A 144,179-nucleotide genomic window follows, 5' to 3' on the forward strand; every position below is an offset into this window, starting at 1 on the left:
TCTGCCTGAATACCACTGTGCTGTGTTGTTTATATCAGGAAAGCCACTCAATATGTTTGGGGCCCAGTCTGGACCAAGGTGTGCATGTGCAGTTAATGACCGTTGATGCTGAACTTTACAACACAGTAATTCAATCATACACTGTAAACCCAAACAGTATAACTAACTTATAATGTAAAGTACCTGGTACTCAAAATGTGCCAAAAAGTTTAGCTAACTATTATTTTTCAGTTTACACAACATCTATCAGAGTTTTAAGTTAACAGTAATTTTTAGTTTTAGTTTTTACAACTACACTAAAGTTATGAGTTTAGGGAACTTGAAAAATAGATTCAACCATAATCAAATATTTTAATGTCAAACATACGCCCTCTAGTGGCGTCTTTTTTTACGAAAAAGTGACGTCATCGCTGAACGTGCACTCAGGCGTGTTTCAAACAGATGCACAGAAGTTCGCGCTCTATTTGGATGTCTACAAACATATGCAAGTATTCAGCTGTTTCAAATAATGTTGCCGTCTATTTATAGTTGGTATCGGCTACACTCACACCATCCACGCTCGTTAGGTTTTCTAGTTAATGTGTACAGTTTTTCAGAATATTTAGAATAGAGCTACCAGTTAAAAGTGTACAAGCATATCTAAATTTCTCTAACGTTAGGATATTAAATGATGCAGCGCACATGAACATTTTTAAACATATTAAGTCGTGTATTCTTTCTATACGTGAAGTCAGCTGCAGGTTATCTGGTGAAAGTGCGTGTTCTATCTTTTTTCTTTGTGTTATGGATAGTTTTCTTCGACGATTTGATGCATAAAAGTAGTCTGAACTTAACAGGCCTGTCCGGTCCATCTGTCCACGCTGTTCCCGCAGTTTCAGTTCCCAAGGTGAGACACGAACATTTTTGTAACATAATCCTTACACGAACATAGATTTTGTTTAATGAAATTTCCCCGTTGACGCTAAATGTTTACGTAAATCTGAAGTTAAAGGTTATTTCATTGGCATTATGTTTTTAGGATTGTCACTGCCTGTTAAAATTCAACATTTTTTAAGAAATACCAAATAAGGTTGTCTTTTGTTTTGAAAGAATATTACAAAAAAAAAAAGGATATTAAATGATGCAGTACATATGCAGTCTTACAGTTTGGACTTTCTGAAAATGTGTGTATTTTTGTATAGGTGGAGTCAGCTGCAGATCATTTGATGAAAATTAGTTTTCTTTGTGTTATCTTTTCTTCGACCTTTTGATGCATAAAACTAGTTTGAACTTCACAGGCCTATTGAGTCCACGTTGTTCCTATTGCAGTTCCTAAGGTGAGACACACATTCTTGCAAATATAATTCTATTACAAAATATAAAAATTTGTAAAAAAAAAAAAAATAAATAAATAAATAAAATACTGAATTAAATGTTTATTTATTGCATCTGAAGTTTAGGTTTAATTTCAACTTTTTTTTTTTTTTTTTTTTTTTTTTTTTTTTTTTTTTTTATCTCTCTGCTGAGCAAGTTGAAAGTTACAGTTACAAAAATTGGGACAACTTCCAGGTAAATTTGTCTTAGATTTTTGTTTGGTGAATTAGAGGGATGGCTTGGGACTGTAAGCTGTGTACAGCCTCATTTCAATCCAGAACACACTTGCTCACACACATTCAATTGCAGCATAGTCATTATTCAAAAGTTAGTCCATCACCAGTGAAAGAGATCCTTGGATGCTGGCCAGCTCTACGTTTGGAATCACAGATATAATAAACTCTAATTGTGTGTTTAAAAATGTATTTAATATATTCAGTCGGTTTGTGACATGCTTTTCTTGTCTTCTGTTTCAGGTATGTGCTGAATTTCAGCGCATTACCAACCAGAATTTAACAAACACATTTTACGCAGAGCTAGACCGCCACAGTTTTCGCCTGATGACTTTATATCGACAGAGAGCAGCGAAGACTGGAAAAACTGCTGATGCACTTTTATGACTTAAAGGTATTATCATGGTATTATTGTTGTTTAATGCTTCAACAGACATTGTTTTGACTGTATATACTGAATATTATCACTTGATCCAAATATATAAGTCTAACTATGACTTGGATTTATCATGTACTAAGTGATGAGTAAACATTTTCTGAATTTTTGTATTTAATTTAGAACAGTGGTTCTCAAACCTTTCCTGGAGGACCCCCTGCCCTGCACATTTTGTATATCTCCCTGATCAGACACACCCAATTTAGTTCTTGCAGTTTCTACAACAAGCTGATGAATGGAATCATGTGTGTAGATGAGGGAGACATACAAAATTTGCAGTGCAGGGGGTCCTCCAGACAGGTTTGAGAACCGTTGATTTAAAATACATTAAAAAAAAACTTTTAAAGGGATCGTTCACAGAAAAATGAAAATTCTGTCATGAATTACTTGCTCGTTGTTCCAAATCTGTATAACTTACTATACTTTGTTTCGATGAACACAGAGGAAGACATTTGGAAGAATGCTGGTAGTCAATGGGGTCCAATAATTGTTTGGTTATAAACATTCTTCTCAATATCATCATGTGTTCATCAGAACAAAGACATTTATACAGATTTGGAACAACTTAAAGGTGAGTAAATGATGACACAATTTTTATTTTTGGATGAACTGTCCCTTTAAGAGTTTTATCTATGCCTTGATCAACTTTTTGGCATTCATTCTGTGTCAAGTTAGCATTGTTTGGTTTTGTGCTGGCTAAAACGTGTGTGTTCCACTTTTAACATTGTTTTCAATGTGAACTTTAAGGATCAACATGATGTACACACAAGGCGAACAACAGCGCTCTGTGCACTTCCTGTGTATCTGAGAGAAGACACCTCAAAATTCTTTAAAATATGCACGGTAAGTCACTTATTCTGCATATTTCTTAGGATTATATTTCAGCATTTTTTTTTTTTCACACTGGTAAGATAGCATTTGGTAATTGTGTTTCAATACTTTTTACATCCAGATTGAAGATGATTCAGAAGAGCCAGATGTTGATTCATCAGTTGCCCTTTTGACAGTCATCCGAGAACTCCCAGACATTGCAGTTCGGTACAATACAGAGAAGATTTTGATCATCCTTGAGAATGGAGTTGTCATAACAAACCTTCAGAGACTCTGATGCTTTCCTTTTGATGTTTGGCTTAATCTATGCATTGGATCTCTCATATCCAAAAGAGATGGCCAACACGTTTGAGTTTATTTAGAAGGTTCTTTTGGGTCTTGATGATGGCAAACTTAAGCCAAGGGTGCTGGCTCTAAAGAATGACTTGCTGATTCATGCCAGGTATGCCTTTTTTTGTTGCACAGAACTGTGGTCACAGTTTTTGTTGGCATAATGGCTGTTAAGGTAATATTTTAATGTAATTTATTTGAGCTGGTGTGCCTTTTTATTGCACAGAACTGTTTTAATGTCTCATGTTTTATAATAAATTTTTGTACTTTGTTTAATGATTTCAGATTTGTAATTTGTACTGTTAAGTTGTAAAATGTAGATATTTGAGTACAGGAAACTTAAAAAAAACAAGGCAATCAGTTGCCACAAAATATTTAAGTAACATTACTACTACAATTTAAGTTATGTAAATTATATAATTTGATTTAATAACACTTAAAGCTCCTTAAACTAAGTTTAGATCAATTAAAAATTTTGATATATATTTGAGGGATATTTTAATTAAGTGAAATAATTAAAGTTGTCAGTACTCAAAACTTTGAGTTGCACTAAAGTAAAGATGAACAAAACACTAAATATATATTTTGATTTAAATTAATGTTTGTTTATAATTTACAGGTACTCAAAGTAAGTAGCTATATGCTTACTGATGATATTTAAGTTTGCAAACTTAAAAAAATAGCGGCAATCAGTTGCCTCAATTTTTTTAAGTTAGTAGAACTTATCCGGGTTTACAGTGTACTGTAACTGTGGTGCCATTCAGTGCCAATTACTTTATTTCCATTATCTCATTGCAAACAAAGTTAAAGGGGACATCAGTTGCCCATTTTCCACAAGCTGGTTTGATTCTTTAGAGTCTTCATGAAATGTCTGCAACATACTTTGCTTAAAATTCCTCAATGGTTGTGTAAAACACCTTTTTACCCAGTCAAAAACAGCTCTGTTGACAGCAACCCGTTTTGGTGCATGACTCTTTAAATGATAATGAGCTATTGCTCACCACACCCCTCTCGTCCTGTATTTGGTGCGTTATCATCAAAAACAAAACTAATCCACTGCGTCTTCAGTGGTTTTGATGTCAGGAGAAAATTAAGACTCTAATGTTCACTTTTACATCCAACTACAGAACACCTGCACTACTTACAAGACATTGTTGTCACTACAGATGCTTGAGTGTGGAGAAAATGGCAGACACCGTACAACTGGCTGAGGGAGGAAATATGCTTAAACGTGACAATCCGTCAGTGGTCGTGGGTGGGGCCTGAGCAATATGACATCACACTGCTCATAAAATCAAAACGGCTTGATAATTTAGACTGTTTAGTTTTTTGGGGGGATTAAAAAAAGGAGTGAATGGATTTCTTATCATTGTAGGCTGACACATTTTTATGTAAAAGTGAATTTAGCATCTGATGTCTCCTTTAAATAATTGTACAATTTTAAATTTATTGCTTTCAGTATAATAAAAAGCAGTAACACCACTGACAGTTCAATAACAGGTTAAAGGGATAGTTAACCCAAAAGTGGAAATTCTGTCATCATTTACTCACTCTCATGTTGTTCCAAACCTGTAGGAACATAAAGAGAATATTTTGAGAAATGACTCAGTGTTTTTTTTTTTTTTTTTTTTTTTTTCTAGAGCAGTAACATAAGAAAAGATGACAAATATGTAAAAATTGTAAGATAGTATATACTATAAGTTACAGTTCAAATGTGTTTAAAATCATATAATGTATTGGGACTCACTTTATATTTAAGTGACCTTAACTACTATGTACAAGTACTATGTGCTTTAATACTATGTATTTAAATTGATCATTTAATACAAAGCACTTACTGTGTACATATATGTTTTTACATTGTACATATATGTGACCCTGGACCACAAAACCAGTCATAAGTAGCATGGGTATATTTGTAGCAATAGCCAAAAATACATTGTATGGGTCAAAGTTACCTATTTTTCTTTTATGCCAAAGATCATTAGGATATTAAGTGAAGATCATGTTCCATGAAGACATTTTGTAAATTTCCTACCGCAAATATATCAAAACTTAATTTCTGATTAGTAATATGCATTGCTTAAAACTTGATTTGGACAACTTTAAAGGCGATTTTCTCAGTATTTGGATTTTTTTGCACCCTCAGATTCCAGATTTTCAAATGGTTGTATCTCCCAAATATTGTCCTATCCTTAAAAACCATACATCAATGGAAAGCTTATTTATTCAGATTTCACATGCTGTATAAATCTCAATTTTAAAAAAATTGACCCGTATGACTGGTCCTGGGTCACATATTTGAAAATACCATCCTGTAATCACGTGTAATTAATTTCTGTAGTCTATAATTACATTGTTGACCCTCTACCCCTTAAACCTAATCAGACCACCAAACCTGCCCCTAACTTTACCTGTGTCCCAACTCAAAAGCAAAAGCGTTATAAATATATAAATTCAGGTGGTATAAATTCAACATGTACACAATAGGTACCTAACAACCAGGGTTGGCTTGTGGCAAAAATGCCAGAAAAATGAACAAAAATGCCCCATAAATTCAAGACAAAAGGGCAAAAAATGCCCCTGCACAATTAATCAACATTACAGCTGTCACGATTAAAACAAAATTTGAAAATGAATGAAAAGTGTCAATTCGCGGAATTACATTTAGATTCGCACACACTACATCAGATTGCTTTTACGTGCTGTATTGTGTAGCGTTGAGCTTTATAACCAATAAAATGCATTTCTGTTGAACTTAGGAATGCACTGGCCAATTGGAGGCGCTTAGATTAGTCAGCGCTGAAAACACCACAGCTCGCATACTTGTGAATTCCCTCATCATAAACAACACAATGCAGAAACGATGTAAATAAACGATTAATTTCGTAGCTTCAGTGATTATAACGGGAGTTTTGGAGAACTTGTGCTAGACTTAGCTACGCCAATGTTTGTCTATGAAGCCGGAATGTGTAGTGCCCAAAATGAAACAAAAACATTTTATATTGTTTTCAATATCAATATTAATAATCATTATTGCAATATAAAGAGCAATAATCTACAATAATGATTTTTGTCATAATATTGCAGCCCAATGAGCTTTTGCCTTTTTATATTTAGAATTTAGATACAATTTTAAACAGTCTATTGTTATTGACAACAATGTAAAAGACAACATATGGTTTTATTATAATAATGTGACTATAAAAATTGCCCAAATATTGCCCCTTAATGGAAAAGTTATTTTCTGACTGTGCTAACAACTCATTGTTTTATTATTAAGTATAAAATATCTAAAGACACCTAATATAAAGTGGGGCCTGGTATTTGTATAGGAATTATGTGCATTGCAGTTTGACCTTTTGCCAGCTGAAATTAAGAGGATCTGCCACCGCCATTGTAGAATGACCCAGAAGACAAAGGCACGGCGCACAGACCTCTCTGTGAACACACTCCAGCACCATTCTAGTTCAGTAGAGAGAATGTCTGGACTCACGCTTACATGCTAAACAAGAGGAAGTATCTAAAGACAAAATGACAGTGAATCCGACTGAATCTGTGTTTCAGTCACAATGTGCATGCGGACAGAAATCTGTTGTTCTGTTTAAAATGGGCTGTATGCTCTTACACTGGTAGTCCCAATGCTTTCTACAACATAGGTCATCCTAAATTTAACATCATCACAAATAAGCTCTTGTAGTTGAGCTGGATGGGACAACAGGTGTCCAAGAGTGTAATTCCGACTGACATCTTACATAAGCAAAACATGCTTTTTAAAGCTCACGTAGAAATAAAAATGTGAGAATTGTGGTGATCATCCACACTGGCGATTCTCACTTTAGTACAGCTGGTCACTGTGATCCCCCTCCAACACAAACTCCTCCTCCCTCAGCTCGCTCTCTGTTGTTTTATAATTAAATGGTGACATTAGTTCATATCATGTGATTCTAAAAGGATTCATCACACATTAGAGGGCCTAATCGCCACCTATAGTCTGCCTCTCGCCTCTGCCGCGGCTCTATCCCAGATGACCCTGCTGAGGGCAGCACTTTCTTTATGTCCCCTGAAAGGACTGGGGATTGAGCCCAAACAAAAAAACCCACGAGGGTGAAAAAATGTTTTTACATCCGCCTGCTCTCTCGCTCGGCCAGCTGTGTGTGCGCTCGGGGTCGTTTTCGCTTTAGATCAATGGGACAAGTTATTGGAGTCTGGCCAACTCCAACTGATGGAAAAGAAAGAAAAAAGCTGCCTCTTCAAAAAGAAAAAGAGGGTTTGTCATACCTGCACGTGCCTTCACAAAACAGCCCGTTCTTCTTGTTCAAGCCGCTGATTTATCTCTCTTGTACATAATTTGGATTTTTGAACTGAAATGTTAAGCAGATTTGTGCAACGTGCAGTGCAGGGAAAACATCCACACACATAATGCATTTCAAACGCAGGGAGGTGCCAAAGTTCACAAGCACACTCAAATAGGTGGGGTAACCTCGGCGTGCTTTGCGTCACTCAAACAGAAAAAAAACAGAGAGACCACATTCCAGTGCTCCTGAAGCAGGGAGTCGTGCCCTCATGGAGAGCAATGGCCATTTATCTGGAAACAAAACTCACGCCCAAATGTGAAAGTATTTAATGTCTCCATTCCGTCCCAACCCGCCCTGGTTTAATTTTGGCTCCAATACGCACGCCCAACGTAGGACGCCCCCAGCTGGATGCCCCGCAAGGGACACATGCTGGAAAACACCAGCTGTGGTATCAAAAGGGCTCTAATATTTTTACTTTACATTTATGAAGAAGTCTGAAAATATTGGATATTTTTAAACAAAAGAAATGTTGGAATAGAACTCATCAGGTCACATATCAAATATTTCAATTTGTGACATTACTCTTTTGAACTTTTGTACAAAAATAGTCAGAATTTTTTTCCATGCAAATCGTACTGCGTTATGTTTTAAACAAACTGTTGGATGTTTAAACAAATCAGATACAATCATGTGTTTTTATGCTGATTTTGTAATGACATTAAACTAATAAATTTAAAAAATAGATTAGTTTGCTATGACTGTGATGACATCTCAATTTAATCACTACTAAAATTCATTATTACGCTATGAATTAACATTATGACATTTCTCCACCCTGCTCACCCTAATGAATCAGTGCCACAAATAAACTTGTGAATTAACAGTATGGTGCCTCTCAAATTATTTAATTCATCATGGATTAAACTCAATGTGGCTGAACTCACTCCATAGACTACCAAGGCAAACACTCATCATCAACGAAAAATCTGATCAAAGAGTGCTGTCAGTTTGGGATGTATAAACACATTCCAAGAGTTGGTACCTAAAACAAGTAGAACTTTCCCCCAGAATAACCGCTTATTTAAGTTTTCAGCTACATGTTAATATTTTTAGGAAAACTGAGAGGCTTGCTTTGTAGTGTTGTTGCTAGGATGTTCATACTGGTTTTAGCACATTGTTATGGTTGGTAGCTAACGGGCTGTAATTGGTTTTTGCGTGTTATTGTGCAGTTGCTGTGTTGTTTTAAATGGCTGTTTACTGCCCATTGAGCCCAGTGCAAAATAAATATTGTGGCCTCTCAGTAAGGTTCTTTTTAAATGTTAGCTTTTTACCTTGAAATCTGAGTTTCATAATAATTCTGATGATACATTGACTTCTGACAGAGCGGATGACTTCTGTTTCTTTCCCACGCTCCCCTCAAACGTCTCTTCGGGAGTAACAAAAAAACGTATGATTTTGTTTGTGTCTAGTACAGTGCAGTTAAGTGGAGTTAAGGGATAGTTCACCCAAAAATGAAAATTCTGTCATTCATGATAATAAGGACATTGTTAAAATAGGCCGTGTGACATCAGTGGTTCCACTGTAATTTTCTGAAAGTACAATAATACTTTTTGAATGCAAAGAAAACAAAAATAACGACTTCACTCATCATAGCTTCATAAAATTATGGCTGAACCACTGATGTCACATGGACTATTTTAACGATGTCTTTACTACTGGGCCTTGAATGTGTCAGTTGCGTTGCTGTCTATGCAGGGTCAGAAAGCTGCATGCTATTTAAAATCTTTCACCTAATTAAAGGTGCTCTCATATTTTTTTGTTGTTTGGCTAATTTTCACAATCATAATCCAGTCATTTCAAAAAGAATCCATAGAATCAGAATTTTGTGTGAGGACAACATTTTCCACTAAGATTTTACAAGTTTGTCACACAGATTTGTGGTGTTTACCAGCAGAAAGCTGCTTGATTTAAAACTGACTTTGTCCACCAAAAACTGACTTTTTGACATTGAAAACACCAGTTGGTGTGACCATGCCAATTATTTTGTGTGTCTGAAAGACTGCTATCTTCTCAGAATGTCTTTCTGGCATATTTTCCGTTTTATCACGTTATATTTTAAGTAAAGCTTTTTACTATCTTATAAAATTAGCTTGAAATGTCAGTTGAACACATCCTCAAAGACTTTATATACTTTATTTACATACTTTAGGACACTCCTATTATGGAGTGAATGGGAGAAAGTGAAAAGCCCAGAATGTCGAATAAGCCCCACCTTCTAAATGAAAGAGCCAGTCGTTGATTAGTAAAGTCATCGCGTCACCTCACCTGCCGTTCCTATCCACAAGTTTCCTACGCCCCATGAGGCCTTGCGTCAAAAGTGGGAGCATCTTCCGGTTCAAAGTAAACTGTTTTGGGAAAAGATTCAAAGCTTCGAGAGTGTTGCAAACAGCGCAATCTGGTAAAAAATAAAACAGCCAAAAGCCTGTGAAGCTCCGTCGAAGAATCATTCACCACAATTTCCATAGACTGATCCATGTTATATGCACAAATAAAAGCCTAACCATGTGTGTGTTTGTTTGTTGAATTTCTGACTCAGATAAATTAATTTACCCACTGAACAGTGCCATTAAATACCAGTACGAATATCAATATGATGTAATAGAAGAATGATGTACACATATATTAATTGCATATGGCATATATTTAATTTTCCTGAAATAATTTGTATTCTTTATATTACTTGTATGACTGGGTATTTAAAAATGTAATCATTAAATGGTCACAATGAAAATGTACTCAAATCCGGACATCCTCAAACGATCAAACGTTATAAAGTAGACCAAATACCGACGTCCTCCGAACGTCCGCCAGCGAACGTTACAAAGCGGATGTACTGCGGACCAAAACGGACGTTTGCAACGTCCAGGGACGTCCCCTGTTTGCTGGGATGTTGTCCATAAGAACATAATGACATCTCTCATAAAGGTGTGCATCTTTACAAAGTAAATAATGGTCTAAAAACATTTAGTCTCTTCGCTAATTAGCACACAAAATACCATTGGTATACCATGTCCGCTGCCTCACCGGAAGTTGTACCCACGTTCTTTTTTACAGTAGCGCCCCCCGGAAACTTGTGGATAGATCAATTTTGAGTGACGTCACAGTGATGTCACTTGCAGCTGTGCACTCATAGTGGTTGCAGAAAAACACTGGTAACCAGTGGAGGTAAACAGGTAAAATCAATGGAATAAGAGGAATTTTTTTTTTTTTTGCCTTTTGATGTCAAAATCGGAATGCAACTCATTTTTATAGAATACTGTAGTTAAAGATGCCATTTGAAGTTAAACGCAGACGTTTAACGGACATACTATGGATGAAAACTGCTATGATTACTTTTAAAGCATAAATTTGATTTAAACAATAGATCTAATATTCACATATGCTGTTCATAGGGAATGTATTGTATTAGCCCTACAGTTACAGCATGAACTATTATTTAAACCAATTACTATTAACATTTTTACATTGCATTTTTTTTATTTTATCTCACAATTCTGACTTTTTTCTCACAAATGCCAGTTCCTAATTCGGACTTTATAACTCGATTTGACAAAAGTAGTGAGTTTGTTAATTCTGAGGGGGGAAAAAATTGTGGAATAACTCTGAGCTGAGGGAAAATGAGAGAAAGATGAGTTGTTTTTCCTCTAGAGTTGGGGGATATAATCTTGTAATTGCAAAAATAAAGTCAGAATTTTGAAATATAAAATCAAGTTTACCTTTTTTTATTGTTTATTCATTGGCTTCATAGACTGCCACTTGAACCGCACACAAAAAACGTCCTCCCTCTTTCGGATCTGTAAGACTGTCCCACTATCTAACATTAATTTTGTTGAATAACAGTGCTTATCGCGGGGTGACAAGCTCTTGTAATATGCGAATAACATTTTGAAAATGACATCTAATCAATATAATCTATACTCTTTTTAAATCTAAGTATTTTGTGCCACATCCGTGGAATTGTCTAGCCGTAAAGGCTATTATTATCTCTCCCGGGTTTTCTGCAACCATGTTTACAAACAGATAATTGTTTCTATAGAAACAGGCACTCAGCATCTAAACACAAGAAACAAACTTTATGACAATGTTGTTGTCAAATTTCTTCTGTGTTTTCAAATATAAAATTTAACCATAAGCTTAGTGAACAGTTTTGAAGAATCTGATGTTTCCCCATTCAGAGAGACAGGAGCTGCACTTGCATGCTTGAGAGGCATTTCAAAGATGGCCGCTTAGTAAAATGACTTGTCTTAAAGAGACTTTGACATCCTGTCACAAAAGCTCTCATTTCTGCAGATCTCCTACTTCCACTTACACCTCAGTAGCTCCGCTGCCGTATAAATAGATCAGCATGCAGCATAACTCTTATTTGTGCTGAACAGGGGAGTGCCGTACTGCCCATAATAACACCACTGCCTGTCACTCACAACTCTGGCAGCCTTAGTAAAAACAGGACATGATGTGTCCTCCTGGAAGCCTTTTCCTGTCACATGACCATCGACTGCAATGACCTTGTGCTTCCCCGCGTCCCGCCACAATCGTTGACATGGGACACCTGCCGGAATAAAGTCCATCAAGGGGCTTGGTCTGTGAGCCATGTGTTTGTTTGGGAGGAGATGATACCAACCATTGGTGCCAAGTGAGCTCATGCCACTCGTCTGGCAGAAAAAGCTCACACTGTACGACCTAGATAAATATAGTCCAACTTTACATCACAACAGCAGGCCTGGCTTAACTCTGGGACAGTATTTTATTAAAACACATGCTGGCAATTTAACTTAATTAGGGAGGCCCTCCACTATGCAAGTAATAAATGCACCCACATTTGCAGTATCTTGAATATGACTTTGCTTGGTGTTGGACACAATAGGTCAATTATTAAACTTATAGTTATTATTATTCTTCTGAGACTAAAGTGATCAACTCTAACTCCTCCTAGAGCTTTAACTCTACAAACTCAGCCCAGATCTTCAGACTGATCTGACTGGGTGTGCTATATCTTTTCTAACTGATCAGACTCACGGTTTTCCTAAAAATGATGATTAAATCTGGGAAAAATCCCATAGACTTACATTGACGGAATGTTCAAATGAGCCAAGACTTTTCAAATTCCAACTGTCAAAACTCCCAGAATCCCTTGAGACTCAATCAAGCTTCCCTTCTATGTACTGTATTTCTAATCCATTCAAACTCATTCAAACTCATCTATCTATCTATCTATGGCTAGCAACCAGAATCACGCTAGTAACTTGCTAATCATGCTAGAAACATGCTAGCAACCTGCTAATCATGCTAGAAACATGCTAGCAACCTGCTAATCATGCTAGAAACATGCTAACAACTTGCTAATCATGTTAGAAACAGACTAGCAACATGCTAACAACTTGTTAATCATGTTAAAAATGTGCTAGCAACATGCTAGTAACTTGTTAATGTTAATGTTGCTAATGTAACAATCATAATAACATGTTAATTATCTATTATCTATCTATCTATCTATCTGACATACACTGTGAAAAAACAATTTGTTGAGTCAACTTAAAATAATTTGTAACCTGGCAGTTCAGTCAACTCAAAAAAAGTTTATTCAACTTGAAATGGTAAATTATACTAAGTGACAACTTAGATATTTGATTTGAATCAACTTAAAATGTTAAGGCAGCTGGGTTACTTACCCATCTGTTAAGTTTAGCAAACACAAATATCTAAGTTGTTACTTAGTACAACTTAACATTTCAAGTTGACTAAACTTATTTGAGTTGACTGAACTTAAAATTTTAAGGCAGCAGGGTAACAAATTATTTTAAGCTGACTCAACAAATTGTGTTTTTTATATTTTACAGGGTACTGCATTCAAACTTTAACCTTTTAAAACTACTTTAAACTTCAAACTATTTAGGACTGAAGCCATCCAAACTTAAAACTTTCTGGTCCGGCTTTCTCAAGCCAACTTAAAGTTTGTCTTGACAAACTTTTTCATCTAGTTAGTATCTGCGGCACCGATCAAGGGTGGGATATATTGGGCAACAAGTAAACAGTCAGTTCCTTAATTTCATGTTTTGGAACATGGAAAAATAGGCAAAATTATGTGACTTTGAAAAACACCAAACAGTGATGGCTAGACGGCGGGGTCAGAGCGTCTCCAAAATGGCATATTTTGTGGGGTCTTCCTGTTATGCAGCCATTAGTACCTAACAAAAGTGGTGCGAAAAAGGGTCATGGATGCCCAAGGCTCACTGAGGTATGTGGGGAGTGAAGCGTGGCTTGTCAGGTCTGACCACACAGAAGAGCTACACTAGCTCAAATTGCTAATAGAATAGAACAGTGAACACCTTGAATGAATTACGTTTTCTTTTAGATCAGGTGGATGGAGGGGCATGTGTGTGTTTACCTAGGGAAAAAAAGGCAGCAGGACGTACATAGGAAGAAGGCAGGTCTGCGGAGGTAGATATGCTCTGGCCAGTGTTCTGCTGGGGAAACTTTGGGTCCTGGCTTTCATGTGGATGTTACTTTGACATGTACCACCTACCTAAAAATTGTTGCAGACCCTTCATGGCAATGGTGTTCCCTAATGGCAGTGGCCTCGTTCAGCAAGATAGAGCACCGTGCCACACTGCAAAAATTGTTTAGGAAGCATTTGAAGAACATGACAAAGGGTTTAAGGTGTTGCCTTAGCCTTCAAATTCCCCAGCTCTCAATCTGATGCTGGTGGTTTTAATGTTGTGGCTGACCACCAGTCCACACTTGACTGTATTTGATTTTCAAAACTGTAATATTACAAATTACACAAGCTCTCATGTGACATTGCTTGTGCCAGCTGTCGGGATAGCCCAAAAAAAAAAAAAAAATATATATATATATATATTTTTTTTTAAATAATATCTCCTTTTATATTCTACAGAAGAAATGAAGCCATACAGCTCATAAGGCTGAGTAAATTTTGACTGAATTTTCTTTTTTAGGTGAACTATGCCTTTAAGTCTTCTTACATTAAGGTCGATAACAATAACTATTAGGGTTTAAAGGGGTCGTAAACTGGCTTTTTTATTATTTTGTACTGTTCTCTGAGGACTCATAATGTTATTAAGATTTTAACATCAAAAAACATTAGAAGTAATAGGCTATTTTCTGTCCTGTTTTTAACCTCCCTCATCAGAACGCTCTGTTTGAACTGGCATGGCAGATTGTAGTAAGTAAAAAACTCCCATTGCTATGACTGGCTAACAGTTGTGTATGTTTGACAGCCTACATTCTTCACAGATGGACACTGCTGTGATTTAGTTTAAAAATGCATAAATACTCAGTACTCATCAAATTATCTGTAATAACAGACAATGCAATAGTGAACACACAAAAAAGGTAGTTCCACACTTTACTGTATTGCGACATTACTGTCAGATCCAATACAGTCAGTGTTGTTTAGTTTCAATCTTTCAGAAAATCCCACTTTGAATTGTGATTTGTTTGTAAATGAGTCCATGGTAAAATGAAGTCAACAAAGGACAAAGTTTTTCACAGAGGCAGTTTCGTCACACATTTACATCAGAGTTGGCAGAGTGGCAGACTGGCTTCAATATAAGATGTTTTTAGACTAACGAGAACGTTCTGAGTTCTGAAACTTACAGGATGTTTCCTATAGTACAAAGACCTCTTATATGTCAAAATATCTTTTTTTGGTTTCTCGGTTCATGACCTCTTTAAGAAGTGCTCTATGAGACCAAAGTCCACCACATCTATAACAATAACACAGAGGAACAATATCACTGGAATTATTTTTAGAAGAACTTTTTCCAGCTGTTGAACAAAACTGCAGGGTACACTTGAAATAAACTGAAGGTTGCCAGGTGTTAGTGTAAATGCAAGCAGAGTTATTGTAGTTACCGTGCTTGGTGTGGACTGGCCTTTAATCAATTTGTGAAGGGCTTATTATAGCTCTCCAAATCTATAGGCTGAATAAATAAGCATTTCATTGATGTATGGTTTGTTAGGCTAGGACAATATTTGGCTGAGATATTTGAAAATATGGAATCTGATTGTGCAAAAAAAACAAAAAATCAAAATATTGAGAAAATTGCCTTTAAAGATGTCAAAATGAAGTTCTTAGCAATGCATATTACTAATCAAAAGTTACTTTTTGATATATTTATGGTAGTAAATTTATTAAATATCTTCTTAGAACATGATCTTTACTTAATATCCTAATGATTTTTGGAATAAAAGAAAAATCGCTGATTTTGACCCATACAATGTATTGTTAGCTATTGCTACAAATAAACCTGTGCTACTTAAAGGAGAACTCCACTTCCAGAACAACAAGTTACATATGATGTACTCACCCCCTTGTCATCCACGATGTTCATGTCTTTCTTTCTTCAGTCGTAAAGAAATTATGTTTTTTTTGAGGAAAACATTTCAGCATGTTTTACCGTTTCAGCATTCAGCTATGGTGCCCCGATTTTGAACTTCCAAAATGCAGTTTAAATGCGAGCGTAACAATTGGTTATTTTAATAAAAATAATAAAATTTATATACTTTTTAATGCCAAACGCTCGTCTTGTCTTACTCTGCCTGGGCTGTTTTTGTTCCAGTTCATGACAGTTAGTGTATGTCGAAAAACTCAAAATTCCTATACTGTCGTTTTACCTTTTTTGTTAAGGGTGTTTGATCTTATTTGCATGTTCACTTTGCAAAGACTCAGTAGGTACTTTTGCAGCAATGTAGGATGATTTTGAAAGTAGAAGCAGAAAATACGGTCTGAATTTTTTAACTTACCCTAACTATCTTAAGCCAGAATACACAGAGTTCAAGGACTGATTTAAATTGTATTTTTTTTTAAAATGCAAATAACTGATCGTTTAGCTTGATAAGACCCTTCTTCTTTGGCTGGGATTGTTTACAGCCGCATTAGGGGCCGTTTCATTTGAAGCCGCATTTAAACTGCATTTTGGAAGTTCAAAATCAGGGCACCATACCAGGCCATTATATGGAGAAAAATGTTTTCCTCACAAAGAGAAAAAAAAAAAAAAATTCTGTACAACTGAAGAAAGAAAGACATGAACATCTTAGATGACAAGGGGGTGAGTAAATTATATGTGAATCTTGGTTTTGGAAGTGGACTTCTCTTTTAAGACTGGTTTTGTGGTCCAGGGTCACATATTGTGCTGGCATAGGAAAAGGCATTTTAATTTAGAAAAAAAATCCACACATTTCACCTTTAAGTGCTTTTCCCCGAGGCAAATATAAATTGTTCCCAAGTCTGAATGTCTTCACGAAACTAAAAGAAACCGTGACAAAACAAAACAAAAAACAAAACAACAGAAAAAGATTGCAGGTTGCACCTTGAAAGGTTCAAGATGTACAGAGCTGTAATCTAAAGTGGCTTTCTAAAAGATTTTTTTGGAAACTTCTTAGTGTTATTTAATAGTTTTGATAACTTCACTTTTATATTACATTTAAAAAAAAAAAAAAAAAAAAAAAAAAAAAAAAAAAAGCATGTCTAATCTTACAATTCTAGAGTGTATCGTTCCATGTGTTAATCTAGCGAATCTTTTCTCCTCTCCATTTACTTTTTCCTCAAGCTATTATGTTCATGGCAAAAATGATGCAGGGTGAGTTTAAGTGTAATATTTTTCAAACCCCATAAATTCAATGATGAGCTTGGCTTGATAAGCGCAAAACATTTTCACTCACATCTTTAAGTCACTTCTACCTGTTAACAATGGAAGACACAGGGTTTGTAAACAAAATGAAAAAACTGAAAATTCACATTTCAAGGTCCTGATTAAACAAAAAAACAAAACAAAACAACAACAACAACAACAACAACAACAACAACAAAAGATGTTTAAAAGGGTTTTAAGGTAAACCATTATGAGACCAAGAAATTAGCTTGTAATTTATTGGTAGAAAAGGTCAAGGAAATAATCGTAAAAACCATGAAAACATAAACCCCACTGACTTTTACCTTATAAATAAATCACTTTTACTCTTGCATATGCTAAGTGTTTTGAACATAACCTTTAATGAGCTTTGTGCACACGCACATCCTTCAAATTACTCTTGACTCCAGGAAGGGTACAGAGCAAAACCTATGACAATGTTTAAACACGTCTCTGCTTATCTGTGTAATCAGCGCAACGCTGCGGATGAAATTCAAAGTCAAATTTCATATACTTGATTGTTCAGAGGAATAGTTTCACACTTAAAGGTTCGATGCCAGTAACGTATTGGCTGCGCAGGACTAACTCCTGTCCAATCCACTCCAAAACAACACAAGAAAGGGGAGGGAAATAGATACGCGCACATTCACAAACACACTCATACCACTCGCACAAAGAGGTCCAGGGCTGCAGCAGGTTTTAATGCTCTTATGGAAGGCCAGAGAAATTGCACACATGGCACAGCGTCCAACACACACACCCTGCCCTGCCGCTAGAAAATCTCGGACTCTCTCTTTAACAGACGTCAATCAACAGTAATAAATAAATTTAATCTTTAGAAGGCTTTGTTGGGCAGGAAGGGAAAAAAAAAAAAAAAAAAAAAACAACAACAACAAAAAACACAAAATCCTCCATTCCATTACTTTCCTCACAGGACCAAAGTTCCTGTCTTCTGTCTGCTAACAGACTAGACTCAGAAATATTTTCAGACCACAGCGGCCTCACAAGTAATGCTACATGAACCAAAGTTTTCAACAATTGAAAACAAAAAAAGGGGGGACAAAAAGAAGAAGAAGAAAGCAGCATCCTATAGGTCACGTTTCTGGAGAAAAACCTCAACTCCTCAGGGTCAGGGTCTTTGGGAAGACTGATGTGAATCAGCATAATCCCACCAATGTCCATCCTGACATCAGCTTGTAGCAATATTGGGATCAGTGTGTTTAAAGGGAGAGTGACAGGGTGTGACGTGGAAAGCAGCTCGTTGGTGATGCACAGGGTGTCATGACAGCATAGTATAAAGTCTTCAGTGCATCGGCCTCTAGACTCCCTCCTCTTCTTGCTGGTTGTCCTTATAGATATCTCTGACCAGCAGCACTCGAGTCAGGAAACTAGCCAGAGCGCTCTTCTCTAGAGGCGTCGAGCTGAACCACAGCGGACTGTCCGAGGAAGCGGAGACCTCTGGCTTCATGTACAAAAAATCCGTCCTCTGTCTCACAGACTCTGGGCTGAAAAAAGAAAAAAAAAGAAAAAAAAAAAAAAAAAAAAAAAAAAAAAAAGGGAAGAGATGTCAGATCCCACAGGGTCCATTTAACAGAAATAGAGATTCAGAAATATTAGAAACCAGGCTGATACCAGAGAGACTATTATTTTAAATGGCAGGAAAAAAAAATAAAAATTAAGAATCAAAGAAAGCACTGGATATTCGTTTTGACATTTGGTTAAGGTTACATTTAAAAATGTTACTACATTTTGTCATCATTAAAAGAGAAGTTCACTTCCAGAACAAAAATTCACAGATGACAACAGGGTGAGTACATCTAAGATGTTCGTGTCTTTCTTTCTTCAGTTATAAAAAAAATAGTTTGAGTAAAACGTTTCAGGTATTGTCTACATATAGTGGACTTCTATGGTGCCCCTGAGTTTGAACGTCTAAGGTGCACTTTCAATGTGCACAGCTTCAAAGGGCTCTAAACAATTCCAGCCAAGAAAGAAGGGTCTTATCTAGTGAAACGATCGGTCATTTTCTATTAAAAAAACAAAACAAAAACACTTTAACCTCAAATGCTCATCTTGTCTAGCTCTGCCATGTGCACGCACACTCTGTGTAATCCAGGTTAATGCAGTAAGGGTATGTCAAAAAACTCCCATCTCATTTTCTCCTCCAACTTCTAAAAAAAAAAAAAAAAAATAAGGGTTGAAGGTCCAAACTGCAGTTTCAATGCAGCTTCAAAGGGCTCTACACGATCCCAGCCAAGGAATAAGGGACTTATCTAGCAAAATATTTGATAATTTTCTAAAAAAATAAAAACCACAAATGCTCATCTTGCACTAGCGTTGCGATGCACATTTGCGTCTTCACGCATTATGTAATCACGTTGGAAAAGTCACGCATGATTAGCTCTTCGTCTGTGTACTTTGGTTAAAAAAGCTACAGTAGGGTGAAAAACTCATCTTATTTTCTTTTCCAACTTCAAAATCGTCCAAGATCGTTGTTTTTTTGTAAAGGTTTTGTCTATCTTTGCACATTCGCTTTGTAAACACTGCGTCGGTACTTCTGCCTACATCATATGTGAGGTCGAGTTAGTGCAAGATGAGCATTTGTGGATAAAAAGTGTATAAATTTGTATTTTACTTGAATGACCGATTGTTTTGCTAGATAAGACCCTTATCCCTCATCTGGGATTGTGCAGAGCTTTTCAAAGCTGCATTGAAACTACAATTTGCACCTTTAACCTGTTGATCCCCAACAAAGTCCACTATATGGAGAAAAATCCTGGAATGTTTTCCTCAAAAACCTTAATTTCTTTTTGACTGAAGAAAGAAAGACATGAACCTTTTGGATGACATGGGGGTGAGTAAATTATCAGAAGATTTTCCTTCTGGAAGTGAACTGATCCTTTAAGTTAGTTTTATGTGTCCTCATAAAACAAGTGTCAACACCATGTTTCAGGATGTGAACAGCATTTCTAATCACTGGACACTGCTTAGTTCAAAACAACTTGAACTAGCTAATAATGGTCTTGGGTTGCCCTTTCCCACCACAATAGTGCTGGTCCTTGGCCAGGGGATCTCCAAACCCGTTTTACATAAAATTCTTCAAATGAATAACAAACAAGAAATCGTTACATATGACTCACCACTTCGAAAGGTAAAGCTCATACAGTCGGCACTCGTGTTTCTTAACAGGACAGTGAGCCGATCCTCCTGAACCACTGTCCGCCTCTAAATTTGAGTCACAGTCGTCTTTACGCCGCCTCTTACTTCCTGATTGCTCTGTGGACAAAGAGACAAGGTTCATCATCGGGGTACAAGACAAAACAGTCCCAAACAAACAGCTCAAACAGAAAAAAAAAAAAAAAAAAAAAAAACTGTTGCAGAATAATAGGAATACCAAGGATAAAACACACAAAAATATAACACATTTACAGTTGAGTTCACCTCGTAGGAGCTGCAAAACGTTACAACATAAGAGTCATCTTACGAAATTCATGTCATTTTTTTTTTTTTTTTTATTACTGACCTATTAGATATTTCACATCAAATATGTTTACATACAGTCCACAAGAGAAAATAATAGTTAAATTTATAAAAAAAAATGACCCTGTGCAAAAGTTTACATACACTTGATTCTTAATACTCTGTTGTTACATGAATGATCCACAGCTGTGTTTTTTTTGACTGTGATAGTTGTTCATGAGTCCCTTGTTTGTCCTGAACAGTAAAACTTTCCGCTGTTCTTCAGAAAAATCCTTCAGGTCCCACAAATTCTTTGGTTTTTCAGCATTTTTGTGTATTTGAACCCAACAATGACTATGATTTTGAGGTCCATCTTTTCACACTGAGGACAACTGAAGGACTCTATATGCAACTATTACAGAAGTTTCAAATACTCACTGATGCTCTAGAAGGATAAACAATGCATTAAGAGCCAGGGGATACAAGGTGTATGTAAACTTTTGACCTCAACTGTATAATGTATAAATAATGCTCAATATTCAGATGAACACACCATGCTGCTCCTGTGAGATGGAGGGGATGCGTATACAGACGGTGGTCTCGTGGCTGTGTGGTTTGGAACTGCTTGGGCCGTAGACATTTCCAAACGAGAGGCGTAAGTGCTGTTCAGTGGTACGGAGACCAAAGTATTTGGTGTTGAGATAGAGGAGAGATCTCAGCAGGACGGAGGGCGTCTGCTCCCCAAGCTGCCCGCTGCTCCACAGATACTGCTCTTCAACACGACCCCACCGAGAACCTTGACAGAAAACCACTCACAGTTAAAAACGGATATTTATAAATTATAACATTCAAAATCAGGCTAAAGAAAGTGTGAAATGTCCTCATAGTTGGATTGAGTCAACAGCACTTCAGAATGTGAACAGCAAGTTTTAATCATTGGACATTTCAAAATGACAGTTACATCACAACCATCCCTTCACACTTCAAACGCATTAGTGCTTTTACCGTCAGGAAGGACACTGGGTTGCCAGTCTTTGAGGAGCTTGTTCAGTTCTTCCCCAAACATATGGTACTCTGGGTCACCAAAGAGGTCATCTGTCCTTCCTTTATCTTGTAAATGCTGCAAAACAAAAAATTAGAACACAAACATTACAACACCTTGCAAGACACATGGTTTTAATAAAAAGTGACTGGTCAGTCTCCAATAAACAGTCTAATGTGTCCTCATAGTAAAAGCATCAACAGCATGTTTCAGGATGTGAACAGCAATATAATCATTGGACACTGCTTAGACCAGGAGAGCTCAAGCCTAGACCTAGTTTTCAGAGTTTAATTTAAATACAGCTTAACTACTTTAAGGCTAGTTCACCCAAAAATGAAAATTCTGTCATTAATTACTCACCCTCAAGTCGTTCCAAACCAGTAAGACCTTTGTTCATCTTCGAAACACAAATTGAGATATTTCTGATGAAATCTTAAAGCTTTCTCCATATACGTCAATGCAACTACCACGTTCAGGGCCCAGAAAGGTAGTAAGGACATTGTTAAAATAATCCATGTGACAAGCTAGGGTGAGTAATTAATGAAAAAAAAAAAAAAAAAAAAAAAAAAAAAAATAATAATATAATAATAATAATAATAATAATAATAATATTATTTTTATTTTTTTTTTTTTTCTTCGGTGAACTATCCCTTTAAAATTATAGATTGTGTTTTTTTTTTTTTTTTAAATATATTTTGACAAAATTACTGATTTTTTATAATCAGATATTTATGGGTTATCTGAGATAACATATCTGCTTATCAGTATAGGCCAGAATTTTAATATCAGTGCATCCCTAATTTGATGTAAAGACAAAAAGGTGTAATATAAAAGCAATAAATATGTGACCCTGGACAACAAAACCAGCCGTAAGTAGCATGGGTATATTTGTAGCAATAGCAAAAATACGCTGTATGGGTCAAAATTATAGATTTTTCTTTTATGCCAAGAATCATTAGGATATCAAGTAAAGATCATGTTCCATGAAGATATTTTGTAAATTTCCTACCATAAATATATCAAAACTTAATTTTTGATTAGTAATAAGCATTGCTAAGAACTTCATTTGGACAACTTTAAAGGTGATTTTCTCAATATTTAGATTTTTTTTTTTTGGCACCCTCAGATTCCAGATTTTCAAATAGACCCTTATGACTGGCTTTGTGGTCCAGCGTCACATATAACAAAATTCATCAATTTGTAACAATTTTGTAAAATGAATTTCATTCAAATCAAAAGCATATGACCTTCTGGTCTATATACAAAATAGCAGAGACCATACAATAATTCTAAATTTCAATTATTGTAAAGCCCTGCTCTGGAGAAAAGCTTGAAGATATGATTTTTTTTTTATGGATATATACTGGGTTTCCATAAGCACAGCATTCATTTATATCAAATGCACAGGTTTACTAAAGTGCAACATTTCAATGTCCACTTATTATCAAGAGGCTCTGCTCTCTAAGGATCCTCATTTACAGCTTTAATGGACAACAAACATGTGCATAAAAGCTGTGGACAGTCTCACCTTCTGGATGCTGAGACAGAGGTAAAGGAGGCTGTCTGGAGTATAGCACTCCCCATTGGGTCGACGCACCTCTTTAACAAAGCGAGATAAAGACTGATTCAGCTCGGCTGGGCTCAGGGACAGGAGACTAACTGTTCGACAGACATACAAAAAACCAAACAAACAAAAAACATGAGTACAGCATACAGAAACAGTTTAAGATTATTTTGAGTACTTTTTAAGATACTTGTTTACACAAACATGATATAAAGCATGTTTTTACAAAAGTGTGATACCATGTTCAATTCAGATGGATGGAAAAAGAAGTGCCCTCATAACTCAAAGTGATCAACAAAACTGTTTCAGAATGTGAACAGCAGTGTTAGAAGTTATAATCATTGAGCACGTTCAAACCAAACAAAGGTTGCTCAAACTATCCAAGCAAACACCCCTGGGTCCATCTGGCATTACAATCTACAAATCAAACTCAATGAAGTAATTTAAGCTAGTATGAAAGTCATTCATGACTAATACCTTGTTTCTGGCTCTCCTTTCCTTTGGACTGGCTGGACGGTGAGGTTTCAGATGTGGCCCATCTCCTCCACGCATTTAAGCCGTACCTGGAGTTCAAAGGGAAAGAGCTGTCTGTTGTTGAGGACTCTACTGTTGGTGACGAGGATACCGAAGACGAAGACTCTTCCTCTACTGCCCGCCTCTTCTGGCCCTGCAGCAACAGCAAGTCAGGAACATCAGCACACACACATTCACGGTTAACAATCACCCTCTGTGATGCCACAAGCCTCATATAGAACTTCAGCAATCACCACACATCAGCATGTGAACAGCAAACGGATTTCTAATCACAGGACAGCACTGGATGCAATATTATTGGGGTAGATGGGTTCATTACCCTCCTCCTGGTTCTGGGCCGAGGCATCTTCTCTTTCTCTTCCGCAAGGACTGGAGGCAATGAGAAGAGTGTGTCTGTATCCTGACGCTCAACCAGGATGGGCTCTGATGCTGTAACAGACCAGAGCAACACTTCTTTATTATGTACAGTTGAGACCAAAATAAGAGAGTAACATTATTTCCTAAATTTCAAAGTCACTGCTTAGTCCTATTTGAAGCTGTCCTAACAGGAATATAAGGCAATTTAAATAAATTTGTTGTATTCTGAAGCAGATATTTGAAAAGGAACTCCAAATTATTGTTGTTAATCTGGCATCAGTTGCTAATTTCCTTAATTACAGGACAATACTATTTAACTGTTAGAATTCCTCCAATTTTCTCTGAGATTGCATGATGGCAGGCCGCTCTAAAGTGACTGAGACCCTGCTACAGGAGGTTTTCCAGATGAAGGCCAAAGGGATGACCCTTTCTGCCACTGCAAGAGAAGTGGGTCATTCCAAATCTGTGATTTCTCATATATTGCAGGTTCACAATGACACTCCTTTATTTAAATCCCACAGAAAGGCTGGTGATAATGCAGTGACTCTCAATGAGAAATTGGTTCAACACTGCAGCTGGAATTGCTTGCCAGTTCAGTGCTGAACAAGGTAAGGATCTGTCTCCGCATGTTTAAGAGAAGTTGGACTGAAAGTGCACTCTGCAATGACCAAACCTCTCATCAGCAGAAAGAATCAAAAGGCTAAGCCTCACCTTTGTTAAGGAGCATGTGTGGAGAGAGAATTGGTCCAAAGTGCAATATAGGCTATCAGCCAAAATGATTTGAAAAATATCAGCGTATCAGTAAAAAACAATATTGTGCATAACTAATACTTTTACTGTTGTCATCATGAAGACTGAAAATTATAGGGCTGTCCCTTAATAGTCGACAAGAACAGGCTTGGTCAACCAAAATTGTATTAGTCGCTCAGTCGGACAGAATAAAAAAAAAACTAAGGATATGGCGTAGGCACACAGTCAGTGATGGACAGATCAATAACGGCTGGTCGATGTGGTAATACAGTACATCGGGAAGGACATCCAAATGCTCACCTATCATTTATCGACCTCAAATATGGCTTTTCATCTGAAAGATGTATGTAGTAGCAATTTTACATTGCAGCTCAATCTAATGTTAACCTAGAAATGTGTACACTATTGAAGTTTCTGTGCAGAGTGTGGACGCTGAACACTAGTGCAGTCACTGCATGACAGATGGAGGCGCAGATGCGCTCACTTGCTCTTAAAATACTCTGTCATTTATGGTCATATAGAGAAGAGTAATACATCTTTTCAATCTGTAAAGGCTGTTTATTTGTGTGCACTCACAATAACAACAAAACAATGTGCTTTTGTAAAATAATTAAAGCAAACAGTATGCGCTTTTTGCCGTCTCGGTCTCTGTGAATGTGTTGCTCAGGTACATCCACTACTGTGGAGATGACAAATCAATGTCACCGACTTCATCTCTTAAGCACAAAACAAAGAAAGCAGTAGTTTATTAATAAATTATTAAAATGTCTCCTTGCTTTTTCCCCCCAAAATTATTCATAATTATTATATCTGCCTGTGTGCTGTGGTAAGCTTTTTTACGTGCACTTGAGTGCTTAAGTAGGCAATTAAAGGCTCATTAAAAGGACTGATATGATTTATTAATAAACGTTCAACTAATAGTCGATTAATGCTTAAAATTAACAACTACTAGTCGACCAGAAAAATCTTTAGTCTAGTTTAGGGCAGCCCTGGAAAATGACATTGATTGTGTAAGATTTTAAAAGGTCAATAATCTTTCGAAAAACATGACATTTGGTGCTACTGTACCTAGGGGCAGGTCCTTCTCCAGGTCCAAATCTGGTTCATACTTGTCTTCTTCCTCCTCTTCTGAGCTGCCACTGCCATTTTCATGTTTCACACTTTCCATCTTCACTTCTCTACTACTCTTTTCACATTTGATATCTAGAAAAAGAAAAGAGGGGTTTTTCAAAACAGCTTTAAGAAAACACACCAAACTTACAGTGTCATTTCAAAATGTTTCAGTGTGAATGGAGGAATGACAGGCTTATGAGAGGGAGAAATGTTAAACTGACACTAGAGAGTGTCTAAAACCTGAGAAATGACAACCTACAGCAACCAACTGCTAAGGTGAAGGCAGTGATATTACAATGTCAAGCAGAGTCCTGCCACATTCTGTCAAAGGTACATGCCTCCTAACATGTTCTCACTTGAGCATTTGGGTTTCTCATCTTCTTGTGCAATCACTTCAGCCATTGCTATTAGATCAGCTTCCAGAGGGTCAGAGGGGACTTTGGCTTTGAGCTCACTGATGGTCTTCACAATTTGCTCAGCGTTCTGCAGCGTGGTGGGTAGAAACACTGGCACAGGCACCTGAAAGAATCAGAACGAGCCACAGAGGCAAATGAAAGTCATTTCCGTGTAAGGCATTTCATGAATTTAAATTAACAAAATAAATGAATTAATAAAATAATATGCACAATATGAAGCATTTTCACAAATGAACTCGATTTGTATTTTCAGCTGGAAGAGGAGCCCGCCTGACATAACCTTACTGAAACTACTCATATATATAAACATATCACAGTTAAAAACAATGCGACACTTTAATTTTGTGAGGAAGGTCTTACCGGTACAGGTATTGCAATAGGAGTGGGCGTGGCCTGAGCATAGAGGTTCATGGGAACTGGGATGTAAACGGGAACAGGGACTGGAACAGGAATATACTCCTTTCCAGAGCCCTCCATACCTGTCTCATCTGAGAAGCAGCAAAGACAGAAACACATAAACCTCCCTCTTCTCCACAAAAAAGCAGCATCTATATTGTCACAGAGCAAAAGGTGCTTACCTGTCTGCAGTGGTTTGCTCTGCATGTGGGGTTTGCAGTAGGTGGCCTTGGTCATGGTGAGGGGTTTACAGAGCACAGCTTTATTCTTCACATCCTTCAGGATCCCTCCCCCAGCATACGATACAGGCCCCTGAGTAAACGACTGCAAGTCACAATAAGAACGGACTAGAGTCAATCTAAACGACTACACAATATGCCAATTTGTGGCTTCTTGTGTTTAACAATGACTCAGCCAAAACTGACAGCACCCTCACCATCTTAGATGCTTGGGTTGCTCCTCCAAACCCTGTAAATGGACCAAAGGATTGCATTTTAAACATGACAGGATGATTCAGACATGCACATTTGCAGGGGGGTTTAAATTGTACCTAAAGCTGTGTTTTCTGGGCCTTTCTGTGTGGCCATGTTGGGCTCATTCTGTTGGCAGTAGAAGCGCAAAAGACACTGCTGGTCGCAGAAATGCTTCATCTCTGCACGCCACTGCACAGACTCCATCAGGTTCCCCTGTACCTTACAGCAGTCGCAGCGCGCCGCCTAGTGGACATGGCACAGAAATACAGGGGTTTCAAAATACTGCAGCATATGACCTACAACAGAAATGATTTAAAATATGCAGGATTTCTGATAAGATATGAATTAATCCCTCATAACAGTTGTATATTTAGTGGGTATATTTCAATCTAGAGCAGTCATTTTTCCAAATGTCAGCTCAATGCAATATGCCCTGCCACCCCTGTGGTCTGTGAACAAGCAGCTCAGGCTTAATCACATGATCCCAAAGTCAGGTAGGTCAGCGTACCTTGTAGTACCAGTCGTGAAACTTTTTTGCACACGTCTCGCTGCAGAAGTCCCTGCTGACCCCGTCTATTTGTTTGGTGATTGATTTCTTACACATCTGCGTGCAGTGGTTGCAAGTGACACATTTCAGGCCCAGACGCCTGGCAAAATCCTGTTTAAACAGTAACTTACAACCTGCAGAGTGAACAAGAACACTGCCTGAAATATCAATCCTGTCATGATGGATAAATGTAGCAAGTTTAATACAATATCAAATTTACTGGAACATTGCCCTCATATTCTAAAGATAAAATCACAGCATGTCATGATGTGAACAGCAGATTTAAATCACAGGACAATGTGCTGTTAAACACGGCCAGAAATTCAATAGTAAACAGAATAATGACCTTCGCTACAAAAGGGCCTCTTCACCCCTGAGAACTTCACAGTCTCATGCAGAGTCTTCTCTTCCTGACAGTACTCGCAGAACGTCACTATGCAGTGGAGCTTCTTGTAGTCCTCACAACAGGTCTTACTGCAGAACTGATACACTTTATCCTGCAGAGAGCAAATACAAAGACATTTCAATCTTAGGCTACTCAAATCCTAAAAAATTTAAATTACGCCATTCAACATAGAAATTTACTTGGACTAGTCTTTGGACTTTGTGTCCAGACCCTTCTAGTCTGTAATTATATGGTAACACCATGTTGTTATATAATCTATGATCTATAATTTTTATAAATTACATATTTATATATATTTATATATATGATCCTTCAGAAATCATTCTATTTGCTGCTCAAAAACATTTATTATTATTATTATTATTATTATTTTTTTATTATTATTATTATTATTACTACACTGAAAATAGCCGAGTAGAACATTTTTCAGGTTTCTCTGATGAATAGAAAGTTCAGAAGAACAGCATTTATCTTAAAATAGAAATATTGTGTAACATTTTAAATGCCTTTATCATCACTTTTGATCAATTTAAAGCATCCCTGTTAAATAAAAGTATTAATTTCTACAATTTCTTTATAGAAATGTATACTGACTCTAAGCTTTTGAATGGTATAGTGTATAATGTTACTAAAGCTTTTTATTTTAGATAAATGCGGATCTTTGGATCTTTCTATTCAGCAAAGAATCCTGAGAAAAAAAAAAAAAAAAAAAAAAAAGTACTCAACTGTTTTAAATATTAACAACAACAACAACAACAACAACAACAACAACAACAACAACAACAACAACAACAACAACAACAACAACAACAACAACAACAACAACAACAACAACAACAACAACAACAACAACAACAACAACAGTTTAGAATGATGTGACACTCAAGACTGGAGTATTGATGCTGAAAATTTAGCTTTGAGCACAGGTATAAATTACATTTTAAAATATATTCAAATAGAAGAAAAAAGTTATTTTAAATAGCAAAAATATTTCAAAATTTCAATGTTTTTGCTGTACCTTTGATCAAATACAGGCAGACTTGGTGAGCAGAAAGGACTTCTCTAAAAAACATTAAAAAGATCTTACTGTTCACAAACTTTTGACTGGTAGTGTATGTGCAAGTTCTCACCTCCCACTCCAGAATCTCTGGCTTCAGGTTGAAGGATCCACGACAGTAGTTACATTTCAGCTGGATGTTCTCAGAAGCTGAAGCAGGAATTTGGCCATTGGCTGATGTCTGGATGGTGGCATTCTACAGGGGACATTCGGGCAAAAAAAAAGCCATCAGTAAAACATTAGCATTTTGTACTTAGACACGGACATTCCTAACATTTAATGTTGCATATACCTGCTTAACTTCTAATCAGGGTTCTACAGAAATTTCAAATATACCACAAACTTTAAAGGCATCTGAAGTACCTGAAACTTGGTGACACATTGTGAACTGCAGAAGCTCAAAACCTTCCCTTCAGGTAGAGTTGCCTGGTACTGAGGTAATGCATTTCTCTTACAGAAGTGGCATGAAGGCTCAGAATCTACAAATACAAACAAGATGAAACATGAGCTGACATTTATAACAGATACTCAGTTCTTTTGACCTCAAATCTCTAACTCACAAGTTGGCAGCGGGTTCACATCTTAAAGTAGAAATCAAATCGCCTGAGTGTGAAAAGAGCTAATATTAACATTATAGTGCTGCAGAACAAATAAGGACACCATTTTGCATATTCAACATGTGTTATGAAACCACATCAAATTTAGGCTTTAGGAGAACACAAATGTAGGCCGTATGGCACCCGTGGATGAGAGTGACAGTATCGGCTCTAGGTTGCGATTATCTACTCACTCTGTGCAGCAGCTGTGAATTTGCTCTTGGTCATACAGGCTGTGGTGCAGTAAGACTCCATGGCTCCATTTGACCCAATGCACTGAGTGGCATCAAATGATCTGCACATCACCTTACAGCCACTACACTGCACTATCTTCCCATGAGTCTGTGGTAAAAAATAAATAAAAAATAAATAAATAATTGAGAGTAATCACTAAAAACATAACGAACATCACAGGCTGTACCATTCATCTAAATAAAACCGAAATGGTGAAATGGCTTAGTGCAATTATCAAATCACAAAGCCTGCAATTTAATTAAAGGGATAGTTCACCCAAAAACAAATATTGTTGAATGAAGACATTATTTTTGTTTTCTTTGTGTACAAAAAGTATTCTCTTAAGGCTGAACTACTGATGTCACATGGATTATTTTAATGATGTCCTTACCTCCCTTCTGGGCCTCAAAAGTGGTAGTTGCATTGCTGTCTATGCAGGGTGAGAAAGCTCTCGGATTATCAAAAATATCTTAATTTGTGTTCTGAAGATGAACAGGTCTTATGGGTTAGGAACGACACAAGGGTGAGTAAGTAATGACAAAACTGTCATTTTTGGGTGAGCTATCCCTTCAAATTTGAAGAAATATTATTACAAAATAAGTAGTATTACTGTTATAATATTATAGCTTTTGTTAAATAAAACAAAACTGGATTTTTACTACTAAAGCATGTTAACAGACATCACTGTGGGATGTGAACCTGACAGTTTCACTTTTCAGTGCTTCTGATTTGAATATTAGGCCATCAAAGACTGAGCTGGATTAAATTGGTGATTTTTTCAGGAAGAAATTTCCAGCACTGACCTGTTTATAGTCCCTGATGCAATTTTGACAGCAAAAGCGTTTCTGCTGACCGTCAATGAGTAAAAAGTGGTTTGCTGTTGCACGACTAGGCAGGTAGTTCCCACACTGTTCACAGCAGTTCATGATGAGCCCGTTAGCCATACGGTAACGATTAAAGCACGTGTCACTGCAGATCTTGTGGGTCACGTTCTTAAAGCTCACCTCGTGTCGAATCTAGAGAAGATACAAAAAGACATTTATCAAAATGATGCATTGTATTTAAAGCACATTTAACTAATAGATTAGCATAACATTTTAAAACCAACAAATTCACTACTAATTTGGTGTAATGGCTGTTCACTCCTATTTCCAAGGTGATCACCAAGGATACAACACAAATACAGTCAAGGGTGGCAGTAACCATGGCTACAAGGCTTGAGGTTTGATAGTGCTCGAAAATGATATTCTACAATGGACAACAATGGAAGCTAGGTGAAAATGACAGTACTTGGGATTTTATCCAGGTGCAATGAACTCGTATTACAGATGCACTGATTCTGAGCAGCTTTCCTCATTGGCAGCACATTCAAAAGGCAAGATTCCAGTGCTCTACTGTGAGCAAAAATTATTTGGGCGCACAAGCTCTGATGCAATCAAAACCACAAATTTATGTACATAATACCATCAGGATAAAGCAGATGGCATCACTTGAAGTGCATACAACCTAGCTGACTTTAATGGAATAATCTAGCTCAATTGTTTCATACTAGCCATCATTTAATAGTCATATAAAAATAATATTTAAATAAGCCTTCACCATAGTAGAATGCATTAACTCACCAATATCACCCAGTTTACAATGACTGCCTTTCAGCCATCATCAGTGCAACTTTTATTGGTTAGGCCTACTGGGTGAACACTATGTAACAAAATTAATTATTTATAATTAAAGCTTTTTAAGTAGAATTAGCAAATTACTTCATGATATTGTTAGAAAAAATGAGTGCATACTCTTGGTTGGTGACTGGATTTTGAGATGTGGGTGGTGCACTCAATAGTAGAAGCGGATAAACATGCATGGGTGGGGTTTAAGTGGCCTAAATGAGCTGTTTTCTTCAAACAGACGTCAAAACATTATTAAAAAAAAAAAAAAAAAAAAAAAAATGCAAATGGATGAATTGTTCACAATAAGACCAATATATAATGTCTTTATACATTTATACATTTTTTTAAATAGATGAATTTTCATTTTATTTCATTTTAACTTATTTCATTAGACTTACCAGATCAATAGTGTACAAATACATTTTCACCAAGGTTGCACTTTTTGAACAACAATATTTAGAATATTTCATGTACAAATGTTACTATATTTAAAAATGTTATATATACATATACACACTCATACATATATATACACATATACATATATATATACACACACATATACATATATATATATATATACACACACATATATATACATATATACATATACATATATATATATATATATGTTTATTTTTGTGAAGGGAAAGCTTAATTTTTAGCATCATTACTCAAATTTCCAGTGTCACATGATCCTTGAGAAATCATTCTAATATGCTGATTTTCTCCAGAAACTTCTTATTACCAATATTGAAAACAGTTGATGGCTTTTTTATGAATAATTAAAAAAAGAAAGTTACATGAAAATATATTATAAAAACATTATAAATGTCTTGCTGTCAATTCAATATAATTTCTTAAAAAAATTACCACCCTCAAGCTATATTATGCATTTATAATATATAATTTGTACAGTGTTTGTGTTCATAAGTTGATCTGTCAGAGATATCGTTGTCAGTGTAATTGAAATGGTTGCTCACTGAAAGGGTCTAATGCCCTGTTATACATCAAGCATCTTTATCTAAAAGTGTGCCGGTGCATATAAAACAAAAACGCAAGCACGGGGGCCTGGAGTCCACAACTGCCATTATAATATTATTGACGGAAATAATCAGTCTGTCTACACTGAATGTGAAACAAATGTTTGACAAAAACACAGCTGCAGCTGATTATGACAGTGTGACACATTCAAACCAAATCGAAAGAATTGCAGAATGTAAACTGTCTGACCTCAGTGAGCTTTCCACAGACGGTGCACTTTGTTTTGAGCTGGTTCTTCTGAGGATTCTGTTTGTTTTCATAAGCTGCCAAGCAGCCTGTGCTACAGAACTCCTGAAATGATTCACTTGAGTCCACCTGGGCCACTATGGTGCCTCCTTTCATATTGGTAATGTCTCTAATTGGGAGAAAAATGAAAGAAAAAGAGAGAATGATTAACAAAACAAAACAATGCACTTCCATAAAAAGCTGACTACGTACAAGCAAAAGTGGTTAAGTGTCATTCTAACTTGTGGTTAGCACTTTCAAATTCATTTTAAAAGTCGTACTTCTTGCACATGGTGCAGCTCTTCTTGGGAGCGGGCTTATGGGAGAAGGCAGACAGACAGGTTGTCGAACAGAACAGGTGGGACGAGCCCTTGCGCTGATACGCAGTCTGGCCTTTCTTCAAAGGCTTCTTACAGTTGGCGCATGTGACTTTCATGGTGCGCTGCGGCTGCTGGGATCCTGAGGACGACTGGCAGGGTGGTTTGGGCAGAGGAGCTGCAGGAGACGGCGAGTCCACTCCAGGCTGCTTCTGGTTACGGGGAAAAGAGGCCGACTGGGAGATCCACGAATCTGAAGGTGCAAAACAAAACATTTAATCACATGTTATGACACTGCTTATCACAAAACCACTGCAAAACCTTCTGGTTTGTGAATCTTGGTAACAAAGAATACAAATAAGCACATGAATAGACTTTTTATCTTTGTTCATCTGCATCCACTTCTAAAGGCAACACCCACATCTCAAAAACCAATCAGGGGCGATGAACCAATCTCAAACAGCCTAGGGGTGGGCGATGAGACCAAAATCTTAAAAATCTTAAGTCATTTTATTTCATGGTAACAATATATATGTGATACAATCTAGGAATACCCAACACATGATCAAATTTTACCTTTTTTAGGCTTTGATACCATATGAAAGCTGGGTTCAAGTCCATTCAAAAACAGTTTTTATTTTGTCCATAGACAAACGTAACAAAAGTTAGGGCTATCTCAAGTTGGCTGATAGTGATGATTTTCAGGAATGAAATTGAGAGAAAAACAGGTTTAAAGTGAGACGGCTTTCACTTCACAGGTTTAACGAGAGCTGTCTGTCAGCAGTGCTATACTGCATTATTACACAAACAGACTAACGTTACCCTGAAGAAGACAGAGGACATGGGCATAGTCTCTTTATAATTGACATTCAACCTATTTTTTAAATTTCCTGAAAACTTCCCAGTGCGACATCCGAAAGGTTTTTCCAGATCGGATCACATAGATATTTTTGCTTTAAATAAAGTCATTATGACATAAAAATTTCTGATACCATAGAATTTTAATAATTTTTGTCACTAGTGTCAATATCACAAAAAAACTAATACTGGCCTAAATTAATAAAAAAACAAACAAACAAACAAACAAAAAAAACAAGCTCACTGATGCAGTCAAGTGATTATATAAGAAACTAATTACAAGCAATTTGACAAAAAAAAAAAAAAAAAAAAAAAACTACAGTAGAACAAACGAATAAGAAATGCTACATACATTATGTAAAGTAATCAAATGTATAAAAACACTGCATATTGTGCTTCACTGTGTAAATTAAATATACATTTTTTTTCTTATTAAAGCTACAAAAGTGATTTAGTCAGAAAAAGATTTTATTTCTTTTGTCATCTGATTAAATGAATGACAGACAGCAAGAATATTAGACTGCTGTCAATTTGGAGCTGCCAGAATCCAATACACTGGTACATGTGTTTTTATTCTCAGCTGTTTGCTTGCATTTAAGATCTAAATTACTGTGTTCACAAGGATACCTAAAAAGCTGGGCATTTTGACACATACAAGTGTGTATTTAACCGTTCAAGGCCTCATGAGAAGTCTCAGCTGCTGATTGCATTTCAACAGCTTAAAATCTCTTGTTTTTAAACAGCAATGCTTAAAAACTTGAGCAAATGATACGTTTTTGTCACCATGTAGCACAGCAACGTCACGTGAGGGTGTAACTGCGATAGAGGCGATAGTCAAAAATCTCAATTCCTGCCGGTTAATCTTGTCTACAGGTATATCGCTCACCCCTACACAACCGATGCATAGAATCAAGTCCTACATTTTTTCTTATTCGATAAACCGTTACACTCTGATGTACGTCACAATACAAAAGAAAAGATCTATTGCTGCTTCTGTAACTGTGATTGTACAATGCACCCTATTTCCTAGCAGTGTAAACTCTTCATCTGTGCACTACACGCATTATGGATAATGGTGCGCTGCTTTTGGAAACTGAAACCTCTAATACAGATATGTTATTTTTTTTTGTCAGTACTAGAGAAGCAAGTCAATGCAAGTGTTATGTACATGTATTTTGTGTAAAGGATGACACAGCAGATACATGTGGATGAATTACCAGATCTCTGGTGTGTCCCTGTTTCTCCATTCTGCACAGGCTGGCTTGCAGCGCTGATGCGACCTGGGTTGAACGTGGGTGAAGGTCTGCTGGCTGTACCCTGGTTCTGCTGGGCCTCTGGGTTCAGGCTGAATGCACTGCTGATCTGCAGACCATTCTCGGCCCCCTCCAACCGGGCTGCGGCCGGACCGCCCTCGCCTTTCAGCGACGTCACGTTCGTGATCATGAGGTTTATATCCTCTTGAGCGCACAGCGTTGCTGTTGACGTTGCCATGGCGACCGCCGAAGAGTCCGTTCCCAGCGTGGTAACGCTAGCGATTTTGATTTCCGAGTCAGGCTCCGTGCTGCTCAGGGCATCCTCGGCCTCAGGGGGCGGCAGTGAGGAAGAGGCGGTGCCCTTGAGCTCCGAATCCTCCTCGTCATCGATAACGATTGGCTCGCTCTGGCTTTTGGCCGTCGTGGATGCGGTTGTGCCGGTGGTAGCTGCAGAGGAGGGAGGACTGGGTGCCTTGGTGGAAGCTGTTGCCGTGGTAGCCGACTCCGCACAGTCTTTGGCAGCAGCGAGGGTCTCTGCAGGTGTGGGGCTGGAGGGCTGGACTCTCCCCTGAGAGTGAGCAGGAGGCCCTTCCACCAATACTACATCATCATCATTGTCTTCTGAGGCCTTGGGCAGGTCTGGTGCTGTCTGTGGCTCTTCTGCAGATGGAGCCTGCTCTGTTGTGGGTGTGGTTTCCATATGTCCTTCCCCCTCCTCCTCCTCCCCTGTGACTGTACCTGCCTCCTCAACATCTGCCCTGGCTTCCAAATCTCCATCCATCGCTTAGGCAACCACCTGTTGATACAAACACAATGAGGTGAACAATTACCTGAGGAAGCAAAAAAGCACCATGAATGATGACCAGAGAATAAAACTGACTTGTTGATCAATAATCTCTTTATTTCATAAAGATGCTAAACTGATTCTGAAAATATGACTACAGCCTGCCAAAACTGAACAAATTAGTTTAGTCTCACATTAATAATGACTGACTTCAAGATTTTTCTAAGGGATTATTACATGATCAAATTACAAAAAAGGATGTCTAAAATAAGTGAAATTCAAATTCTAAATGTCAGAATGTCAAAACAATGTGGAACAAAATTCTGAAATGCAATAAAGAATCATTTAAAACTCTAGATTTGGAACTCCAATTCATGAAAAACAAGAAAACAAAAAAATGTTTGGAACTCCAGATTTGGAACTTCAAATTCTGAAACGCGCAAAAATGAAAATGACTCGGAACATCACATTCTGAAATGCAATAAAGTGAAAAGCAATTAGAACTTTAGATTTGGAACTCAAATTTATGAAAAACAAGTAAGTACAAAAACAGTTCAGAACTCTAAACTTAAAATTCCGAAATCCAAGAAAATGAAAAGGACTTGGAACGTCAACTTATTAGTATCGTTTTAGAACTTCAAATTATGAAATGCAATAAAGTGCAAATCATTTAGAACTTTACATTTAAAACTCCAATTTACAAAAAAAAACAACCAACCAACCAACAAAAAAAAAAAAAAAAAAAAAAAAAAAAAAAAAAAAAAAAAAAAAACCTATTTCAAACTCTAGATTTGAAACTCAAATTCAAGAAAGTAAAACGGATTTGGAACATCAAATTATTATTATTATTATTACTACATTTATTTATTTATAGAAAGTTAAATAAATAAATAAATAAATAAATATATTTTTTTGAATGTCAAATTCTAAAATGCAATAATGTTAAAGTCATTTATAACTGTAGATTTGGAATTCCAATTTATGAAAAGCTGAAAGTAAAAACAGTTCAGAACTCTAGATTTTAATCTTGAAGTGAAACAGATTTGGAACATCAAATTATTATTATTATTATTATTATTATTTTAGAAATAAAAACTATAAAATGCAGAAAGTGAAAATGATTTGGAACTCTGGAGTCAACAAGTATCCATGACATCATCAAAAATTGACCATCACTAAGCAACCAAAATTATTCACAGGCCATTAAATGAACAGTAACTCTTATATCATTACCACGTGACCCATTTAGGCTTTCGATACAGAGCTGAACAAACACCATTTGACCATCTTTGTTCTCCTATAAAAACGAAATCAATGTGTCATTTAAATCACAAATAAACTACTTACAGAACATACAGACATCAAATCTTATGATCTCTCTGAAGAAACAGTGATGACCAAAATGTAGATTGCAACAGTTTAGTCTCTAAAACGTTCAAAAAAAAAAATCACTGTGCTAGAACTTTGCATTTGGAAATCTGTATCCGCTATGACAATCCATCTATTGTAAAGACTTTCGGTTGAACTTTAATACATCTGGACTGCAATGCAGAGCTTGAAGCATATCTCCCTCCATTCCAAGGCTTTGACACTGAATGCCTCATTTCAGCCCAGATCCTAATGTTGATGCAATGCCGGCACAGATTCCTTATGGAGGCAACGCCAAACAAGCAAACACAAAAACACTGCTCAAATAGATGTGACACAAACAAGTTAGCATTCTGAATCTGTGGGCTTTCCCTGCAGGCTGATGTCATGATCAGGATGCTGTAGAGAATAAAGTATATGCAGTGTTACTGATCCACCTCTCAGACGTGATATAATCACATGCATATGCGCCATGCCCGTGCCAAGTCTGCATTCTGAGCAACAACGCTTTCCAAAGGTCCCCACTAAAATGCATCATACTTTCACGGCCCCCACTTCTCTAACACCAACTGTGTCAATTATCAACATCATGAAGTCATTTTGGGGGCTATTCCTACCATTCACCCCTGGGCCGTGCCCTTGACTCCGGACCCTCCGTATCCACACACACACACAACCGACCGCGATCCGTGCGCTGTCAAGGCAACCGGATGACGACGTCAACACGCTGTGCTTCATAGGCTTTCATTATATTCAGGAAACTCAAGGGCCAACGGGTCCGCAAACTTGCTATGCAGACCCCCAAGCGGGAGGAGCCTCGCGATCTACCCCAACTGCCCCTATTCACGCAAAACCCCCGGCCCATGTGTCGCTTGCGCTCCCACCCCTGGCCTCTCTGGCGCATGCAGCCATTGGATTAGCGGCGAACTGGAGGGAGGAGAGCCTCCGAGACTGCGCCATTGTTATTGTAGTGAAAAAAATTAGTCACAAGTAGTTAGCGGCAAATAATCCCCGCGACAAAACTGGAGGGAAACTACATTCGAATTTCACATATTCAAACACATGCGTAACGGCACTCCAAAAGAAGCGTTTTTTAAATAACAACCCACTGCAACCAATTTCGACTCTTGCTATCAGACGTTGAACATACTTCTAACACACTAACATAGAGAAAATGTCTGTTTTTGACTGTACTTATGACCTCCTTTCGGATTTCTACGAGAATTGAGTTTTCTTGCCTGTATTACACTTGAGTGAAGGTTTAATTGAAGTTACCCAAGAGCGTTTACTCCTGGCAATCAAAAGGCAATACATGTGGTGCCCTACAGGGGCGCTGCGCTGTTAGGAAACATCAACTAAAACGCCTATAGGTGACTAGCCACAAATATTTCACTAAATATCCCACGCGTGTTATTTTAACTAGGGGCTAAAAGCACATCTAGCACTGAGCTACAAAAACAAGCGATATTTACTAATTGGTAAATCACTTGCCCCCTTCAGTCAGCGGGTAGCACTGCCTCATGTCCGCCATTAGAGAGCGAGCGAAACAATGCGAGAGAGCATAGGCAATAGCACCCTGCCACGGCGGAGGGGGGAAATCTCAGGCGGGGTAAAATTGCACGTTAAATTACCCTCGCGTTCAAACGCAGGTGACCCCGATGGTTTCTTCGGCTCGAGCTCCGCGGCGGACATAGTTGTGAAAACTTTGGCCAATTACGCACAGTTCAGCATCAAAACGCCAGAGAAATTCTTACCGGAGTAGAGCTGGAGACGATAGAGCGCCACTTTTGTGCCTTGACATAAATCCTGCCGCGCATGCGTGAAAACGTACGGACGTTCCAGGCGCGTGGGAGGAGAATACTGCCAACGAGCTCTTCGCGCTACTCACACGGGAGCGCGCGCGCGCCGGTTATGGGAAGTCCGACTCGTCTAGAGGAATCGGTTCTTTCGAACGGTTCCTTTTAAAACACGACCCAGTGATTCTTTTACGCCATGACGCAATATCGCTACCACGTGGTCCTCGACAGCGTGACATTACATGCTCTTAAACGTTTCTTATGCAGGCAACTTGTAACGTATGTTTGTTACATTTTTTTAAACAACATAAGTGTTTTTATTGTGATTATATGTGTTTAAGCTCAGTAAATTGCAGCTACGATTCAGTTCCTTAAACCGATAATGTCAATTTGCAACACACTTTAACACCTTTCAAGTAAATATCGGTAATATTCTTGCTATTAAATAACTTACGTTTTATCGGTCACATCCTCGGTTCCTTTTAAATGCTTTTACGCATCGCTTCTTGGCTCATTAGGAATCAGACATGTTCAACAGAGGGTTCTCGGTTCAATGAGTCATTGAGTTGTTGACTCGAGAACAGCTCTGACCGAATCATGAACGAACCATTCATATCCGTTTGTGAACTGGTTCAGCTGATTCATTAAAAGGAATCGATTCAAAGAATGATTCCGTTTCGAATCACACATCGCTGGCGCGTGCACGCACGCGAACAACATCTGAGTAACAATTAGCCTATTAAACATTTAGAATGTTTGCTTACAAACATTTACATACCTTGGTTAAAGTTTTGTTATGTGATAAGATTTGTAAATCAGCGTTTGAAGTTGTTTTGGTGAAAAAATAAGTCGACACCATTTTCATCCTAATGTAATATAAATGAACGCTTTGACTAATAACGGAAGTATGCATTGTGTTATTAGGAAAAACATGCAGTATTTAGCAATGCAAAGTGAAAAGGAAAATTGCTAATGCTCTTGCCAGTTTAAATGGGATTTGTTTTTTAAGCTTTGCGTCTGTACACTTCTATTAAGCAGAAAAATAAAAAGCTAATAACTGTAACTGTACACACCAAAGTAGACTGTATTAAATATTAAGAGTGAGAGGCAAACACTAATAAGCGCGTTCACTGGGGTGAAAACATGAGGACGGAAATGCATTGCGCAAGACCCATAGTTACATTTTAGGAATGCTTTCTGTTAGAAATCCTTTCACGAAACATAACATACAATAACAAACTTTTCTGACGGCAGCTACTTACTGCCTTCTGATCCTAAGGTCCTCGATTAAAATAAAATACACTCTCTTGCCCAACACAAGTGGGCACTGATGGGTTCGAAGAAAGATATGAATTGTGTGACCCAGTTTGTTGTCGTAAAATTAGATTGCAAAACAGTGTTATTAGTATTGGTCATAAAGTAATACATATAAAACAATAATTTGTCGACAGAGTCGACATTATGCTATGTGCGTATTAAAAATAACATTAGGCAAGACCATTAGCTCTAAGCTAAGCTAAGAGTTATTTTGAATAAACAGACACTAATCATATAGGCCTAGTATTTTACACTTAAGCATGTCTGTTTGAGGTGATAGGGAGTTAATCATTAATTCAGCTTTGACATATGACAATGTTTGGATGAATTAATATTTGATTTTGTCCAACGCTTGCATTTGTGTTTTTGAAGATATTAGTAGTTGAGTGAATCAACTCTGCTCCATTTTATCTATCTGTTCTGTTGATTTTGTCACAGTGGTCACCACCACTGTGCTGTTTTTGCTTGTTAATACCCACTTTAAAGCCTGTACTTCTAAACCACAGAAAATATACCCATGTGGCTACAGCAAAATAACATTACGGTGTTCATATTATGATGCATGTGCCAGATATGAAAACCAATGTACATATCAGAATTACATGGTTAATCAGAATAACCCTGTTTGTCTTAGTGTTACCAGAAATGTTTGTTATACTTTCCTATATAACCTTTGTACATGAGCGATTTTAGTCCTTAAAGCTGTTGATTGGTATTCCAGTGTTTATTAGTTTGAAGATATCTAGTGAACTGATCCAGATTGTGTCTTTCTGTCACTGCGCTGATAGCAGGGGTGTCCAATTGTGCTTCTGGAAGGCCACTGACCTGCAGAGTTTAGCTCCGATGCCAATTTAACACACCTGAAGCAGCTAATCAAGGTCTTTAGACTTCAGACTTCAGGCTAGAAACTTACAGAAAATGTGTTGCAGATAGTCTCTGCAGGATTGGACACCCCTGCTGGAGAAGTTTCTATCACATCCGTTTCTAGTGCGTGTGTTGGCAAAGGGCCATCTTTCCCATCTGAACACATTCTAACATACATTCATCTGAGAGAGTCTGCATGTGGATATAAAATTAAATTAGAGGGATAGAAGTCTGTAGTGCTGCATCAATTAAGAGAACAACTGTTTATTTATTGTTGCTGTTTTAAATAGGACAGAAGACAAAATATTGATTGTTATGGAAATATATGTACAGTTTATTTACTGTAGTCAAAAGAGGAAGTGAATCAATGAGCAGTCTCTCTCTCACTAATAGTACAACGATGAGACAAAGAGAGGTAGGCCATGAGCAACAGAATAAAAGAACGTCACTGCACTTCAAAGCTCTTTCAAGTTGAGCCCAGCTGTACATTCCCGATCTGACTCTTAGTTCAGTCATTAATCATTTTATATAATGCTTTTGAAAACGACGCTCATGTGATCTGTATGATCAGTACCAGAAGATGACCTGAGCTCATGTGCTGCATGTTGAAGTTACATAACTACACTCTAATGCAAAATCTAAGAGGAAATTAAACTGAATTGATGTACAACCTGCCTGACAACACGTTGGTACACACATGAAAAGGGTCACGTTTCCTACTAATCAGTATAGATTAAAAGAACCTGTTCTACTGATCACTCCTACCTAGATGACTTCAATCTTCCTCCTCTCAATGCAAAAACAAATTAGCCCTTAAAATAGCTCACAAACCAAATGTATACACTCAAACAAATCTTCAACTATAATGGCTTCATTTTGTCCAATTTAGGATCTAGTTCATGCCTTTAAAAAACCCCATCACATTCTCAGGAAACAAAATATGGAAAATTGTATTTTAAAGTCACACTTGGGTCCGGTCTTGTCACAGTCCCACGAGCACAAAGCAACAAGGTGACAAGATCTGCTCATTCATTCATTCATCATTCACTTTGCACAAGCAGTGCAGACAGAAGCACATCGGATGAGCGTGTGGTCAGGTCAAACAGAACAGAACGGAACATAAAAACAAAACAGGTGAATCTGGAGTGATAAATTATTCTATTTAAAAGGAAAAAATAAAAGGAACACTTTACAAACAAGATTTACAAATGACCTTCGGATACAAACCCATTTCGTCACATTTGCCGACCTTCATGTGTGATGCAGTTGCTATCCAAAATCAGACCTCCGGAAACTCGTTAAACACTTGCAACACTTAACCAAGCACGTATTTAAAAGTCACATTGAGATTTGTGACTGTTGTTATTGACCTGTTAGTACTACAGTCTTTCTTCAAAGTAAAACATAACCGTTTCTAAACTGTCTCCTGCTCGGCATGTGTCAAGCGTAGGAAAAGTTTCAGTTCTTGGAGAGGCCGAACTCCTGCGGTAACCTTTGACCAGGAAGGGAGGATTGTGGCATCACTGTAGTTGGACTCTGTATGCACAAATTAGCAGCTTAACCTGTGGAAAAAGTGAAACACATTTCCTGATGAATACAGTTTTAATTATCATAAAGCTTGTTTAGCTCAGTTTCCACTTTTACATGAACTTTCCAGTCATTACTGGATTAGGATGTTTAAAAAAAAGAAATCAAATGAAAGATTCATTAGCTATGTTTCCATCATTCTGTTTTTATGCACATTTTGATGTACTGCATCAGAAACGAGTTATGGACACCCAAAATTTTGATGAAAAAACCCCACTTGTTCAAATGTTGTTATGGTCATTTTTAAATACCCGAGTAAAGTACTTCCAAAAGCAATGACCGCATTTATTGCAAAGATTCATGACGTTTGGATGGAAACCCGGCTATTCAGAGCGAATCATTCAGACTGGATCATTAAAAAGAATCAAACAATGATTCGTGATGTTTGGATGGAAACCCAGCTATTCAGGCTGAATCATTCAGAATGGATTATTAAAAAGAATCAAACACAATGATTCATAAGTCTGGATGGAAACCCGGCTATTCAGAGCGAATCATTCGGAATGCATAATTAAAAAGAATCAAACAATGATTCGTGATGTTTGGATGGAAACCCAGCTATTCAGGCTGAATCATTCAGAATGGATTATTAAAAAGAATCAAACACAGTGATTCATAAGTCTGGATGGAAACCCGGCTATTCAGACCGAATCATTCGGAATGCATAATTAAAAAGAATCAAACACAATAATTTGTAACTTTGGATGGAAACCCGGCTATTCAGACTGAATCATTCGGAATGTCCGATGCTTTTTAAAATTTCTATTGCCATGACTTTTCCAGATGTCAGAAAAAAAAAGAGAGCTTAAAACAATTAGTCATGATTAATTGATTCAAAATTAAAGTTTATGTTTGTTTATGTCACTGTAAACAATTATTATTATTATGAAAAAAAATATATATAAAATATATTAAAATATATTAATATTTTACATATATATGTACATATATTATATCTAACATATTTTTTTTCTTAATATATACATGTGTGTGTATTTATGTATACATAATAAATATACACAGTACACAAACAAACTTGTTTTGAATCAATTAATCGCAACTAATCATTTTGCAGCTCTTAAAAAAAACAAAACAAAAACACCCAACATTAAAGTTGCAACTTGTTCAGGCATTTATACAGCAGTATTTAAATCATCTCATATAATTAATAATGTGACAGTCCGAAGTACCTTAGCTGTGGGCGACTCTGCCAGTCGGATGAACAGTTTGTTGGTTCCCTGAACAGGACTGAAAGAGTATATGAAATGGCTGTCCTGTAGGGGGAGCAGCACACATAGTGTGAGAGACTGCAGACAGCCAACAAAACAAAGAGACAATACATTTGTATAAGGATTGATTGTGACATCAGTGTCTTACCAAGAAGATGGGCAGCTGAAACTTATCATTCAGGACGACAGCATGGACACTACAGGGCCCGCAGAGTCTTGCTGTGATCTCATTAAGGAAATTTGCATGGAAGATAAAAAGCAGGATGCCAGATCCTGAGGCAGAAAGCGCAGTAATATAGCAGAGTAATTCGGTAAATAAAATCATTTATTTAGAACAGACTAATTGAGTAGTTCACCTTCTCCAGGTGTGTGTTGAGGTGGTTTGTAGTTGAATTCCAGTGAAAAGTCTGGTCCTTCGCACAATCTGTGGCAAGCCAAAGGGAATACAGGTTCCAGCAGGGCCAGCCGCGTTTCAAAATAAGCTCTGATTGTCTCCTCCGCCACAGTTGATAACCTGCAAAACGCATTTCCACATGTGTCTTATTTTAATAGTGATATTTTCATCCCACCCATGTTCTATATCTTTAAATATACATGCCGGTGTTTGAATAATGCAGCAATGTAACACTCACGTCTGCATGTGGTCTTTGATGAGATCATATACCATCAAATTGTTGCTAAGTTTAGCATAGTACAAGGCAGTGTTCTTGTGTTTAGACAGGATGTTGCAGTCAGCGCCATACTCCAACAGGAGGCGGACCACATCTGCATTGCCCCTCTTACAAGCCTTAGAAAGAATAATACAACAAAAAAAGTTAACCTATAAGTGCATACTGTCTCATAGCTAAAGCACAACCTAATATCTAAACTATAAAACAATATGTGACCCTGGACCACAAAACCAGTCATAAGTAGCACGGGTATATTTGTAGCAATAGCCAAAAATACATTGTATGGGTCAAAATGATAGATTTTTCTTTTATGCCAAAAATCATTCGGACATTAAATAATGATCAAGCTCCATGAAGATATTTAGTCAATTTCCTACCATAAATATGTCAAAACTTAATTTTTGATTAGTAAAATGCTTTGCTAAGAACTTCATTTGGACAACTTTAAAGGTGATTTTCTCAATATTTTGATTTTTTTTATTTTTTCTATATATACATATATACATATATACATATATATATATATATATATATATATATATATATATATATATATAGTTCAGATGGTTTTTTCAGATGCAAAACCAGCTCCATCTGTCCAGCCATCTCCGTCAAAAATGAGATAATGATACTATAATAATGAGTAAATGCTCTCGACACATATTATACGTCCATCAAATACTTTTTCTTCAAACTCGCTAAAATACCACCCTCAGCCCAGTCAGAAGTATCGGTACATAGAAACCTATACATCTGAGCCTGATAAAAATGCATTTTTTAAAGAAAGATGTCAGATGGACTTAGCTGAATTTGCATCTGAACTCTTCATATTATATATATATATTAATATATACAACAAAAAAACCCCTTTGTGAATATATTTTAAAATGTAATTTATTCCTGTGATGCAAAGATGAACTTTCAGGATAATTACTCCAGTCTTGGAACCTGCGATACTTTTTCAGGATTCTTTAATAAATAAAATGTTAAAAGAACAGCATTTTTTTTCAAATGGAGATCTTTATAAACTATCATTTAAAAGTCTGTGGTCAGTAATTTTTTATTCTTTATTTTTTGGAAAGAAATTAATACTTTTATTCACCAAGGATCTGATCAATGAATAAAAAGTGATAGCAAAGACTTATATTGTTAGGGAAAAATTCTATTTTGAATAAACGCTGTTCTTTTGAACTTTTTATTAATCAAAGAATCCTGAAAAGAATCACATGTTCCAAAAAAATATTAAGCAGCACAACTGTTTTTAACATTGATAATAAAAGTAATAAATCAGCATCTTAGAATGATTTCTGAATAATAATTTGACACTGAAGAATGGAGTAATGGCTACTGAAAATTCAGTTATTTTAAATTGTAATATTTCATATTATTACTGTTTTTACTGTTTTTTTTTCTCAAATACATGATGATGGTACAATCTGATGTGTTTAAGAGTTTGTTTTTTTCTTTCAAAAACATTTTTAAAAATCTTAATGAAAATTGCTATGATTAGCAATCATACGGTCATTAACAAACCTCTTTCTGTTTGTAGAGATCTAATTCCCGGATCAATATATCAACCGTCTCACCTTCATGAGAGCTGTTTCTCCACCCAGAGTTTGGGCATTTACAGATGCTCCTGCTTCTAGAAGAATGGCCACTGTCGTCAAGAAGTTCTGCACCAAACACGAACAGTTAGGTATTAAAATAGATTGCTGTGAGCTTGAGCACTTACCAACAAAATGACACAAAAAATGGGTACTTAACTATACTAAGACAAATATAACATGCTAAAATTCTCTTGTATTAGTGGTTGATGTAAAAACTATCATCATGAGAGACATCATCCTTAACAGAGCAGTGTTGTTGTGCACCTTTTCAGCAGCATGCATCAGAGCAGTGGTGCCATTCTTCTGTCTAGCGTTGACCTTCACTCCTTTCTTAATGAGCAGCCTGAGGACGTCATCCTGACCGCCTGCAGCAGCCAGCAGTGTTAAGGACATGCCGCTCGAATCCTGCAGGTGGCAGCACATACACAAAACATTCAAAGATGTTTATCTGACATCCTACCAAAAAGCATGTTGACTGAGTGATCAAGGTACGGCTGCCCTTGCTAAAGGTCCAGTTAGTCTCTGCTAGTAGATGCAGATACACCATCTGTATCCAAAAAATATGTTTCTTCACCATTATATTACATGTTTTAACAGGCAGGTTTCTTCAGGCATTCCAGACAAGTATGTTTGACTGAAAACATGACCCAGCTTTCTGACGGGTCATAAATATAGATTTGAGACAGAGACAGGCAGAGAGGAAAAGAAAGGAAGAGAGAAAGTAAAATAAGTAACATACCTCCTGGTCCAGATTGTAGTCCTCTTTGGAACTAAGTGCACGTTTTACCGCCAGGTAATTCCCATTCTTCACTGCTTCTCGCAGCTCACCTGAAAGTTACATAGTAAACTTGGTAAATGGTAAAATGATGAAGAAAACTTAAATCAGCTGAGAACTGAAATGTTACAATCAATGAAAGATGGACCTGAAATATGCGATTCGGTGTGGGTATCACTCACCGGGAGTTAAGGCTAGCGGAGAGAGATTCTCATCCTCTCCATTCAAGTGTTTCTGAAAGTCCTCCAGTGTCATCCAGTCCAGCTTGAGCTCCACCCCAAGATTAAGAGATGGCGGTCCCCTGTCTGTCACACAGAAACATGTAGTTATTAGCATCCAGGGACTCATAAACAGCTCGGGACCCACTATATCAACTAACCGCATGCCTATAATACATATACAGCAAAAATGCTAACTGATCAGACAAGATGTGTTTTTCCGTTGAAAAACGGCTAACTTCAAGAAGTTCACTTTCAGAGCGAAAATGTACAGATAATTTACTCACCTCCTTGTCATCCAAGGTGTTCATATCTTTCTTTTTTCAGCTGTAAAGAAATTATGTTTTTTTTGAGGAAAACATTTCAGGATTTCTCTCCATATAGTGGACTTCAATGGTGCCCGTGAGTTTGAACTTCCAAAACGCAGTTTAAATGCAGCTTCGAAGAGCTCTAAACGATCCCAGCTGAGGAAGAAGAGTCTTATTTAGCAAAATGATAATCATTTTCCAAATTTCTTTTTTTTTTTTTTTACAATTTATATACTTTTTAACCTCAAACGCTCGTCTTGTCTAGCTCTGCGTGAACTGTGTATTCCTGTTCAAAGACAGTTAGGGTATGTTGAAAAACTCCACATCTTATTTTCTCCTCCAACTTCAAAATCGTCCTACATTGCTGCTGAAGTACCGACCCAGTGTTTACAAAGTGAACATGAAAAGAAGATCAAATGCCCTTTACAAAAAAAAAAAAAAAAGGTAAAACAGCGATGTCAGACAATTCTGAAGTTGGAAGAGAAAATGAGATGGGATTTTTTGGACCTACAATAACGGTCTTGAACCGAAATACACAAACACAAAAGTATATTAATTGGAATTTTTTTTTTTTTTTTTTAGAAAATAACTGATCGCTTTGCTAGATAAGACTGTTCTTCCTCGGCTTTAGAGCTCTTTAAAGCTGCATTTAAACTGCAATTTGGAAGTTCAAACTCAGGAGCTCCACTGAAGTCCACTATATGGAGAGAAATCCTGAAATGTCTTCCTCAAAAAACAATTTCTTTATGACTGAAAAAAGACATGAACATCTTGGATGACAAGGAGGTGAGTAAATTATCTGTAAATGTTTGTTCTGGAAGTGAACTACTACTTTAAGAGCAAATTAGGGCTGCTGCTTTGGTGCAAAAACCCACATCAAATTGCAGTTTTTTTGATAAAAACAGTCATTAGGATTTAAAATGGGGAAAAACCTCCTAGTTTGCTATGCTGGTTGCAGGCTGTACAAATTCTTTTAAATTATATTATAAAATATTATTATTTCTATTATGATTATTATCACTAGATCAAAAAAGAAAACAGAAATAATAAGAAATATTATGACTGTTGTATTTCACTGTTAAGAGTATTCAAGGAAAATAATATAATTTTAAATATAATAATAGTAATAATTATTATTATATTAATAAATAAATAACAATAAATATCATCATCATCATAATGGGTAATTGTTTTTAAATATAATAATAGTAATAATTATTATTATATTAATAAATAAATTACAATAAATATCATCATCATCATAATGGGTAATTGTTTTTTTAAACACTTTTAAACATTAAACCATCAAGCTTTCATTTTGGTGGAAAACCACAGGAAGCCCCTAAAGTTGAAAATTGAAGTTGAAAGTTGAAAACCCCAAAATGAAAATTTTGTCATTAAGTACTCACTCTCATGTTTCGTTGTACTCTCGTGAATGGCGGCGGAGAACGACACGGAACAGAAGAACTGTTGAATAAAGTCATTATTTTTGTTTTCTTTGCACACAAAAAGTACTCTTGTAGCTTCATAAAATTACGGTTGAACGACTGATATCACATGGACTATTTTATCAGTGTCCTTACTACCTTTCTGGGCCTTTTAATGTGTCAGTTGCCTTGCTGTCAAAGCAGGGTCAGAAAGCTCTCGGATTTCATAAAAAATATCTCAATTTGTGTTCTGAAGATGCACGAAGGGGTTACGGGTTTGGAACATTATGAGGGTGAGTAGTTAATGACAGAATTATTATTTTTGGGCAAACTATCCCTATAAAGCTTCGCTTTTTTTTTTTTTTTTTGACACTGCCAGCTGATAAGCACATCTCATTAAAGTATGAAAGCACGCTTAGAGTTTGTTGTGTTTTGAATTGCACATTGTAAGCGACCCAAACTCAGAGCAGATGCAGAAACTGGTTTGTGTGGAGAAGCATTTACTGCAAACAGAGCTGCTCTCACTGAAAACACCTTTGCAATTTGATCATCTCACTGAGCCATATTGCGATTTTAGCTTTATGTCAATAAACTGTGCAACCCAAATGCAAATGAACAAAATGCAGGCATCTCAAGACGTGTTGTCAGAAGTTAAACCTCTTTCAATTTTACATTGCCAAATACAAACCAGGAGTTTTGTCCGAGCGCTCTACGGTCTCCTGAGAGTCCTGATTGTCATCGCAGGCAGTGAAGACCCGTGATTCACTGTCATCCCTCCTTCTCCTCTTCTTGTCCTTCCATCTGTCTTCTGTTGAGTCAGGAGACGCTATTGACTCAGCCTTGGACTTCCGGGCCTCCTCTGCATATCTCTGTTGCTCCTCCATGCGCGCTTTTCTCTCCCGTTGAGCTTCCTCTATTCTCTCTTTCTTCTTTCTCTCCTCTTCTTCAATCCTTTCTTTCCTCCTCCTCTCCTCTTCTTCCAACTTTTCTCTCCTCTTCCTTTGCTCTTCCTCTCTCTGCTCTCGGAGTAATTCCTCCTTAGACTTGGGGGGCGGTTCATCTGATTTATCACTTTTCTCCACCTCGGATGCTCCCCTCTCCTGTTTCTCGTCGATATCCATAGAGACAGGACTCTGACCGGGTCGAGGCGCTGGCAGGAGAAGAATGTAGTGGTTAATCAAACAAAAAGCACAAGACTAGGAATAAGAGTGAACATTTTAAGTCGGCTACAAATGTTTTTTACCATCTTTTGCCTTCTCTGAATCAGGTTTCCGTGCAGGAGACTGCTTTGACAATTTTGTTTTCTTGTCATTTTTTCCTGAAACCTGTAAAACAAGTAATTTGTTTTTTTTTTCCAATTTTGCTTTGATTCAGCAAAGACGCATTAAATTGATCAAAAGTGACAGTAAAGACATCAAAGAAAAGTCATCATATTAGAAAGCATTTTTAGAAATCCAGTTAGTTTACCATAGAAATGTTGTGTTTTTTTAATGTTTAGAATCATGTGCTCACCAGGTTTTGTAAAGTTTTCCTTTAGGTTTTATAGGATTTTGGGTCAATTTGGACAGGCCCATTTTCTGAATGACCCCATTATAGCTTCCCAAAGGGTAAATGTCAACATCTTTTGATAATTATTAACCTGGAGAGAATTGTACTGCGGTGTTTTCTTCCAGAATGAGCCAAAAAAATAAAAAAAACTAAGACTATTTAGCAAATTAGGTTTTTGAGATTTTCTCAATCATTTAAGAAACAATTTCATTGACAGCAGTGGTTCTAGAAGCAAAATTGTCTAGAATGAGAATGATACGAATATTGAAAAACCGTGTGACATACAATCGTTTAAGCCCTTGAAAAATGCGACATCGCCCCCCCAGTAGCCGATTTCTTTCAAAATACCTTTGGGGCTGTGAGCTGAACAGGCCCACGGAGTTTTGTTCCGATCGACCTCTGTTAATCTTGTCTAACAGGTGTGCAAACATTGCGAATGGCAGCCATGTTTTGAGACATGCAAATGTCCTTATATACACTTGTGGCACTTTAAACTAAGACACTTTAAACTAATTTTTATGCTGAAAGGAAAAATGGTTGAGCAATTATAGCAATTTTCACATTTTTCCCCTCTAATAGCAACACCAAGTGGCCAAGCTCCGCAATTTTTTTCCCGTGACCTCAGATTGAGCTCTTACATAAGTGTTCTGAATTTGGCGGAGATAGCTTATCCTGCTCAAGAGTTTTAATAAAAGTGGCCCTGCCCCTTTTGTACGTTTTGGTGCCCCTTTGTCGAAATTTTTTTTTAAATAATTGATATTTACTCTCCAGAGAATCTTCCTGCACTGGTTTGGTTTCGATTGGGCGAAAAACCTAGGACTAGTTTGCAAAAATAGTTTTTTCAAAAAATGCGAAATACCCAAAAATATTGGCAGGCTCATGATCGAATCTGAGCGTTTTGTCTGAGCCTGCGACTAGGGGTGCAGGAGTTATAAGCAATATCATACTTTCGCTTATTCGTTATCATTCCAACAATTACAATAGGGTTTCAGCTCTACGCACTTGATCCCCTAATAATAAATCATAATCTCGTACTAGTTATTTTAACAAGTGAAGAAATGGGTTACATCAAAGGTTTAGAGCTGTACCTTTTGAGTTGCACTCTTGTTCTGCTCCGCTTGTCTCCTTGGTACACGATCTTTTGCCTCACAGTTCAAGAGGAACTTCTCAAACAAGTTAGATGCACCTCCCTTCTCACCAGCTTCTTCCTTCGGTTCCTCCTCTTTGGGCTTGATGGGGGCTGTTGATGCTGTGGAAGATGAGGAGGAGGAAGATGCAGATGAGAGCTTCTGAGAAGGTGGGGCTGCTTCCTGTCCTTTGCTTTTAACCTTTGACTTGGGAACGGACGTAGCTGCCCCCGTGTCACTGGAGTCGGGCTCCTCCTCGCTGCGAGAAGACTTGCTAGTGCTCTTGCTACTAGTAAGGCTCTTGTGCTTGTTCCCAGCACTTTCTTTAGGTGTGGCCGTTGAAACCTCTAATTTTTTAGGCTTCTTCTCTTGAATCAGGTCTTTGAAACCTTGCAGCTTCAGGTCAGACTTGGGCTTTTTCTGCTTGGCTTGTTTAAGATCACCTCCAGTCTCACTTCTCGCAGATTTGTCTGTGTTTTTTGTCGTTGCGGTTTTGGTGGAATCATTCGTTTCGGTGTTCGTCGTATCATCGGTGTGGGACTCAGAGGGCACGTCGCTCTTCTCGTCCTCATCGTCTGAGCTATCGATCTCTTTTTTTGACTTTATCTTCTTTTTCTTGCGGTCCTCTCCGCTCTCTTTCCTCTGCTTTCCTCCATCTCTATGCTTGTCAAGCTTCTTTTGTTTCTTAGGAGTAACTGGGGCATCATCCTCGTCAGAGTCAATGAGTCTCTTCTTTGTGTCTTTTTTAGGAGGTGCAGGGGAAGGTTCCCTGCTTTCTGCCTCCTCCTCATCAGACTCAGGTGCAGGCAGAGGCTTGTCTTCCCGCCATTTCTCCTTCTTTTTCTTCTTCTTCTTTTCCTTTACAGGCATCTCATCATCTGATTCCTCCACTTTCTTCTTTTTCTTCTTCTTCTTCTTTATAGGTGATTCTCTGTGTTTTTCTTTATCACTGTCACTCTCAGAATCAGCATCAAACAGATCACTCTTCATCGGCAGCTTCTAGGCACAACGGAGCACCATCAATATTCACGAAGACTTCATCAAGTAAACCAGATTTGTCTGTAAAAGCTTTTAGAAAAACTACAATCATATCTCACCATGCCAGTTTCCTTCTTTGGCTTCATTTCAGCCAGGGCCTTTTTGTAGGCAAGCAGCACTTCCCTGCAGTCGTCCAAGTGTTCCTCAGGCTCCCAGGTGTCATCGTCCGATGAATAGTTCTTCCATCGCACCCGGTACAGCACTACTCCCTGTAAAAAAAAAAAAAAAAAAAAAAAAAAAAAAAAAGTCAGAGGTCAAAAATCATGGCCTACCAGAGGGTTAGCTACAATCTCCAAAAAATACTGACAGTAATGTACATTAAAACATACAGGTTTAAACACCCATTACAGGGCCATGAAACCCCTATCCACCTTTTTCCTCAGTAACCAATGAGTGGCGCCATGAAGAATTCTAACTTCCGTTTGGGTGCTTTCATTTCCATAGTAATCAATGTTACAACGGACTGAATTGAAACTTTTTCAATATAACTAAATATAAAAATGTGCACAGGGTTAACGTTAATATTATTGGCTCAGAAAATACATTAATTTGACTAGAAACACCAGAGGAAATGTAAAGATTTTTAAAATGTGGATTTTAGCACCGGTTAGTTTATTATTGAAATATGCTACAAACAATAAATGCATTGTATATGGCTTTGTAAGATATAATTTAATGCATAAATGAATGCACAGCAGTTTATTTTTGTTCTGAAATACATATGGCTTGGCACCGATATGGGTAGCGCACCGACATATGGTGCAGTTGCGCTTCGGATGTCCCGAATTCGAATCCCGCCTAATGGACCTTTCCCGAATCCACCCCCATCTCTCTCTCTCTCCCACTCGTTTCCTGTCATATCGCCACTGTCCTATCCAGAAAAATGCAAAAACGGCCCAAAAAAAACAAAACAAAACAACATATGGCTCACTGCTGCACTTTTAATATCTTTTGATACTTGTTTTGCCATGTTTGCCATAAGCGGCTTTATCAGTTATGTCTAGGAACTCAAAAGACCGGTTTTACTCAACCACAGTGTGTGGATGGATCGTTAAATTTGAAGCACTAAAATCAATAACATAAACAAAATAAATACAATACCGAAAATAAGAAATAATAACGATGATGATATATAAAATTGTTAAAACTAAAAGGAAAACTGAAAATATACAAATAAAAGCTAAATAAAAATATTAATACTATAACAGCAAAGTAGTATAATATAAATAATACTAGTATATACATATATTTATTCTATATATTTAATGTATGTTAATAAACATTATATATTAATGCCTACATAAAGATTTGAAAATATATAACTTTAATATATATATAAATGAAATATACACTGCTGTTCAAAAGTTTGGGATCAGTACATTTTAATGTTTTATTTTTTTAAAGAAGATTCTTATACTCATCAAGGCTGCATTTATTTGATCAAAAATCCAGGAAAAATCAGTAATATTGTGAAATATTATTTCATTGTAAATTAACTGATTTCTATGTAAATATATTTTAAAATGTAATTTATTTCTGTGACGCAAGGGTGAATTTTCAGCATTATTCTCCAGTCTTCAGTGTCACATGATCCTTTAGAAATCATTCTAAAATGCTGATTTATTATAAACGTTGAAAACAGTTATGCTGCTAAATATTTTGTTGGAACCTGTAATACATTTTTTCAGTTTTTTTCAGATTCTTTAATACAAAAAGAGTTAAAAAGAACAGCATTTACTTAAAATGGAAATCTTTTGTAACAACACAAAAGTCTGGGGTCAGTAAATGTCTATTCTTTAAAAAAAAATAATAATAATAATACTTGTATTCACCAAGGATGTGCTTAACTGATAAAAAGTGATAAAGACGTATATTGTTATAAAATATATTTTTATTTTGAATAAATGCTGTTCTTTTCAATGTGTTGTTCAAAGAATCCTGAAAAAAAAAAGAGTCACAGGTTTCAAAAAAATATCAAGCAGCACAACTGTTTCCAACATTGAAAACTGAAGTAATAAATCAGCATATTAGAATGATTTCTGAAGGATCATGTGACACTGAAGACTGGAGTAATGATACTGAAAATGTAGCTTTGCATCACAGTAATAAATTACATTTTAAAATATATCAAAACAGAAAACCATTATTTTAAACTGTAACAATATTTCATTTTTTTCTGTATTTCCAATTAAATAAATGCAGCCTTGACGAGCATAAGAGACCTCTTTAAAAACATTAAAAATCTTACTGATCCCAAACATTTTAACAGCAGTGTGTATATTATGTATACACACACATATATACTAGTACAAAATAAATATAATATTATAAACAATACTAAAATAACACTGACTAGTACAGACAAAAACAGACTGAGGAAAAGATACAACATGACAAACTGTAATTTATCTTGAAAAACTCTTAGGGCATAAGTGAACTTTTTGTTTTTATGACATAAAAACACTACTTAGACTGTAGTGTCAGACGTCTACCTCGCATTATCACTAGTGTCATGCACTACGTGAGAGAACGACGAGCAGGGTGATGTTTATAGGAGGCATTAAGGCAGTAATTAATGCTTAGCAGACACATCCCAAGCGCCACAGGTTAGTTTCAAAGGGAAGTTCATTATCCGCTGCGTTGCTAAGTAACAAACACTGCTGATTCCCTGCTCCTTTTATTTCCTGTGACTCTATCTGGAGGATTAATAATAGCTAAAGATCAAAGCCAAATAATATGCTTTAATCCCAATCGACAGAATGGATGAGATCTTTTTCTTCTTTTACATCAACTGGATTCACAACACTGGCAAGCAACTCAGTATACATCGGTGGCTGTTGTATGTTAACCCAAATCTGTCTTTGTCTTAAAGTGTGAGATCCTGCTAGTAGGCGCACACCTATTTCGAGAGCCTTGGCTTAGATTGGAGTGCTAGTTTCCTGTACAACTGCCTCTGTGCAGGACCAAGCAGCAGTGAGAAGCAGTTAATCACTGTATTTATGTAAACAAGCGAGTTAAAAACATGATTGTCTGTGTGTGTGTGCCAAAGCACAGCAGTCTAGTAAGCACAGGCTGTCAGCTGATCTGAGAGTGGTTGTCACTGGCTCACAGCCATCGCTGACTGTCTCATGTTGCAGTCAGTATGAATGGACACCACTTGGATGAAGTCGTGACGGACGCTGAGAATGACACACAGAGACACAGATAGAAATAGCTCTAATTCAAAAAGCCATATTAGCAGGGTCACAAAAGAACAAGGTCTTGATATAAAACCGCACTTAATTAAAACTGAAATGTATCAGATATTCAGAACGTGAGAGCATTTAATGTAATCAAGCATTAAATATCTTCTTTTATTATGGGTTATCTTTCTATATTATCTCCCTAATTATGGGTTTAATGCTAATGACAATGTAACAGTGATCTATAGCAGTCAAATTAGTATTTGCTTTGTTGTTTGAGTTGATTGTTGTTAAACACATACTACTGTTCAAAAGGTGACTAAGTTTACAAAAAAAAAAAAAAAAAAAAAAAAAGACTTTTAATAAGTCTCTTATGCTCACCAAAGCTGCACTTATTTGATGAATAATACTCTAAAACAGTAATATTGTCTTCTATTTTAATACATTTTAAAATGTAATTTATTCCTGTGAATTTTCAGCAGCCATTACTCCGGTCTTCAGCATCACCTGATCTTTCGGAAATCATTATATGATTATGATATAATATATATCATTATATGCTGAGTTGGTGTTAAAAAAAAAAAAAACATATAACATGTATAAACATGAAAAAATAAAACAAATAATAATAAAAAGCTTATTTCTGACACTGATGTTTGGCATCATCTATAATTTTAAACTACAAACGGCTGTGGTAGAAATGGAGGTAATACACTACCAGTCAAAAGAATAGTAAGATTTTTAATGTTCTTTAAAGAAGTCTCTTCTGCTCACCAAGCCTGCATTTATTTGATCCAAAGTACAGCAAAACAGGAAAATTTTGAAATATTTTTAGCATTTAAAATAACTGCTTTCTATTTAAATATATTTCAATATGCAATTTATTCCTGTGATTTTTAGCATCATTACTCCAGTCACATGCTTCAAAAACCACTGTACTATTCTGATTTGTTGCTCAAAAAACATTTATTATTATTATGTTGAAAACAGCAAAGTAGAATTTTTCAGGTTTCTTTGAGGAATAGAAAGTTCAGAAGAACAGAATTTATCTGAAATAGAAATCTTTTGTAATATTATAAATGTTCTTATCATCACTTTTGACCAATATAAAGCATCCTTGCTTTATTAATTATTAATTTTTAAACTTTTTATAGCTTTTTATTTTAGATAAACGCTGATCTTTGAATCTTTCTATTCATCAAAGAATCCTGATGAGTTTTAAATATTGATAATAATAATAAAAAGTTTCTTGGATCATGTGCCACTGAAGACTGGAGTACTGATGCTAAAAACTTAGCTTTGATCACATGAATAAATTACATTTTAAAATATATTCAAATAGAAAGCAGTTATTTTAAACTGTAAAAATATTTTTAAAATGTACTGCTTTTGCTTGTATTCTGAATCAAACAAATGCAGGCTTTCTTTAAAAAAAATAAACATTTAAAAATCTAATAATAGTAGTGTAAGCTTAAAATATGACATTAGGGTACATGTATTTAAAGTGACTTTAAAAAGCAATCTTCCCAACATCTAGACAATATTACAAGACTCAAATGAGAAAGATCCTCTCACATTCAACACACTCAGTCACCTCACACATTACAGATACTGCAAATCTGCAATTACAGTAGAACTGACTCCAGTTCAAAGGGCACTGACCGCTACAAAATTGGATTTTACATGCCTTGTGTGTTATCTGTCCTCTAAACACTGACCTCCTCAATTCACTTTACAGAGACTTATCAATTTCCACCAACAGGAATCCAGCTACAACACACTTGTCTGCAATTTTCTTCTATCGCTATCCCTTGTCAGTTAAACTTTGTCTGCTCACTCCACTATCTGTCTTCCCTTTCCTCTTTAAGTTATTTAATAACAAACCTCCCATTGTCACATAACACCTGTTCTTTCAGTATTACTGACGCACAGTTCCACAAACACACACACGCATGCCCTTGTGATATTTCTAGATTAGGTGCTGCTGAATGCAGCTCCACCAAAATAAACCAAAGCATTCCGGCATGAAGTGATCAGTCTTTCCTGCATTTAACACAGCTGGAACGGCCATAAAAAAGTCTCCTAGAAATCATTCGGTCAGCATTTCACATCTGCACAGGCAACCCAGGATCTCCAGACCTCAGGGTGACGAAAGTGGTCTGTAATGTGATACTCCCCTCTCTCTGTTTATGAGAGCCCAAGAGGCGTTTGCATAAAGCACCTAGACAAGGAACAGGAAAACAAACCTCCAAAACACATCTACAGACCAAATCCATGCCTAAACCGGCTCCCCATTGCAGCTGCAGTTACTACATCTAACAATACTGTAAACTACTAAAAATGAGTATTCCATTCTAATAATAAATAATGATTTATAAAGCAAAATGCTGAATCACTGTTACGCATTCCAGTCAGAACTATGTATGAAGGGCTAAAAATATGCGATTCATCTGTCATCTTCAATGTTTGTAAAAATGTATTTATTTGTTACACTTGTGAACTTGCATGCTGTGCTATCATATGCATGCGCATAAGATACAGTCATAAAAAGTCTCTTTTCTATCGATTTCTATCCAAAGTGAACTAATAATTTGCATGTTCAGATATGGATGCTGTAAACAACGGTGCACATAAAGCCTTGAATGACTGTCACTGCTGTCAACGGTGTTTTGCTCCGCATAAAACGTCGTTGGTGGTGTTCGGCACTCATTTTGGGCGTGGAGAGATTTAGTCCGGTGTTTAAACTCATTTATCTAGATTTTAAGCCGGTGTGATGTAAACAACAGGAGCCGTTGAAACAGAATTTGTCTTGCGCCCCTGCTCGTGACTCAACCCGGGCGGTGAGCTGAGCTAACCGTCAGAAAGTTACAACGAGTGAATACAGCCCTGCGGGAAGTTGTTGTTTTAAGGCAAACAGGCCGTAAAATCGCCCTTTGCAGAATTTTTTTAAGGTTATCCTATTAATAATACACGTGTCTGCAGTATTTACTAAGGACAGTAATAGCGACATGCTACTCCGCTAGCAAGATGGCATCCGAAGCTCCGTCACAAATACACTCTCTCACCTCTCTCACTTGCATGTCAATAATCCTCTCCACTTCATATACATCTTCTTCATCCTGCTCGCTGTCTCCAGGCTCCGCTCTCTCGGTTCCGGAAGCCATTTATGCTTCAACTAAGCCAAATATTGACGCTATATGTTGTATATATGTGTGCTAACAGCATGAAGGCCGCACGGCAGCCGAACTAATGCACATACACACGAATACAGCAGGAGCGCACTTGCTGTGATAGTACTCCGTGTTGCCAGATCGCGTAAGAAAAACGCGCAATATGGCTTTGGGAAAACACACACTCGAGGTCGCGTATTGTAAGAGGACGTGGCAACACGGGGAGTACTACAACAGGAGGAGGCTCCCTCTGTCTGTACGTGTTGTGTGTGTGTGTGTGTGTAAGCGGTGACAGACGATATGACTGAGGTTATCTTCTCCCACTGCTAAATATATCACAGGCGACAAAAAAAAAAAAAAAAAAGAGAACTAGACAAATGAGGTGAAGTGACTTTCGCTAAAATTGACTTTTCAATAAGATGTTAAAATTTTTACATAAGCTAAATATTTTATTTACACCGTTGTTCAAAAGTTTGGGATCTGTAAAATTTGTAATGCGTTTTAATGACGTTTCTTCTGCTCATCAAGGCTGCATTTATTTAATCGAAAATAAAGAAAATAAAAAAAGTAATATTGTGAAATTTAAAAAAAGTAAAATAATGGACTTCTATTTTAATACTTTGAAACAGAATTTATTTCTGTGATGCAAAGCTGAATTTTCTTCAGTCCTCCTTACCTCAGTCTTCAGTGTCACATGATCCTTCAGAAATCATTTTAATATACTGATTTATTATCAATGTTGAAAACAGTTATTTTTTTTGGAACCTGTGATACTTTTTTCAGGATTTTTTAAAGAAATAAAAAGTTAAAAAGAACAGTGTTTATTTAAAATAGAAATATTTTCTAACAATATACACTACTGTTCAAAAGTTTGGGGTCAGTATTTTTTTTCTTTCTTTTTTTTTTTTTAAAGAAATTAATACTTTTATCCAGCAAGGATGTGTAAATTGATAAAAAGTGATCCAAGCAAAGACTTGGAAAAGATTTCTTTTTCGAATAAATGCTGTTTGTTTTTTTACTTTTTATTCATCAAAGATTCTTAAAAAAAAAAGTATAACAGGTTCCAAACAAATAATAATAATATATCAGCATATCAGAATGATTTCTTAAGGATCATGTGAGACTGAAGACTGTAATAATGATGCTGAAAATTCAGCTTTGAACACAGAAATGAATGACATTTAAAGTAAATTAAAAAAGAAAAGCATTTTTTAAAATTGTAATACTATTTCACAATATTACTGTTTTTGTTCTATATTTTTGTTCAAAGAAATGCAGTCTTGATAAACATAAGAAACTTTTTTTAAAAAAAGCATTAAAAGTCTTTCTCACCCTAAACGTTCGAACGGCAGTGTATATTATAAATAAAATTAATTATTTATTTTTAAATAGCCTAATATTTAGAAAAAAATATCTGTTTATAAATAAAATAGCATTTTCTGTATCACTTTTCAGATTTTTACAAATTTAAAACATTTGACTTTTAATATTAAAATATATTTGTATATGTTAATAAGTAGGTTATTTATGCATTATGAGCTAAAAATGAACAACTGTATACCCATTTCTATAAATGAACATTAACCAAATGATGTAAAAAAAAATTGTTAATTTTTTTCATTACAAGAAGCATAGCTGTAAATACTAACACGTAAATACATAAATGTTTATAGATGAAATTGGCATTTTTTTAAATTTACCAAGTAGGCATACTTATGTACAGCAAATTTTTAATTTATTATTTGATTTTATATGTAATGCTTATCATTTCTCATGAATCCATTTTTAAATAGTTGGTAGTTGCAGCCTTAAATCAATCGAATTGGAATTTTCTGTCTGAAAAATGATGACTATTACATATAAAGGTCATCATTTTTTCAAATTCAGTTTACTTAGGGATGCAACTAAACTTGATTAATCTGTCAATTATTTCCTCAATTAAGTAGATAAAACATCACTTTTCTGTATTTTATATATTATATAAGCATTCTTTCAACTGTAAAGTTATTATGCGAGCACATTCCTGCTTTAATTTTTCTATAGGTTTTGATAAAATGGTATTCATAAAATCTCAAGAGGCTAGAATGTGTGAATATTCACTATTCTGGTGAATGCTGGTTTACATGTTGTTTCAAAATATAATCTTGTTTTTCATTAGAGATCTTACACTAAGGTCTAAAAAATGATACATTTCCACTATATGGACTGCTGTGATTCATCATCATCATTATCTATATGACCAACACCACTACAATCTCCTGTAAAAACACTTTAATTTACAAAAGTCCTGATTATGTTTTTTTTTACAGTTTAAACTTTACAACAACTTCACAATGCCATAAGAAGTCTTGCATAGTCTGACATGACTTTATGCTGGCTATTGAAAAACAGCACCAGAACATCTACATGACACATAATGTAAAAAATCTCAGACTTATTGCACAAAGAAAAAAAAAACATGAATCACATCCACAGATCTTAGAGACTTTGTGCATGCACTGTTTTTGACATAAGAAGTTAAGAAAGGCTCATGTAAATAAAAAAAAAAAAGTTTTGGATGAAAGTTAGTTGACGCAAAACTCCATAAAAAACATCATTTTAATCCAGTTAAGAGGTTTGTAACGGCAGTTTAATTCATACAGAAAATAAAACCTTTTTTAAATTAATTGCTTATAAAAATGTGGCACATTTTGGAAAAGCAGCATTTGATGAATTAGCCGACAATGGTTCCTTTCAAAACTTTCAGTAAGCATTTTTTAAGAAGTGCTAAGAATTGAATGACCAAGGTTTTTTGATCTGACTTGCTTGATTGCATCAAAGAAAACATGATTAATCTTTGATATTTTGACATTTAATGCTTGGTAAACTGAAATAACACAGGTACGTCCGCTCCTTAATACCCTCTGATGACATGATGCCACATGACTTGTCATAAAACTATGACAGACAATTTTCTTCATTATCGTCTGGGCCTAACAACAGTCTTGACCCAAAACCACACTCCAGAATGCAGGTAACTGTACAATGCTTTGCTAATTTGGCTTCAGAACTTTGTTTCCACAAGTGATTTGTGTAGTTTGAGAATGTCTGTACATGGTATTATGACAGATTAGCACTGATCCGGATCCACTGCAGCCCTTGCCTGGTGTACTGGACGATATGGGCCATGCTGCTATGCAGAGTCAAGGGTCCAGTCAATGTGTTCAGATAGTTGAAAAATTCTGATGCGGGTATGAGAGAAAATAATTAAATTAATTCATTATGATTCATCAACAATAAATAAATAAATAGACACTGTGAGAAAGGGTATTTTGTCCAATAAATAAATATTTATTGCAATGAAATGTAACATTTTACAAAGCATAGAAATTAAAACGCCCCCTATGTAATAAAAAAAAGCACAGAACTGATTCAAAACTCACCCTTATTTTCTTTGGCCAGGGTATCAGCTACCTCCCAGTACTCGTAACTGTACAGGACACTGTTGGTGATGTTGAGGTGATTTGCTGCCATCTGGTGGATACGATGAGGAATGCTGATGACACTGCTTGGTGAGCTGCCTGTGTGAGATCCCATTATATTGACAGAGCAAATAGAGGCAGGAGGTACAGTTCCCCTGTAAAAGCACAAACACAGATGTACTGACATCCAAACACAAAACACAGAAGGTCTCTCACGGTGGCTGTGTAAATGAATTCGAGGCTCAACCATGACAAACTCTTACTTTCCAGCACCGTTCCAATGAGGGGGTTTGTGAGGTCCTTTTGGAGAACCCTAATGGAAGTAAAAACAAGAATGAGTAAATCTTTGAACAGGACAACTCTGTTACTATATTGACAAGTATTTGTTTCAACTGTCTTTTGCGTATTGATGTATGTTAACAACTGCCTACCTTGAAATAGTCCAGCAAGACTTTGGAGTATTTTAGAGCGTTGTCCTTTTTAAGTCTGAACATTTGCCAATAAAGAAGAGCAAGACAGCGGAAACTGCAACCCAGAAACCAAGTTTGTGTTTTGTCACCAGACATGATCAAGAAAAACAAAACGATCATACAGAGAGTTGGAGATCTTTGCAGTATTGTATTTACCATAGTACAGCTAGTTGTTTGTCTTCCTGCCTGGCTCCAGGGCCGGCGTGACTCTTTAGTCTCATAGCGTATCTATTCAACACACAGTGTTAAATGTCAAATCAATACAGAACTTTTGACAAAGGGCCATTTCTATTTTGGCATCTATTAGTCATTGTGAAAACATTAAATCTGTTGACATTGTATTTGCATGTTTTGTGGCCTGTTGTTCATCCTGTCACAGCACTTAATCAAACCCACATCTGCTGCAGGTAAAACATAGTCAATATGCAGCCAGTCACAACGAGCTACCCAGTCATGTAATGTTTAAAATGCTGAAAAAAATACAGAAAAAGAGGAAAAAGAACAACAGAGAACTCTTAAACACCTTATGAGCTCCACAGTTTCAGCATACATGGTGTGGGGGGACTTGGACTCCAGCGGTCCCTCTTCCATGGCTTTACCACACTCCATGAAGGACAAAGCAGCATCCACATAATTCACAGCTTTTCCTAACTTATCCACCTGCAAACAGAGATAGAAAGGGACACGGGTAAAAGAAAGGATATAGACCAGAGATTTTCATCCTTATTTCAATCTGTGACTCATTTTTGGGGTTCTGTAATCAACTGAAAAAAGGTTAATTTTACAGATTTACAAGAATCTAAGGCAACTCCACACTTTCAGAAAAAAAAGGAAAAAGCTACCACCTTTTTCAAAAAGGTACACATTTGTGCTAAAATGATGCATGTTTGTACCATTTATAGGGCCCTAGGAAATATTTTTATTTTTATTTTTTCCCAAATTCTGTTTTTCATTTGAATTTTTCTAGACTCTGTTTTAAAGGTTAAATAAAATGTAATTAATCAACAAGTGTGTCTAATTAATTAAAATAATTAAACTTATACAATTTAACAGCAATTTATTAAAAGTTTAACAAAAATGACATTTTTAAGGCCCTATGAAATACATTAAAATTTCATTTTTATCAAATTCTGTATTTTCCATTAATTTTCTGAATTACATTTTAATGGTTTCATTAAATTTTAATAATTACAAAAGTATCTCTAAATAACTGATTTTATTAAAAAATATTTTTTTTGTTCCCCAAAAATACTGTTGTGTATTTACATTTTTCTGGTAAATAAATTTTTGTCTGGTAAATATTCCTTTAAAATAATGTTTTAATAATAATGTTATTATTATTAGTAGTAGTAGTACTATCATTACATTAAGTAATATATTTTTGTCACAGTTTCTTCAAGTTAAACCAAACTTTTATTTTGACAGGTTGTTGTAAAGACTTTTAAGTTTCTATGTTTATATTGGTGTATATGTACAAATAACTGCAGTTTCCAGTTGAAATGAACACTAGAGGCAGTAAAACTCCAAAAACTTTTATTCCGTTTTACACAAAGTATGATTTACAGGTACAAAGTTTAGATTAATGTTTCCAACATGACTGGAGCATTAACCTTTAGTGACACTTCCCAAATATCTGAATTCTGAACAGGCGCAATACGTACCTCAAGCAGTGTAATAAAAATGCAGCAATCGTGCCTGTACCAACGTAATAAAAACGTGCCACGGTAACGTATTGAACGTTTTAGCGCCATTCTCTGGACATTTCACTTTGAAACTGCCCTGAAATGTGCAGTGAGGAACGAAATTACAGTGTTGCGGAAATGTACATATAGGCACATATTTTCATGAGCCTGGGTTGTCATACCAAGTTTTGATTTAAGTGTACTGACCTACTTTTGATTTATTCATTTAAATTCGGTGACATTCCGCATCATACATTAAATTCCATTTTCCACATCGTGGAAGTCATAGAGCCCTACTTTGTAAAAGGTACTGTCCCAGTGACAGCTTTCGGACCTTTTTTTCCTGAGAGTGCATGTGGGGTTGTGACTCCAAGGTTGCAAACCTCTGACCTCCTAGTGGTAATATTCATGAATGTGAATGTTCACAATGCTATCTTACCATAGCGTCTGCTCGATGTTTCAACCTCTTGGCCTCATGCATGTAGTACTCAGCATGATGAGAGCTAACATGAAGGAAGAAAGAAGAGATTAGCTGAGAACTATAGGAAGGTATTTGACATTAAATGCCACAGCATTGTTAAATAAAACAGACATCAACTCACACATCACTGATAGGTACGGTCCCTCTGTAGTGAAGAGGAAGCTTTGAGGGAGAAACCAGTGATCCAGAAAGAGACTGTAGGTGTCCTGACACTCCGACACACTCCACCTCTACTTTGGGCTGCGTCTTCTGGTCCTGTTGAGACAACAGTCCTGTTTCATTAATATATATTACATTAGAACAATTGTTATATTCCTTAAAGTCCAGTAAAGAACCCTCTTCCAAAACTGGCCTTAGAAGGTTCTTGATTTGCTATATAGACAAGATATAGAAAGAAAAGAAGACTTTATTGTGCTGTGTAAGCGGTATTTTAAGAACCTGTGTTTTCTGCTGTGTTGAATCTTTGTCTTTTTCTGGAGGTGCGTGGTACTTCTCTGCATGCTGAGCTTTTACCGAGGGCTTTGAGACCTCCAGTATGCCAGATGGAGGAGACAATGGGGATACTGGCCTCTTGGAATAAAAGAAATCATCCTGGCATCTGCATACACAGCAATAAAAAAGATATCATCCAACAAGCATAAACCAGACAGTAAACACCAGATTATGCCAACATGTCCCAGTGGACAAGAATAACAGCATGGAATTGGCCTTTTTCATGTTTGCATTTTGTCATAGGGGCTTCCTATGATGTGTTTCAATGTACTAAAGCAGCACTGTAGAACTGCAATACTTTTACAGTGACTGTTACTCATGGACATTCCCTTATTGTAATAACTTGCAACAGCAGATGTACTCTGAATTTTTTAATCAACAAAATATCACTGGAAAAAAAAAAACTTTCAGAACAAGATACAGTTGAGGTCAGAAGTTTACATACACCTTGCAGAATCTGCAAAATGTTAATTATTTTACCAAAATAAGAGGGATCATACAAAATGCATGTTATTTTTTAGAACTGACCTGAATAAGATATTTCACATAAAAGATGTTTATATATAGTCTACAAGAGAAAATAATAGTTGAATTTATAAAAAATTACCCTGTTCAAAAGTTGTTCTTAATACTGTGTTGTTACCTTAATGATCCACAGCTGTGTTTTCACTGATGCTTCAGAAGGAAACACAATGCATTAACTTCTGGAATTTGGTCGGGGTAAATTTACCTTATTTTGTTTTCTGGGAAACATGTAGTTATCTCTTGTAGCTTCTGAAGGGCAGTACTAAATGAAAAAAAAATATTATATTTAGGCAAAATAAGAAAAATGTACACATCTTCATTCTGTTCAAAAGTTTACACTCCTGGCTCTAAATGCATCATTTTTTACTTCTGTAATAGTAAAACCTTCTGTAAAACCTTCTCTCTTGTGGACTATATGTAAACATCTTTTATGTGAAATATCTTATTCTGGTCAGTACTAAATAAAAAATAACATACATTTTGTATGATCCCTCTTATTTTGGTAAAATAATTAACATTTTGCAGATTCTGCAAGGTGCATGTAAAATTTTGACTTTAACTGTTACAGCCTAAACGGTATCTTCAAAGAGAAAGCACTGATGCATAAAAGAAAAAAAGTTCCTCATTACAAACAAATTAAGTGATTAAGACTAAATATACCCATTTTGCTTGTTGAGGGTTTCCTCACTCTCATTATGCACTGGCACTGGTAGTTTATCTGCACGGGAGTGATTTCTCTTACTCTCTCTTTGAGCATCTCCATTTTCAGCCTGATAGTAAAACACAAAAAAACTTACATGTATGCAAAAACACAAATTTCATTTTCAAAAAAACGTAAAAGAATCACATATTTGTATGCGTTAATTAAATATTAATGTTTTTCTTCTTCCTCACTTTTCTTTTACTTCTGCCATCTCCAGGCAGTTGGTCCAAGTGGTGCTGGTGTTTCATCGGTGTCTTTTCTTTTGTCTTTCCCGATGACAAAGCTGAAGATGAGGACTGTCTCTCTGTAATCTCATCTGTACTGGGGACTCTACCCAGAAGCGAGAGGTCTATCCTCACAACAAGTTTTCTCAGGCCTCGATGTGCAACGGTGGGGGACTTTTCAGTTCGGCCGAAAGGCACAAGTGTGTAGAGTTTGTGTCTCCCCCGACCTTGTTTGTCTGTCTCAGGAGTGCCTAAATTTGACCCGTGGGGTTGAGGACCAGTGCCTGAACCCTGTTTGTCATGCCTCCTTTTTGACACTGTTTTTTGGTTCGATGTTGAATCTGCAGGGACTTTGGCAACATTTCGTGGTGGACTGAACTCAGAGTCTGATTCGGAGGAAGATGACGAGGACGATGAGGATGATGAGGAGGATGAAGACGAGGAAGATGATGGACGAATGGGCTTGATGACAGGAGTAGGGGAAGGTGGAGAAAGTGGAGGAGATAGGCTAGTGTCTGTCACATGAGGACCTGAGGAAATGTCCTCATTGCTCCACCGTCTCTTCTTCCTCCTCTGCTCCTTAAGGTTGTGTCCGTTGTATTCCTTCTGAGCGTGATGCTGGCTGTTGGTGTGAGGTCTTTGCTTGGGCTGCACTGCTTTCCATTCAACTTCCTGCTCCCTCCTCCTCCTCCGTTTCCTCTCTCTTTCCCCTTCCTCGTTTCTCCTGTCTTCCTCTTCTTCCTCTTCTTCAGAACTCCGAACCCAGCGACGCCTTATTACTTGCTCCTCCGCCAGTCTTCTTTGTCTCTGCTCCCTGCCGGTCTGCACCAGGGTTGCTCCCTGGGCCTTACCTCGGCTGTCCACCTCTCGCTCTCTCTCTCTAGGCTTTGGGACTTTTTGGGAATGCCTGGTTCTGGACACTGGGGTGTCCCCTAGTTTGACCTTGGGCTTTGGGCTGGAACTGTGTTGGGAAGTCTGTTTAGAGCTGGACTGCTTTGTATCTGGGAAAGATTTAGTCTTCGAGCTGTGACTAGATCGACTGTTGACTTCGCTTTGGGATGAGTCCCTGGACTTTGACGAGGGACCACGGTCAGAACTCTTTAAAGTATTAAAATGAGACGAATGGCCTGACTTGGAGTGTGAACTGTGGATTGACACTCCTGTAAGTTCATTGCTTCTGTGATTATGTTCAATACTATGGTCAGTTGTAGACGAGTGCCTGGCTTGTGGTTTTGGGCTTGGTCTTTGCTTCGATGAATGCTTTGAAATGGGGTTTGAAGGGGAGTTAAACCTTTGCTTGCTTGTGGATTCAGAGTTTTTGGCTTCAAGCTTGTGTGTGAGATCTTTGTGTGACTTTTTTGGTGAGCTGTGCTCGGAATGACGGGGTTGTTGGGGAGGACCAGCTCTGGAGTCTTTGGATCGAGAGTCTCTGGATCTAGAGTCCTTGGGTCTAAACTCCTTTCTCTGGTCCGGAGGCACCCATGGCCTTACTTTGGGACGATGTGCTGGATTAGAGGCAGAGTTTGGCCGTGCAATATGCCTGGGACTTTCCTGTTTAGGTCGCTGTACCTGAGGATATGTACCTTGGCTAGGTACTGCAGCGGTTGAGAGACTTGGACTGGGGCTTCTGGGAGGGTGTAATAGTAAAGGGCTGGGACTTCGACTCCCTCGGAAGCTGTCTCCTGGACTTGGGCACACACTTGGCACTGGGCTTGGCACAAGGCTAATTCCTGGACTGGGGCACGGACTGTATTCTGGGCTGGGATGAGGACTGTTTCTGGGGCTGTAGTCAAATTTTGGACTTGGGACCGGACTTTCACATGGACTATAATCTTGTCTGGACTCAGGGTCTCTGCTCCAGTATCTTCCAGGTGATGGTCCTCGGCCACAGTCAGATTTTGCACTCCGTCGCTGTCCTCCACCTGGGTCGTGGTCAGTTGACTGATGATTTTTAGGGGCTTTCTCAAGCCATCTGTCCAGCTGCCACTGCGTGGATGGTGGACTCTCCGTCTGAACAGAGACAGGACATTGAGAATGTAACAATGGTAAAATTTGTTTTAAAAAAAAATACTGCTCTAAATATGAGATAATACACAGTACTGTGCAAAAGTTTTAGACCACTAGTATTTTCAAAGCATTTAAAATGGTTGCAATCAGTTATTTCTATCTTTTGCTGTAGTGTGTCAGTAGAAAATATCAGTTTACATTTACAAACATTCATTTTGCCATTAATTGTAATAATCCAGTGAGATTTTTGTTTGCACAAGGAGTCTGACAACTGCCAGTGCTCCACACAGAGATCTGATCTCATCATCTTCCAGTCTGTCTGGAATGACATGAAGAAACAGAACAAACTGAGACAGACTAAATCAAGAATAACTGTGGCAACGTCTCCAAGATGGTTTAAGATTTCTACCTGCAAAACAACCTGAAAAAAAAACTGCTTTAAACACAAAGGATGATCACACCAAATGTTGATTTAATTTGATTAATAGAACTTGGTTAATAGAAATTGATAAATAAAATGTATTTATGACATTACTTTTTGAAAGTAACCTCATTTTACAGCATTTGTACACAAATGTCTAAAACTTTTAACAGCACTATTGCTTTGCAGGTAAGATTCTTGAAGCATCTTGGAGACATTGCCACAGTTCTTCTGGATTTAGTCTGTCTCAATTTGTTGTTTCTTCATGTCATTCCAGACAGACTGGATGATGATGAGATCAGATCTCTGTGTGGAGCACTGGCTGTTGTCAGACTCCTTGTGCAAACAAAAATGGATTATCTCACTGGATTATTACAATTAATGGTAAAATGAATATTTAGAAATGTAAACTGATATTTCCTACTGACACACTACAGCAAAAGATAGAAATACCTGATTTAAAACCAACTTTATCTGATAATTTTGGCCACCACTGTACTTGACAAGATTATGTTTATCAGTGAACTCTCTTGACCACTGAGAATGACAACAGTATAACTGTAAATACATTCCAGAACCTCTTTAACAAAGTGACAGTTTAACAAAGTGAACAACACATTTAAAATAACAGTCATGATGCAGTTAATCGTGACAGTTATACGCTAATCATAGGAATGTTAGATACGTCTAGCTCATCTCAACTCTGTACCATACTGATGTAAAATAAACACTGTATGTGTGCATATGATTGCATAAACCAATATCTGACTCCATGATGTGTTGTATTCAGTCAACAATGTGACAATAAAAATGCCAATGATTAGAATAAATGAATAGGAAATATGAGTATTTATGTAAACAGGCCAGTGTGTCAGTGGGAGAGAGAGGAAAGAAAAACAGAAGGTGAGAGGGTAACCAAGAGAGAGGCCAGAAAACTGTGGAGATTCTTTAAACCCTAATAAGCCCTTTCTTTCAATTTCACACTGCTTCCACCATTACAATACCTCTTCAGTTCACTCACTCCAAACTATTACAAACCAGAAATAAGCACTGCATTAAAAATAAATACTACATGACAACTTAAAGTAATCTATACTCCCTATTGCCTTTACAAAACATTTGAATTAGCACCACATAATCAAAGCAAATACTCACTTAATAGCACACTTGAGCTGCAGGGCAGACTGAGCTTTCCTTGCTCGCCTCCAGTAGCTGACCAGAGCTAATTTAAACTTTTACTCCTCCACTCAAACATTCCCCCTTCCCCTCTCTCTCTCTTTCCAGCAAAGACACTGCATCTCTTGTGCCCTTTTCCCACTGCCCCTCCCCTCAAACCCCCCTCTACCTGGAACCGTGTGGCGTTTCCAAGCCGTCCTCCTCAGAGACACTACATGACTACACGTAGATGAAAAACACATGGTGTTCCCTCCTCCCTTCTCCACAGGTTCCAAATAGATGGCATGTTCAGTAATAGAGCCAGCTGTGTCACACAGACACCATCATTCATATGGTGGTATAGCCCTGTGCTACTAGAGCTTTTAATCCCTCCTACTGATGAAAAAAAACTAAGACTTGGTAAAGGCCCTAAACGTCATATAAAAACAATACCACAGGATAAAATAGTTCAAATGCAGCTCAGGATTCTTTCCTGTGCTGTTTCAAAGGGATACGTCATTCCAAACCTATATGACTTTCTTTCTTCTGTAAAACACAAGAGAAGATATTTTGAAAAATGTTTGTGTTTTTTGTCCATACAATGAAAGCCAGTGAGGTCCAGTGTTGTTTTGGGTAACCAATCCCTTTTAAGTTCTGCTTTTTGTGACGAAATCAATGTTGACATGTACTACTTCCTATCTAGTTAGTCATCTGGGGCGCCACATGTTGACATGACACCCAGATTCTAAAGTCTCAGCGGCCACCCCTCCACATTCCTCTCTCCAGCCCCCACCATCCCTTTTTACCTCATCCGCTAAAAACAACTACTGGGAAATAGAGAGTGAGGCAATGAGAAATAGCAGATTCCATAGCAAAAAAAAATGCTTTGGCATACCTCTGTGCTACAATTTAGGGACCGCTGCTGGGTCGGTGTCCCGCACCGGTTGTGCGTCCCTGGGCTCGGGCTGCGTGATCGCTGGCTGCTGCTTTCCCACTCGCTGGAGGGGTCTGATCCTGAAGACCCTGAGCTAGAATGTCTCACTCTTCCGACATGTGTGCTTGTGTGGTGCTGCTGCTGGCCTGACAAGCTATCAGTCAAAACATGCAAACAATGGATAGGGATTGAGAAGTGCACAGCACTTCTTAGGCCACACACTCAGGTGCATGAACAACAGTTCTGACTATCAAGTTAAAAGAAATTCCAAAATCCCAACAAGTATGCAGACTAAACACTACGAGTGGTGTGTGTGTGTGTTTGGGGGTTGAACATGTTGAAAGGCCAAAAGAAACAGAGGCTGGTCTATCATCCAGCTGTCACATTCCACATATTCTGACCTCTTCAATATGTAATACACACACTCACACAAACACTGGATAATAATGAGACCTGGTACAGTTACAGGCATTAAATCAGACTAAACATCACAAGCACACACTTACCGGTCATTATCAGCCCAGGAAGTTGTTTGCTCACTTCCCTGTTTAACAGATAAGAATAAATTAGAGAGCTTTTTAGTTTCAGCTTCATGGTCATTACTAGCATCTTGACCAAAGCAAAAGCTACAGTCCTGCAGAAACAGCAGAAAGGTCATGAGTCTGGGGTATTTTATAACTCAGACTGTTATGACTCATAAACCTAGAGTCCTGTGTTGAGATAGAGAATGAGATACATGCACGCACAAGGAGTGGTGTTGTAGGTTAAAGCTAGAGTCAAATATCAAACTTGCTACATTCTTAATTTCAGGAAACTATGTCATGTTCAGCAGAACAGGCATTTTTTTCCCAAAAAATTGTGCAACATGACATCAAAATTTGTTTTTAATACAACTCCTATTGGAGTGAATGTACTGTAAGGGAGGAGCAGCTAGAAACTTTGATGATTAATAGTCACTGACTCATAATGATATCCAAACAACAGTCAGTAATTGAAACAAAAAGTTTGACAATACTGTTCAAAATTCTGGGGTCAGTAAAATTGTTATTTTTTTTTTTAAGTGAACCCTGGGTAATAAGACTTGTATGGGTGAATATAATGCAAACAATGTCTCTTACTGAAATGTGTAGAAAATTCATGAAAGATTAACACTATTAAAACATTTTATACATATTTTTGACTATGGGGGCGCCATTATTTCGATTATGTCAAATGGTTGCACTCTGTGAGCTACCGGCACTACCTGTTGCTATTTTTACGGCAACATAACACATTGTGCGGCTTTTGAATGTAATTTTCAGGCGAGGGGCAACAAGAGAAGAGATGCAAGTCTTCACTGCTTTCCTAGTGATAAGAGGAGGAAAAAAAGAATGGGAAGATGCCTGTGGACGAAGAACAGTACTTCCTAAAGACCTGCGTCTTTGTTCTCTCCACTTTAGCCCTGAAGCCGTTGAGGCTTTTAGTCGACCACAGCTACTGAAAGAGCTTACAAACGGCAGAAATGAGAAATGCTAGATGCCATCCTGGCTAGATGAAAATATACGGATGCTTGTCATGACACCGCAGCCACTGATGGAGTTTCTCAGCGTGGATTTCGCTCGATATCCAGGTGCGTTTAGACTCTTTGTGAGGAAAAAATTGATGGTACAGCATTTTATTTAAGCCTACGCTTATATCCATCGCCATCTGTAAGCTCTCAGTAGCTGTGGGCATCATATCAGTATTTTGTATTCCCGAGGTGTGTTGAAGTAAAAATTACAAAAAGAAGCACCATTAAAATAATGATGCCCCCAATAATCCAAAATATATATAAAACTGTGTGAATTTTTTAAATAACGCATTTCTCTTATTTCTACTACATATTTTCGAGACATTATTCACCTTACATTAAGCCAAGTCAATACCAGGGGTTCTTTATGAAATTTATACTTTTATTCAGACTTTTTTAGCAATTGTGACAGCAAAGACATTAATAATGTTACAAAAGATTTCCAATCCAATTAAATACTTTTCTTTTAAACGTTATACTCTTTATAACTTTATAAAAGGTATCATGGCTTAGTTTCCACAAAAATCTTAAGCAGCACAACTTTTTCCAACACTGATAAGAATAATAAATGTTTCTTGAGCAGCAAATCAGCATATTTTAATGATTTCTGAAAGATCATGTGACACTGAGTAATGATGCTGAAAATTCAGCTTTGTCATCACAGGAATAAAATACATTTAAAGAATTTACTAAACAGCTATTTTAAACTGTAATATTATTTCACAACATTACTGTTGTTACTGTTGTTTTTGTGTGTAAATGCATTTTGTGATGAACAAACAAATGAGCTGGACTGTGTTCAAAGCTAACAGTTAGCACAAACAGTGCAGGAGTTATTAATACTTATAGATAATATCTGCTTTTTCCGCTCATTCCTTCAACAATCTTAACAGGGTCCCTACCTCATCCTTGTCGTCTTCATCACTGCTGAGTTTTAGGTCATCAGCGAGCATGCTGGGAGGGCAAAGAGAGAGTCAAACATGAGAGAATGTCACACTCACTTGACAAAGAGACTTATTCGTGCTGCCAATCTGCAGCACATCTGTGTGTGTGAATTAAATGTGTGAGTTTGCCTCAAATAGTCTAGCCATATGAGATTTTATCACATTACAAGCTTCAAAGAAAAAAGTCATAAACACAGCGCTCTAATGTTGAACAATAATGTTATGTGACGGTAGTGTACTTCAGGGCTCTACCCTACTGTGTTAACCTGCTCTGTAATTAGATACTAACTCAGTGAAGTTTATGAGGTCAGTGAAGCTGGTATGGTGGTTAGAGACAGTGGAGATATAACACTGGCCTAACCCTCCATGTGAAGTTGGTTTTAAACAGCAGTTGGTCCAAAGCAGTTAAATTCCAGGAAGCCCAATCTAATTATACACACTAATATGCACAGACGTTCAACACTGAATTCTGTAAAGTCAACTGTTTATGGTGTAATAAAGTGAACAAGCATAAGCAGTTCAGGCATAGCCTGGTGCTTGGTTACCAAGATGGATTGGGTGCTGTGCACCCCACTTACGATTTATGAGGGGCCACGAGTGGACGTGAGGGCATCCTCATAGAGACACCATCCCTCACTGAGAGAGCCACAGGGAGAGAAATACATCAGCGTTATGGAGCAGAATGTAAAAACACTACTATATTAGTACAGCTGTGTATACATGTACAGATGTGAACCATGTAGCGATATCTAAGTAAACAAAGCAGGTAATAAAAGAAAGCTTCTTATTACGCACACATTAGGCATGCACAGTATATCTGTACCATATCAGTTTGGTATTAACTGGTTTTTACTAAGTATGGTCAACACTGAATATTTGATTTTACACCACTGTTCAAAAGTTTGGGGTCAGTAAGACTTTTTTAATGAAATTACTTAGTGCTGGGCAACGATTACTAAAGTAGTTTTGCGTACATAATATATGTGTGTGTACACACATGCATGTATATATTTAAGAAAAATGTTATGTTTATATATTAAATATATTTATCTATAAAATAAATTATATGAATATAAATATATAGGTGTAAATATTTTCCAAATATATACTGTATGTGTGTGTCTTTATATATACATAATAAATATACACAGTACACACACATATATTATGTACACAAAAACTTTTATTTTGGATGCGATCACGATTAATCATTGCCCAGCACTAAAATGAATACTGTTATTCAGCAAGGACACATTGAATTGATCAAAATTGATATAAAGACATTTATATGTTACAAAAGATGTCTATTTCAAATGATAGCCTGAATCTCAATATATTTATTTTTCATATTGTATATTACAGTGCTGTGATGCCTAAATTCAAAATGTTTTTATGTTCTAGTTTTAGGGTTTATTTATGTATTGACACAAAATAGTAAGGAATTTTTTAATCAGTCGGATGCAAATTTTTAAAAATTTCTTTGGTTTTACACTTTTACATTGTGTTTGCATATAAATGTGTTTTAGCAGTGTGTTGACACAACCACCCTACAATGCTGAAAATCCATTCAATCCTTTTTTTTTTTTTTGCATTTTTCATTTGACAGGACAGTGGAGATACAACAGGAAGCTAATGGGAGAGAGAGGAGGGGGTGGGATCGGGAAAGGTCCACGAGGTGGGATTCGATCACGGGACATATGTTGGCGCACTGCCCACAAGGCTATCGGCGCCGACCATTCACTCCTTTTTTTTAAACCCCCAACAAACCTAAACAGTCTCAATTCTCAAGCCATTGTGATTTTTTGAGCAGTGTGACATCATAGTGCTCAAGCCCCGCCCACAATCGCTGATGGACTGTCCCGTATTAGCATATTTCCACCCTCAGCCAGTTGTACGCTGACCACCATTTTCTCCACGCTCGAGCAGCTGTAGCAACAACGTCCCGTAAGCAATGCAGGATTCGTTTTGTTTTTGATGGTAATGTGCCACTGAATACACAAAAAATGGAAAAGAGGGGCGGAGTAAACAGTAGCTCATTATCATTTAAAGAGACATGCACCTAAATGGGTCGCTGTGAACAGAGCTGTTTTTGACGAGGTAAAAAGTGTTGCTTTGCACGACCATTGAGGAATTTTAGCCAAAGTATGTTGCAGACATTTTATGAAGACTCTACAGAATCATTTTAACTTAAAAATGAGCAACCGATGTCTCCTTTAAGAGTTATCAGCCATAAAATGGAAAAATAAAAAAAAAAGCTGATCAGTATCAGAATTAATTTTGGTGCATCCCTAATCCAGATAAAGAAACACATTTCTAAGACAGAGCTCCAAACATAAGGTTTGAACATCAATAAAGCATGTTACCATGTCTGTGTCGTGAACTGGGCTGCTTCCCCTCCTAAAACAGATGAACAGAATAAACCAAATCAGTTGAATCAACACACAAACAGCATCTTGACAAAGACAGAGGGGTGAATTCACTAAACTGTATTAAATATTAATATTCACATTGTATGTAAGTGCCTAACCTTTTACCTTAAGCCCCAAAAATCCAGTTTAACCAGGTGTCATTAAATACAGCCACATTTTTGACAGTTTAAACAATTTGACTCTGAATCATAGTGGTAGAATGATGTTGTGCAGTCCCTAGAACTGGCCTGCATTGTGCTCGGGGCATTGCTACTCGATTTGCATAATTTCTGTAGTGCTAAAACAACACAGATTTATAAGTGTGTGCAAATAAACAACACAAGCGTAATAACCGAGAGGGAGAGAGAGGAGATAAACATACAGAGACAGAGCAGAGGTGGTGCTTAATATTGGTGAATTTATCACACTTGCCTGGAGTCTGTAATAAACCCTGTGCGTACCTTTGAGTGTGAGTACAGGAAATGCTGAGTGCCCCCTTCCCCTGGGGGCTGCTGGTAAGGCCAGGACTGGGTCATGTCCTACGGAGAGATGAGAGGACAGAGGCTAAAAGTCAAAATGACTTACAGGTTTAGAAAATTAACTTTTCAGGTCATTATCATATCCAACTGACAAAAATTTTTTTTTTTGTTTTTTTTTGGCCATTAGAGGCCATTACATTGGGAAATTTGCACTGGTTGAAATGGTGTTGATGTGTTTTGAAGCATCAAAACATTACAAGCTTTTTCTATATTCCATTTTTAGGGACTAAGGAACTTTAAGGGATAGTTCAGCCAAAAATAAATATTCTGTCATTTACTTGCTTTCTTCCGAACACAAAAGAAAATATTTTGAGAAATGCCTCAGAATTGTTTTTGTCCATACAATGGAAGTCAGTGGTCGCCAAAATTATTTGGTCATCAGTGTTCCACATAAGAATGTTTATACAGGTTTGGAATTACATGAGGGTGAGTAAATTACAGAATTTTCATTTTTGGGTGAAATGCCACTATGTTCACATGTAATGGTATCATAAATTACCTTCTCATTCCAGAATATAATAAATTATCCAAATTAAAAAAAAAAAATACATAAATTAAAAACAAAAAATCCATAGTAAAAAACTATCAAACTATCAATTAATTAGGATTTTAACAGCAGCTCCTTACCACAACCAGTCACAGATGTTGTTTCCATTTAGCTGATGCTTTTCAAGCCACATTGCTTTTAACATGGCTGCTATTGATTTTAAATTCCAGTGACAAACAAAAAATGAACTTTCTGCATGTTACTCATAATAGTAGCAGGTTTTGCAGAAGTAATGTCTCATTTAGATCCTGCATTACTAAAGAGCGACTGTTAATCCACTTAATAACTTCACGCACACCAGTTAGAGTTCATGTCCTTTTGTTGAAGAAATTACTGTATTTGTGGGTTTGAGGAATATGTGGGATTAAATTAATTACTCAGTAAAACATTTACTGTGAAATTTGTGTCTGTAGCTGTTTTTGTTACATATGTGTGTGTGGTACAGTGCAGGAAGCAGTCTGTGAAAAGGTCATGAGTTATCTACTCTGATAGTCGTTAGGAAAACAGATGTGCAGTGTTTGACTAACTGTAAGCTAAAATTAAATGTTCATGGACTGACAGTCATTTATTTGAGTGTAAAACATTCAGTCAGAACTGTTTAAAAAAAGTTACACACTGTAATTTTTGTTCTCATGAAAACGTTTTTGCATGGGCCTAAATTATACATGGCTGACTGCTAATGGAACATTTCTGCAGTGGTACAAATTTTAGCCAATGTAGTAAATAATAGATAAATAATAATAAAAAAAACATACTGTTCACACTTCCACTTTCTGAGTCTTTGGAGATGGACACTGGATGAGCCAATTTTACATATGTCAGGATGGTGAAGATGCTCAAACAGAAATATTGTGATAGTATCTCACAGAGATTTTGAGTCACATTAACAAACTTTGTTGAAATTTTTCCAGAAAAAAGGAGTGATGCATGAAGCACAGCTCACACAGAAGTGGTGAATCTGCGTGACCAACTTGAACCTGCTACAAAATTGGCCTCATGTTGAATTCCTGATGGCGTAGACTCCAACTGAAATGAATGGATTTTGCTCATGAAAATTTGCCAAACAAAATTAAATGTGACCACACATTTGTAGCTGTCTGTACATGCAGTATCCAACAAAAGAAAAAATCTCATACAGGTCTGAAATAACTTCAGGGTGAGTAAACGATGACGGAGTTGCATTTTTGGCTTTCTTTGTATATTTGCTTTGTAAACACTGGGCTGGTACTTCAAACGTGAACTTTTGTTATTAAAACTTCAATGTGATTACGTAACGTAATGCATAAAGTCATGGACGCAGAGCTAGTGCAAGATGAGCATTTGTGGTTAAAAATTGGGGGTGGGGGGGTGTCAAGTTTTGCCAGAAGCAAAGTTATAAGTGTGCAATACACAGGCTTATAGTCCTATAGACTATGGTCCTATAGTCGGTGTTATAAGGCATTTTTATAGAAATAAAATCTATTTAGTACAGCTGGACATGGGACGCTACATATCTAATTTCTTTGTTTAAGATAACTCACTTACTTTCATTAAAAAAAATAACGATTAACCACAAATTAAGCATTCATTTTAAATAAGGGAAACCTTATTTATTTGGGTTACAACGCAAGTATAGGCTAGGCTTCATCTTCTTCATTTTGTTAATAACAGTTAGATGTTTAATAAATGCAGATTTTCTGACTCATCTGTATAAATAATGAACCACAAACTACGATCGTTTTTGAAGGGGAAATCCATTTTATTTGTGTTACAAATTTTATTAACAAAATTGTCATTTTGTTATTAAAACTTCAGTTTCATGTATGTGAATATCTTAATGGTACTATTTTATTATGGGCCTATACAGTGGCAAATAAAATTGGTCAATAAAAAATACCACGGCACACCAAGCGCTGAAATATAGAAATAAAAATAGAATATGAAAAAAAGGCTTTTTTTTTCAATAATTAAATACAGTCGTCAGAATTAGTATTATGGCTTTATCACACTGCACTTAACATTTTATGAAAATCAAGCTCAAATGGGGTTAATTGGTTTTTGACCAGCGAATGACGATCTGTGTTTTGTCTGTTCTCAGGCATCGCATTATGTGCTTTTATCAACGTACAGGTTATAACTTTTATTGTAGTTACATGGGTGTTTAGTTATTCTTGTCTTTTAATACACCAAAATATCATGATATAGAGACAGAGCTCTATATTCACAGGATATTTAAAACGTAGCCTACAAAAGTATATTGGCTACAACTAGATGGCAAAAGTTAAGACTCTTCTCCACTCTTCAAACACACAATTTTGTATTTTTACAAAATTGACTTTCATTTATTTTTAACACCGCACTCCCATTTTTTCTTTAGCTCCGAATCAGGGGGTGCTGCAGCACCCTCAGCAGCCTTACTTCCCACAGTAATGTGTAGAGCCCTTTGAAATGGCATTGAAACTGCAATTTGGACCTTCAACCTGTTGATCCCATTGAAATCCACTCCAAAAATCCCAGAATGTTTTCCTTAAAAAACTTATTTTTGACTGAAGAAAGAAAGACATGAACAATTTAGATGACATGGGAGTAAGTAAATTAGGAAATTTGAACTCAGGAGTGAAGTAAAGGGCTTGTACACCCAAAAAGGAAAATTAGCCCATTATTTACTCACCCTCCAGGCATCCTAGGTGTATATGACTTCCTTCTTTCAGACGAATCCAATCAGAGTTATATTAAAAATCATCCTGGCTCTCCCAAGCTTTATCATGGCAATAGGCGGGTGTTTTGTTTCAACAGTCCAAAACAAGTCCAATAAAATGCATCCATCCATAATAAAAAGTGCCGCACACGGCTCCGGGGATGAATAAAGGCCTCCTCTAGCGAATTGATGCGTTTTGTAAGAATAATATCCATATTTAAAACGTAATAATCACTTAAATCTAGCTTGTGCTAACTGGTCGCATGACTCTGGGCAGATGACGTAAAGTAAGGAAACTTTTCTTCCTTTGCTTCTGTAAACAAACGTTGGTTTTCATGAGACTCACCGGTGCATTCACAACGTCAACATCATACGTCATCCGACTGGAGCTGCTTTGGTGTCACCAACTGTCACCACAAGCTAGATTAAAGGGATTATTACATTTTAAATATGGATATTAGTCTTACAAAAACGCATTGATTCGCTACAGGAGACCTTTGTTCACCCCTCGGAGCCGTGTGAGGCACTTTTTATTATGGATGGATATACTTTATTAGTCTTGGTTTGGACTGTTGAACAGAAACAGCCATCCATTGTCATGATAGGGCTTGGGAGAGCCAGGATAATTTTTAATATTACTCCAAATGCAATCATCTGAAAGAAGGAAGTCATATACACCTACGATGCCTAGAGGAGGAGTAAATAATAGGCTAATTTTCATTTTTGGGTGAACTACCCCTTAATCCTTAAGACACACATAAACTGTACTGGATTGTTAAGAGATCAAATATGCAAAATTAAATATTTTTTTTTGAAAGGCCAAAAAAACTAAGGAATAATTGCTACATATTTCAAGTGGCAACAAACTGCTAGGTTAAACTCCACTATGTTTTCAACACACACTGCTAAAGTCAAACTGCAGAACAGTATCATATTGTAAACATACATTACACACATCAATCGTTCTTCCTAGCCTGTAGCAATATTTCGAAAACACACTCCTCCCTCCAGAGCATAACTCTTCCCCCTCTCATCCACCTGCTTCATTATCTCTCTCGCCGCCTTTAGTCACTAAGGACCCATCTCTCTTCACCAACAACAAGGCTTCCCAGGTGAACCTGCAACTGCTTCTCCGTCTCTCTATGTATGTCCCTCTCTCTGTCTGCACTCTTTAGATGCTATGAAATGGTCAGAGCCAGTTTACAACATTTCAACACTGATTTTTTTCCTTTTTAAAAATATTACACATAAACATAAAAAAAATTATCAAAGATTAAACTTAATTAGATTTAGGCAATTTTCATAGCAGACTGTTGATTTGATTTTTCTACAACTGAAATAGCACAACAAACCAACAAAAACATTGTTTTGAAAAGACACAGACAGGCTTGCACACTAATGCTTGCAGAGACACCTGTTGTGCTCTTTCTAAAAATACCTATGACCACAACACCAGCCCTGGGAAGACTTACACATCTATGCATGTGCTCGTTCACCTACACAGAATTCAGACTGATGGTAACTGACGGATATGAGAAATGCAGTGCTGTATTGTATTGTACTGAGATCATCCCACACATACAGTACAGCACAATGCACATGTACATGGCTTATGCTTATCAAAACTGATATTGAAGACCGCATTTACATTTACTAAAACATTCAGCTCGTGCAAAACTGGGGCAAAGGGTGATGTACATGAACACACAAGCTGTTTGATCATGAAAAAAGGCATTAGCAAAAAAGATGCATGTAGCAAATATTAGATTATAAAGTCCTTCACAGAAAACTAGTAAACAAAAAATATAAATACACTTCGTATAAATACCCTGCTTTACCTATACAGAAGAGTATTTTACATCTCAATCAGATATCTGGAAAACCACTGACTAGAACCAAAGATTCGAATCTGCATAAGTATTTCCCTCCAAAAATCATTACCGCTGAACTTCATATCTGTCCTTTCAGGGTAAGTAAGTCTGTTCTCAGTAGGCTTCACACATGAATTACTGTTCAGTTAGATAGCACTTAGATTACTTGTACCTAGAAATGTTAGTAATTCATCTATAGAATAATCCTCCCCCATTCCATTCAGTAAATGATCAAGCAGCCTTATTAATATCTCAACCAGAAGGGCTAAACTGCATAATGCTTTTTGTAAACATACAATTCAGCTAAACTCAACTTCAGTGCCTCCTGTCTTTTTGTAGAGATTATCCTACGATTTTCAAATGCTAATTTACAATGTCAGGATGAGTGTGTCTTCTAGTTTTTTTTTTTTTTGTTTTTTTTTTTACAAAGAAGAGACCAATACTAACCCATACTCAAGTGCAGTTATGCATTAAGCATGATCATGAAACAAATTGTCCCTAGTCTGAATAAGAGCTGCTGGGATTATTTCATTTGAATATCCCATTAGCATTTAAGGATGTATTTTGAATGGGAGTCAAACTGGTGTTTGCAGTAGAACTGAGGTGTTAGAGGAAAAACCTGTAGCTCAAATCAAATAGAAACAAGTACAGCATAATGTACAATGAGCAGGTGTACCTGAAGGGATTTACCCTGCATGGAGGAGTTTATTTTGTGGTTACGACTGGATGACTGTACATTATCGTGCTTACAAAAAATACTGATTTAAAATTATGATTACACTTGATTTTAAGGTGTCCTTGTTACAGTGTAATTATATGTTAGGGTTAGGATTCAGGTTTCATTTAGGGTTAGTTTCATGTAATCATGCATAATTTACTGTTTTTACTATAAGTACACGCTCAGGAAAAAAAAAGCACAAAAGCTGTCACTAGGGCGGTGCCCTTTCAAAAGGTATTACTATGTACCATTTAGGTACCACAATTTAGGTACAAAAAGGTGCTGCCCCAGTGACAAATTTTGTACCTTTCTTTCTGAGTGTGTACATGAAATGTGTAACAAGGACACTGTAAAACAAAGTGTTACCAAAATTACAATTACACACTTCATTATATACAAAAATATTTAAATAAAAAATATTTTGATTGACCAGTCATAGTCAAACTTTCCAGAAAGATGTGTAATAATGATTTATTATTTTGTATAGTGTACATTTTATGACATTCCAATACAGTAAATACACATTTTACTGTACATTCATTGAAATATGTCACAGATATAGTATCTACACTACCAGTCAAAAGTTTTTGAACAGTATGATTTTTTGATGTTTTATTGTTAATGTTAAGCCTCTTCTGATCCAAAGCACAGCAAAAAAGGTACAATTTTGAAATATTTTTACTATTTGATTGTGATTTCAAAGCTGATTTATAGCATCATTACTCCAGTCACATGATCCTTCAGAAATCATTCTAATATTCTAATTTGCTGCTCAAAAAAAAACAAAAAAACATATTATTATTATCATGTTGAGAACAGCTGAGTATAATTTTTTCAGGTTTCTTTGATGAATAGAAAGTTCAGAAGAACAGCATTTATCTGAAACAGAAATCTTTTGTAACATTATTAATGTCTTTATCATCACTTTTGATCAATTTAAAGCATCCTTGCTAAATAAAAGTATTACTTTCTATAATCTTATAGAAAATAATACCAAAACAAAACTGACTCAAAGCTTTGAATGATATACTGTATAATGTTACAAAGCTTTTTACTTCAGATAAATGCTTTTCTTTCAATTTTTTTCAAAAATTTGCTCAACTGTTTTAAATATTGATAATAATAATAAAAATGTTTCTAGAACAGCAAATCAGCATATTAGAATGATTTCTGAAGGATCACGTGACACTGACGACTGGAGGATTGATGCTGAATATTTAGCTTTGATCACAGGAATAAATGACATTTTAAAATATATTCAGACAGAAAGAAGTTATTTTAAATAGTAAAAATATTTCAAAATGGTCTTGTTCTTGCTGTATTTTGGATCAAATAAACAGATTTGGTGAGCAGAAGAGACTTCTTTAAAAAACAATAAACTTTGCAAAAACTTTTGACTGGTAGTGTATACAAAAATAATGTGCAGTCCCATGCTCTGGAAAATATCTGAACAATCAGGTCATTTCCAATCAGTACTAATCAATATAATAGCACTCCTTATAAGCTGAGCTCCATATCTGTAATCAAACATTGCAGCTGAATATAATGCTGCACAGCTGACATCTGCATATATCTGCAGGTGATCTGGGTGCCATAGTGGTTGTCTGCATTGAAATATACAGAAGTGTCCTCAAAAGCTCTCAGTGTAGGGGCTGACTCACGCACAGCTGTAGGAAATTATTATGGTTTTTTTTTTGATGATCCCTTACTTTTTGTTTATTGCAAGCCTTCTTCACAGCACCTGCTTTATTACTCTCAGAATGACTGAGAATGAGTCATCTGAGAAGCCAGTATGTTTGCATGAGTGTGTGTGTGTGTGTGAAAGAGAGAAGGAGAAATTCCCTAAGTTCAGAAGCTAAGCTAGGAGTATTTAACCTTACTCACTTAGTACTGGTCCTCTTTGCTCCCTCAGCTGATCTTCAACTCGTCTTCTGCCAGGTTTTTTAATTACTATTATACTCAAATATGCGTCAGTAAATATTAGTACAAGCGAACCTAGTCAAACAGCGCACAAAATCCCCTAGATGCCATCGGGTCCCTGTGGAGAAGTCCAAAGTGAGATGCTAAAGCGCAGAGATAAACATGATGTAACAGCAGGAGAGGCAAGTGATGACTGCCTTGGTAGAGTGAAGAAGCTCGCCAGAGTGACAGAAGAGGAAGTCGCTTTTTAAAATTTTGAATTTGAATGTTTCGTACCACCTAATCAAAGCTGCGCACGCCACACAGCAAAACCGAAAACAGCAAGCTGTGCTCAAAGGTACTCACACCGGAAAACAGTTCAACTGACAAAACCAGAAAGCATCACGCCTCAGAAGTTCTGTCAGTGTAGACTATGACAGCGCATTATGCTTTTAACACTATTCTATTCTTCCTCACACATAAGGCAATAATAAGCGCCTTCAGACATTTCAGAGACACGAGTTAGATTGCAAGTTACTTAATGCATACTTGACGTTAAAAAGACTGTGATGAGAAGTCGTGTTCGCCTCAGGAGGTAACCATAGCAACAGTACACGACTCGTGTACTTTTCGTGAGAATCAACATCCGACGAAACATTGACAAAACCTAAACACAGCCATTGTTTACCACTTGACCATATATTTGAATATCTCAGGTATATGTTTTGATTTTAAAAACTTTAAAGATAGTTAAAGATATATGATTAATCCATAATAACATTTTTTTAATAAACCCAAATAAAATATTGATAATCAATAGGCTAACGCTAAATGTTTTTGTCTCTCTCTGAAAAACAATGGAATTAAACGCATTAGGTCTGTATGACACTAACCTGGGATGCGTGCTGAAGCATGAAAAAAACACTTGCAAGTTTTCCCTTACTTCCATAAATTGTAGGCATGTTGAGGTCGATTGTTCAGTTGTCCATTTTGGCAGGTACAGAAGCGCGGCACCGCGCACCGCATGAGAAGGAGCGTCAACAGGTCACGCATCAGAGGCACGGTCGGTGTTTCTGTGGAAGCACGCGATGGGCGGAGGCTGATGGAGCTACCGAGGCTCGGCGTTGTCACCTAAACATCGCGTCAGAGCGCTATGACGGGAATGAACGGAGATGCTCGTAGAAACACTCCTGCGTAAGCAAGCGGGGAGGAGGGAAACAGAGTCACCGAGAAACTAAAGCATGAATTCCACTGGGAAAGTAAAACAAAAACTAAAAAGCATCTATCTGTCTATCTATCTGTCTGTCTGTCTATCTATCTATCTATCTATCTATCTATCTGTCTGTCTGTCTGTCTGTCTGTCTATCTATCTATATCATTGGTGATTTTAACAAAGCAAACACAGATTTCTTAAAATATACAAGATAGGCTATATAGAGCTTAGCTCATATTTCTTATGACGAATGAAGTATGGAATGCAACTTGTTACTTACCCACAGAAAAGGATTAGGCAAGAATTGATTTCCACTGAATTGTCTGATGTGTCTGAATGTGTGTTGAGATAGAGAAATAACCATGTGTTACTCACTGCTGACTTCCAGATCTGTACAGCTCCCCCGACATTGCTTAATACATTTCACTGAAAAAGAAATACCAGCTTTTTTTTTTTTTTTTTTTACCAGCTACCAGCTTTAAGTATGTAAATGCATAATGAAACCAAGGAAACGACATGCACTTCTCTGTATGTGAGCTGATTTTTCATTCTTTTGTAGTCATGCCAAAAAAACAAAAAAACAAAAAACAAAAAAAGGAACATAAGTGTGTCTGTGTGAAACTTGGTACAACTATTCCTGAAATCTGACACAGACAACACTGTCCACTAGAAACATTACGAAAGTAACCCCAAAATTACTTATTTCCTACACCTTCTAGCTATGTTGATTTGTTGTTTTCCAAAATATATATATATATATATATGTATTAGGTTTGCAGTGGGTGTGCCATGATGCCATTGGTTTCTAGGGCGTAGTTCTCTGTCTTACTGGCACAAGCCAAGAAGAGTCAGCTCTCTGATTTCTATGATATTGAGGCTCGACTTGGCTCAGGTTGCTGCTTCATTGTTTAAGGATTAGTTCACTTCCAGAATAAAAAATTCCTGATAATTACTAACCCATTTGTCATCCAAGATGTTAATATCTTTCTTTCTTCAGTCGAAAAGAAATTAAGTTTTATGAGGAAAACATATCAGTATGGTGGACCTCAATGGGGATCAACAGGTTGAAGGTCCAAACTGCAGTTTCAATGCAGCTACAGGATCTCAGTCGAGGAAGAAGGGTCTTATCTAGTGAAACGATCCATCATTTTCTTTAAAAAAAATTACAATTTATATACTTTTTAACCACAAATGCTTGTCTTGGAGTAGTTCGACCTCATGCATAAGCAGAAGTACCAATCCAGCGTTTCAAAGCGAACGTGCAAATAAAGTCAAACGCCCTTTACAAAAAATGTAAAACAACGTCAGACGATTTGAAAGTTCGAGGAGAAAATGATGGAGTTAGAGCCGTACCCTACCCTTTTGAACCAAAGTAGAACTAATGGCGTGTGACTTTTTCAACGTGATTATGTCATGTTTAGTCTCAGAAGCGCATTGCAGAGCTAGTGGAAAACGAGCATTTGTTGTTAAAAAGTATATACTTTTTTTTTTCTTAGAAAGTGGCCAATTGTTTTGCTAGACAAGACTTTTATTCTGCAGCTGGGATCGTGTAGAGCCCTTTTGAAGCTGCATAGAAACTGCAATTTGGACCTTCAACCTGCTGATCCCCATTTAAGTCCACTAAATGGAGAAAAATTCTGGAATATTTCCCTCAAAAACCTTAATTTCTTTTCGACTGAAGAAAGAAAGACATGAACATCTTGGATGACATGGGGGTGAGTAAATTATCAAGAATTTTTTATTCTGGAAGTGAACTAATCCTTTAAGTCTAAGTGACATTTTCATCTGTTATTTTGTGCACCAGATGAAAATTAGTCTGATCACTAAGAACAGTAATAATTTAACATTCAAGCTGTAAGATTTAAGGTGATTTGCAACTCATCTTGCACAGTGTTTGTCTGCATGGTTGTTACAGGAATGCCCCAGATGTGCTACTGATCCTTCTCTCTTACAGCCGTGGTTTCATTACTCAGAGCGCTCTTCTTATGACCTCTCAGTCATTACTCACCCTCTTGAAGAGATAGCCACACCTGGAGGAAGAAAATAATCAAAAATAGATTGAAACCGAGAAAGCACAAGCACTGTGAGAGAGAGGCACTGTGAGAGAAAGATAGCAAAAAAATATTATAGCATGCAGTATTAACAAAACAAAAGTGGAAAAATTGGACTAAAATGAATCAGTGAAGCTGGTTTGAATTTAAAGTACTTACAAGCTTTTGACAAAAGAATATGCTTGTGTTTGAGTTTATTGACGAATGAATGTGCATCTGAGGTGTACAGGCAGAATTAGCCTCTTTGTCTTTTAAATATTTAGTATTGCATTTACATTTAAAGGAGAAGTCCACTTCCAGAACAAAAATTGACAGATAATGTACTCACCCCCTTGTTATCTAAGATGTGCATGTCTTTCTTTCTTCAGCTGTAAAGAAATTATGTTTTCTGAGGGAAACATTTCAGCATTTTTCTCCATACAGTGGACTTCTATGGTGCCCTCGAGTTTGAACTTCCAAAATGCAGTTTAAATGCGGTTTCAAACGTTCCCAAATGCAGTTAAAAAACGATCCCAGTCGAGGAAGAAGGGTCTTATCTAGCGAAACGATCAGTTATTTTCATAAAAATAATACAATTTAAATACTTTTTAATCATAAACGCTCGCCTTCTTTTGCTCTTCCTGAACTTTAAAAATCATTTAAAAAATCATCCTACATCGCTGCAGAAGTACCGACCCAGTCTTTGCAAAGTGAACATGCAAATAAGATCAAACACCCTTAACAAAAAAGGTAAAACAGCGATATATATTTAATAACACTCTTTACCTCAGATGGTGTAAGATGGTGGCATTAATGTATTTTACAAGCACACATACTGCTTGTAATTTTTTTTAATAGGCAACGAGAAATAAAAAGTACCAGAATGGGTAAGACAGACCACTTCAATGTAAAATTAAATCAAAACGTTTAAAGAAATTAAAAAGGGGCGAGCGTCCACCTAGAGAGTTCTCTGGGAGGAAATATAGCAAGGGCATCCTTGGTTACAGCTACTAGAGATGGTGGGTCTAGGGGATTGTGGGTAGTCCCATGGCAGGCCTGTTAAGACATGATGTTCTGCCCTCCCATCCACAGAGGGGTTGATTCTCTCCTTCAGTTGACTCTTGAGACGAGCACTGAACCTCCACCGGTATCCATGGTGACCCATTGGGAACTCAGATTCCTCTAGGTAGCTAGCCAGATGATTCAGGAGGGAGCAGGAGTGATGGTAAACTGGTGGTTTATGCTGTCTATCCAATTTGCCTAGTGAACATAGTTTTGAATTTTGATAAACATTTCAGCTCTACTATTCACGCTCATGCTGATCTAGATTATACTTTGTTACTCCGACTGTGCTGGTTTATTGTTATGCGTGAATCAGAGCTTGTTCATCAAAATTTGGCACTAAAGTTGTTATGATTCTTTGTCATTGGCACAGGGTTACAGTTTACACTGTACATCTAATTCCCTTGACGCATAGCAAATAAAAATATGGTAAATTATAGCAGGAAAATGCATAACTAAATATACAGTGGAGATCCAAATTAGAGAACAATCTATAAAACTCAGATTTTTTCTGAAATATTGTTAAGCTTCATTGCTCAAAATGTGAAGGAACATTAGCTGTGTATATGCCATTGTTCTACTTACATGTTTGACAAAAAAAATCCAAGGCATTTCAAGAATAAACTTTATTTTGTGGAAAACACAATGATCAAAATTAGAGAACAGTAACCACTGTAGCACAAAAGAAGATTAAAACTATAATTTCGGAGGGTTACAGCAGTCAGAAATTAGTAAGAAGGGTAGAGGCCTTTGCTTGTATGACTTCAGCACATCTGTGGCCGCAGGACACCACTAATTTATTACACTGCACAGTTTTCTTGGCCCTAACTTTATTGCCAAGGATCTTCCAGAGATTTTTTAGTCTGGTTTAGTTCAGGACTTTGGGCTGGCCATTTCATTATTTCAATATTCTTAGCTTTAAGGAACTGCTTTACCTGTTTTGCAGTGTGACAGGGGCATTGTCCCGCATGGAAATTGCAGGCTGATTGGGAGATGAATGAAGAGAAGGAATTGCATGTTGTTAAAGAAGGTTCTGATAAACATTTGCATTCACTCTGCCATGTATCTATATAAGAGGCCCAACTCCTGCTGCAGAAAACATCCCCCAAACCATGACACTTCTTCCTCCACCTTTCACTGGTTCTTATGCACTTGTGCTTCAGACTTTCCTCAGTTTGATGCCAAACAAAATGTTTACCATCAATAATAATAAATTAAACTTGCTCTCATCACTAAAGTGAACTTTGGACCAGTTCTCCTCTCTCCACATAACTTGCTTCTCAGCAAAGTTGAGCTTAGCCTTTTGTTTCTTTCTGCTGATGAGAGATTTGGTCACTACAGAGTGCACTTTTAGCCCAAATTCTCTTAAACATGCTGAGGCAGATCCTTACGCTGTTCAGCACTTAACTGGCAAGCAATTCCAGCTGCAGTGTTGAACCGATTCCCTATTGAGAGTCTCTGGATTATCCTGTCTTCTGGTGCATTTGTCGTGGACGATGAGCCTTTTTGAGGGACTTGAATGAATTAGTGTCACTGTAAATCTGCAATATTTGAGAAATCACAGATTTGGAATAACCAACTTCTCTTGGAATGGCTGAAAGTGTCATCCCTTTGGCATTCATCTGGACAACCTCCTGTCACTGGGTTTCAGTTGCACTGACCCACATCAGTCTCAGTGAAAATTGGTGGAATGCTGCCAGTTAATTAGAGTTTGTCATATTAAAAGAAAAATTGACAGAAGATGCCAGATTACGTATAGTATCTGTGAGTTTTCTCTAATTTTGATCAGTTCTTTTTCAAATATCTAATTAAATTGTTTTAACCGCGCTTCAGAATACAATTAATTTATGAAATATGCTTAAAAAACTGCCCTTATACTCTTATACTGTTAGGATAGCTTCAAATAGGACTAAGAAATTATAGGTTGCTCTCTAATTTTGATCTCCACTGTATGTACTCTGTTTTTTATATAAAAGATATGGAAATGGCAATGCATTTATCAACATAACAATATAATGAGATGTATGTGCAATGTTCTCAGTACTTGTAGTGCAAGTTGTATAACGTATGATTAAGGTCTAAGTTGTGCAATAGGAAGATGGCCTTTGGATGGAAAGCTATCATAGTGTTTAGTGGGTGGGATTAGAGGGGGAGAGGTGATGGGTGAGAATCATTTATAAGGCTTGGTGGCTTGTGGGAAATTCTCATGTTAGTAATTGCAGTCACACATGATAATAAATAAGTAATACCACTGTCCAAAACACATGATGATGCATTAAATTGATTAAAAGTAAAGATTAAAAGTTATAATGTAACAAAAGTTTTCTATTTTAAATCTCCTAATTTTAGATCCTGAATAAAAATATTAATTAGAACAACTGATTTCAATATTGATAATCATAAGAAATGTTTCTTGACGATTTCTTCGATCATGTGACAATGAAGACTAGAGAAAACAGACTAATGAAAAACAACAAATTATACAAAGTACCTTACACACTGACTACCTTGCTTAAATAAAAGACTGGTTTCCCACTCTCATCAGTTGATGGTTAAATAGGTTTTGGGGTCTGGTGAGCTGGTGAGGCTGAGAAATCAGCAAGGCCAGCTAAAACCAGCTCAAAATGAATAAACCATTTTAGGCTGGTTTAAGATGTTCTTCAGCATGTCAAAGGACGCCACCCTGCGGACCACATATGCATTACACTAGTCTGATAAAAACAGCAGTAGCCTATAACCTGCATAATAACGGGAGGGTTGAAGACTGCATATTTAAAACCCCCTATATATATCCATGTTTTCACACTCTCACAATGTATAGAACTACTTCACAATGTCTGTTTATTAAGGGCGTTAACCAAAAGCTCCTTCTCTCTAATCTCTAATAACAAATGAACACTGGATGTTTCTGTTACGACATATTAGTCATGCAAAGAGCAGGTGGATCTATGCAGTCCACATGCAAAGCAGGATGCGAAGCCGACTGGTCACATATGCTGTGTCTATGCTGTGATGTCATCTGCCGGAAGATGCAGGTTTAGTGCGCTGACTGTATTCCAGTGAAAGGCGTTTGACAGCTTGTCGTAATAAAGGAAATGGGAGCGAAGCGATAGCCTTACTCATCTCCATGGAGCGCCATATAATGCGCCATCCCTCAAACAACACGTTTTAGAGAGAAAATGGTGCCCAGTTCAACGACTGGTTAATAACAGACAGCCTAATTTTCCCCCCATCACAATCGCAATACTGAGAGCGTCGACCTTGCTGGTGTGGCCATGAATCCGGCGGAGCAAACGGTTACTTGGCTCATTACTCTCGGGGTTTTGGAATCACCAAAAAAGACCATTTCGGACCCCGATGGATTTCTGCAGTCTTCGCTAAAGGATGGGGTCGTCCTGTGCAGGTTGCTGGAGCGGCTGCGTCCAGGCACCACTGATAAAGTAAGCGCGCATCCTCCCTTTGGCGCACCGTGTTTCAGTGTTCATTTTCCTGTAATCTTCACACTACATACGCGTGAATGTTTATTATAACACAAGTGGCAAATATAGCGTATATTTTGTAGGTCACAACAGATGTTTAATCCTCTGTATGAATGTAAACGCTGCCCATGCAGCAGCGTCAGCGGGTCGGTAGAGGCGTTCAGTGCGCGCTAGAGCTGCTGTTGCTCCAGGCAACAACATTGGCAGTCGTCGATTTTATTGTTAGATTTGTACTAAGCTGAATGTTTGCATTCGACTGTCATATTTCATAGAAAACCAGTAAAGCATATATATTGACGTATATGGCTGTATACGAGATGCAAATGATAACCTACTTAGTATACGCTATGGAAACCTGAGGATAAGCGCGTGCAAATCGCATTACATGGCTGTGTATGAATAGCATTAATCTGTTAGGTATTATCAAGGTTAGATATGCACCTTGCTTATATTGCTCACACTGGAAATGGGCCGCCATAGACAGTTAACAGACAAAAAAGCAGATGCGCTCTCATTTAAAGAAACAGTGTTTTTTTTTTTTATTCCCATAAGCCACTGCTTCTTTCCATTGCAATGCAATGCAAACTGAGAATGCATAATAAATGGCATTCAACTGCAGTTTAACACACGTTATTTTCTTATCTCAACTAAATAGCACAGAAATAATCAGCAACTGTATAGCATTAAACCACACAATGCAATTCATAGTATCAGAATGAAAACAATGTATTCCACTGAACAAGATACCTGAGGGTAAATGCAAATCTATGAAAGGCATAAAGATTTTAATATGCCTCTCAGAGGGAACAGAATTCAAATTAGATATTTATTTTTACTATAATTACAGGCAGTACATAACCACTCAGGTATAATGATATCCAGCATGTTTTCTAAAGCAGTTCACCGTATCCATAAATAATGCATGGTGTCTGTCCTTGTTGGTTTGGTGTATACAGAGGGGGTGCGTTTTAAGAAATTACTCATATTCAGGGTCAGCTCTGACAATGACTAACAGTCTATGACAGCAATAACCTGTTTTCAAGCTCCATCTGGTTTGATTATCAAATTTCACACTCTTACTGTGAACATAACAATAGGATGTTTACAGCAGATGTATATGCTGGTATGTGGAAGTAGAAAAGTAAAGTTTGCATATTTAAAGTGGAAAAAGAAATATTAGTCTACTTGACCTTTTTAGATGGTGTAGGCAGAAGTATTATGTTTCTGTTGGGACTGTCCACGTGATCAGTCAGAGTGCAACAGAACTAACCTGTTATATGCATCTGTCATTTAATGCAACATAAAAATAAATAGATAAATATTACTTGTGTGACTTATGTCACTTCTTTTATTGTCATCAGCACATGAACACTATGTTTTGACCCATATATCTGTCACAGTATTTTTATCAAAATCTGACAAAATTATCTTATGCACTTAATTCTTCTGGTAAACGCTCTGTGCAATAATGAGAACAAGTCTGTTTGATACTTGCTTTCATGTATAAGGCAGATTTATCTCCTGCAATGGACAGTTACTACCACTACTAGAGTCGTTACCCCATTTTGTATCTCTATAATAGAAAATATTTTAAAGAAAAGATGAGGGTGTTCAGACATAAGGCGTCCTGACAATTCACAACAGCTTGTAAATATATGCTAGCTTCTGCTGTTAGGCCCACTGACTTAAAATGAAGCATCGGTTTCCTAGCTACAGTAGTCTTAGGTATCATTTTCAGCTCCTAATAGGATGACACTGCAAAGAAGGAAAGCTTTATTGACATTGCGATTTGATTTGCTGATACATTCATTCCTGAACATCTCTCAGCAAATCAGCTATGTATCTGGCTGTCATAAGAATAACTTTATACCCTACATTATATGCCATCCAACTAGCACAGTACAAGCATTTGAGGTTTGGCCAACATGTAGAATGACATTTTGCAGTTTTAGATTAGATATTTTATGTTAAAGAGATGTTTACCTAAAATTTAAATTCTGTCACCAATCACTTACCCTCAGGTTGTCCCAAACCCATTTTTTAGAATGGAGATGAAGATATTTTTAATGAAACCTGAGAAATTTGAGAGGTTTCGTCAAAGCACACGGTGTCTCTTCAGTAGATTTAGATTAAATCTCTTGATTCATATGGATTTCTTTTATAATGTCTATCTGAATTTTTTAAACCATCAAAATTTCAGGTTGAATGGACAGAAACCTCTCAGTTTCATACAAATATCTTCATTTGGGATTCAAAGGTGAATGAAAGCCATATGGGTTTGGAATGACATGAGTAAACAGAATTTTAACTTCTGGTGAACTACCCCTTCTTAAATTATTTGATGAAATGGATTTAACCTTACATCAAACTGTACTTCACATGTACATGTTAAAATCTACAGAATACATTTGTTATTTGCATTCGATTCAATTTAGGGAAACTGAATTGGCACCCTGAAAGAGAAATGAGATGCTATATGTGTAACTAAAAATGATTATTTCAGATAAGGATGAGTGGGTTGGCAGGCTCCTCCCATTAAAAAATGTACAAGGATTTCTTGTACCCCCCTTTATTCCAGTCTGATAATTTTGAAGTGTGAAAATGAGAAACAGATTGCCACACTGGCAGAACCCTCTGGAGAACCTCTAGGCACACGTCTCTGGGGAACTTACAAAATGGAGCACACTGCAGTTCCTGAAAGAACTTAAAAAAAACTGTAACCCCCAGTAACCCCATTAAAGGAAAAAGGCTTTGAGGCATTTGAAATACATCTTTGAAGTTCATTAAGTACACAAGCTAGTTTAATTCTCAAGAAGGTTTCAGTAGAGGGTTTGCATTTATTGATTTGGTCAGTGACCCGGATGCGTGACCATACTCGGATATAAACAACAGCATGGATTGTACAGTTAATGTACACTGAATACATTGTTCTGCTAATTTAATCTGTCTAAACCACGGAAAAAAACTGTGTGGAAGCTGCTAAATCATATAGAGAAGGACTTAAGCAGGAAAAGGCGCAATATTTTGACAAACTAAAGTTAAGGGGTGTATATTAGCCTAATATTTCACCTACCTAACTGCAAATACGACCCTGGACCACAAAACCAGTCTTAAGTCGCTGGGGTATATTTGTAGCAATAGCCAAAAATACACTGTATGGGTCAAAATGCTAGATTTTTCATTTATGCCAAAATCATTAGGAAATCAAGTAAAGATCATGTTCCATGAAGATATTTTGTAAATTTCCTACTGTAAATATATCAAAACTTAATTTTTGATTAGTAATATGCTTTGCAAAGAACTTAATTTGGAAAACTTTAAAGGCGATTTTCTCAATATTTTGATTTTTTTAGACCATCAGATTCCATATACTGAAATAGTTGTATCTCGGCCAAATATTGTCCTATCCTAACAAACCATACATCGATGGAAAGCTTATTTATTCAGCTTTCAGATGATGTATAAAGCTCAATTTTAAAAAATGGACCCTTATGACTGGTTTTGTGGTCCAGGGTCACAAATGATAAAAAACAAACATAAATGTTGTTAAGATTCTTGCCCTGGAATTTCTAGTTAAGCTTAGCCAACCACAAACACCTTTCGTTCCTCAGACAGTTTTTTGCACTCTTCTCCTTGATTTGTCATAACTTTTGGCAGTTTATAGCACTCAAAATGCTTTTCCCAGTCTGACCAATTAGTACAGCCCAAAACATAACAACAATTGACCATTTTCAGCAGCAATATTCAGCAAAATATGCAAGTTTCATTTGGTTCAGTGGCACCGTTTACATTCGGTGCCGCCAATATGGCCGATTAATGACGCGTCAAGAACCCAAATGGTGGCTCAAGTATTTTTCTCATTTTTACAGTGATAAAATAATATATTTACTGAATTCCTTCTGGTTCCATCCCAAAACACATTTTACAGCCAATCCACCACGTGTTTTCTTTTCTGTAATGTATGTTGGTCGGCTCACAACATGTTAACATGTGCCTTTATGCTGCAGTACACAACACACTCAGTCACCGACATTAACAATGGAGTTTTGTCAATTTTGAAACTGACGGAACAGACAAAAAACTTCACAGAACGACAAATACACTACCAGAACCGTAACGTTTCAACTACTGTAATAATGTTTTGATTTGCATTTTCCTCAGTTACCTCCCAAATACCTGCTCTGACTGACGGATCCGTTTTAATGTCCCCCGCCAGAGCAGGGGTGTGTTGACCGCGTCCCGTTCGCCCCATTGTGTTCGTCGTCCATCTACAAACGTCACTTCCTCCCGCTTCCTGCTGTCCAGTTCCACGGTGCTGCAGATCGCAGATCTGTTTCGTGATGTGTGTGTGGATGTGGTTATAGTCAGGCAGTCAGCCCGTGGACTCTCATGCAGGATACTCGAGGCAGTCCTCCACTCCCAAAGCGTTCACACTTTTCAACTGCTCTTCCCGTTTCCCTCAGATCTATCAAGATCCCAAGAACGACAGCGAGTGCTTGAGCAACATCACGGAGTTTCTCAAAGGCTGCGCGGTGTTTCGCGTCGAGGTAAGTTGGTGTGTTTATGGTCCTTTGACTCTACTGTATGTTGCTGCATTGGCGCCACAATGAAAACAATCAACAAAAGAGACATGCAGTAGACTGAGGACACGCAACTTTGGACCGATGTGAGTGAGATCATGCCGTGCACATCGATTCATTGTCACAGTCTGATGGGACAAAAGCTTGGTAATTTTTGAAAATGTCGGTAGGGTTTATTTGGGTGTTGTTTTTGTAATTTTTGTCAGTGAAATATTTATATTTTGTGGCGAGTTGGTGTGTTACAGAATAGGGCTGTGTCTTCTATGAATGGTGTTGCTTTGTCCATTCATGTACAGTGTGTCTGTTTAATTTGAGTCTGCATGAATTTGAAGCACTGGTATAGATTAAAGCTTTGTTTGCTTGGTTAAGTTTAACAAAAGTGACTTTCATAATGTGTTTCAACTTTTTAACTCCAAGTTCCCCCCAGTTGATCACTTGTGAGGGACCTCTTTCCAAAAATATAAAGGCAAAATGTAATGCATAGACCTTTTTAGGTTTATACTGTATGTATAGTAAGCGTAATATTATAGTATGTTGTTTGCATTGAGTTTTGTTTGTCAGTGCTATTGTAGGCTAAAACTAGGTTTAGTATTAGGTTATGTATTGATTGTATTTTAATGTAAATTAAAGAAAAGAAAATATTATTGGATTATATCAGTTGTCCTTTTTATACCGATTTGTTTCTGTCCACTATTAAAGACTTAATGATCAGTTAAAATTTGTCACAAACGTGGACAGAAAAACATACAAAGGGCTAGTGGGATTTTGATCATGCGCATTTATTAAGGAACAGATGGTTCAGGGTGATGCTAATGTATTGTCAAGTGTATCTAGATGTGGTGAGGTTGAGGCCCACGTCACATATGGAGCTCTTGGTAGCTGCATAATGTGTGAGGCGTTATCTAAACAAGTACTGACAATATCTTGGCAAAAGATACCCTTTTCTCAAGTTCAGTGGATATCAGTACTCCATCTTTGAGATTAATGCTGTGCCTGGAGTGCTGTTGTGCATCTAGTAGTGTTTGTTCTGCGGGAGATTCTGTTAATTAATTTATCTCAGGGTTTGTTTACATTTGTATATAGTTTGCTTTGCTTTACACCTCCTCTGCGTTATGTGGAATTAGGTTTGTTCTTTATTTTATTGTGCTTCGAGTTTTTTCATATGGTTTTGTGTTTGCTGTTGCACCTCTGTTACAGTAATTTGCTCCTCTCTGACCTGTTAAAAGGTTTTTGGTTGACCTGGCAGTGCCCAAGGCTCCACTGGGGTTCAACGCTGTCATCACCAGCCATCACAGTGTGCTAATTTTTGGATTAGAAATGAGCTGTTAGTAAACACTTATTTTTAGTCTTATGTGTGAAACATTACAGCTGTGAGCGCTTGTCACAGATGTTGCGAGGACATGTTATTGTTGTCATGCCTCCAGCACATGATTTGTATGCATATTTCCTTGATGACAAACCCCACATATACAAGTTGAGGTCAAAAGTTTACATACACATTGCAGAATCTGCAAAATGTTAATTATTTTACCAAAATATAGGGATCATACAAAATGCATGTTATTTTTTATTTAGTACTGACCTGAACAAGATATTTCACACAAAAGATGTTTACATGTAGTTCACAAGAGAAAATAATAGTTTAATTTATAAAAGTGACCCTGTTTAAATGTTTAAACTTGATTCTTAATACTGTGTTGTTACCTGAATGATCCACAGCTGTGTTTTTTTTTGTTTAGTGATAGTTGTTCATGAGTCCCTTGTTTGTTGTGAACAGGTAAACTGCCTGCTGTTCTTCAGAAAAATTCTTCAGGTCCTACTAAATCTTTGGTTTTGCAGCATTTTAGTGTATTTGAACCCTTTCTAACAATGACTGTATGATTTTGAGATCAATCTTTTCACACTGAGGACAACTGAGGGACTCATTTGCAGCAATTACAGAAGGTTCAAACACTGCATTAAGGACCGGGGGGTGTAAACTTTTTGATTTTGAAGATCAGGGTAAATTAAACTTAAATATGATATTTAGGCAAACTAAGAAAAATGCACATATCTTCATTCCGTTCAAAAGTTTCCACCCCCCAGCTCTTGAAATGTTTTTCCTTCTGAAAAGGAAGCGTTTGTGAGCACTTGTACCTTCTGTAGTAGTTGCAAATGAGTCCCTCAGTTGTCCTGAGTCTGAAAAGATGGATCTCAAAATCATACAGTCATTGTAGAAAAGTGTTCATATACACAAAAATGTTCAAAAACCAAAGAATTTGTGGGACCTGAAGGATTTTTCTGAAGAACACTGGGCAGTTTAACTGTTCAGGACAAACAAGGGACTCATGAACAACTGTTGCTAAACAAAACAACACAGCTGTGGATCATTCAGGTAACAACACGGCATTAAGAATCAAGCGTATGTGTATTATTTTGGTAAAATAATTAACATTTTGCAGATTCTGCAAGGTGTAAGTAAACTTTTGACCTCAGTTGTAGTTTGTGTGATACAATTAGGCCCGATTGAACGGCTTTTTTAATTGCCTGAGAGTTTGTTTTGCTTTTTTTTTTTTCTCTGTTAAATCAAGATTCTGTGACCTTTTGGATGAAAGCGTATCCCTTTGCTCCAAATTTGTGGTTTACACGATTTTCACCAATCTGTTCAGTGTCCAGTTCACTGTGCATTATGAGCAGCCTATTCTGAAGCTCCTTCACCGTGAAGCACTGAGCTCATTCAGCTGTGATGATGTGATCTCAAGCTTAACTACATGATGGCATTTTCAGATCTCCAGTCTGGCCATAAATTTTGCTCAGACTCTATCATGCTACTCCCACTGTTGCTAATGTTTGCTTTCACTCTAAATGGGATCACATCCCAGTAGGGACAAAATCATATTGTTTTTGCTGAAATTATACTAATGCACAGCGATAGTCAAATACGTAATTATGTAATCTAGTGGTTTCTATGCTATAAATATGAAAGATTTTGATTAATCCTTATGTTTGTGTTTCTTTATCTTGGAACTGTATAGAGGCAAGACAATAGATATGATAAAGTTTGATAAATAAGTCCACCTTCACATTAATAAACACTTGAAACTGTAATGTGTATGACTGAGTGAGTCATGTTTTAAAAGCACAATAGCTCTTATTGTGTCATACATCATTAGTGTAATGGTCAAAAGTTTTTGGGCTTGGTAACATTTTGAAAGATTTTGAAAGTCTCCTGTGATCCCCAACAGTGCTTTTTTTGTTAAAAAATAAAGGACAAAAAGTAATTTTGTAAAATTGCATTACAGTTCAAAATAAATGTTTTCTTAATACATTTTAAAGTGTAGTATATAATTTCAGACATTACATCAGTCTTCAGTGTCACATGATTCTTCAGAAATTATTTTAAAATGATTAAAATATGATTCTTATTGTCAATAATTAAAATCAGTTGTGATGCTTTATTATTTTGTGGCCATCTTGACACACTTTTCAAAATTCTTTTATAGACATAAAGTTAAAACAATGCATTTTGTAACATCATAAATGTCTTCAGGGTAACTTATGATTAAAGGATTAGATCACTTTCAGAATAAAAATTTCCTGATAATTTACTCAGCCCTATGTCCTCATGTCTTTCTTCAGTTGAATAGAAATTAAGACTTTTAAGGAAAACATTCAAGGATTTTTCTCCATGTAAGGGACTTAAATGTCTAAATTGCAGCCGAGGAATAAGGGTCTTATCTAGCGAAGTGATGAGTAATTTTCTAAAAAAACAAAAACAAAAAAAAGTATGTACTTTTTAACCACAAATGCTAATCACACTTTCCATTACATTATAGTGGTGGGAGAGCATAGAAGAATATCCTTTATAAAACCTATGATGGATATAGTTATATGTTAGCTGTAGAAGTAGGGCATCATTTTCCTACATATTCCTACAGTGATTTCGTAAATCATTGAAGGAGCAGCATTACTTTGAAAAGCAAAGCGCTCAAGATGATGCATTGTCCGCTTATACACTTCCACAAACACACACACTTGTTTTTGCTTCTCTCAGGGCATAAACTAATCAGAGCGGAAAGTAAAGCGGAAGCTGATATTTTCTCTTACTGAAGTTCACATGCACACAGCCACTGTCTATTGACTGTCTATTGAATCACACCTAACTGTTAATCAAACAGTTATAATACTGGCAAAAAGCAACACGGGACAGACCATGTAGAGCTGAACAAATCAGATTTCTCACTTCATGAGCAAAGAGACATCAGTGACCTCTAGCTAACCACACCACCTGCTCAGAGGCCAAACGGCACACGCGACGAATGACTGATGATTGTCTCCACAGATGCTGAATGTGGGCTCTTTCGTTGTGCATACTAGGTCTGAACAGGATATATGAAATATTTACCATATTCACCAGTTTTGCTGGCATATTGTGAATCCATTACTTTTTTGGAAGCCTCATATCTTTAGGCTAGTTTTGCAATCCTCGGCAAGCATTTTTAATAAATTGAAATATCTTTATAAAATATATACATGAGTAAATTTGGTATTTATGGTTTCATCAGTTTTGATATATTGGTGCATATAAATTAAAAAAAATAAAGCTTTTAACTACATTTTACCTTGTTCTTTGATATTGTGTATTGGAGTACAATGTTGATGTATTTTCTATTTATCTAAATCTACATTGCCTTTGTAATTAAAGTGTGTGCTTGGCTTAAATAGTGTGTATGACTAGAAATATTTCCCACAAGCTTTAAGTGATTAAAAAATAGGTTCCTATATGGAGTAGAGTAGAGTCCTATATGGTTCTCTCATGTTTTGAACTGACATGTAGGTGGTCTAGATTAATGATGTTATATAATGTTTTCTCTCTCTGTAGCCTTTTGAGGCTGGTGACCTGTTTCAGGGCCACAACTTCAGCAGAGTCCTCACTACACTGGTTGCCCTTAATAAAGTGACTGCAGGTAAGTGTATCTTTCTAGCATTATCCCTATTTAGATTTACACGATGCAAACAGAGTCATTTTTAAAAACATAATTATTATAAAAAAAAAAAAAAAAGGCCCATAATCACAGTGTTACCAACAGTTTCAAATATGTTCAAAGTTGCTAATGTGCTTTTCTTATAGTGTCTGACACTGTAACAGATTACAACAGAACGGAACAACAGTTCCCGTTGGTTATTTTTCATGTCTGCGTTCTCTTTGTTGGTGTAGATATTGGCATAGGAAGTGACTCTGTATGTACCCGTCACTCTTCTGCCCACCGGATCAAGTCCTTCGAATCACTGGCCTCCCAGTCTTCACTGGGCCGATCTTCTAAATTGCTCCATAACCAGTTCCGCAGCCTTGTGAGTAACACTGGGGTGAGAACACTTAACCAGCATCAGTGGATCTCAGTGAAAATATTCATTTATATGTGCTTAACATTACTGCATTAGTAAAGTTAGGGGTCAATAAGATTTTAAAAATGTTTTGAAAGAAGTCTCTTATACTCACCCAGGCTGAATTTGTTTGATTATAAATACAGTAAAAACAGTAATATTGTACAATATTATTACAATTTCAAATAACATTTGCTATCTGAATATATTTTAAAATATAATTTATCCTTGTGATGTAAAGCTGAATTCTCAGCAGTCATTATTCCAATCTTCAGAAGCCTTCAGAAATGATTCTAATATGCTGATTTGGTGCTCAAAAAACTCTTATCATCAATGTTGAAAACAGCTGTGCTGCTTAAAGGGTTGCTCCACCCCAAAATGAAAATTTTGTCATTAACCACTTACCCCCATGTCATTCCAAACCTGTAAAAGCTTTGTTCATCTTGGGAACATAATTTAAGATATTTTGGATTAAAACCGGGAGGTTTGTGACTGTCCCATTGACTGCCCAGTAAATAACACTGTCAAGGCCCAGAACAGTATGAAAGATGTCATCAAAATAGTCTATCTGCCATCAGTGGTTCAACCATAATTTTACATAGCTACGAGAATACTTTTTGTATGGAAAGAAAACAAAAATAACAATTCGTCTCCTTCGCCATTTTGGAGAGTATCCGCTGGGTGTGTCACGCGAGGACCCTGTTTTCATTCGAATCAAAGCGTAAATAATTGTAGGAAACCTATCCGTGTGGTGTGGCTGACACACTACAGGGTACACTGTTTGCGTCCAGTGGATACTCTCCAAAATGGCGCTACTGTGACACGGAGGAGATGAATTGTTATATTAAGTTATTTTTGTTTTCTTTGCGTACAAAAAGTATTCTCGTAGCTTCGTACAATTTTTCTGGTTTTCCCGTTTTCATCCAAAATATCTCAAATTGTGTTCAGAAGATGAACAAAGCTTTTGCGGGTTTGGAACGACATGGGGGTAAGTGATTAATGACAAAATTTTCATTTTGGGGTGGAGTAACCTTTTAATATTTTTAATATATTTAAAAAAAAATTCAGGACTCTTTGATGAATAGAAAGTTTAAAAGGACAGCTTTTATTCAAAATAGAAGTCCTTTGTAACATTCCAAAAGTCTTTACTGTCACTTCTGATCAATCCTAATTTCTTAAAAAAAAATCTTACTGATCCCAAAATTTGAACACAACATTTTTGTGTATGAGAAGAGCAGCATTTGCTGTTAGTCTTTCCATAGTAATGAGAAGCTTGTGAATTCGAAAGATATCTTTCATCTGATGTTGTCCAGAAAATCTCAAGAAAAGTCTTGTGCAAACATATTAATTCATATAAATGGGTCAGTTTTGATATTTGGTACTTGTTAACACACTATGAGGCTGCATGTAAACATAAGCACTTTCTCTCTCTTATAGGACATGACGGAGAACAGTAACGCTCAGTTAGTGGTTAAAGCTCGCTTCAACTTCCAGCAGACCAATGAGGACGAGCTCTCTTTCAGCAAGGGTGACATCATCAGTGTTACTCGCACAGAAGAAGGGGGTTGGTGGGAAGGATCCCTCAACGGCAAGACAGGCTGGTTTCCAAGCAATTATGTCAGAGAGGTTAAAGGTTCTGGTAAGTGTCTGTTTGCTGTGGATCATTATAAATACATAAACAGTCTTATTTTGATCCACAGTGCACCGTTATTAGAACACTTTATGTCTTTACAGACAAACAAGTGTCCCCTAAATCTGGAACTCTTAAAAGCCCTCCCAAAGGTTTTGATACCACAGCCATCAGTAAAACCTACTACAACCTGGTAAGCACATTTCAATCAGTTATCCTATTTTAAGGATCACCAGGTTGATTTGCTTGATTCTGGAGGCATTGCGCACAAACGGTAATCAGCCTTGGTTGATTTGTGAATGAGCACTGCTGATTTGTAATCATTGTGTTAAAAACATCTCATCTAAAAATAGCTGCTGTTTGTTTGTTTGTCTCCAGGTGCTACAGAACATTTTAGAAACTGAAACAGAGTATTCAAAAGAGCTCCAGATTCTTTTGACCAACTACCTGAGACCTCTACAGATGACAGAAAAGTAAAAAGCTTTGCTTTTCCCTTGAAAAAACTCACAACCAATAAAATATATGAAGGACATACAGTTTAGTTTTAAAATTCACCCTTATTCTGTGTTCTCTGATTATGGCTATTGTGTTTGATGTGTTAATAAAGTGTAATTTATTTAAAAAAAAAAAAAAGTAGTCATGCCCTGTCATCAGACCCAACAGTTTCTGGAACTGTTTGACAGTGAGTGACCGGCCTACTCTCACTCTCTTGACTGCTGTGAGGATCGACTCGATCCGAGCAGGAGACAGACGTGCCTGCATCGTGGTCGAATCCCACACCACGCCCACATCCACCTATAGTTGTCTTGTCATTTCAATGAATTAATGTTTAAATCCTGATTCACAGTTCTCATTGTTTCTCATAGACTGAGCACATCAGATGTAAGTGTCATTCTCGGGAACTTGGAGGAAATCAGCACTTTCCAGCAGACTCTGGTCCAGTCACTGGAGGACTGTACCAAGTGAGTATTATTCTAACCGTGAGCAGCCGTGTGATTCCCGGCCCCTCTCTTATTAGCCCCTGAGTAATTTACGACAGGAGGGCCGAAGCACTTAGTGAAACTGAGACTCAATCAAATGTATCAGGTTTCGACTCCTAGATGATGAAAATAGACCTGGGCAGTAACCTGAGGTCCATTAAAAGGATTTGAGTACCACTAGAGGTTACTAATGTTTACACTGACCTCTAGTGGTAAATCCTTTAATGAGTTTGGATAAAGCTAACTGAGTTTCCAGCAAAGCTGTTTATGTATTTATACCTGTTAGAGAAAGTGAATTGCGCACATTTAAGTAAATTTAATATTATTTTTTTTGCAGAAAATTTAGTCTGAGATGCAAAATATACATATATTTGGTAATGCTTTACAATAAGGTTCGTTAGTTAACATTGGTTAACATAAACTAAGAATGAACAATACTTTTACAGCATTTAATAATCTAATTTCAGCATTATTAAAATCGTAAGTTGTGTTTGTTAACATTAGTTAATGCACTGTGAGCTAACCTGAACTAACATGAACAAACAACGAAGGACTTTTATTAACCAACATTAAGAAAGATTAACAATTAGTGTAATTGTTCATTGTTAGTTCTTGTTTGTTAATACATTAACTAATGTTTACAAATGACACCTTGTTAAGTGTTACATATATTTGTCTAAGATGGAAGAATAAAAACATACTGCTACATATAAAATAATACATGTACATAAAAATAAAAATACATATAAAATAATACATGTACATAAATAAAAATGAAATGTAATAAAATTAACTTTATATTATTATGTTATTAAAAAAAAATAGCTGGGCTGACCAGACCATGTTGAGTCCTGTTTGCAAAACACAAAAATGTATATCAAAATGAAGACAAAGTATGCTACCATTAAAAAATTTGGGGTCAGTGAGATTTTTTTTTTAATGTTTTTGAAAGAAGTCTCACAAAGAATGCTCACAAAGGCTTATTTAGATCAGAAATACAGTAAAATTGTGAGATGTTGCAATTTAAAATAAGTGTTTTCTATTTGAATATATTAAAATTCATACTAAAATTCATTGATTATAAATGGCATTTTTTGCAGAATGCATTTTTAGGATTCTTTGATTAAAAAGAAGTTTTAAAATAACAGCATGCATTTAAAATGGAAATCTTTTGTAACATTAAAATGTCTTTGCTGCCACTTTTTAGCAATTTAATGCATTCTTTCTGATTAAAAGTATTCATTTCTTTTTTTCAAAAACATCCTACTGACTCCAATGGTAGTGTATCTACAAAATAATTGGAGAAGGTAAATTTAAGATGTTTGGGATTAATTAAGTGCAGAATGTGTTGGTAATATTGGGAATATAGATTTATATCCTACTTAGGAGTATCCACCTCATTGTAAAAGCGGGCACGGCCATTCTTAAATTTTATGGGTGTGGCTTCCAGGCTCATCCACGTCCAGCTATTTTTAGCTGTACAAAACAACTTGTTTTGCTGCGTGATATTGCAAATTGGTGTGCCTTAATGTTATTTTAATATATTATTTTAGTTATGAACACACTGGTTTGTAGTGCAAGCAGTTTTACTGTTTCCTGCACTTATTCTTGTTGTTATTGTCGTCATTTCCCTTAAGCGGCTAATGAAGAATAAGGTGGATAGGTCTGGAAGAATTGTAGATAGATTATTTGAAGAATATTAGCACAGTATTTGTGTAATAACTCTTCACAATGTTGTGTGATTAAGGCTTCCAGAGCTGCAGCAGAAAGTGGGAGGGTTCTTTCTGAATCTCATGCCCCAGATGAGGTCTCTGTACGTGTCTTACTGCTCCAACCACCCATCAGCAGTCAGTATTCTCACCGATCACAGGTACACCACCCTACTGTGTCTTGATTTCACAGAAAACCTCTCCACTGATAACTGGTGATAACTTCTCATTTCCGTCCCTGCAGTGAGGAGCTTGGGGAGTTCATGGAGGGGAGGGGTGCATCGACACCAGGCATTCTCACTCTGACCTCTGGCCTCAGCAAACCCTTCATGAGACTGGACAAATATCCCACATTACTGAAAGAACTAGAGAGACACATGGAGGTAGAAGAGAGAGATTGAGCTTATGTGCTTTCTGTTGAGGTTTTAATGGTTGGTGACACTGTCTTCTTTCCCCTTCAGGAGGGTCACCCGGACAGGACTGAAATTCAGAAATGTATGACGGCTTTCAAGAATCTATCTGTGAGTGTTAAGCGCCTAGTTAGCATGCTAAAGCAGACTGGTGTCCCGTGGCTTTGCTGCTGCAGTTAGGTGTGGATCATTCCCATGGCAACCAGCCTTCTTAACGTATTGTGTTGCCGTGGTTACAGGCACAATGTCAGGAGGTGCGGAAGCGCAAGGAGCTCGAGCTTCAGATCCTGACTGAGACGATTCGCCTGTGGGAGGGGGAAGACATTAAGACCCTGGGTTCAGTGCTGTATATGAGTCAGGCCTTGGTCCAGAACCACGGCTGTGAGGTGAGATCTCAATAGCTGATACACCTGATGAACATTTTCTTCCTTAATAGTGTGAATTTGGGGTGTGGCTATTTGACTGTTTGACCAATATTAGTCATCAAAGGAGTAGTTCACCCAAAAATGAAAATTCTGTCATTAATTACTCACTTTCATGTCGTTCTAAACCTGTAAGACCTTTGTTCGTCTCCAAAACACAAATTCATTTTTTTGATGAAATTTGAGAGCTTTCTGACCCTGCATATACAGCAACACAACTGACATGTTCAAGGCCCAGAAAAGTAGTAAGGACATCGATTAAAATAGTCCACGTGACATCAGTGGTTCAACCCTAATTTTATGAAGCTACGAGAATACTTCTCATGCACACAGAAAACAAAAGTAACAACTCTGTTCAACCATTTCTTCTTGTCCCTGTCATTCTTCAATGCATGTTCACAAGAGTACCATGACATAATTGTATAATTTTCATTAATAATAAGGTTACAGTAAGTAGTGATGTGTTTATGCAGTGGGTGAACCCTTTTAACGGTTAAAATGAGATATTTAAGGCTCAGAATTGAATATAAGTTGTCATTAGTCATGGACACCATTCATGGAAAAAACTAAATAACAGCATGAATGCAGTAAATAACATTTCAAAAAGACCTATTGCTGATTCATATTGATAAAAATGCATTAGTTTTTCACTGTGATTTCAGTCCTACAGTTATAATGGCTATGTGGCAGGATATTTTTTTTTATGTAGATTTTTTCCTTTTTTTTTTCTTCTTAGGATAAGCATGAACGCTACCTTCTGCTGTTTCCTCATGTTTTGCTCATCCTGTCTGCCAGTCCAAGGATGAGTGGCTTCATCTACCAGGTCAGAAAGCAGCTGCTGTCAGAGCTGATTACTACACGGCCAAATAATTCTCACTGTCCTCGCTCCACAATTCCCTAAAATCCACTCAAACTACAGCTTTTCGAAACATTAAAATGGCACTTGCGGCTCTAGCACAAAGAGAAAACGTCTGCTTTGTTTCTCTCAGGGCAAGCTACCTTTAAGTGGTATGACGGTGACCCCATTAGAAGACTGTGAAAGTCATAAAAATGCTTTTGAACTCTCAGGTAAGGACAAACTCACATCTTTAATGTTCAGGACACAGTCGAGTGTTTTTGTTCATTCTTAGTCATTCATCGACTCTGTTTCTATGTCTATCCAACAGGAAGCATGTTTGAGAGACTTCAGGTGGTCTGCTGTAACAAACAAGATCTGCAGGACTGGCTTGAGCATCTGAACCGACAGACCAAGCACACCACCATGGCGGCTCCAAGCATGAAACCCCTCACTGTTCCCTGCCACACGGTGAGTCACCTGTTTAACATCACATCTTAGAAAACCCACACATATGGTATTTAAATATTTATAAATATAGATATTAAAGAGATAGCTCATCCAAAACTTAATATTACCCCATGATTTATTCATCCTCAAACCATCCTAGATGTATGTGACTTTTTTCTTTCAGATGAATACATTCAGAGTATTAAAAAATGTCCTGGCTCTTCCAGGTTTTATAATAGCAGTGAATGGGGTTTAAGATTTTGAAGTCCAAAAAAATAAGTCCATCATAAAAAGTGCTCCACACGGCTCCGGGGGATTATTAAAGGCCTTCTGGAGTGAATCAATGTGTTTTTGTAATCTTCTAACTGTCATACGCGCGTTGATGAGAGAGTGGTGTTCCAGCGGATGACGTAGGTCGTAGGCAAACCTAATGACAAATGTGGAAGAACAGTGGACAGAGCAAAACAAAACACTGGTCATGAATTAGAAGTACAAAACAACGATTTGTAATGAAAAATGTTGGACGATAATGATGTAAGCTAAGAGGAGACTGGATTTTGTTTGTTGTAAATAAAACGAGCATATTTTTACTAGCATATGCTTATGCTACACCTACGTCATCTGCTAGAACGCCACTCTCTTTTGAACTCACATACAACAGCTAGCGAACGCTAGAGATTATGGTTTAGAAATTTTTAAAATATGGATATTTTTCTGCGTTCGCATTTGACCTACGTCATCCGCTGGTATGGCAATAATTTACTCACTCTCTTGTCATCCAAGATGTTCATGTCTTTCTTTCTTCAGTCGTAAAGAAATAGTTTTTTGAGGAAAACATTTCAGCATTTTTTCTCCATATAATGGACTGATATGGTGCCCCGAGTTTGAACTTCCAAAATTCAGTTTAAATGCAGCTTTAAACGATCCCAAATGCAGTTGTAAAATGAGTAAACTGAGAAAGAAGGGTCTTATCTAGCGTAACGATCAATTATTTTAATAGAAATAATACAATCTATATACTTTTTAATGCCAAACGCTTGTCTTGTCTTACTTTGGCTGGACTGTTTTTGTTCTGGTTCATGACAGTTAGGGTATGTTGAAAAACTCCCATCTCATGTTCTCCCTCAACTTCGAAATCGTTCTATATTGCTGTTTTACCTTTTTTGTTAAGGGTGTTTGATCTTCTTTGCATGTTCACGTTGCAAAGACTGGGTCGGAACTTCTGCAGCGATGTAGGATGATTTTGAAATAATTTTTGAAGTTGAGGGAGAAAATACGATTGGAGTTTTTCGACATACCCTAACTGTCTTGAGTCAGAATACACAGAGTTCAACGAGAGTAAGACAAGACGAGCGTTTGAGATTAAAAAGTATTTAAATTGTATATTTTTTTTAAAATAAAAATAATCGATTGTTTCTAGATAAGAGCCTTCTTTCTCGGCTGGGATCGTTTACAGCCACATTTGGGATCGTTTGAAGCCGCATTTAAACTACATTTTGGAAGTTCAAAATCGGGGCATCATACCAGTCCAATATATGGAGAAAAATCTTAAAATGTTTTCCTCAAAAAAACATAATTTCTTTACCACTGAAGAAAGAAAGACATGAACATCTTTGATGACAAGGGGTGAGTACATTATATGTGAATCTTTGTCTTGGAAATGGACTTCTCCTTTAATAGCTATGTACAAACAGCTTTACTAAGAAAGTAAAAACTACACACACTTTGTAAAACAGACATAAAGAGCTTTACAAAATCTAACACAAATATTTATTTATTTAGGGTTGAAATATGACAGGTCCATTATCTTCAACTTAAAGCTCAACTTAAATTTTATCCTTCCAGCTCCCGTCTCACCCGCTGACGCCGTCCAGACATGCAGAAAGCCGAGGACTAACAGTTGCTCCTGCCTACCACACCTTACCACATCCCTCTTCTCATGGGGCCCCTCACAGCACCATGATGTGGGGCCCCCTGGAGCCCCCCAAAACCCAGAAGCCCTGGAGCCTGAGCTGCTTGCGTCCAGCACCCCCACTCAGACCCTCAGCTGCTCTCTGCTATAAAGAGGTATTTAGGCCTTCGATTAAAGCAGCATAGTGGATTTCAGATAACAACTTTGTTAAAATGTATTATTAAATGTAGTACAATATAGTGCAAAAATCATGCTTGTTAGTTATTTCTTTTGATATTGTAGTTACTGTTTTTTTTTTTTTTTTTTTTTGATACTAATATGTGAACACTAATTAAAACAACTCTTTAACTAAATGACATATGTGTCCCTGAACCACAAAACCAGTCATGAGGGTTAATTTTTAAAAATTGAGATTTATACATCATCTGAAAGCTGATAAGCTTTCCATTGATTTGTTGGGGTAGGACAATATTTGGCCGAGACACAACTAGATAAAAATCTGGAATCTGAGGGTGCAAAAAAAAAAAATCAAAATATTGAGAAAATGGCCTTTAAAGTTGTCCAAATGAAGTTCTTAGAAATGCATATTACTAATCAAAAATTAGTTTTGATATATTTACAGTAGGAAATTTACAAAAATCTTCATGAAAAATGATCTTTACTTAACATCCTAATGATTTTTGGCATAAAAGAAAAATGAATAATTTTGGCTTCTACAATGTATTGTTGGCTATTGCTACAAATATACTTGTGCTACCAGGGTCACATATTTATATATACTCTCTTATGGCTCTGTAAGTTTCAGCTTTTACCTTTTTCTGCGTCCCTCTTTCAGGACCTCAGTAAAAGCCCCAAGACTATGAAAAAGCTGCTGCCCAAGAGGAAGCCGGAGAGGAAGCCGTCCGATGAGGAGTTTGCACTGAGGAAGAGTATGTCTGGATTATACTGTTACTGATATTTAGAGTTTCTGAAAGATCACGCGTCTGACATAACGTCTGACCTGTGCAGGTACTGTAGCTTTGGAGGAAGATGCTCAGATCCTGAAAGTGATCGAGGCCTACTGCACGAGTGCCAAAACCAGACAGACTCTGAACTCAAGTAAGTCTCCTACGCGAGCCTGTTCACCTCCGCCTCGCTTCCTCTAAGACATTCCTCATTCATATCTGCTCTTCTATGTGTAACATAGAAATAAACTAAAGTCTGTTGATCTTAACAAAATTATTCTGGGATCTCTTATAACAATATCCTCTCTGTTTTTTCCTCATCATACTTAATGTTCATTTATTTCTCATGACCCCTTCCTCCCCATATTTTAATTTTGACATCTTTACACATCATTTTATTTATTTATGAAACTCATTTACTCTCTCGGGGTATGACTGGTTCTCCCATCTGTGTGGTTGCACAACCCTCGTCCATTCTTTGTTCGGCCCCCCTTGTTTTATTCCCTTTCCATTTGCAATTCTCCCTCCCTTCATTCATCATCTGCGACCGGACGCCCTCTTCAGCATGGCAAGGCACTGATCTCATGCATAACCACGTTTTGGATCAATCCAGTGTGGACTCTCTGGGCCGCCGTAGCAGTATCTCAAGGCCCGAGGCCACCTCGGACCTCTCAGAGGACTCTGACTATGACAGTATATGGACGGCCCACAGTTACAGGATGGGCTCTGTTTCCCGTAAGAGCTCCTACATCTCCCACCAAAACTAAACTCCCCCTCACTCCTCTTATTTCAAGTGACTTGATATTTATTTGAAACTATTTATTTATTTAATGATCCGTCACTGTAATGCGTATTTATTTTATTCATTTTTATTTATTTATTTTTTAGTGTTGTATTAATCACACCCTTGATCATCGTTTTCTGCATATATATGCACTTTCCCAAAGCAGTTCCCTGTTGCCTTGACATCTTGACTCCAACTCCCCCTGAAACCACCAACCTCACTTAACTCAGTTTTTTTTTATTTGTCTCGCATTTGATATTTATTTAAGTGTCCTTTAAAAAATGATGTTTTCATTCCCTCATTCCCAGATGTATTTAATTATTAACGCTGTTGAAGGTACGATGCACTCCGAAGGCAACAAGGACAGGTTCTGCTGTAAAAGAAAAAAAGACGCTAAAATCTCTTAATGTGTCTGTAAATATTAGAGTATTGTCATTCATCTGAAATGTGTGGTATTAACTTGGACTTTGTTTACTGAATGTGAACATTAGATGCCGCTCTGTTGAAACGAGGAGAGCTTCACGAATGAGAGAAATTCATAATTATGGTTCTCAGATGGCACCACGGACAGTATTACTGGGGACTTTTGGTTCATACTTATGTGACATAAATGTATTTATTTTCAATTTGTAAATGTATTTTGAATGATTTTGGACTTTTTGTATGCTTGTATCTAACATGTAAGTTTATAGTGGTGTCTATGGTGAAAAAGTATGGAAGTTTACAAAACAAATGTTGAATTTAATGTTGGTTTAAATTCTATTAGAATCCATTCAAATCAGGTGTGTGGATGGTCAGTAGTCAAGAGTTCTTCACCGTTCATTCGAGACTCTGTCAAAGCCTCAGTGTTTGATGCTTTTCCTCTTTTATGTATGACGTGTTTATGAGACAAAACGAGAAAATCGACTTGCCAATTATTTCAATGACAAAGAGTATAATTCCTCATGTTATGTGATTTCTTGTGACCAAGTTCTATTCTGTGGTTAAAAAAAAAAAATGAACAAGAAGAAAATATGAATTTACTACCTTTTTGTCGGTCGTTTCATTCAGATATTCTTAAAACCGTTCAACAGAGATACTTCAGTGATGTTTACGTGGTTTGAAATTAAGTGTTTGTTATATATATGCAGAGTCGAATATATGACAAAATACCACAAACATTGTAATATACATTTTGAATAAATCTTGGGTTGTTTTGTACAGTATGTTTATCCTTTCACAAAATGATCTCTTATGACAAAAAGTTTTTTTTTTTCTTTTTTGATTTGATGTTATTTTTTAATAATTTACTTATTTTAGTTTAATGGGGTTTTGCTTTGCTTTTGTTTTGTTTTGTCTTGTTCTGTTTATCCTTTTACAAAATGATCTCTTACAACAAAAAGTTTTGTTTTTGTTTGATTTGATGTTTTTTTTTTTTATAATTTACTTATTTTCATTTAATGGGGTCTTGCTTTGCTTTTGTTTTGTTTTGTTTTGTCTTGTTTTATTTATCCTTTCACAAAATGGTCTCTTACAACAAAAAGTTTTGTTTTTGTTTGATTTGATGTTATTTTTTTACCTATTTTCATTTAATGGGGTTTTGCTTTGCTTTGCTTTTTGTTTTGTCTTTTGTTTATCCTTTCACAAAATGATCTCTTACAACCAAAAAGTTTTGTTTTTGTTTGATTTGATGGGTTTTTTTTTTTTTTTTAATTTAATGGGGTTTTGTTTTATTTTTTATTATTGTTTTTTTTTGCTTTTTTCTGTCTTGTTTATTCTTTCACAAAATGATCTCTTACAACAAAAAGTTTTGTTTTTGTTTGATTTGATATTAATTTTTTACTTATTTTCATTTAATGGGGTTTTGCTTTGTTTTTTGTTTTGTGGCCTTTTGTTTTTTGTTTTGTTGATCTCTTACAAAAAAAAATGTTTTTGTTTGATTAGTTTTTTTTTGTTTACTCCTTATTTTCATTTAATGGGGTTTTGCATTTTTTTGTTTTGTCTTGTTTTGTTTTGCTTTGTTCTGTCTTGTTTATCCTTTTAGTTTAATGGGGTTTTGTTTTTCGTTGTTTTGCTTTGCTTTGCTTTGTTCTGTCTTGTTTTGTTCAGGGTTTTGTTTTGTGATTGAGGAAACTTTAGTTTTACCACCCTTCAGGAAACCCTTGCTCCTCTGGTTTTTGAATGCTTTTAGTTTTTTTGGATGATCCCTCTCTGCATGACTAACTCCTGTCTCACTCACGCACAGTCCTGTGTAAGTTTGATCCAGTCCAAACCATTTTTTTTGAGGCACAGTGGTCTTGTACTGACCTAGTCAATGAGTCCAACTTCACCAAACCTCCTGAAATCAATCTGCGGGGCTTCTCTTTTGAAACAGGACAGTGGAAAGATGCCAGTCCAGCACTGATAGTTCCTGGGGAGGAGAAGTTCAATGTAGAAGAGTTGAAGAGTAACGGTCAGACTCTTCTGGAGGAGAAGTAAGACTGCATATTTGTCCATTCCCAGAACAGGGTTTATGATAGAGCTACAAGACTAAATAGAGCTACAAGATTCAGTATGCATTAAAAAAATATTTCCTGACATATTTGATATTCAATGTTTTCTAGGAGCCTTGTGGATGTTGTTTATGCTTTGAGAGATGAGGTACAAGAACTTAAACAGGTAAGTGTCAGGGAAGTTTTTCTTAATATTTAAATTCATAGAAAAACAATACTTAATATATTCTGTTTCCTGCTTACATGATTTTACCATTCTAACAGGACTATAAAAAAATGAAGAAATCCCTGGAGGAAGAACAGAGAGCACGGAAAGATCTGGAGAGGGTAGTTAGAAAAATGTTGAAGAATATAAACGATCCTTCTTGGGATGAGACCAATTTATGATATCAGTGTTGCTCCCTTAGATTTTGTTCTTTTACATTAGTGGTTAAAATGACTGGGAACCACAATGTTCAGATTATAATGTAAACCATCTTTGATGTTCGTGGGTACGAGTCTGTATTAACAATGTTACATACACTACCAATCAAAAGTTTTTGAACGGTAACATTTTTAATGTTTTTTTAAAGAAGTCTCTTCTGATCACCAAGCCTGCATTTATGTGATCCAAAGTACAGCAAAACAGTACAATTTGAAATATTTAAAATATGTTTTCTGTTTGACTACATTTAAAATGGAAATTATTCCTGTGATTTCAAAGCTGAATTTTCACCATCATTACTCCAGCCACATGATCCTTTAGAAATCATTGTAATATTCTGATTTGCTGCTCAAAAAGCGTTTTTATTAATATTATTATGTTAAAAGCCGTTCAAAAGAACAGCATTTATCCAAAGTCAAAATCTGTTGTGACATTATAAATGTCTTTATCATCACTGTTGATCAATTTAAATCATCCTTGCTAAATAAAAGTATTAATTTCTATAAAAAAAAAAAAAATAAATACTGACTCCAAGCTTTGGAATAGTATAGTGTATAATGTTACAAAAGCATTATATTTTAAATAATCAAAGAATCCAGAAACAATTTACTTAACTCTTTTAAATATTGATAATGATAATAAAAACATGTTCCTTGAACAGCAAATCAGAATATTAGAATGATTTCTGAAGGATCATGTGACACTGAAGACTGGAGTAATGATGCTGAAAATGTAGCTTTTATTACAAAATAAATTACACTTTAAAATCTATTCAAATAGAAAGCAGTTATTTTAAATAGTAAAAATCTTTCACAATATTACTGCTTTTGCTGTATTTTGGATCAAATAAATGCAGGCTTGGTGAGCAGAAGAGACTTCTTTTAAAAAACATTAAATATCTTACCATTCAAAAACTTTTGACTGGTAGTGTATTTGACCTTATATGGCTCATTCTGATGTTCAAACTCTAAAAGATGATCTGTTAGTGCATCTACACCAATCAGATTTTTAAATCAATCAGATTTAAAACCACTAATTTATATCTAAACAATCCTTACGTGACTTGCTTGCTTGAAGTCGTAGTTAGATCTCATCGGGTGGCATTAGTGTAACCTGTGAATGTCCCTGACGACTTTGTCTTTCACCTGATGTTAAGGTGTTGAGATAGACAGTACCTCAGCCTTCGCATCCCACAGATAGTTGGGATTTTTCTAAATTGCCTTTGTCATTACAAAGGTTTAAGAGATCTTAATATTTTACTGTTAAGTTTCATTTTTAAATAACTTTTATTCAGATGCTCTCTGATGTTGAATCTGTGAATATTTCCATGATGTGGTACCGGGAACTATTTCATTCCACTTAATTGTTTACAAATGAATCATTAATTTAACACAGAAAGTGCATACATTGCAAATGTCACGCTGTATGTTGAATGCGAGACATGATGCTTAAATGTCAGTATATTTAGTACATTTTAGGTGCCATTGTAATTCAAGCTGTGACAGGAGTTTAATATTATGATATTCATTATATCTGGATTATTTTTTTTAATCATCCGAATTATGTCTGTATACATTTTAGTGTGACCAAAATACAAGCCAAACTCTTATTTATGGACTTTACTGTCTGTGACGTATTACTGTACTTGAAATTTATTCCTACAGCTCTTACACAACACTAATAGAATAGCCTCTGAATTCATGTTGGATATTTATTTAGTGTACTTTACCTCAGCCTCATGTTAATGTAAATTAATTCTGTAAATAAAGACAGTTGTTTATTTGCTTCTCTACTTCAGTGGCATCAATCTTATGTGTTGTAATTAAATAAATATAGGATTTTAAGCAGTAACTTCAATCCTCAGTGTCACATGATCCTTCAAAAATCATTCTGATATGCCGATTTGCAGCTCGAGAAACATTTCTTAACACTGTCAATGTTAAAAACAGTTCTTGCTAATATTTTAGTTTTCTGTGATGAACAGAAAGCTTAAACAGACTCTTTACTGTCAATTTTTTGCGTTCTTGCGTTTTTTTTTATTACATCTGTAAGCATTTTTCCCACTGAAAACCTTGAACCTGCAACTCTGACCTCTGATGTTTACCACATTAACACTGTGATGTATTAACTGTAAATGAACAGGTGTGTGGGGTGCTCAGCACAGAAGTTTAAGCTTTAAGTTTCTGTACTCTGTCAAGGAGAAGGGCACGATGACAAGGGTGACTTTATGCCCTTGTCTTTCGTCGGCACACAACAGTTCTGGGTGAAGGTTGTGCATGCGCCAGGCTCTATTACAGTGACAAGGCAATCTAGTCCCTTTGTGGGCGATGATTCTACTTCATTGATTTACAATGGAAAGGATATAATTTTGCTGGTGTTGGCAAAAAGCTCAAATGTCAGGCTTTTCAGAATGCCAGCATTGCCTTGTTCGCAGATGAATAAGGAGAAAGTCACCTTTTGTCTCCTGTTAAATATTCCTGCATAAATACAAAGGAGCATAATGCCCTCCTGATAAAAGGAAGCCCTGATTTATCCTGATTTATCCTTTAGTGTATAGATAAAACCTCCAGATAAATGCCAGGTTGGCCTTTTCGGTTTTGTTCTCTGCCGTTCGCTTCCCTTTTTACAGCATATCGAGTTTGGAAGATGGGTGTCGCTTTTGTGGAAAGGACACAACTTGCCATCATCAGTGTATCACAATTTGTCTCGAATATGCTTTGTACATTTGCTATTGACGCTCGTGTTGGTTCGAAGCAGTTTAACCATCTGTTACTGTTAAAAAGTTTGACTGCCAGGTATTAACAGCCTCTTCGCAGTAATGGTGAAAGCGCACAACCTGTCGTTGAAATGCGAAAGGGACGGCAGGACTTTGTGGACACGGAATCAATTAGCTTTTGACCGGTCTTTGCGCACACACGCGTACACATGCACGCACACACAGTGGCTTGTCTAAGACCCTGTCTTTCCCTTTCTTTTTCTCCTTTGGTCTATTCAGTAGCCTGTGATCATTTAGATTTGACATGCATTGTGGCTGAGCTGGTCTCTCTCTTTTGCTCTCTCCCTCTCCCTCTTTTGCTACTGTCTGTCATTAATTTCCAGGCTTTACAATTTGCCAAAAAAGAAAGAGAAAAGAGTGAGTGAGTGGTGGAAGGATAAGAGCTCAGTGTCCTTTTGAAGGGGTTTGTTATTGCACAAAAACAGCCGCCCAATAATTTTTCGTCAATGTTTAACTCTAAAAGCTTTTCCCCGTCAGCTTTTGAAAAGAAGAGCAATAAAGCCCTATTCATACGGACTGAATAAAAACAGTCCTCTGGGGGCTATGACCGAAGGGCTTCTTTTCTTCTGCCTCTAATCAAATAGGAACTGAAATGAATTAGAGTTTTCTTATGAAAATAGCCTTTGTTGTCAGGCAGGCCAGTAATTCATAAACAATAAGCAACGTCATTGTGTGGCTAGTAATATATTCATGCTGTGGAAAGGCTAGAAGGCAGTGCAGGACTATGGCTCTGTGAATGAGGGGAGGGATAGATTGGTCCTGGACTCTTCATTTGCAGTCTGCACAGTGGGTGGTTCTGGTAACCACCAGTTTCTCTCCGTCTCACTTCATTTCTCGCATGCTCTTGGCATGGTCTCCTCATTTTCCTCATGCTCCTCAAGGATTCTTTCGTTTCCATCTTTCTCGTTCCTGGCTCATTTCGACCTTTCTCAAAGGCCTCTCGCTCTTCCTGACCTGTTAGGTTTTTTCGTTCGCCCTCACATTCTCCTCCCCTCTTTTCTTCTTTCCTCTGAGCAAAGCTAGATATTCTCAGAACTTCTCTGGACGGTGTTGGATTCTGCTCCCAAACTCTTCTCTTTTGGGACAAGTAGTGGATTATCCAAAGTAGCATGAAGAGTTGCGGTCAGAGGGCAACTGGACACCACCGAGTTGGATTGTGAACCATGACCTGGACAGGATTGTCACTACTGACCAGAAAAAAAGTGTCTACTTTCGGTGGACCTGGACATCTGGCGTGTCTCTTGGACGTTGCATTTTTCACTTGCTCTTCTACTTAGTCACTGGAGATAATGTTTATGGCAGATCTTGTTTCCATCTTATGTTACTTGGATTCTTCTTCAAAAAGTACTCAGGATATCCTTGTGGCACAAACATGTCTCAAGTTTTCAGCGGTCAGATGCTCAAAATTGACAGCAGCTACTGCAACTGGTGCTACGGAGGCTTAGAATGTCATGTTCCCTGAGAAAACTGGATTTTTTTGATTTTCTAGTTAAGAACTTCTGATGATGCTGCTTGATGACACTCAAATAAATCACCAGCTGTCAACAGTACGTGAGTCTTTCAGCCTGTTGTGGTAATACTGAGAGTTTAGTCGCTTGTGCATACTTAAAATGCTGAGTTTTTAAAAGAGCTAGACAACGAGAGATTAAGAGGCTATAAATGACGGAAGGAAAATCTGTAAAGTTTGAATATTTCAATAACGCTGAGGCTAAATTCCTTTTTTGACAGCAGCTCTTCAAACTAAGGATAATTTCTCCGCCCACTCGTGTAGTTTTAATGTAGCCTGTTTCACAACTTTGCAAACTTTTAGATATTAACTGATTTAACAGCTTACAAACTAAAGATGGTTATTTCAAATTCAAATTAATATCTGACTTAACCGTTAACAAGTTAACGACTACAACCGAAACGTCTCGAACGTCATTTTCCTGTCATAGCTTAACCTGTATGTCAGACGAGCACACGTTCTGTAATCTCCTGAACCGCTCGCTTCATAATATCCTAAAATAGCATGTCAGCTGCTGTGATTCAACTGTCCATCTCGTTAAATCCATTAAAATTAATGTACACGATCAAAGGAGGAATTTCTTCACAGAGTCTGTACTGCAGCTCAACAGCAGGTGGCAGCGTTGCTCCGTGAGACATATGAGGACGTGAGAGCAGCAGGTTGGAAAATAGCCGGTGTTACAACGTTCAACTTGAGGCGTTTTACACAGGCAAGTTAATGCTGGGCTATACTCTCTCGAGATAAAGTATAAAGATGTAGTTTCATACTTAATGAATCATTTCATATTTTAAAAACACTACTTTGTGCGGTTTCTGTGTAGAATCATATGTTCCGCCTCTGTAACGTTAGTCTGTCAAACTTTAACAGAGTAGTAAAGCATGTTTTTAGATTGTTTACATTTATTTATAAACCGTTTTTATATACATTACCCTGATATTCGAACTGTCCTCATACATTGATCTACAGACTACTGTTTTTCATAAAAACTAACATTTTATTTGCCTACCGCTCGGCCTACTACAAATGTCGACGTTACATGGCGCCTTTTAGTATTTCCTAAATAGACATTTGCCTTTTATTAACTAAATATGTGACCCTGGACCACAAAACCAGTCATAAGGGTCAGTTTTTCCAAATTGAGATTTATACATCGTCTGAAAGCTGAATAAATAAGCTTTTGAGCTGATGTATGGTTTGTTAGGAAAGGACAATATTTGGTCGAGATACAACTATTTGAAAATCTAGAATTTGAGGCTGCCAAAAAATCAAAGTACTGAGAAAATCACCTTTAAAGTTGTCCAAATACAGTTCTTAACAATGCATATTATTAATCAAAAATTAAGTTTTTATATATTTCTAGGAGGAATTTTACAAAATATCTTAATGGAACATGATCTTCACTTCATATTCTAATGATTAAAACAAAAACAATAATTTTGACCCATACAATGTATTTTTGGCTATTGCTACAAATATACCCCAGCGACTTAAGACTGGTTTTGTGGTCCAGGGTCACATATGTGACATAACCATCTGTAAATAGCACGGGTATATTTGTAGGAGTAGCTAACAATACATTTTATGGGTCAAAATCGTTTTTTCTTTTATGCCGAAAATCATTAGGATATTAAGTAAAGATGATGTTTCATTAAGATATTACCTACCGTAAATATGTCAAAACTTAATTTTTCATTAGTTTGCTTTGCTAAAAACTTAATTTGGACAACTTTAAAGGCGATTTTCTCAATATTTGATTTTTTTTTTTTTACACCCTCAGGTTCCAGATTTTCAAATAGTTGTATCTCGGCCAAATATTGTCATAAACCATACATCAGAGGAAAAATTATTAATTCAGCTTTAAGATGATATATAGATCTCAATTTTTTTTTAAAAATTGCCCTTATGACTGGTTTTGTGGTCCAGGGACACGAAATTGTTGACAGCTGTGTAACCTTTAAAGGGACAGTTCACACAGAAATGAACATATGTCATGATTCCCAGGTGGAAAACAAGTGCACTTCCATAATGTAGTTAAAGCACTTTATTTTTACACACTAATTTTGTACTTAATATACTAAAAATGATTCTATACCACTTGTAAATACACTTGAAACCATCTTTCGTACACTAGTGGGCTTAAGTGTACTACAAGTGGTAACTAAAAACAGAGATAGCATGTTAAAAGCACATTTGAGTTCATACTCAGTCCCAAAAATAGCACATTTGAGTACATTTGTTATCTTAGAAGTACTAAAGAATATTTTTTGTTATATTAAGTACAAAATTAGTGTTTAAAAAAGAGCACTTTTTTCCTCCTGGGTTTACACTCATTTAGTTCCAACTGTGTGAAACACAAAAACAGATCTTGTGATTTGCTCTCTCAGTCATCGTTTACTGCATCTATTTTCCACACAACGAAGATGAATGGTGATTGGTCCTTTTGTGCAGGAAGAAAGTCAAGGTTTGGAGCAACATGAGAGTGAGTAAATTGACAGAAGTGTTTTTTTTTTTTTTTTTTTTTCGTTTTTTTGTGAACTAGTAAAGTGCAGTAGCTGCCTTGATCCTCTAGAGGGCGCACAAGACCGTTATAACAGATTCATGTTCATATACCTGATCCAACTTTGCGCTGAAGACAACCTTTACAAAGGTTGTCGCCTATTCATATTTGGCAAATGGCAATTTTAAAATGGACTACGCATATACTTTAAACACAGAATTATTAATTAAACCTCTGGTTAATGATTAATTAAAACTAAAAATGATACATCGTTGCCCTATAATTAATACATCAGCTCAGGTGCAAACACTGTGCCTTTGTTTTACTTTGTGTATCCAGCAAAAATAACAAAACCAGCATTACCAAAAGTGCAAATGTCATCATTGTGTTTAATTAAAATTTGATTTATTTTACAATTAAACATCAAAAGCGGAATCAATAATCCCGCAAACAAACACTGTGCCTTAAAACAAATGAATAGACTATCAGGAGAAAACAGACTGAATTAAAGCACTTTGAATTCCTAACATTCAACCACGCATGAGCTGAATAATAATGTTGATATATATTTAACTCTAGATGATATTTATTCAAAAATAACAAGTCAAGGAAAATTCTCTCACCATTAAATGTGCAGTTGTTCACTGCCATCTCCCTTTCATCTCTGTCTGCGACATGGCTTCTCATACTCACACACGCACTCATAGATATAAAAAATGTTGAACACAGGACGTGGCGTGGGTGAAATGAAAAGAATCGTCTTATTTCTTACTACCTGGTTTTACATTTCACAAATAGATGGGCGTTGGCATGGGAACATGCCCCTGGCTGCTACCTGAATGAGGACGCAGGGCCTCTGCAAACGGCGCAGTCAAAGGAATGACCCAGCAGGCTGCACATTTTTACCTACAGCCGTATCCATGACAACAAAGTCCCATGCCCACTACCGGCCTCTACTATTGAATATTTGATTGACAGATGTCCAAATGTCAACCACTCCCTCTCAGGTAAACAGTCCAGGCGTTTTGCATTTCCCTTTTTCAGGGTCACAGGTCACGTACACTTTTTATTTTTTGGCGTGAGTGTTTGTATGTGCTTTTACTTCTTTTTAAATTGACGTCGGCTCTGACTGCCAGCTCGCTGCTTTACTTAGCGAGTGTATTTTTATATGTGATTCGCATTAGCAGAGACAGATCGGCTATACAGAGCTGGGCCATCTTTTATAGCAGAGAGACTGTATTAATCCATCTCCTCGGCCTAAAAGAGGTGCTGTACTTAAAGTACCACAGTCTCTTCCATATTAGAGCGTCAAAGTGGAGATTCAATCACAGTAATGGTCAGCGTCTCACGGCGCATCTCCATCGATCCAGGGGACAGTGTATTGGCTGCATTAGTGAAAAGGAAATTGAGTGCTATTTTCTAGTCGTCACAATCTATTTGTCATTCAGAATTGAGGCATGCGGGTCTATGGTTTGAATATGAATGTCAAATCTGGCCATGTATCTGTGTGTGTGTGTGTGTGTACAATTTGGGTGGTTATATATGGATGTGCATGGGTATGTATATTCTAAGCTGCTGAGAGTATGTATTATCATACTGTTAGAGAGAGAATTCCCTGTAGGATATTCAGTATATTATACTATGATACTATATGTTATTATGCTTTATAAATATATTCACATAGTAATGTAAATAGCATGTTAGAATGAAGTATCTTATATACAATATATAAAATTTAACACAAACATTATGCTATATATAAAATACTGCATATTTATGTGTTATTGTATGTGTATTATTTAATATACTTAAAACAAAACTATATATATATATATATATATATATATATACATACATGTAAATCAAATACGTGATTCTAATACACTATTTAAGTTATGTAAATATATAAAAAATACATATATATATGTTAATGTTAATAAAATACTTAATTCTAATATGCTATACTATTCAGTATCAGATATTAATAAATTATAATATATATATATGAAATATATAAATATATTAAATAAATATATTAATGTATTTAATAGTTTAATTGTCCTTTATTAGTATCTGATATTGAACATTAGAATTAAGTAGTTTGTGTAATTTTAGTGTATGTTTGTATTTTTATTATTTTATTAAACAGATGCACAAGACTACTAATATGATGTTAAAATAAAGGTTAAATTAATCAATAATATATATTAAATAGTTATTAACCTTTATTAATACCTGATATAGTATCTGATATTGAATAGCATAGCATATTATAATTATGTATTTTATTAACTCATATAAATTATATTATATATATTTATATATATATATATATATATATATATATATAATATGTATATTTGTAACAATTTTCAAAAATCGTGTTTTTTTTATTGTGCATTCCAATTAATCTCAATGAAACTGGAGTTGGGTTATTTTGATTATGTAAAAATAACTAAAAAATACAGCTAAAAAAAAAACTAACAATAAAACAATAAAAACATGAATAACAAAATAAAAAACATGATTTTATTACACATGATTTTTACATGATTTTACAGTTATCTGTTTTTGCAAATAAACTCTTCATACATATATATATGTATATATATAACATATATATATATAAAGAGAGAGAGAGAGAGAGAGAGAAATTCTATACTATATATATATATATATGTATGTGTGTGTGTGTGTGTGTGTGTATTTTACAATAAAGACTTTTAATTTGCTGTTCAAATGAATAAGGTCAAATTTGTATGTAACCGTTACGCAATGTGCCTTTGTGTCTTAAAGCATATTACGCATGATTTTATTTTGGACAGGTTATTTGTTTTTTTAATAAAGACGCAGACAGCACACAGCGTGCGTAAACCCTTTTGTTGTGAATCATTACGAGCTCTGTAAATTCTCTTATCTCCAGCTCTGATAACCCATTCACAATCTGGCCATAAAGAATTTGATAGGCTAATTGAATAGGGCTTCGATGCACACTTTTGTAATAGAGCATTATAAATCTGGAACGAAGGTGACAGGGGTACAAAAGGGAGCGCTTTAGGGCGAGACTCCCTCCCTTTCACCCGCTGACTTTACAATAAGTTTTGCAGCTTTGAATGTTGGGCTGTAAAAGAGTGCTCTCTGCTTGAATCGATTGCCCCCACCTAACAAGTCCTCTGTCCTCCAACATTGAGAGAGCGTGCGATGGATTTGTTGAGGGCAGTGATACAGAGGCCCGGCTGCTATCTTGATCCTTCATGTGCTGCAGGGCCATATGGACCATTAACCCTCACAGTTTTATCTAACAGTAGTGATTAGCGTCAAGACCTCGCAGTGCTATCGACGGCATGTGTACGCAAAGGAAATGATGTATGACTATTACCTCTCTAACATTTATCTCCTTTTGTCTGTCTTTTCGTATTTAGGGAAAGAATTAGTGGAGGTCTGCTGACTTTCTGATGTGATGTTGATAGCATTATTTGCCAGTTTGTGGGAATTGCTTTCCTAATTTGTCTCTTTTCTTGTGGTTGAGACGGTATAGGATGGACCTGGCTGGTAACACAATGACTCACAGGTTTATCTATTTTAACCATACATTCCATATTCCCCTTTTTCCTCTTAGTGTTTCAGAATTTTATTTTATTTTTTTAGTGTGCAATGTATTTTTTCTAATAATGCAAGCTGGGATCAGTGTGCCCATATCTATAATGGCATAATCTTAGACATAATGTTAACTTTTTTTAATTCTCTCTGATAAAAAATAATTGGTGCATTCAAATTGATTAATGTATTAAAAGTATGTACATATTATAATTATATTTAGTATGCAGCAAGAGGATATTTCCCAGGATAGATTTATATTTTATTCTTATAAAGTTGAGGTCAAAAGTTTACATACATGTTGCAGAATCTGCAAAATGTTATTTTACCAAAATAAGACAAATCATACAAAATTCATGTTATTTTTTAAGATACTTCACATAAAATATGTTTACATATAGTCCACAAGAGAAAATAATAGTTGAATTTATAAAAATGACCCTGTTCAAAAGTTTACATACACTTGATTCTTAATACTGTGTTGTTACCTGAATGATCCACAGCTGTTTTTTTTTAGTGATAGTTTTTCGTCCCTTGTTTATCGTGAACAGTTAACCTGCTCGCTGTTTTTCCGAAAAATCCTTCAGGTCCCACAAATTCTTCGGTTTTTTAGCATTTTTGTGTATTTGAACCTTTTCCAACAATGACTGTATGATTTTGAGATCCATCTTTTCACAATGAGGACAACTGAGGGACTCATATGCAACTATTACAGAAGGTTCAAACACTCACTGATGCTCCAGAAGGAAAAACAATGCATTAAGAGCTGGGGTTGAACACTTTTGAACAGAATGAAGATGTGTACATTTTTCTTATTTTGCCTAAATATCATATTTTTCATTTAGTACTGCCCTTCAGAAGCTACAGAAGATACTTACATGTTTCCCAGCAGACAAAATAAGGTAAATTTACCCTGATCTTCAAATTCCAAAAGTTTTCACCCCCTGGCTCTTAATGCATTATGTTTCCTATTGAAGCTTCAGTGAGTGTTTGAATCTTACTGTATATTAAAACAAAATTTTAAACTGTTATTGCCTAGGAAAGCTTTTTTGTTTTTAGATATATGTTTACATAGCAGGGGCACAAAACAATTTATGAACCTGCAAAATGTGAAAGATAACAGAAATATTAAAGCATAATATATGTATGAAGAGTTCATATGCAAAACCCCCCTAAAAGCCATCTCGGTCAAAAATGAGATAATGATACTGAGTGAATGCTCTCGACACATATTATACGTCCATCAAATACTTTTACTTCAAACTCGCTAAAATCCCAGCCTCAGCCCAATCAGAAGTACTGGTACTTATGTAGAAACCTATACATCGGAGCCTGATAAAAATGCATTTTTTAAAGAAAAATATCAAATGGATTTAGAGGCTTTTGCATCATATATATATGTACATATATGTATACGGTGAGAGATCAGAGAGTTCAATCATAATGTTTTTTTTGACATGAAAGAGTGAGAACAAGAGTGGTACATTTCTCTTTTAGTTTTGAATGGCACTTGCCTTTGCCGTTCTCAGAGTTTTTCAGTAATTTATTTATTTTTCAAGGACAGTCATTTTAATAAGAGCTCACACAAAGGTGTTAATATTAATCATGTTTTCCCCCACTGTCATTCATGCTATTTCTGGCTAATACCTGCTCCGCTTTGTTATTCACGCTAGAAAATATTACAGCAGCCTGACACCAGTATAAGTGTTTTTCTTACTAAAATCTGTCTTCTGTTCATTCACAGTAACACTGAATCCGGCATTCAAAGTACAGTCAATTAACCATTTTGAAATCAGCCTGAAGTTCACAAGCAGATCATTAGGCAAGTTTTACAGATGGTCAGCCTAGATGTCCTTTGCTTTATTTTCCTGAATGTGCTATGATATTTTCTTTCCACTTAGGAAATTAGATATCTTTCAGCAAATTTGAAAAGATATGTTTTAATACAAATGTGGTTTTATGAGTTCTAAAAGTTATTTCATTTTCTCAGCTTGCCTTTTGCGTTTGCGAGTAAAAACGGAGAAAGCCTGTGGCAGAAATTTGACAAAGCCCATATCAAAGAGCTGAAAAGAGGAAATCGATGGAAAATGGTCCAAAATTGTTCATAACATGTTTAGCTAAAGCTATCTTATTATTTGAAATAATATCACTATATCAACAACACCCACTGAAGCTCTGCTATAGAGTTTGACACTGACCTGCTTAAGGAAACTAAGCTCAGTACGGGCTTAAGTAAGGGGTTTTACTTGTGTGGACCTTACAGTCTGCCAGTGTTTTGTTTTGTCTCAGTGTGCCGGGCACATATACTCACACTCGCTGCACTAATATTTACGTGTGTTTTATCTGTAATGGTGTTTAGTGTGCTCTTGAATGCTGAGGGTTGTTGACAGTGAGAGGGGAGGTGCGCGCTGCCATCACTTTACCTGTCAGAGCGAATACACACATCTACACACAAACACACACACACACGAACCTGTCAGAGAGGACGCTTTGAGTCAATGGTGCTACATGGAGAGGCCTGTAATGGCGTCTATTTCGACACAAGTGCTGTTCTCTTAAATTGAGTGACACTTACATTTCTGTCACCGCAGCACAGACAGTGCAATTTACAGGATTTGGTGACTTTCGCTTTATTTATTTGTTTATGTCAAAACTGGTTAAACAACATGGAGTTTAATTGACGGGTGGGACATTTCGCTCACATGAAGCTAAATGGCTTTATTTGGTTGAAGAGGTTGGAGAACTTTTGAGTCAGTCTTGAACCATATTGTTTTGGTCAAAGGGTTAATGACACATTATAGTGTGCACGATAAAGTAAAAGTAAATTTAATTTAAAATATTTCTTAGAAATATATTTTTCTGTGTTTGCGTTGGAAAACGTTTAGACTGTTTTCAAGAAGAGTTTCAACGACTCTAAAACTTTGTGTTGTAACTAAGTAATACGTAATAATGCATTTTCCTTACCCTTATCTTAATAATTAAGTATTCATAAGTATCATTTAGTTTTTTAGAAGTTGCACCATATGGCATTTTAAAACCTGACTGGTAACAATAAGGTTCATTAGTTAACATTAGTTAACTTCGTTAATTAATATGAACTAAGAAGTAACAATACTTCTACAGCATTTAATGATCTAATTTCAGCATTATTAAAATCACAAGTTGTGTTTGTTAATATTAGTTAATGCACTGAACTAACATGAACAAAGAATGAACAACTGAATTTTTATTAACTAACATTAATATAGAAGAAGTATATATAGTGTAAAATCATACAAATATATAGTGTAATAAATGTATTGTTTGTTGTTTTGTTAATTTTAGTTTATTACATTAACTAATGTTAACAAATGACACCTCATTGTAAAGTGTTACCACCAAAAAGGTCAAAATATAGGTCAAAAGAGACATATTTACGTAGACACAGTCAAATATTTTATTTATTAATAGATAATAACACCAGATGATGCCAAACAACTTAATAAGGTTTTCTTTTCAAAAATAATATTCTTTAGGTTTTTATTTTTCATTATGACATTAATACAGTTGTATGGTCCTAACAATTCTGTGCCCTAAAAATATAAAAAATAAAAAATTTAAAACATGCTTATAATAGAATAGGCAAATGTAAGTCATTGTATGTGTGGGTTGCATTTTAATGTGACCCTGGACCGCAAAACCAGTCATAAGGGTCTATTTTTTTTAAAATTGAGATTTATACATCATTTGAAAGCTGAATAAATATGTTTTCCATTGATGTACTGTTTGTTAGGACAGAACAATATTGGGCAAGATCGAACTATTTGAAAATCTGGAAACTGGGGGTGCAAAAAAATCAAAATATTGAGAAAAAAAAAAGTTCTTAGCAATGCATATTACTAATCAAAAATTACATTTTGATATATTTACAGTAGGAAATGTACTAAATATCTTGATGGAACATGATCCTTACTTAATATCCTAATGATTTTTGACATTAAAGAAAAATCGATCATTTTCACCCATGTGATGTATGATTGGCTATTGCTACAGATATACCCGTGCTACTTAAGACTGGATTTGTGGTCCAGGGTCACAAATGAATAGATCAGGCCAAGTGTGTAAGGAATTGGTCAGTGATTGGATAAAGCTGCAAATGCACTAGCTGGAACATAAGGATTGCTTGAAGTAGTAAGAGAAAAATATGAAAATAATAAGCCATGTGCAGTTCTCATTTCTGTTTGTAGGTGGTGCTTTAGCTGTGCATTTGGCCTGGAAGAGAATTTACAGTTGACTCCATAATGGAATATAATCTGAGCCTTAGCCATCTGAAATCTAATTTCAAGGAGGCCTTAATTTCACTTCATTTCGTCCTTACCTCAGATCACATTTTCTCTCTATTGTTTGTGCAAACGTTGCCATATCCAGCGGCCCTCGGTTTTTGAACGCTAATCAAATTCAATTTGACCTCCGAAGTAAATATACGCTTTATTTTAGCTCTCCGTCCCTCGGCGTGTCTCATTTTCTCCCTCTTTCCCTCCAGGCCAGGAACTTTTCACTGAAGGTGTACGCATCTCCGTGCCGTGTTTGTATGTTTCGCCGTGCGCGCGTGGGGTGTTGCGTGCGTGCGAGAGACCGAGACGTGAGTGATTTTGCCAATTGCTGAAGTGGGATGCAAACTCATCTTATTTACCAGAGAATAGGCCAATTAAGGCCGAGTCGGGAATGAGCTGTGGCGCAGGAAACCAAGTGAATGTTCCATTGATTAGCAGCGTTCGCTTAATCACAGTCTCTCATAAGCTCATGTGCCGCTGTCAGCTGGGGCTTGCTCTCCACTCCTTTTGGAGGAGCAAAGGTTGGGGTGTCAGCGTGGAGGTGACACAGGCCAGTGATTACGTTTCCGTCTCCTCAAAGACATCAGGATGTCATCCAGAAAAATGAGGCGCGATTAGCTCCAGCAACTTTTCCTGCCGCCTGAAAAACAAGAATTCCCAATTTGCAGGAAATGGGAAGTTTTCATTGAGGGATGGCTCTGAATGAGCGCTAATGCTGGCGTTCGATGTGTGTTTGTGGAGCGTAATGGATGGTGTAAAACATCAGCGCGTATTGACGCTCTTTTTCCTAAAGCCCTGCTTCCCCTTTTTTCGAGCCTTGCCTAAATTTGCGCAAATTGAAAAGCGATAAAGAAGCAGACTCGTCTAATAAGCATTACTTATCATATTAATTAAAAGAGGATGACACAATATGGCTGACAGCTGTGGGTTTTGATTTGTTGTGTTGCTAATGTGACACTCATTATACAGGTCATGGTGAGACAAAGCCGCAGGGGTAGCCGTGGTAACATGCAGATGCAGAGACTGAGGCCTGCTACACAAACACTGGGGTCTCGCCTAAACAGCCCATAATTACCTCAACGCGCAGACAAACAGTAACCATGGAGAGGTGAGCGGCAGTTATGACCTCAGAGCGGGACGTGGATTCAGTTCTGTAATTGTTTTTTTAATGGAATTAGTTTTCGCCAGATTTTTCGAGAGGATCCGTCTTTCTGCGCAAAAGCTCGCATTCAAAGGCGCCGGCGTTAATGACGGGATGAATGCTGAACTGCCTGAGCTCGGCCCTTTATCTTCCATCTCTCTTTCATTTTATGAGGTTTGTTGAATATGTAGAGCAGCGCTGAAAACATATTAGCGCTCTGACCCGCGAGGTGACTGTATCTCCTCGTATTGCACCTATCCCGTTTTATTACCAGCCTACCATTCATTCGCATTATTAAAGGCAAGCGTGTGAGTACAGAGGGAGCTTTTTGGTCGCTTGGAGAGTTGCGAGTCGCTCTGAAAGGGACCATAGTGGGACAAATGATTTTTCTGGGGGACTTCTCTTATAAAGTTTTGAAAATTGACTCTTAAACAGACGTTTCAAGATAAGCTCAATCCACAGCATCATTTTGACATCTCTCATTTTTTTAAAAAAAAGAGCTAAAATCTGGGTTACAGTGAAGCACATACAATGGAGCTGATTCATAAATGTTAAAATGCTCTGTTTTAACCGTATTGAGACAAAACATGAACAATATGTGTGTTTACATGATTTTAGTATGAAGAAAAATCACATGCTATTTCTGTGTACAGAAAATATTGTCATATTTTACAACTTTGTTGCCATGATAACCCAGTTATAAGCTTCACATTTCTGCATTTAAATACTACAAAATTGTCTCCTTTCACTTCCATTGTAAAAGCCTCATTGTAACCTATTTTTTCCCTTTCTTATAGAAAACAAGAGACAAATTTAATCAACATTATGCTATTGATTAAGGTTCACTAGTATTACTTTTTCGGCCCCACTTTATAGACTTAACTACTATGTACCCACATTTAATTTAATCATTTGATACAATGCACTTATTGTGCACATACATGTTTTTACATTGTATTTATATTTTTAAAAAATACATGCATGTAATTACATCAAATTAATTTCTGTACCTGGGTCATTCCATGAAATCGGTGCCTTTTCCATTTGGAAAAATAAAATAAGTTTAATCAATATTTTTGAAATATCCATGAAATGAAGACAAGAAATTATATTGTGCCATCTCAGGCTAAATCATTTATTGTTTTATGATTATTTTTCTACCTCATGTTATGGTATTTTATCAACCCTGTTGCTGACATAAACGTTGCTAGATACTAGTTTAATTAGAACTCATATGCCACTGAATAATATGGGCATTAGCTCAATAATATACCGACGGTGACCTTTAACCCTTTAATTGTCACTCCCATTTTGAACACAGACATAAAAATGCACTATCCAGACTTAAATTTTTATAATTCATGAATGAAAACATTTTGTAATATGATTTTAATGTACATTTTCTGTGGTAATGCAATGTCTGATTTTAAAATGCCTTTCAAAGGATGAACTTTGAGATTTTAAGTTTTGAACTGATATATAATTTCTTATGATTTCTAAATTGTGACAGGGCAAAAGGCAATGAAGAAAGTCTTTTGTAACAAAGGTCAGAACTCGTGTTATGATGTAGATTTTTTTTAAGTTGCACTCTTGACATATATTAATCTATTACTTTTCCTACATAATTTGTAACACAAAAATATGGTAAAATATTTATCTAGGAGTCTTAGACCTTTCCAACAATGTATAGTTTGTCATGATTAGGATTTATTTGTAATATGGTGAAGTAAACGTAGGCGTCCCACAGAGGGGACGGTGACAGTTAACGGGTTAAAATGTTTGAATTTTACACAAGCAATCTTTAAAAACAGGGTCAAACCTACTCAGTCATCCCTGTTACCCATATGTCAAAACCTGTTACTCTAAAAAGTAACAGGTTTGACGATATGAAACAAATTTGCTAATTACCAGTTAATAGTCAAGTTCACAAAAGCGCATATTGTACAGTTTGAGAAGGTTTTTACTTGTAGATATTGATTATATTAAATGTAAGAAATAATTGTTTAAATTTACATTTTAAAATGTTAACAGGATTGACATTGCTTGGATTGATGGTCCTTAGTCAAGCCTCATAAATGATCAAAACTAGAACATTTTAGAGGAGTGAGAGAAACATGCTTCTGTTTTAAATATTTGAATCCTGGTTGAGAGATGATGTAACCTCCTAGAAATTGTCACTTGAATGTACATTATTTTCCAAGGGTTTTTGATGAGGGTAACAGGGCTGACATAAAATCAGGGGACACCAATAAAGTAATTTATATTTTATAGAACAATTGCATACTTGTGCCAAAATCATTGCTTAACAATAAGACCATATTTACAGCAATATGCAAATGTGTTTTTTATATCATTTTGCAAATTAAAAGTCCTGCTGAAAAAGAAAAATCATAGTGAGGGACAGGCCAAAAACCTTACCGGCATAAATGTTTTTTAAATGATTTAAAATAATATTTATATGACTTTTTTATGTAATGTTGATGAAAGCATACATAGTATTGTTATGTTTTTAAATTGCACCTTTATTTTTAGTTATATAAATGCGTTTGATTATTTCTTAGGGACGCAAAAAGTGCAGATTTCCTGGAATGACCGAATTACACTGTAAAAAAACTAGTTGTTTCAACTTAAAATAATTTGATACCCCGCTGATGTAAAATGATTAGTTTAGTCAACTAAAATATTCCAGTTGTCACTTAAATTAACATTAAGTAACTTAAAATTTCAAGTTGACTAAACAAAAAATTTTTAAGTCAGTGGGATAACAAATTATATTAAGTTGAATTTTCTTTTACAGTGTACATTTATAGTTACACTGTTGACCCGTCTTAGCAGCAAATGTTTTGCAATACAATATGAACACAGTACATTGTAAGTACATAGTAGTTGAGGCCACCTACTATAAAGTGGGACCCCTTTTTTCCTAGTCACTGTTATGTTAATCTAAGCACAATATATTTTTAAAAAATTCGGTTTCCTTGCCCATACAGATGTTGAAATGAAACCGCATTATGCCAATCTAATCATGCTACATGCTATATAAGGTAAACCTCTCTTAAAGCCTGCTGAATATTCATAGCTCCATATGTGTGTGCAATCTGATATGTTTGTAACAGTATCTGAAATGACTGACAAAACATTTCCGCTTGATACGCCAAGTATTAGCCAGCATGCTGATCATAAAGTCCTCTCATGCATATTGATTGTTGCGTTGGCATACAGATGAAAATGATGCTGTTGGCTGCATACTAAGAGGAGGAGTGTGCGTGTGTGAGTGCATGCGTTTAGATGGAAGACAATATAACTACGGGTAATGACTTTTTGGGTGTGCGGCCCAAGAGACGGGACGTTTTCTGCCTATTTGAGCATTTAGGAAGCCGCTAGAGATGGTTCATCAGCGCTGTGGTGTATTAGATGGGATCTGACAGGATCTTATGGAGATTCGGGCATGGACCAGACAGGGGAGCGAGTGAGGTGACGACGAGGGGTCAGGATTGGATGCCCTGAAACGCCAGAGGGCACGCGGAGCTGGAGGTCACCGTGGTTGGGTCAGCTCAGAGGTGATCCAATTCCCCTCTAGTTTCAGCTTTTCTAGATTGTGTGAGATTGTGTGCGGGTCCTTTTGAACTCGCTCCGCTCGGAGGTCAGCAGAAAGAGATGAAGAACCATAACGTATCATAACAACACTGTGTGTTTGTATGCCGGTTGTGGTCGTTTTGAAATTGATTTCCCACGAGTTGAGTGACAAGGGTCTGATTTTAGTGCATATATAGAGTATATATGTTGGCGTGTTTGTATGTATGAATGTATGCGTGTATGGCACATTAGTGTTGGCACTTGTGAATCTAAGTGACATTGACTGGGCCAGACTGTAATTAGGGATCGGCTTGGATGGTCTGTGAAAGCAATGCATAATGGGATGTTTCCTCTGACACTGAGCATTTCCCAACAGCTGCCTGTCAGTCTGATCTCGGTCCCTTTAAAAGAGGACACTTTAATTAGTCACAATCCCTAGAGGAGCCTCTCATTTACAGTCGTGCCCATCTTGATGTAAATCAGCTTTCTACCCATCACTCTTTTCTCCTTTCACTCCTTTTTTATCTAGCGTTTCCCTCCATCACTCTGTGGGGCCATCATTATGTCATTTTATTCTCCACAGCACACCTGTCTCTCTTTCTCTCCATCTCCGAAGTTCATTTTCTCTGCCCTCACCGTCCCACCTATTCATCTCCACCCTTTTTCATGTCTTTCATCTCCATTTCCTTCAGTCCTTTTAGACTTAAGCTCTGCCAAGGCAACTTTAACATGACCACCAAGACTATCTTGGTCAGCCATGTTTTTTCAGTTCAGTCATTCCACATAAGGGGTCAGGTTTTTCTATGCTTATATTAGTTTATTCAAAACTCAATCAAACTCCCTGCGAAGGGTCAGTTCATATTTATTCCAAAAAATATTTATTGTACACTATCAGTCAAAAGTTTTTGAACGGTAAGATTTTTAATGTTTTTTGTTTTTTAAAGAAATCTCTTCTGCTCACCAAGCCTTATTTGATTCAAAATGCAGCATGTGAAATATTTTTACTTTTTAAAAAACTGCTTTCTGTTTGAATATATTTTAAAATGTCATTTATTCCTATGATTAAAGCTACATTTTCGGCATCATTACTCCAGTCTTCAGTGTCACACAGTCCTTCAGAAATCATTCTAATAAGCTGATTTCCTGTTTAAGAAACATTTTTTATGATTATTATTATCAGTATTTAAAACAGTCGAGTATTCAGCATTTATCTGAAATGAAAAGCTTTTGTAACATTACACTTTATACCATTTAAAAGGTTGGAGTCAATATAATTTTATTTATTTATTTATTTGAAATTATAGAAATGAATGCTTTTATTTAGCAAGGATGGTTTAAATTGATCAAAAGTGATGATAAAGACATTTATAATGTTACAAAAGATTTATATTTCAGATAAATGCTGTTCATGTATTTTTTTGAATTTTTGATGATTTTTTTATTCATCAAAGAAACCTGAAAAAAGTCTACTCAGCTGTTTTCAAGATAATAATAATAAATGTTTTTGAGCAGCAAATCAGAATATTAGAAGGATCCTATGACTGGAGTAATGATGCTAAAAATTCAGCTTTTACATTTTAGAATATATGGACTTCTTTAAAAACATTTAAAATGTTACACTGCAAACACTTTTGACTGTTAGTGTAAAAATGTAAAGTAAAAAATGTTAGTCTGATACAACTGTCCTGTTACAATGTACAAAAAAAGCTTAATTAAAAGGGTGAAATTCTTAAAATGTAAACATTTTAGAGTCATTAGAGGCTTATGTTTTAAAGTAGATTTTTTTTAATTCTGTTTTTTATCCAAAAACCAGCAAGAATATTTATGGAAATCTCCACATGATGCTTTGCTCATTTCTGTACATCATTTCTCGTTTTCATACTTCCACTTCCCCTCACTTTCTCCTCTTGTATTTTCGGTCAGACAACATGTTGGCCAGCCTGGTGTATTTTCTGCTGACCCCAAGAGTGTTTTTGTGTGGGAGGTGACATTGTTTCCTGACCCTGGGGAGATCCTGTCACGGTGCACACTCATCTGGTCTCTGATTGCTTTCTCTTTCTCCTTGTTTTTCAATAGCACGCTGTATCTCTCCCTTCATCTCAACACGCATTGCCTCATGAGGAACAGTTTCACCTTGACCGGCTCAGAGTTTGAACCGAGCACCTTGCCACCCCATCTTTAGAAATACAGGTTGTTCGCGGGTCAGTGAACTATTAATGACCGTTATTTAAAGCTCTGCTTTGCCACACATCTGCAACTGAAAGCGTCCTCTTTATATATTATAAACATCAACAGTAACCTTGTTGCAACGCTCATCTGCCGTCTGTCTTTTACCTTGGTTTCTACACTACATTAGAGTTGTTTTCTGGCAATTTTGTCCTCTTTCTTTTCTGTTGGTTTCTTTCCATTGTTCATGCTCTATTGTGAGCTCAGTGAATGGAACAACATTGCTGTGTGTTTCCTGTCAGTCACGTTGGTTTTAAAGGAGAGGGTGAACTCATCGGCTGTTGACTGTTGTGGTGCCGTCAGAGCTGTCCATCTCTCAGTGTCAGCCAGTGAAGTTGTCATTTCCAATGTCATTCTGACATGGGAATAATCAAGCAGAGTCAAATATGTTTCACCCTTCTTTCTTCAGCACACTCTTTGAAAAATGTTTGTGCTCCTACTCACTAACCTCATGTGGCTTTCAACTTGTTGGTTGTCTGTATGAGGCTTTGCAACTTGACTTGGAACTTTTTAAAGGTTCTTCTGCTATGTTGGAGTTATGGCATATGATTAAACTTTTTAATGTCTAGCTAAATCAGCAAGAGTTCATTCCAGATTGCCATAGTTATGTTTTAAAAATGAATGAGTTTAAAGGGTTAGTTCACCCAAAAATGAAAATTCTGTCATTAATTACTCACCCTCATGTCGTTTCAAACCCGTAAGACCTTCGTTCATCTTCAGAACACAAATTAAGATATTTTTGATGAAATCTGAGAGCTTTCTGACCCTGCATAGACAGAAATGCAACTGACATGTTCAAGGCCCAGAAAGGTAGTGAGGACATTGTTAAAATGGTCCATGTGACATCAGCGCTTTAACCGTAATGTTATGAAGCTATGAGAATACTTTTTCAAGTGTCATTTCATATTTAATTTGCAATAAGCCCCCAACCATAGGTGAGAGTCATGCGATCACGAATGGAAAGCAGTTCAAACGCATTTGTATAATATACTCTGATGTGTACAAAGAAATGAGCCTCTTTCGTGTGCTGCCAGAGCTCACAGTCGCTGGTTTGACAGTGGGTGTCCATTAGACTGGGGTCAGTTTCACTTAGAGAAGGCTGAGACGGAGCCCTTGAGGCTGCGGAGTCAGAGGTTGAAGGTAACATAGAGAGGCTTTTTAGATCTAATCCTTCTGAGGTACTGTAGACTCTTCATCTTCAGACAGATTAGGGTTGATCCAATATAGCTGCCAGAGGGATTACTGGCGGCTCTGTTTTTGTCATGCCCCCTTGATCCCTTTTTTGTTGGGAAGTGTCCCCCTGAGTCTCACGTCAGATGTCTGGGCGCAGTAAGGCTATGTTCACATTACAGGTCTTAATGCTGACTTCCAATTTTTTGTTCAGATCTGATCCTTGTGCGACTGCTCGCACATTTATCTGTAAAAGCGAAACGTATTTGTCACCTGCCCTGCTCTCAGAGCATTTCTCCACTGACGCCTCACGCTGAAGTTAAAGGATTAGTTCACTTCCTGAAAAAAAAAATCCTGATAATTTAGTTACCCCAATGAAATCCAAGATATTCATGTCTTTCTTTCTTCAGTTGAAAAGAAATTAAGATTTTTGAGGAAAACATTCCAGGATTTTTCTTGATATAGTGGACTTCAATGGGGATCAGCAGGTTGAAGGTCCAAACTGCAGTTTGAATACAGCTTCAAAGGGCTTTAAACGATCCCGGCCAAGGAATAAGGGTCTTATCTAGCAAACGATTGGTCATTTTCTCATATTCTTCATATTCTTCATGCATTACGTAATCAAGCGTGGTTAGTTCTTCGTCTGTGTATTTCGATTTAAAAAAGTAGGGTAGGGTGAAAAACTCTTTTAAGACTTCTTTTGTAAGGAGTGTTAAACTCTTTTTGGATGTTCGCTTTGTAAACACTAGGTCTGTACTTCCACCTATGTCCAACATGACTATGTGAAGTCAAGCTAGTGCAAGACAAACATTTGTGGATAAAAAGTATATCAGTTTAATTTAATGTTTTTGTTTTTTAGAAAATGACCAATCGTTTCGCTAGATGAGACCCTCATTCCTTATCTGGGATCGTGTAGAGCCCTTTAAAGCTACATTAAAGCTGCAATTTGGGCCTTTGAAGACCACTATATGGATAAAAATCCTGGAATGTTTTCCTCAAAAACCTTAAATTTATTTCGACTGAAGAAAGAAAGACATCTTGACATGACATGGGTGTGAGTAAATTATCAGGAAATTATTATTCTGGAAGTGAATTAATCCTTTAATGTACTTAACTTATTTGGGTGACATCAGGTATTTTTGAAGTTCCTCAAAAATAATTTTACAAAATATTAAAATGCTAACCGTGACAGGAACAATTAAATTAGTAGTAGTAGTAGTAGTAGTAGGTCTCTTCTCTCATGTGGGTGTCTTTGGGTATTATTAAAATATCTTCACCTATTTTTATTATTTTATACTTATTTTTATTTTATATATATTTTTTATTTGTGTCATTTTTTACTGTTTTTATACTGTTTATTTATACAACCGTCCAAACATTTTTTTTTTTTTTTTGCAAAACATTATAACGATAATCATATTTTCTTTTTATTACTGCAATTTCAGTGTAATTTCATTAAGATTCTTTTGCCTTTTTTGCTAGATAGATGTGCTAAAGTGTCCATTTTTTCATGGGGTGTCTTTGCTCTAACTGTATGTTGATGAATATTAGCAGAGATCCGCCATCTGTTAATGATGGATTGGAGGACTTTTGTGACATCATGTTGGTCCTGTCATTCCCAGCTGCATGGCTCCACCTTCACCTGTTTACGCCATCACAGGCTGACACACTTGTCACAAAGCTAGAACATTTGTAATCCATCCTTGATGCAAATGAGCCTGAAATGACCCATTTATTTATGGGATGTCAGTTTGCACCTTTTTCATCCGTTGTCATTGGTGTTAGTTAGTTAAGAATGAGAGGAACCACATAGCATTTCACCCAAATATTAAAATCCTGTCATCACTTATTTTTTTTAACAAAAGTCATACAGATTTGGAACAACATGAGGGTGAATTGTCCAACCTGATCTCATGATGAAAACATTCACAATACGTGCAGTAACATATTCAATGTAAAATGTCCACTGAGTAATGTAAGGATTCGTACTTCGTACCCAAGGATTCCACATTCTAAGTCCAATTCGGTGCCAACTGAGCTGCCAAACAAGCTTGTTGTGTCCAGGAAATGAAACATATGGAGCTTTAATCATAACTGTATACAAAAATGATTACAAACTGCAGTGATATGCACCTATTGGTATGTTTTTTTTACGTCTTGTGAAACGTTCCCACAGGTACATTTTCATCTGAGATCAGGTAGCAACTGTCCTTTAACCTTGAAATGACAGCTTCTAGAGCAGAGAAAGAAATAGAAAGTGTAACCAAAGAGCACTGATAGAAACGTCCATCTAATCATCTCTTTTGAGCCATATGTGCTGGATTCTAATGCATCACTATATTACTCAGGGCCGATGTCCCATGAGTCTCAGTGGAACCGTCAAGCTGATGAGACAGCTTTATTTTTTCTCTTCTATTAAGTGATTTTTAATCAACCCAGTGTTTGCATGCCCAGGGGACCTGACCAGAAGGGGACGGGTTTTAGAAGGGTGGACTCATGGGAGATTTAATTCTAGCAGGTCTGGAGATGCTCAAGATGAGGATGTCCTATCGGAGACTCCATAATTAAAAGGTTAAATCTCTAGAATTAAACATCCCGAGTGAGAAACACATTAGATGTCGATTTTAGCTCGATTCAGTTCAGCTAATGTGTGTCCTGAAGGTCTTTTGGACGGATGTTGCCATTGCACAACGGTGGACATTGGCTCTGTTTCAGAAAGAAGGTTGCTGTATTTCTTTTCAGTTTATTTAATCTGCGCTTTGCAAACAGACCTGCGGGCCACTGCTCTCCATCCCGCTTTATTGTGTTACAGTCTCAATACACTCAGCCAATTCTTGGTGTCCCCGCTAAGAGCAAAACACATACGGGCTGCCATGGCCTCTGTGGTGGGTTCAACAGAGAAGTGACTCTTTCTGAGGGACATTTATTGAGCGTAAGGACACTTCTGTTTCTTTCCATCCTGTAAACCAATTACTGTGTCAGCCCTGGAAAGCACAGTTGAGGTAAATATCAATAAGTATCGTGATACATGGCTGAATATGTCCATTCATTCACATCAGCCGCAGTTGCAGTCACGCGTCCTTCCACCGCACGCGGAAGTGCTCGAGCGCGTGCACGCGGTCCAACAGACAGCGGCGGGGAGATAACTCCTAACTTTGTTTTGACACTTTTGATTAAGGACCATTGAAGGGACACCTGTACTGCGGAGATGAACAATAGCCGGGCCCCAGGAGAGATTGATTTTCTGCATGAGAAGAGGAGTCTTTGTCTAAAGCCACACGCTCCTTTCTTATGCTAACGAGCCGTGGAAGATTTCCAATTCAATTTCACCTGAGCGCTGGTCAGCTCTCCGCTCTTTTGTGCGCCGTCCCTCGAGCCCCCCGACACGCTCGCACACGCACGCCCAGCTGCAATTTGGCTTTGGTGGGTGGGGAGTCCACGGGGAGGTGGATGGAAGATTGACAGGTGGCTTGGAGCTGTGATATCTCTCGGTCCTGTTGCATCATTGGAGAAGCCGCATCAACCTCCCAGGCCTTCACCTTAAAAGGCAGATCAGGGACATGCTTGGGATTGATCTCAAATACTCTGATGCTTACAGTCTGTGCATGTTTCTACAAAGCTATTAGTGTCAATTCTAATTTATCCGCTCTGGCGTGACATACATACCGCTGCACTGACTTATCCTGGACTGCACAGAAATATTAAGACGAACTGATGACAATGAGCGCTACTTATTTTAATTTTTATTCATGGTATTACTGTAACTGGCAAGCATTGTTGCTGATGCAACAATTATACCCAAACAATAACAATGTTGTAATCCTCCATGATGACTGTGCCTTCATATTTACAATCACAGGACTGAGCTCAGCTCACTCTCTTTCAGCAGCTCTCCATAGTGCCTTTAACTCCTTAACGTTTATTTAATGTTTAATCTGCTTTGTTGTGTTATAGACTATCCTATATCACAAATGAGCTTCTAATGTATCAGTTGTTTCCTCTAGACTTGAGGTAGTTCTTTATTTTAAACTCTAAAAAATGCTGGGTTAAATACAACCCATTGCTGGGTAAAATATGGACAAACCCAGTGATTGATTTGTTTTGACCCAGCAGTTGGGTTAAAAGTTTAACCCGACCTTCTGCGTAATTTGGGTAGGCTGGCTTAAAATGAACCCAAAATAGGGTGTAAATTAAAAATCAGACACACAATTACAAGAGGCATCAGCAATAATCAAAAAATGTTTATTATTTAATTATTATTTATTTAACATACTAATAAATGTCAAATTTTGGGTTCATTTTAAGCAATAAATATTGTATTTTTTAAGCAACAGTTGAGTTAATCAAAACAACCCAGTCGCTGGGTTTGTCAATATTTCACCCAGTGCTGGGTTGTTTTTAACTCAAAAAATTTTGTGAGTGTATGAATAAATGCAAGATGTTAAAAAAACAAAAACAAATTCTGTAAAATTTATGATAAAAAACTGCAACTGTGGTTGCCAGAATTTTTCATGTCAAAAAACACGGTAGCAACATTTTAGGTCTTACAGATTTAACTTAAATTTACATTAAAATACCGTAATTTCATTAACTGATATAATGTTAATAAACCAACCTATTGAAGTACTGAAATCTGTTTTGTACCCTTGTTATATACTGATAAAAGAGGGTGGTGATGAAAAAGTCACATGATGCACCAAAGCTCATCACAAGCAGCTTTTAAATACTAACATATGTAGACAGTTCACAGTGTTATTCATACAAACAATAAACACCATCATGGTAACACACGTGAAACTGAAATAATGCAACAACATTAGATGTAACATACAACCCTAATGTACACAATGGATAAGAAAAAACTAGTTATTTCAATGAAAAAACATCAAATTTGAGATGTAACACAGGGAATGTCAGTTTACAGTTATTCATTGTAAATTATACATTATTTTTCCTGGTATACGGTATACTGCCGTAAAATTACATGTAATGCCCAGTACAGTTTTCACTGTATGTAGTAGGGGAACTTACTGTTAACCATTTAACAGGTTTTTACTGCAGCATTTTACAGCCTTTTACCGTTAAATTCACTGTAATTTTTTACATTGTTGATTTTGCCCCTGTTATAGAAGTCAATATGGTCCAAAACAACATTGGACCCCATTGCCTTTAGTAAATTTTGATCCAACCTTCTGGGTAGTTTTTTTTAACTCAGCTATTGTTAAAAAAAATTACTATATGGCTGACTTAGAAAATAAAACCCAAAATATAGTGTAAATTAAAAATCAGACACATCAAACGGTATAAAAAATGTTTTTTATTTAACCATTATTTATTCAACTTATTACTAAAAAAGCTCATTTATTGAACATATTAATAAATGTTAATTTCGAAATTATTTTGGGTTCATTTTAAGCAAGAAATATAGTAATTTTTAAGCAATAGCGGAATGAAA

General features: G+C 36.6%; 4 protein-coding genes and 1 long non-coding RNA gene across 15 annotated transcripts; 2 read left to right on the plus strand and 3 right to left on the minus strand.

The window, feature by feature from the left end:
- Nucleotides 1-1,509: 1,509 nt before the first annotated feature.
- LOC127171231 (uncharacterized) lies at nt 1,510-3,459 on the plus strand. The gene is made up of 4 exons (XR_007828480.1): nt 1,510-1,548; nt 1,830-1,980; nt 2,770-2,865; nt 2,975-3,459. It is a non-coding gene; the product is annotated as an uncharacterized LOC127171231 (long non-coding RNA).
- Nucleotides 3,460-17,874: 14,415 nt separating this feature from the next.
- zmym2 (zinc finger, MYM-type 2) lies at nt 17,875-39,447 on the minus strand. Of its 2 annotated transcripts, none has more exons than XM_051119346.1 (23): nt 39,283-39,447; nt 35,464-36,295; nt 33,353-33,641; nt 33,036-33,201; nt 30,939-31,151; nt 30,096-30,243; nt 29,669-29,784; nt 29,379-29,501; nt 28,189-28,339; nt 27,804-27,976; nt 27,373-27,538; nt 27,259-27,290; nt 27,005-27,134; nt 26,787-26,914; nt 26,367-26,529; nt 25,966-26,100; nt 24,110-24,219; nt 23,734-23,923; nt 23,221-23,351; nt 21,656-21,770; nt 21,204-21,446; nt 20,332-20,467; nt 17,875-18,699 (listed from the first exon to the last, which is right to left on the minus strand). In XM_051119346.1, exons 2-23 carry the CDS (start codon nt 36,278-36,280, stop codon nt 18,513-18,515), a joined length of 4,062 nt encoding a protein of 1,353 aa, XP_050975303.1. In that variant the 5' UTR covers nt 36,281-36,295; nt 39,283-39,447; the 3' UTR covers nt 17,875-18,512. The 2 variants fall into 2 exon arrangements, with proteins under 2 accessions (XP_050975303.1, XP_050975302.1); XM_051119345.1 differs by having other exon boundaries at nt 26,349-26,529; nt 27,005-27,146.
- Nucleotides 39,448-41,934: 2,487 nt separating this feature from the next.
- On the minus strand, nt 41,935-59,650 carry mphosph8 (M-phase phosphoprotein 8). Of its 2 annotated transcripts, none has more exons than XM_051119525.1 (14): nt 59,411-59,650; nt 53,223-53,372; nt 52,087-53,124; nt 50,694-50,775; nt 50,139-50,600; nt 47,680-47,802; nt 47,462-47,550; nt 46,987-47,127; nt 46,702-46,788; nt 45,077-45,231; nt 44,801-44,958; nt 44,593-44,717; nt 44,406-44,489; nt 41,935-43,190 (listed from the first exon to the last, which is right to left on the minus strand). In XM_051119525.1, the coding sequence occupies exons 1-14, from the start codon at nt 59,507-59,509 to the stop codon at nt 43,149-43,151; spliced, it is 2,835 nt and encodes a 944-aa protein (XP_050975482.1). In that variant the 5' UTR covers nt 59,510-59,650; the 3' UTR covers nt 41,935-43,148. The 2 variants fall into 2 exon arrangements, with proteins under 2 accessions (XP_050975482.1, XP_050975483.1); XM_051119526.1 differs by having other exon boundaries at nt 52,087-53,121; nt 59,411-59,649.
- A 2,121-nt stretch (nt 59,651-61,771) lies between these two features.
- Nucleotides 61,772-86,406, minus strand: aff3 (AF4/FMR2 family, member 3). Of its 4 annotated transcripts, none has more exons than XM_051119819.1 (19): nt 86,166-86,405; nt 77,433-77,510; nt 76,927-76,960; nt 75,142-75,199; nt 74,522-74,573; nt 72,577-72,614; nt 72,032-72,224; nt 67,521-69,563; nt 67,287-67,396; nt 66,832-66,888; nt 66,048-66,207; nt 65,731-65,864; nt 65,568-65,631; nt 63,970-64,106; nt 63,603-63,674; nt 63,408-63,501; nt 63,240-63,289; nt 62,938-63,131; nt 61,772-62,736 (listed from the first exon to the last, which is right to left on the minus strand). In XM_051119819.1, exons 1-19 carry the CDS (start codon nt 86,169-86,171, stop codon nt 62,615-62,617), a joined length of 3,696 nt encoding a protein of 1,231 aa, XP_050975776.1. In that variant the 5' UTR covers nt 86,172-86,405; the 3' UTR covers nt 61,772-62,614. The 4 variants fall into 4 exon arrangements, with proteins under 4 accessions (XP_050975776.1, XP_050975774.1, XP_050975777.1 ...); XM_051119817.1 differs by having other exon boundaries at nt 86,116-86,405; XM_051119820.1 differs by lacking the exon at nt 86,166-86,405 and adding an exon at nt 85,208-85,793.
- A 3,828-nt stretch (nt 86,407-90,234) lies between these two features.
- On the plus strand, nt 90,235-117,709 carry arhgef7a (Rho guanine nucleotide exchange factor (GEF) 7a). Of its 6 annotated transcripts, none has more exons than XM_051119623.1 (22): nt 90,235-92,967; nt 97,470-97,553; nt 102,448-102,532; nt 102,784-102,932; nt 104,388-104,589; nt 104,685-104,773; nt 104,959-105,053; nt 105,447-105,542; nt 107,308-107,430; nt 107,514-107,652; nt 107,731-107,790; nt 107,919-108,065; nt 108,838-108,924; nt 109,091-109,169; nt 109,268-109,407; nt 111,232-111,453; nt 112,134-112,227; nt 112,307-112,396; nt 112,807-112,977; nt 115,380-115,479; nt 115,609-115,663; nt 115,762-117,709. In XM_051119623.1, exons 1-22 carry the CDS (start codon nt 92,803-92,805, stop codon nt 115,882-115,884), a joined length of 2,595 nt encoding a protein of 864 aa, XP_050975580.1. In that variant the 5' UTR covers nt 90,235-92,802; the 3' UTR covers nt 115,885-117,709. The 6 variants fall into 6 exon arrangements, with proteins under 6 accessions (XP_050975580.1, XP_050975581.1, XP_050975576.1 ...); XM_051119624.1 differs by having other exon boundaries at nt 102,784-102,917; XM_051119619.1 differs by lacking the exon at nt 112,807-112,977.
- Nucleotides 117,710-144,179: the final 26,470 nt, after the last annotated feature.

This window comes from Labeo rohita, chromosome 9, assembly GCF_022985175.1.
Source record: "Labeo rohita strain BAU-BD-2019 chromosome 9, IGBB_LRoh.1.0, whole genome shotgun sequence".
Taxonomy (NCBI): Eukaryota; Metazoa; Chordata; class Actinopteri; order Cypriniformes; family Cyprinidae; genus Labeo; species Labeo rohita.

What these genes read in the sequence shown, in the direction of transcription:
- zmym2 (XM_051119345.1), bottom strand. Translation starts at nt 36,280, where the DNA reads ATGGATGGAGATTTGGAAGCCAGGGCAGATGTTGAGGAGGCAGGTACA. An exon ending in CTATTGCAATACCTGTACCG is followed by an intron (nt 26,530 to 26,786) that starts GTAAGACCTTCC and finishes TGATTCTTTCAG; the next exon opens with GTGCCTGTGCCAGTGTTTCT. An exon ending in TCTGTCTCAGCATCCAGAAG is followed by an intron (nt 21,771 to 23,220) that starts GTGAGACTGTCC and finishes TTTGTTTTGCAG; the next exon opens with CATTTACAAGATAAAGGAAG.
- mphosph8 (XM_051119525.1), bottom strand. Translation starts at nt 59,509, where the DNA reads ATGGCTTCCGGAACCGAGAGAGCGGAGCCTGGAGACAGCGAGCAGGAT. An exon ending in ACAAGAGTGCAACTCAAAAG is followed by an intron (nt 50,776 to 52,086) that starts GTACAGCTCTAA and finishes CTTGTTTTACAG; the next exon opens with GTTTCAGGAAAAAATGACAA. An exon ending in TCCGCTAGCCTTAACTCCCG is followed by an intron (nt 47,551 to 47,679) that starts GTGAGTGATACC and finishes TGTAACTTTCAG; the next exon opens with GTGAGCTGCGAGAAGCAGTG.
- aff3 (XM_051119817.1), bottom strand. Translation starts at nt 86,184, where the DNA reads ATGCCTACAATTTATGGAAGTAAGGGAAAACTTGCAAGTGTTTTTTTC. An exon ending in CTCGTGGCCCCTCATAAATC is followed by an intron (nt 74,574 to 75,141) that starts GTAAGTGGGGTG and finishes TTGCCCTCCCAG; the next exon opens with CATGCTCGCTGATGACCTAA. An exon ending in ACCCTCAACAAGCAAAATGG is followed by an intron (nt 66,889 to 67,286) that starts GTATATTTAGTC and finishes TTTTTCATTTAG; the next exon opens with TACTGCCCTTCAGAAGCTAC.
- arhgef7a (XM_051119623.1), top strand. Translation starts at nt 92,803, where the DNA reads ATGAATCCGGCGGAGCAAACGGTTACTTGGCTCATTACTCTCGGGGTT. An exon ending in GCGCGGTGTTTCGCGTCGAG is followed by an intron (nt 97,554 to 102,447) that starts GTAAGTTGGTGT and finishes CTCTCTCTGTAG; the next exon opens with CCTTTTGAGGCTGGTGACCT. An exon ending in CGGCTTTCAAGAATCTATCT is followed by an intron (nt 107,791 to 107,918) that starts GTGAGTGTTAAG and finishes CCGTGGTTACAG; the next exon opens with GCACAATGTCAGGAGGTGCG.